At 41.1% G+C, this 144,179-nt stretch overlaps 1 protein-coding gene and 1 long non-coding RNA gene across 3 annotated transcripts; one reads left to right on the top strand and one right to left on the bottom strand.

Moving 5' to 3' along the window:
* The first annotated feature begins 32,698 nt into the window (after window positions 1-32,698).
* On the top strand, window positions 32,699-86,049 carry flrt2 (fibronectin leucine rich transmembrane protein 2). 2 transcript variants are annotated; one of them, XM_037750816.1, is made up of 2 exons: window positions 32,699-33,346; window positions 82,560-86,049. In XM_037750816.1, exon 2 carries the CDS (start codon window positions 83,016-83,018, stop codon window positions 84,996-84,998), a length of 1,983 nt encoding a protein of 660 aa, XP_037606744.1. In that variant the 5' UTR covers window positions 32,699-33,346; window positions 82,560-83,015; the 3' UTR covers window positions 84,999-86,049. The 2 variants fall into 2 exon arrangements, with proteins under 2 accessions (XP_037606744.1, XP_037606743.1); XM_037750815.1 differs by lacking the exon at window positions 32,699-33,346 and adding an exon at window positions 79,617-80,296.
* On the bottom strand, window positions 35,769-40,936 carry LOC119477033. The gene is made up of 3 exons (XR_005204164.1): window positions 40,434-40,936; window positions 38,603-38,758; window positions 35,769-36,470 (listed from the first exon to the last, which is right to left on the bottom strand). It is a non-coding gene; the product is annotated as an uncharacterized LOC119477033 (long non-coding RNA).
* Window positions 86,050-144,179: the final 58,130 nt, after the last annotated feature.

Here is a 144,179-nt window from a genome sequence, read left to right as displayed (position 1 = left end):
ACTGTAACTGTAGTTATGCACATAAAATGGTAGAAAATAGAACTGAATCGTAAAAGTGCATCTCAGATTGGCGTTACACGCGCTCGGCGCGAGTGAAACACGAGCCGTTACGCGGCCCGTAAAGACAGCTGCGTCGATTAAATAGAAGCGCATCTGTTCTGACAGACCACATCTGTGAGACGGACAACTTAAAAACAACACCTCCTGTGTAGACGAGCCATTACACCTTAAGGATATTGTGTTTTTTATAGTGTGTAACACTCATAACTTTTGTTTTGTTTACAAGAAAACTCCACAGGGCACCTTTAATAATAGATGGATACTTACAGACCATTTTTCAGTCTAGTTACAACAAAAGAACATTTTCTTGATATCATAAGAAACTATGTAGATTGTTTTTTTTCAAGCTTCTGTAACTGTATATGTATGAATTGGGAAAGGATGGCACTGAGGGGACGGCACATGTCTGCCCGTTCTGGTCTCTCCGCTGAGCAACTGTGGCGTCTCTGTCGGAGTGAGGAGCTTCTACTTCGCACTTCTTTCTCATTTATCACTCCTTGCAGCACTGGAATCTTCCCCCTCCGTGTTCAGACACATCCACCAGTTCCATAACTCACTCCTCTGACGGTTTGACAGCCCGACGAGTGTGTGTCTCGCTGCATTTCTGCGTGAATTTGTGTGGGCCATCTCTCAGCTGTGTGTGCAAGTCTTGGCATGGGGGCAAATTCTGAATTTTGTGTGAATGTCTGCGCATTAAGCTCACCAGACGTACACATACACACACACACACACACACACACACACTAACAAAGGCCTTTCTGTTCCCAAAATGTATCACAGTTTCCCTTCCGAGGACGTGACGGGACAGGTGTGAATGGCTGGTGGCAGCGTCTGGCATAGGGGGGGATAATGTAAACAGCCAGGAATGTGATCCACATCACAGCGACTGATTTAGGAGAGGGGTTTGGAGGGGTGAGAGGTCGCTCACCGCACCGCAACAAAAGAAACGAAACATTATCCCTGTGACAATCACACCATACTTAGGTTGCCTGTTCAACCAATTGCCATTGTCTGTCAACTTCCCCGGGCGAGTAATGGGTGCTTTTAGCGTCGCCGGTGATTTATGTAGGCTGAGTATATTACTAAGAGCTTACAAGCACAGAACATAGTCATGTCAAACGCAGCCAGAAAAAAGGTACTCCATATTAAATGATTAACTCATCCAAATTAAGATATTATGACTTATCTCTAGTGCTATCTAGTCATGTAGATTATCTTAGTTAATTCGTCTATGTTTTGAGTTATTCTTGGCTGACATTTCCGCCTCCAGCCCGATACAATGAAGGTAAATGCTCACATTTAGGAATTAAAGTCAAAATACTTCAACAGCAACTTGTCTTTTCAGGACCATTGCCCTGAATAATCCCCAGACCTCATTATGAACTGTTTTCATTGGAACTACAATACTTTCTAGCAAAGAAATATTCCCTATGAATGTTTTGACATTAAATGAGGCCTTTGCACGCCGAGCCCGTATTTTTCGTCTGAAATTGTTGCACGTTAAAAATAAATACAACCTCATGTTGTGTCAATCATGTGAAGACACCGGCTCCAAAACGTTCGTCATTAGAGTTTTCAGAACAGGTTTGATTTTCTGTGTTTTTTCGCTTTTTGTCAGAGTTGTTTGACCGCTCAGAGCCACCGTATATGCAAATGTCATCATCCAAAAATGGCATCTGATAAGCTGATTCACTTCATTAATTCATCTCCTCGCACAAAGCACTTCACGACAAAAATTAAAGAATGCACAGATGCGGTATTTAAAGATAGACTGTGGCAGGTGATTGCAGCTGCAGCCACACACATACGGTCTGTCAGCGCGGCGTAACTTTAGCAAGTGTCCGACACACCGTGTGTGTGTGTGTGTGGCGGTGGTGAGTGTGGGGTTGTCAGTGGCGTTATAGCTGTGATAAGTAACTGTAGCAGACAGTGTGTGTGTACAGTTTATTTGTCGGTGAATAAATGCTACTGCTCCTCCACTAAAGCGAGCTCAAGACCGGAGCCAACTTCCTGTATCTGCAACTCCGGCTCAGACTCTCTTAAAGTGGGCTTATAAGGTGGACCAGCTTTTCTCTTTAAACTGACAAGCCGCTCCTCTGAGTTTTGCTCAGCTTTTTGATTAATTATTAATATTTCTTTTAACCGTTTAACCAATAGCGTTAATCGGTTAAAATTCTAAACGTCGGTTAACGGTTAAACGGTTAGTTATTAACATCCCTAGTTCTGTGTGTAATGTTTTTTATCAGATGACAGTAAAAAATCATAGACGAAAAATTACAGACTTGGTGTACGAAGGCCTTTACTCTGGAAAAAGGTTTTGCTGTTGATTTCTTTTAATAAAACAACTATCTGCGCGACCAGATACCACTACGGGCAAGTGATATATGCAGTATGCTTTTGTGTAATGAAGGTGAAATGCCTCTTTGATTTAATATTGAATGAGTTCTTTATAAAGAAACTATATCAACAAAGATTTTTGGAAGACTTTCAACTATTTCTGATTTGATCCTCGGTTTTTAGACATTGACAATGGGAGAGTGGGATTTGGAATTGTATCAAGGAAAATATTGCAATGCACAACAACATGTTCTTCCCATGCTTTCAAAATATTTCTAATAAAGGAGCGGCCCTAATGAAAAATGTTATTTTTATTCATAGTCAGTGTATTACCTTCAGTAGATGACTCAGTTTGGAGAAATAGGTAGGAGTAGCAGCAGCAAAATGCATTTTAGCCACGTAAAAGAAAAGTCCACCTAAAGAAAATCTATAAGTAATCTTTAAATGCATGTCCAATATTCACTCCTTTTAGCTCTATTTTGGTCTCCACCAACTCCTGAGAGAAATACCTGACTCTTTATCTGCTAAACGCTCCACTACGGTCACTAGTTTGTGGCTAACTTTGTCTGTTTGCTGTTTGTATATATCAACATTGATAAGGACGGCTTTAATATTACATTGTTTTCAAGTAGGTGAGATATCTCCTCATAAAAAACACACAGACGTATATACATCTTTGGATAAGGAGGAGTTCAGAGGAACCAGACCAGTACAATAGCAATGACCAGTGATCCTGCCTTGATGAATCTCCCTGACCTGCTAGCTCATCTGTTTAGACTGACAGCCCGAAAGGGCAGGAGGATTAGTCACTTATTAAGCAGGGGAACTTGCTCTTTAATCACTGGTCTTGTTTAGGAAGACAGGAAAGTGTTGCCATGCGATACTGCCACCACTTCTTGGTGCCTCCAGACTGCGGTAAAAAAACAGAACACCTTGAAATAATACTAAACAAATGTCAGAACGAGTGACGGAAAAAGTTAGCACATTTGTGGTGTTTTGATGCTTTATGTGTTGGTCTCAGTTCTCACCTACTTCCTTTAGACGGCGCTTCTTATTATCTGCAGCTCATTATCCTTTTATGTCTTGGGAGTTGGTGTGAAAATATATGTCTTAGAAAGGGCAGGAATAAGAGAACATAAAACAATATGGAAAACCCTATAGTTTATTACTTTATATACCTTATAATTAATCTTTTTAGCATAGCAGATAAAACAGCGAGACAATGTGTTGTCGGGGTCGAACCTCCTGTTGCGACGAAGCGAGCCAGTTCCTCCCACATATGCCCTGGTTGCATCTGGAGATGGATTCGAGTACACTAAACAGCTAATTACCACTAAGACGACAATAAACTCCATGTCAGTTGGGGGGCATTAAAAAGCACTGCATTGGACTATATGTGGTGGAGTGCATGCAACGGTGTCTTAATTAGGTGTCGAGAGGATAGCTCGGTTGGCACGGTGACTGAAGTTGCTGTACCCTGAAGGATACGTTCCTTTGCTGGAGTTACCCGTGATGCCACCGAAGTGGTCCCTCATCTCCAGAGGGGTTTTGTCTGATAATGTGAATGTGAGGGACGATTGTTCAAGTGACACGCCGTCTCCAGAAATAGCACAATTAGAATAAATCACCATAAACACAACTAGATTAAAATGTTTTGCTACTCTCTATGAATACTATGACAACCAAAAGTCACCAAAAGCAGGAAGAACAACGCGATGGATTGTTGTTTTAAGTCGGCCTGTCAAAGTCAACACGATAATAACGCGTTAAAGCAAATTTGTTTTAACGCCACTAATTTATTCAACGCATTAACGCAATTTGCAATGTTTCATTAACTTCTTAAAAATCCGACGGGCCGTTGTCGGACCCCGCCTCTGTTCCATCTTTCGGAGGCTGTAACAGGCTCAAGTTTTAAAGCCAGAGTTAAACTAGAAAAAACAAATATATCAATTGATGCCAACCATGTAATGCTAGCTTGTCGGGAAAGATGTTAAATAACGCTCCAAACTTGAGCTAAATTTTGCCGAGGAAAAACTGTCACAGCCATTTTCAAAGGGGTCCCTTGACCTCTGACCTCAAGATATGTGAATGAAAATGGGTTCTCTGGGTACCCACGAGTCTCCCCTTTACAGGCATGCCCACTTTATGATAATCACATGCAGTTTGGGACAAGTCGTAGTCAAGTCAGCACACTGACACACTGACAGCTGTTGTTGCCTGTTGGGCTGCAGTTTGCCATGTTATGATTTGAGCATATTTTGTTTTGCTAAATGCAGTACCTGTGAGGGTTTCTGGACAATATTTGTCATTGTTTTATGTTGTTAATTGATTTCCAATAATATATATATACATATTATTTTCGAATTAATAGCCAATGATAGAATGAACTTGGTGCATTAATCCCTCTGAGCTCGGCCGCAGTAATGGCTCATGCTCTATTCATGCTTGCAGTCACAACTCGTGTGAATGTTCCAAAAGATGACAAGTTTGCCATTACTCTAAAATGCTGAGATATTTTTCTACAACATTTAACATCCTCCGCGCAAGTAATTAGTGACAGCCATCTGGTTGCAACTTCATTTAGACTAATCACAGTGGTGTATGGCAGGATGTTTGGTCTAAAAAGAGGAGGAAATAAAAAGCATCCAGAGTTTGCAAAAAGTTGAGGGATAAAGTAGAGTTTATGGTATAATAGTACACTGAATTTCCCTTTCTTTAACAAAGTTCTTTTAAGTTAGTTGCTTTGAAGACATTCTTGTTATACAACCTGAGTTTTGAGAGTTCAGACACTTAAATCATTGTTATTTCATGTCATGTAGAAGGTGTAGAATCGCAAAATGGTAATTTTCACATCTTTAATTTAAGAGCTTTTCTTATCTATTGTGGGACTGGTAGCATAAAGTAGTGACAGTTGCTTTTTTTTTGTTCACTATATGGTTCATAAATGCCACACTCAGAATATGGACACAAATAAAACGGTGGAAGATTAATATGATTTGAGTGATTTTAGACACAACCCTGTCTTTACTTCCTGTTTTACTTTTGTGATTAACCCTCTGAGACCCAGATTTTTTAGGGGGAGATAGCAGGTCAACAGTAGATGTCACATAGACGTGGTGTATATCATCTGAAAGCTGGGAACCTGAAGATTAATTGGAGATGCAGCTTAGCACTGTGTGTCAAGTTGTTTTAGTCATATATCAGATATAAACATGAATCAATTCATTAAAATAGATTATAAGTGTATAAGGGCATAGAACATTATGATAGAAGTATATGATGGCCATTTCCATGCTCTATTATGTCTCATAAGTTGTTGCAGCAATTTTTGGGTTGATACCATTTGTTACACAGATTTGGTGCTAAATTTTTTAAAAATGTACCACTCGAGAATTGATAAAAAATGATCAATAATCCGTCCAAAATAGCCACATTAAGCCAGAAAGACCTTGAGGAACACCATAGAAAAAGCCATGCTGTGATTTGGTTTCAAAAACTTTTGACATTTGGAGATTTCGGCAAGAATTGCATTTTTCGGCGATTGGAATGCGAGCACTTCTGTTCTAGAAACTGATAGAGAAACCCCCTTATTGTCAATCTACCTATGAAAGCCATCCATCCTCTGAATGCTCTAGGTCTCTAGATTGTGGCTGTAAAGTTTCATGAGGTTGTGATTATCCTAGAGGTCACCACAGGTCATTTTATACAGTGAGGTCAAGTTTCAAAAAATGGTCTCACTATAATGAAATGGCTACTATGGGGACTAACATCATCACACATGAATACTGTTGGGCTCATTGGATCCACAAGAGTCTCAGCTTTACAGTCATACCAGTCAATTTATGTAATTCCAAGACTGTTTAGGGACCCAAAACTGCATGTAATTCTGTAAAGGGGAGACTCGTGGATACCCATAGAACCCATTTTCATTCACATATCTTGAGGTCAGAGGTCAAAGGACCCCTTTGAAAATGGCCATGCCAGTTTTTCCTCGCCAAAATCTAGCTTAACTTCCTAGCTTTATTTAGCCTCCTTCCCGATAAGCTAGCAATGAACATTACCAATGGATTCCTGGAGCTTAAACCATTGAATTGTTTTTGCATTGAAATGTAGCAGCAGCACAAGTAGAGGAGACACATAAAGTCAGTAATCTAACTCGCTAATGTCTCTAAAGTTTGTTCAAGTTAGCTAACATTAGCCATCATAGGCTAGTGGTCACACACCAGACCAAGTGAGACTCCATAGCAGCAAAATCCCTGAATGTACTTTAACTGAGACAGGGAGCGTTTTATTGCTTATGAATTTCACTTTTCATTTATAGGCCGAAGAGCCACTTCTGCTTTCAGAACATCACTTTCATAGTCCTGCTTTAAATGAAGCTAATAAACCAAACTATTACCTGGAGAATGTACTCTCTGTGAAAACTGAAAACTTATGATAGCCATAAATAATTCTCTTCTGCCAAAAAGTTTCACAACAGGAAAAGCTTTGTCCAAGTTCTTAAAAAAGAAGACAAAGGTGTGCTGCAACCCTCAAATTAACCTGACAACTTGACGACTCTCTAATTGCTAAGGGCCTGAGAAATGTGAGACCTAAAGAAACAAGGTCAAAAGGTCGGCACTGGGTAGGAAATATTCGCGCTACGGTGATGTGAAGTTCAAGCACAGGTTAAGAGTTAAAGTGACTGGGCAGGGCGAGTTTCAACGGATCTCAGCTACTGTGTGCAGTGATACTGTATTGTCTATTGTCACACATGAGGACAGAACAGTTTGGACTTGTACATTACTGCAACTCTATCCCGTTGGCACTTTAAAAACTTCCAAACATTGAGGTATTTATGTGAAAATGAAAACCAGAGAGCGAGTCTCTGCTTGTTGACTAAGCTCCGTCTGCCATCTTTGACATTTTATACGAATCCAAAGACGAGCTCCTCCTCAGGCGTGCTGGTGAGAACGTCACGAAATTAAAAAAAAAGGAATTTACAGAAAGCTTATCTTGTCTTTCGTTTTATAATTTTTACAGGTGACTCACAAACAGAGCTGAGAACATGGCTTCCTGTGTTCTTTTGCTGACAGCGCGGTGACAGCTCGTACAGACGGAGGTGAGGACATCAAAGCGCAGGTGGAGGGTTAGTAACATAGGGGCCGAGCAGGATGAAGGGATCGCATCACCTGAGATAAAAGGCCAGGCGTCTCTCACACACACGCACACCAAAACAGGACCACCTCCTCGCCGAGGCCCCGATATCTCTCACCCGTTACATGACGACCTTCAAAAAGGTCTTGTTTTCTCTTTTGTCTACAAAGTGTCTGGCAGTTCCAGTGAGGACGGATGTGTGCTGGCTGCGAGTGAGTGTGAGTGTGAGTGTGAGTGTGTGTGTGTGTGTGTGTGTGTGTGTGTGTGTGTGTGCTCAGGCCTGCATGCGAGTTCGTGCAGATAAAACAAGAGAGAAAAAGCAAAAAGAAACTGAGCTTGCAGGCGTGTGTTCCCTCTGAATAATCCACAAAGGCTCTGGCTCGCTGTTTGTGCATATGTTGATACCTTTCGCTCTCTTTCGCCTCGTCTTTGAGGCTTTCCCCCTCTCTCTCTCTCTCTCTCTCTCTCTCTTTCCCTCTGTTTAAGGTGACTCCGCGGCTCGGGAAGCCAGACAAAAGCAACCATCACACAGACAGGATAAAGCTCAGAGCTGTGTGTAACCAGATTTGATCCAGCGGCACTATCGGAGATGCTCTTTACTTTACACAGCGGCCCGGGCGATGCTGCTGTTCTCACCTTCCCTGATGCTGTCTTACGATCTGAGCACTCTGATGCTCAAGCCAAATACAGTACTAAAATACTAGGATCACTGGGAACAGAGCTTGAACTGGGCCGGTACTCACCGGTACTCCTTTGGCGTACCTTGACTTTTTATTGCGTACTGTACTGGAACTTCTCACTAGCTGCCGATACTCTTCTCTGCCTTCTCCATATGAGGTTCCCTGTGAGACTCATAATAGCGATTCATAACAGCGCAGTGCCAGCGTTTTTTGCGCAACGCCTCATAACACCTCTTCCTAACTGGATGCAATGTGATTGAGAGGACATCAGATTGTTTCAGTTTCCCAATAAAGATGTTCTAACCTGCTCCGTGCTTCAGCTTGTTTGAAAAAACGCTCACCCTTGCTCTATTTTGCTAAGTTTCACGCACCTCCAACCTATTTTCACTGGTCAAAATCTACGCTGACGATACACCTATCTCCCGATTCGATACCATCACAATACTTGGTTGCCGATTTGATATGTATTGTGATTCAATGCACGAGGGTGCTGTAATTTATCAATACAGTGTACACTTCCTTTTTGTAAAATAATTCGTGAGCTGTTCGTTTTTTTATTTGTGTATTTAATGAAACATTATTTAAACGATTTCTGAATCTGCTCTTCTGATTTACAGAATATGATTTAAGAAGGCAAACATTTCCAGAAGAATTCAATGTTCAGACGAAGGCCGTAATAAATAATACAAAATATAATTTAATTAATAATAATTATAGTCCAAAATTAAGAAAAAATTGAATATTTTAAGTCAAAAACCTTCACATTTTCTTGAGGGAGGATCCCCAAACCCCAATATCTCCTTGTATCTTTTATTCTGTTGAAATTCATCTGGCTGGCTGCTGTTGATTCCAGGCAATAGGAATTCTATAATACATTATAGAGAGATACTACAAATAACATGCACTTTAAGTATCAACACTATGTACAAACACACCACATTAACCCTATAATGTTCTAGTTGGAATATAATTGGAGTATTATAGGCCTACCATAGAAGATGCTGAGCCCAAGTATAATAATATAGCAATAAAACCACGGCTGATTATGAGTGACACAGGATGACATGCTTAAAGAAAAAATGAATAAATAGGAATATGTCGCAAGAGATTGCTGATACAGACCGGCCGATACACACGCCAACATCTGAATAAGGGAAGTACTGGCACTTATTTATTTTCCACTTCAAGCACTGCCTTGGAATTCTGAACCAGGCTTTCCACCGGTTCATATTTTTGATTTTCTCTCCGGACGGGACGGTGTGGTGGACCAAGCTGATGCCCTCCTCAATCATTAATCACTCCGAATCTCGCTGGCGAAGATGGCTCCATCTCGAAATATATTAAAGTTAAAACCCAGTCTGGCAGGTTGATGAATTAATAATAATGTTCACATGAAGGTCTATTCAAAGTGGAAAAGTGCAGCGAATCAAGGTCTCCCCGCTGCTATCACTTTGGACTTGAGAGATGTGTGTGAAGTGTCTGATTAAGATATTACCTTGGGAATAATAATGTAAAACTGTCTGAAGTCGCATCAAATGTACATTAGTCAAAATGTATTTTTAGAGTGTTTCAAGTGTAATTTTCCTGTGTTTGGAAGAATTGTGCTTTGATGCTGCTCGGCTCTGTTCTGTTTCAGCGGATCCTGTCCTCTCGCCCTAGAAGAGTTCAAACAGGGTCACTGCGAAAGAGGGTTTTTGTTGTAGTGTAAGAGCCATCTGGTGCTTTTTTTTCCATCGGCTTCATATTACCTCCGCCGAGGTGGCTATGTTTCAGCTCGATTTGTTTGTCTGTTTTCGGCAGGATTATGGAAAAACTGCATTTTGGAGAGGATCGGAATCACGGGGCAGATGCACAAATTGTGGCGTTCGTTAACATTGAGAGATGTTCTGCTCTCTCAGAGTGCCCTTCTAGTTACAACATGTACATCCGCGTTGTATAAACGTCTGCGCTCTCCGATGCATTTCTAGTTTTTTGTCTTTATGCTATGACAGTTTTCCAGAAAAAAAAATATTTTTATATCGCAATATATTGAATCGTTACCCCTGTATAATGATACGAATCATATCGCCAGATTCTTGCCAATACACAGCCCTACACTAAAGCTGCCCACACATGATATGCGGTAAAACCGCTGTGCCGTTGTTTTCCTATAGGGAGAGCATCACGCCTGACTAGGCAGAAGCGCTACCCCTTGGCATGATGCACCACTCGATATTGCCACCAGTCGCGCTAGTCGCGCTAAAAAGTTCAAAGTATTTCAACGTTGATATCGGTTGCTGCTAACGTTTCAAAGAGCAGCAAATGACATAACAGCTGCAACTGTTGTTGTTGCCTAAACACAGTGAACGGTGTTCCTTGCTAACTTTTTGATGACACGCCCCACGATATGTTATTATCACTATACTTATGTTACGATACAATTTTAAACAATTTGCGATATGCGCAGTAATTGCAATCCATTGCGATAGATTGCAATTTATTTATTTTTTCATTTTTTCCAAATGCAAATTGTGCAGTTTGTCACCATCCCTTTTATCTAATACGATACAGTTTTCACTCTCAAAGTTTTGTATCTTGAGGTCAAAGGTCACCGGACCCCTTTGAAATAGGCCATGCCGATTTTTCCGTACTAAAATTTTGCATAACTTTATTAAGCATTGTCGCCAACAAGCTAACATGACATGGTTGGTACCAATGCATTCCAAATAATCCCAGTATCTTCACTCTAGCGTTAGAACTGAGCCCGCTACGGCCTCTGAAAGACGGAATATCAACCGAGCCCGCCATCGGGCCATCAGATTAAGAGGTTAATAAAAGTTTATATAATAAAAGATAGATACTTGATGTCCGTGTATCGATACAATATTGCCACGCAAAATATCGTGATACTATGCTGTATTAATTTCCACACCACCCCTTATATCATACCTGCGTTGTGCTTTGCAAGGCTCTGTGCTGTTGCTCGCATTGAGCACATGTCTTATCATATGAAGGCAGCTTGAGAGTCTCCAGCCATGCTAGCGGCTCTGTGAGGCTGTAATTATGCAAAGTGATGCTTTGAGCTAAATACCTAACATCAGCATGTTAAAATATTTATAAAACATGCTGATGTTTAGCAGGTATAATGTTTACCATGGTCACCATCTTTTTATTTGGTTGGTTAGCATGCTAATATTGTGTAATTCATACTAAACCCATAGTAATAGTGGAGGGTTTATTTGTGAGTAAATACAAAAGGTTTCATCTACACTGAGGAACTCCAGGACATCGCGTTCTTTTTCACTTATTTCTGGCTGGAAAAATGACACAACACTAGAAGAAGAAGCCTGAATTGCCTGAAGGCTATTACAGGATATAACTTTGTCCAACTGAAGTGCATCAACGGGGGCGCCCTGCACAGCAGTTTCGTTGCCCTTCAACTTTGTGTCTTTCACAGCGATGGAGGAGTCGCTCCCCGCCCCGGCTCTCCATGGCAGCGAATGAACGGAGGGTGATTCAGCCTCACAACTCTGCTCAGCAGCAGGTACAGGAGACACAGGGTGTGTCTGCTAAACGGTGGGTGACCGACCGTAATGATGCTGCTTTCCGTATCGCTCTGCGTGCAGCCGAAGCCCCCCCCCCCGCGGCTGCTACGGCCTGTCTCAGCATTTCTTCTCCATCTGTGGGAGGCGGTGCGACCTGCCGGGTGGTAAGAGTGAGTTGTCTGGGAAGAGCTCAGGAATACGGAGAAGCATTAAGAGAGGAGGAACTGTTTATGTCCAGAGTTGGAGGATGGATGGAGAGGAGATTTGTTTTGCTATTTTAGTGCAGTAGTGGGTTTTTTTTTTTCTCTCTCTCTCTGTTAGAGTCCTAAAAAGCTGGCCAAAAGCCAAAAGCTACTTGTCATACCAGACAAGTAATGCTGTAGCAGTAAAGCCCCTGAGTGTGTTGAATTGAGTTTTAATGCTTCCTAATATCTTTTTTTTTCACTTGTAAGAGGATGAATTTGTTTTTTAAAGTTACATAGTCTCACTGAATAAGAACTTCCCTTGAGTCTTGGCTTTGGGCAAAGAGTGGTATGCTTTAATTGGTAAAGACATAGAGAGGGGAAGGCAATCTAAAACGATGGCACACTAGCAGTAAGTGTGAGTATATTTTGGATAGGTTGAAAAACCCTCTCATGCCAAATTACCTCTTCACAGCCATTGGCAGTTGTGCAGCCTGTTATTTACTAGGGCTGGGACGATACACCTATCTCCCGATTCGATACTATTATGATACGTGGGTGTTGATTCGATATGTATTGTGATTTTTAAGTATTGTGATTCGATATTACGATTTATTGCGATTTTTTGTTAACACCTTATTTTGAAACAGAACGTAGTCACACGTGTATACTTCCGCTAACTTCACCAAGTCCATCTCTATCTCTCCCGTCAGCTCCGTTCTCTTTATACATCCATGATCAGCTCCATCGGGGCCGCTTGAATGCATTTAACATAAATGTCAGTATATGGATGCTCTACAGTTGTAGCGTCGGCCCATTTGACCACGAAGATGAGAGTGACGGCTGGCTTGACCGCACGTTACCACAATACAATAAAATTTCCTGTTCCATGACAGAGTTAGCATGCAGCTTTAGCCATCGATAACGTGACTCGCTCCGGCATTAACCCCTGTCGCTCTACTCAGCCGCAGGCAAACAAGACACGGGGAAACCTCTGTTGGTCTTGAGGAGCTGCAAAAACTGCAACTTCCACTGTCCAATCTACAACCTTGCCGCTAGATGTTACACCTTTAAGTTTATTGCTGATGGACAAGATTGGTGGAAGGTTGGTAGGGTTAATGATTTCTACTCAGATGTGGATGTTTTCATAAGGACGGCAGCCTTCATCCTGATTATGGGAGAAAAATGTTTTTTTTAAGTGTTGCTATGCACGTTGCCTGCACGGATGGAAAAAAATTACAAAGCCGTTGGAGATTTAAATTTGGATTTAGTGTCATAATTAAACTACAACCTTAATGTTGATATGGCACACATATTAACGAGAACATTTTAAAACGGCGCTTCATAACAAACAGGTTGCCAACCCCCCGTCTTCCATGAACATGTCATGCATTCTAATCCAATCCAAATATATTTATGAAGCATATATGAAAACAACACAATAAACACAAAAGAAAACAAAGTTTAAAGACAAAAGGACAATAGAATAATAAAAACAATTTAAAGCCAAGGATGTCTTATAGATCCTTCCTCCAAATGGAACAGCTGGCCCCTTTCATTTGTTTCGTAAAGTATGATACATAATGCAAATTTTCAACAATATTATAGGCCTAGTCTGAGTCGGAACGTTTGTAAATTATGTATGTACTGCACCGTTGTTCTACAAGCAGGCTGACAGCTTTCAAAAAACCTGTGGATACTTCCTCTTTTCCTCATGATGAGAGCTCTTAAAGCTGCACAGCCTGCTCACAGTGTGAATTGTTTGGGCTTCACAGAACTAGTGAAGACACTTTCCTCTCGTAATAGGGATGCCTCGGCGCACTAATCCCTCAAGATGAAAAACGTGAATTATGTGCATTTTAATAATTGAACAAATAAACACACAGAAAATGGTAAGTACAAGATGAAGCATTACATAATGTGATAACTTGTATTGTCATTTTTCAAAACCTGCTGATGATTATTTCACTAAATGCTTTCAGTGGTTTATTTAAGCAATTTAATTCGATCGTTTGTTTTGTCCCGCAAAACAATCTTGAAAAGTGTTGTATTCGATTTGTGTGACTTATTAAAAAAAAATTGCAAGGTTAACAGTTTTGGAAAGTCACACAAACATTTAAACAGCAGTGTTTTCAGAGTTACTGTTAGAAAACAGATCCAGATCAACACATTTGCATAATTGTGTTTACGATGTAAAAAATGTACAATAATTGCTGGTTTCACAGGAGCACGCACGCCCCGGACCATGTAATTTGCTCCCGTGTGTGTGTGTGTGTGTGTGTGTGTGTGTGGCAGATCAGAGGTTTGTAAATTGTTTATCCGAGTACAAAAAACTGCAAAATGTTCGACGCAACTCGGGACGACAGGAAGCGTGATAATAATGCGAGAAAATCAGCGAGAAAAAAGTGAGGGGAGAGATAAAAAAAAAGAGAGGGGGCTTGAAAAGCAAAGCGTAAGGCCTGAAGAAACCAAAATAGGCTGCTTGTGGAGAGCCTAATGCAGCACTGCTATAAACAAAATTACAGATCAGCTTGGCTTCGTTTCACTTTTTCGGCAACCGCAAAAAGCTGATTTCCTGTTTATCTAGATGGGAACACGGGGGAGAGTTAAGGCGTAATTTGAGTCCATATTTCATCCAACTTTAACAAGAGGTTCTTTCCTGACTTTGACGTCTGTGTGGTGACACACACACACATGGCCGCTCATATGACTCATTAGCGTGTCACACTGGGTTAGAGGTTATGCTGTGTGCATACTGAGTCGGCGTCTGTCAAAGTGTGTGTGTGATGCACGGGTGGATGTTTGTCTGCATTTTTTAACACTGACATTCAAGGTTTTATTGCGAGAACGTGTCGACAGGAAAACCTGCGGGGCACTTTCCTAGTAGTTCCCCCGATGAGAGTTTTTGCTGTGAGTGAGACGGAGGAGAGTGATGGGAACAAGGGGGGGGAGTTGTCAAACTGAAAGGAAATACACTGTCGAGAAAGATAGGAGCTCAGATAGAAAACAAGCGCTGCGTTTAAGTACATCCAGAGGAGATACTAATCAGAGCAGATGTGAACCTCTTCAATGAGGTCAAGGCAGCGATACAGAACACGCCATTTCAGCTTGTTAACAATGGGTCTCTGAGAGCAGCTATACAGTGACGGTACAGCCATTCACATCAACTTTGTTGTTCGCCACCCACGCTGATACTCGTCCTTGGTGCCAAATCGAAAAGTGTATGTTAAACACTTTTAAAATAAAATCTTCAGCCTCAAACTTGTCTTGTTCTATCTCAATAACTTTCATCCTTGTTGGACACTTTCCAACCCTTGTTGTGCAAATACATGTTCTCAAATTCTCACACACGGACCCAATCATTAGTTCACAGAGGAGGACAATATCCTGTATATGGCAACCTTGGAGTTTATGTAAAAATGATCTGCCCGTGCAAAGTCAGAGTTAATTACAGTGCACACCCCAAGACCTCACAGAGCCACTTTTTGTTGTGTGTGACAGAGGCTTACGTAATCAGTCAGAAATGCAAAAGGTGAGCTTCCCCTCGGGCTCGAGTCTCTGACAGCTTCAACTCTCACTGCTATCAAAATACATCGGTCCTTTCCTGAGTGTGGGCCCGACGGCTAAACACAAGGCAAAGCCGCCCAGACTCCTGCGTGAAACATTATACAATAGCCAATAAATTTTGAACCTAAGCCTTGGCCTTAAAACCTTTAACGCATAAATGTAAAACGACCTCGCTTGTCAGGAAACACCCTTTTAGCACTGGCGGGATGGAGTGGGTGGGTGGGAAGGGGTTGTTGAAGTCAATCAAATGGACCTGCCAAGGATTAGCCTCGGCCTTTCCAAGGAGGACTACTTAGTGTTCATTAATAAGTGGGGTCAGTCAGTCTAAAGCATATAATGTGCTGTATTAATGCCCAGTTCAATTAATTGAGTGGTTCCTAACCAAGTTTGTCTCAACCATTCCATTACTTGTAGTTAATTATTTAACAATTTCCCCTCTACTTTTACTTGATTATTTTGACCATTTCCCCATTACTTTTACCTGGTTATTTTAACCATTTACCAATTCTTTTCACCTAATTATTTCAACCATTGACCATTTTTTATAGCCAATTAATTTATCCATTCCCCATTACTTTGAGCTAATTATTTTAACCATAACTTTTATCTAATTATTTTAAACATTTCCAGATTACTTTTACCTAATGTTTTAATCATGTACCCATTATTTTTTTAACCTGACTATTTTTAACAATTGCCCTTTACTTCTAGCTAATTGTTTTAACCATGTACTTATTATTTTAACTTGACAACTGTAACTATTTACCCATTATTTTTTAGCTATTTATACATTTTACCTGATTATTTAAAAAATGTCCCCATTACTTTTAGCTAATTACTTTAACCATTTACCCATTATTTTTAAACCGGACTATTTTAACAATTTGCCCTTTACTTTTAGCTAATTGTTTTAACCATTTCCCTATTACTTTTAGCTATTACTTTAACAGCTGCCCCATTATTTATTCGCTAATTGTTTCAACCGTTTATCCATTACTTTTCAGTTAACTATTTCAAAAAATGTTCCATTACTTTTAGCCATAACTTCTCGCTTGCTAACTAGTTTTCATATAAACTCTATGGCAGCATATGACTTTAAGGTGTTACAATTGAACTTAGTTCAGTAGGAGGTGTGTCCTGTGCAGTCAGGCAGTAGAAGCTGGTAGCTTACTGGTTATTATGACAGTAAACTAAAGATGTAGAATGTAATCCTATTTGGATATTTATTTTTCTCCTAAATGCAATGACATGGATACATTTTTTAATCAAATCATGATTTCTATTTTTTTTTAAATTCGTTGAGCTACTCCACAGTCTTTCCACGTACCCCCTGGCAGCTGCAGAAGAACCCTGCCTAGCCCTGGTTTAGCACTTCTCTCACTAATCTATCCACCAACTGAGTAAACTGAATCCGACTCGTAGCCTCGCCCTCTGGGAAGATCAGCGAGCGTCAGATCGCTTCATGCCACATGTTCCATGAACTTGACACCATTGATTGGTTTATTAGACACAGCCGTCTCTTAAGACTCTAATATGGGAGGGGTGCCGTGGTACATTGCCACAGGGCAGCATTCACTGTGTGAACAGCAACAATAAATCAGCTGCCCACTCTTCATCTCTGCACTGCCGCTGCTGTTAACAGGGATGGAGGGTGACAAATTCCATGTAGCATAATTACATCAATCTGATTATAAATTATGCTAATCCTATTACAAAAGAGTGGTAATACTTTACAACAGTCATTTGACACATTTGAAGAGATAAATGCGCATTGATTGTGACGTTTTACGGTTGCAAATATTGACAAGACTATTGAGATTATTAAAGGTGGAGGAAAAAAATTTATTCACCTATGTATCGCAATGTTTTTTTATGATTCTGAAATTTATTTTTCAATGCCAGAATCAATATATTTGCTTCATTTGAGTCTATGCGGAGGTAGAAGGAACAAGTTATCGCTTTTATTGTTGTAGTCTGTGTAACGAGACATCATATCCGTTCCGTATCCGTCAACCAAAACAAACCACAGAGAGCCGAAACGACAAAGCAGAAAAAAAAGGGAGGGTCCGCGTGGATACGACCTGCACCCTCACATTTTAAATCCAAAGTGATAAACACTACACATCCAGTAAAGTATGGAAACACTTTGGGTTTCACATATTGCCAGGAAAAGCAGAGCTAGACATCATGGCTAAAGCTGCATGCTAATTCTGTCACGGACAGGACATGTTATCGTATTGCGGTAACGTGCGGTTGAGCCGGCCGTCACTCTCATCTCCGTGGTCAAATGGGCCGACGCTACAACCGTAGAGCACCCATATACTGACATTTATGTTGAATGCATTCAAACGGCCCAGATGGAGCTGACCATGGATGTATAAAGAGAACGGAGTGGACAGGAGAGCTAGAGACGGACTTGGCGAAGTTAGTGGAAGTATACATGTGTGACTGCGTCCGGTTTTCAAAATAAGGCGTTAACAAAGGGAACTGTATACTGTATACAAAATACATATATGGAAATAAGATTGATTGGATTATATTCACCAGAAGTATAAAACATTACATGTCCCTTATAAATAAAAAAGAAAATACCGCTAATTTGTGAGGGAAATGTCTTCATTCTTTGATTTTTGGGTTGCTGGAAAAAAATATTTAGATATTTTCCAAATTAAAAGTCCCTAGAATTGTATTACTCAACTTTTTCCCATGGTCTAGTGTTAAAAAAGTTTACAAAAATCGCAATATCGAATCGCAATACTTGTAGAATCGCAATACTTACAATGCATATCGAATCGGCACTCAAGAATCATGACAGTTTTGAATTGGGACATAGGTGTATGGTCCCAGCCCTACAAATTATAGTTTGAAAATGTGAAAATTGGGATGATAAATGTATTTGACTGTTTTGACTTTTTTTCTATTCAAAATACCTGCCCAAATAACATCAATAAGCCCCCCTGAGCTGGAGTGATCTAATAACTGTGGTAATGTTTCTGCAGGTAGTAGCGATAAATTTCATTCTGAGGAGTGACCTTGCCCTGTTTCAGCCCAGCAGCTGCTCAGTCTGTCAGGCTTTTCTCTGTGCGCCACAGCAGCAGCTGAGGAGCCATTTTGGGGCCTGATGCATTCAGCAGCTGGTGGTGCCAAGCCCAGGGTGGGCGTAGGAGGTGGAGAGAAGGGGGGGGGGGGAGTTGGAGCGCGAGGTCGTCTGTCTATCGAGCCGTGGAAACATGGGACGCGAAGCATATCGGACGACGGGCGTGCAGCCAAATGGCAAAACAATGTTTGCGGGGAGGAACGGGGAACGGCACTTCACAGTGCTGACCTAAAAATCACATTTAAACTGCAGCTATAAGCGTCCCCATCACTCAGAACTACTGTGTAATGCATGCCATGAGAACACCGCATGTAAGTGGCCCATATGCTGCATGTTTTTAGGGAACGAGACGGCGGAGCTGGCTCTGGTTCACGGCACCGCTCCCACTATGCATGGGCCAGGTATGCATGTGTTGCGCACGGTAAGACAATGCACCGCTTGTGCATTTTTTTGAGACCCGAGCTTCACTTTACAACAGTGTGTTCTTACGATCCAAGGATGCGTTTACATAAAACCAACCTTAGCGGTGTCAGGTAATGGAAAACTCTCTGCCGGTTTCAATGTTTACAGACACTAGAGGATGTGAGAGAGGGAGTCGGATGACCTTTGTCTTGAGATATCTCAAACCTCTAGCTGCACTTCACTGTACTGTTGATACTCATCCACAGCCAGATGTTCAAAGCCCTCCCCCCTCCACTCTTTCTCTGGCGCTGTTTGGAGTGTTGCGGTGTGCATATAGAGCATCAGTTTGGTTCAAATGTAAAGTAGAGAGTATGCCACATAAATGGGGATTTTCCTCTTAAGTTGTTTTTCTCACATGTAGCTTAAATCATCCCGCATCCCTGAACTGACACTCGGGGAAGAGTTTCTGCCGCGCCTTTATGTTTCGCTCAATCACACAACCTGCTGTGTGTGTTGTGTGTTTGAGATTCCCTATCTCCCTACACATTAAGCGCTCTGTGTACTCTTTGTGCTGTCTGTGTGTGTGTGTGTGTGTGTAAGGGGAGTCTGCAGAGATGACAAGACAGCTGAACAAATGAAGAAGGAGATAAACATTTGGACAGGACGCACCAGGTGGATGGTTGAGTAGTATCCAGACGGCACCGTGACAAATTCAGAGTAGGAAACGTCGATACAGTTTGATGCGTTTTCCTCTTTGAACTAGAGTCTATGCAATTAATGATTTAGAGGAAACTTCGAATGTAGGAATTTAAACTACTTTGAGATGTTTTGGTTTTGATAAGACCATGTATATTTCTCACCAAATCAAATGCATATGCATGCCTTGGTTTTATCACAGAGTGATTATCTGGAAACAGGCCTTCCAATCAATAATCGAGCCCATGATGCCGCTTCGCAAACAAACCTCGAAGAAAATGGAGCACAAATGGTCACTTTCATTAGTTTGAACCTAAATTTTAAATCTTAAATCAGCAACAGATGCTGCGAATTAGCTTCTGCTAGGCACCTTATCATCTATTGTATTACTTTTTCTTACATGTTCTTACATTGCAGTTGCCAAAGAAGCAGGGAGGGGGGGGGGATCTGGCCCTACAGTACCTGAGGAATTACTATATAGCTGCAAAGTTAAGACCATTGATTCTTTGGTGTAAGCCTGAATATGATGCAAGCTGGAAAAAAAACATTGCATTATTAATATCAGGTGGACCTGTACAATCTTTGTTGGGATGCCCATCTATTAGCAAAGACTCGATATCCAGAGTCCATGGGTTTCTTTTTCTTCTTAAGGTTAGGGTTAGACTTTGTGAAGAACTTTCACATCCAGAAAGATATTTTTTAAAAATTACAAATTTTAAACCAGCATCATAAGATCTAAGATATAGATAATGGATAAGGAATGGCACACATCGTAATATTCCTTAGTAAATGATGGATGAGGAATTCCAATCTATGTCCCAAAAATATAGTTTAGAGAGATGAGATCTTTATAGAAACAGTGGAAACTGCTTATAGTGATCACGGTTACAGTGATCAACCGCTTATATGGATCAAAAAGCTTGGGACAGAATCCTTCTCTATACAAATGCTGTTTATATAATTTGCTTACAGTAATCAAGTAGTCTGCTTACAGTGTTCATATTGGGTCTTATTGGGTCATATTGGGCTGATGCCTCAGGTATATCCACAGTGATATCATGACGGAAAGAGAAAGTAATTTTCTCTGAATAAAAACAAATGCGCACGGGGAGAGCAGCTGTGGTCGAAGGCGCCCTCATCAAGTACGAACCGGCTCTGCGGCACACATGAAGATCGGCGCCCGTCTCCTTCCTTTACACTATCGAGTGAGGGAACGAGCAGCCCTGGCAAAGGGGCACCGTTCTGCATGCCTGCTCACACTGCAGAGCCGACCAAAAATGGCAATGCCTCACCCTCGGTGAGGGAAAAGTCAGAAGAATTGACAGCGAGCCAGTAAAAAAAATTAAAGCGGTCCGTTTCACTACTTTGTATTCATGTAATAAATATACAAATGTCAATTAAATGGTAATCTGCATGAGAAATGATGAACAACAACAAAAATTTGGTTATAAGAATCATCCGCTTATAGTGATCAATTTGACCCAGACAGACAATAAGCGGTTTCCACTGTACTTGCAAATGTGTCACTATTGTGTAAAAAGCGATGAAGGGACCGAGCGAGGAAGAACCCTCTGATGTTACACAGATGTTTATTAAAGCGTAGGCCTACAACTCCAAACCCACCAGACGGATCATTGGGGACCTGTATCTCAGTATATTATTCATGAAGAACAACTTGACAGACTACATGAAGCAAAAGTGGGAAAGAGAACTGGTGGTCTCTCTCTCTCTCTCTCTCTCTCTCATCATCCACACTCAGATGACTACTATAAACTCACAAAGTTGGAGAGACTTTTGCTGGAAGACCCGTGTGAGTTTTTTTCATAACCCCAAAAATCAAATCAAAACAAACTGGACTTCAGAACCAACGCTGGAGGCAATGTGCGCACTTAAAAGGATAGTTCGGATGTTTTGAAGTGGGGTTGTATGAGGTACTGATCCATAGTCGGTGCATACCTTCAGTGGATGACGGTCGGCAGCCCCCAGCTTGGAGAAGCACGGGAGCAAAGTGATGTACTGCTGTGGACGGGGGCAGCAGCAAAACATATTTTAGACACTAACTGTACGCTATGTTTAGAATATTTTCACAGCTTTATCTTGCGGAGAGCTCTTTCAGATGGGGAACTGTAGCCATTATCTATGCTTTCTTCAAAGCCACCAGACTCCTTTGACAGAAACAGTAATTTTACCTCGCACAACACGGGAGTTCCTGGTCTACCGCCGCCTCGTTCTGTTAGTTTGTTTGTGTTTATGCCACTAGCATGGTTCTAAAGCATGGCAAAAAACACAGGACTTTTTCACCCAAGCGACCGGTGTTCGTGTCCCGTCTGAAACTTGACTTATTTTAAGTCAATGTTTAAGTTACTTCACGTTACTTGTGCGCATATGTAACGTAGCCTGCTTAACTACGTAACAAAAATACTTATTTTAACCCAATCTACGATCTTGTCCTTAACCTAGCCAAGTATGGAGGACAGGACCTGCTAAAATAAAAAATAAATGAGTGACTAGATAAATAAATAAATATGTCATTAAATATAGCAAAAATAAAAAAAAAAGTAACATTAGAAATGTGTAAAGAAATGTATAAAGAAAAGAATACATGAATACATAAGTTTGGGGGAATAAATACGGGGTGAAATGCAAAGGGAAAATCATGCAGAAATTAATAAAGAAAGGAAATGCATAAATACATAAATTTAAAAATAAATATAAAATAAATAAAAAATAAATACAAAAATAAAATAAATGCATTTAAAAAATGTATTAATATAAATACATAAATGGTCAAATTAAAGAGAAGAGTAAAAGAAAAAGGGAATTAATACAAAGATAAATAAATAAATAAATAGGCAAATTAACAATTTGATAAATTAATTAATGGCTACATTTATTTTCAATATTATTTTAGCTATATTTAAGGACATCATTTCAGGAGTCATTTTTTTTTTATCTTGGCAGGTTCCGTCCTCCGTAACCAAGTTGTTTTATTGCCTAAACCTAACCAAGTTGTTTCGTGTGAACGCGGAAGTTTATTTTGAAAAGACGCGTATGCATGTAACGAGCGGAGGGGGGTACGTAGAGTATCACAGATTGAAACGTTGGGCCACTGACCAAGCTGACGAGTTGAGAGTGAGAACATGTTGGCATATGAGAGGCAAACGTATGTGTCTCATGGTCGACTTGTAATACACTATAATTGTACTTTATTCCCTGCATGATATGTTAATATTCACCCATATATTATTGTACTTTGAGCAGGTTTTATTATAGCCTATTTCAAATGTAGCTTGAATTAAAAAGATAAGATCCTTCAGTAGATAAGTGAAATATAATAAGTGCAGTAGACGCCAGTTGGAGTCGAGGTCTGATCCCCATCTCTCTAATCAGTAATCGTGGCCTTATTGCAAATACAGTACCTATCTGCGTATGTGGTGTGTATTTGGATGAACCATCAACCTCGAAGCAATGTTTCCAAATATGCAGCTTGAACAAATTCCTCTCTGTTTTCTTCATTTGGACAGATAACCCAGTGGAGGCTCGGTTTTATGATGGTTCACTGCGATTAACCTGCATTTCCACGAACACTGCTGTCGTATCCTTATTTGACACACTATACACCTCCTCTGGTGCACCCGAGGTGTGCCAATGAATATTTCAGCAAGCCAAAATGGATATTACTCCTGAGTCAGACGTGCTGGCACAGAATGCGGTGCTACAGGTGGGGCATTAGTGCCAGGCATGCTCCGAGCACAGGGGTAATGTATCGAAACATTACGGGCTCGGGTCACTTCAGTCTCTTCTTCTGTTCTGATAAGAGAAGGTCGCATATGGAACATTTAGCTGCAGTTTAAAGAGGACTTCAGAAAGGATTATGACAGCTTTTGCTCAGCTACCACGAGCATCTGTAGCTCTATAACGCCATCATTTTGTTTCCATCATTTGATGTTTGCCAAAGATTCCAGTGACTCCAGATCTGGACTTTCAGCTAAATTTAGTAGGGGTGGGGAAATTAATTGATTCACTTATGTATCGTGATTTCTTTACGACTTTGAAATTGATTTTCTAATGCCAGAATCGATATATTTGTTTCATTTGATTCTATGCGGAGGAAAAAGGAAGATACCGCTTTTATTGTTGTAGTCTGAGTAACGTGACGTCATATCCATTCCGTATCCGTCAAAGACCGAAACATACGACCTGAACCCTTATATATTCAATCCAAAGTGGTAAACACTACACAAACAGTAAAGTATGGAAACACTTCACACATTGCCAGGAAAAGCAGAGCTAGACATCACGGCTAAAGCTCCATGTTAACTCTGTCATGGACAGGAAACGTTATCGAATTGCGGTAACGTCCGGTCAAGCCAGCCGTCACTCTCATCTCCGTGGTCAAATCAGCCGACGCTTCAACTGCAGAACACCCATATACTGACATTTATGTTAAATACATTCAAACGGCCCCGATGGAGCTGACCATGGATGTATAAAGAGAACGGAGCTGACGGGAGAGTTAGAGACGGACTTGGTGAAGTTAGCGGAAGTATACACGTGTTACTACGTCTGATTTTCAAAATAAGATGTTAACAAAGGGAACTGTGTACACAAAATACATATATGGAAATAAGATTGACTGGATTATATTCACCAGAAGTATACAACATTACATGTCCCTTATATATAACAAAAAAACACTAATTTGTGAGGGAAATGTCTTTAGTCTTTGATTTTTGGGTTGCTGGGAAAAGAATGTAATAAATAAATGCCTGACAATAACTGATTTTTTTTTACTTCAGGACATCTCTGACAACATAAATGCTGAAAATCAAACATTTTTACTGTATTAATTTAGATATTTTCCAAAGTAAAAGTCCCTAGAAGTGTATAATACAACTTTTCCCCATGGTCTAGTGTTAAAAAAGTTAACAAAAATCGCAATAAATCGTAACGTTAGACTGCAGGTTACTCATATCCTAGCTACAGCTGCTTGTGTGTCACCCAGAAGGTTTTAGGCAATAGAGTCCTCACATGGCTCATCAAAAGATAAGCTCCTCTTTCAGTTCCTGAATTCCAGCTGAGACCTCTCTTCCCACAATTATAAAGCCGAGCACAGGAATTGCCTTTAACCAGTTCACTGTACAAACACTTGTACGTAAACCACGCGTGGAAGAGCTTACTTCTTCCCCCAGCAGTATTTAATGAAAGAGGAAACGTGACACTGTGCGTCTATATAAATCCCTAAAATCAATGCGGGCTTAACAAGTGATAACATTGGACTTGGTAAACTGTGTAGCCAGGATCTTATAAGGATGTGCAAAGCACAGCAGCCACTATTTGGACATGACAGGCACATTATCCTTGGCTGCCAGCTCTGCATTTGCAAGAGGCACTCTGACTGCAGCTACAAAGGGGCTACGAGCCCTATTCAGGGTTTTACTCATCCCTTTCGAAATCATTCATAACAATGCGCCTTATCGTCGGGTATCCATCTCCTTTCATGTCTATCCTCGGGGACCAAAACCAGTATCATGAGTAATATGCCATGCATCGAGTGTGGTTTTGCCAATTTATTTTCCATAAGACTATGTCAGTCAGGCTCAAAAGTAATAAGCCGGCGCCGCTGGTAAAGACATTTGCAAAGTAAATAAGGCCTCCTTTCTGACACCGCAAATGTGTGCCTGCGACTGCTGTTGCCATGGTATCGCCTGTCAGCATCATTGTCACCGGTGTCGTCATGCCAGTGTGGGCTGATGGTAATCTTTTCTGCGGGTGTGACAGCTTGTGGTCGGGCAGAGTGGGGACTCCAGCAGGGGTGTGGTAAACGTGTCAGTCAGATACTGTTCAGGCAAAGGATCAGGACAAAGTCACCGGGCAGAGGATGGAGATTTGAAAAAAAAATGTCTTTTATTAAACTCGTAGAATAAAACTTTGATTGACAAAATTGTAGTCCACTTATTTATTTTACTTTTTCTCGCTGTGTCTTTTCCTTTTTTAGCCTTGCTAGCGAAATGTATCTAGGGATGGCAATATCGGGATGTTGGGATACTGTATTGATTCTCAAAAACACTATAGATTTTCAATTAACCTCTTAAAAACTCAGAAGGCCCGCCATTGGACCCGGCCACTATTCAATCTTTCAGAGGTTCTAGTGGGCTCAGTTTTAAAGCTACAGTGAAGATACTGGCATCATATGAGACTTGAAAAACGTAAAGAATCCAGTAGGATCAAGTGTCATACTAGCTTTCTGCGAAGGAGGCTAAATAACGCTCCAAAGTTACGCTAAGTTTCGGCAAGGAAATACTGGCAGGGCCATTTTCAAAGGGGTCCTTTGACCTCTCACCTTTAGATATGTGAATACGATTCATGGTCTCCAGAGGATGAATCATAATGACTCTGGTGATCCTCTGACTTTTTTTCTAGCACCATCAACATTTTCAGCTATCCAGTATAATATCTCAACATCTACAAGATGGAGTGACACAAATCTTTGTACATTGGAGATACAGACATTTATGGTTCCCAGCAGCACCATGATGTCTACATTTGTGTTTTTTGTTTTTTTTGTGAAATATCTCATCAACTATTGGATGGATTGCCATGACATTATGTACAGACATTCATGTTCCCCTCAGGATGAATTATATCCCTTAACTTTATATCTTGTGCCATCAATATGTCAAAATTTGGAGCACATGCACAAAACACAAAACCACAGCCAAAGTTTTTTGACTCGGTACTGATCTATGCACAAAAATCCCTTTTCCCTCCAGTTTAACTCAAATGACTTAATAAACATCACACTTTTTGTGGATATTATTTAGCATATTCTGAATTTTCTATTTGGCCCAGATGTCAAGCAAACATTGGACTTCTGCAGAAATCCAGGTCAGTCCTCTCCCACTCATGTTGCCCTGTTGTTTACCGGTGTCCATCTCAACAAATGCCCACGTAGGCAACCTGTAATTGGTTCACTCCCTGCCATTGGGTCGGATTATGTTCCCACTGCAATCAAACCGTACTAGAGTTCGCAAGTGGTCTCGAACCGGCTGTTTTGGCCCGCACCAGAGTACGATTACTGCTTTTACAACTGCCCAAATGAAACCGCACCAGAGTTCAATTAAAACGGACTAAATATTGGCTTGTGAAAGCGCCCCTTACTCCTGTAGGAGCGCCTTGAACTAATGTTATTCATCCAGAGAGGTAACATGGTTATTATAAGACAAGAGTCCCTTGTAAACCATTGATAGTGATCAGTTGGTGTTCTGCAGGAGCGGTGTCAGAATATGAAAGACATCTTTCTTTTCTCCACCTCTTTTCTGTTTGTTCAGTTTGCACCGTTTCTCTCTCCGAGGGGGAAACAGACCTGAGCATGGGACACATGTTGGACTGGGCAGCTATAGTAGGTCTGGCCTGGTCTAAACGTGTGTATGTGTGTGTTGGATGAGGGGTACCTTCTGTAGTTTAGACTGGGTGCTGGAGAGAATCATTACTGTTTTCTTTTTCAGTAGCGTGCCCTGAGCAGGTTTACATTTGTAGCCGTGCCATATGCTCTACAGAGGAAATGGGCTTTATTAATACATTTAAGAGCACGTCAGGCTCTGGTGACTTATGGGCTATGTAAGCCGATGTGAAGGTGCATTGTCGGCAACTTTTCACAAATAAAGTCTGGGTAAAAGGGGGGGTAAAAAAAAGACGGAAAGAAAAACATTCTCTAGGGGCCTCGGTGGAGCAGTGGGACCGACTGGTTTCAGGCCTGCCACGGGGGAAGAGGGCTGTTTCAGCTGAGCCTCTGCGTTCCAGGTGTTGCTTTTTAATTGGCAATTCCGCGAGCAATAAAGCATTTTGCGTACTTTCGCTTGTAAAGTGCTTTCATTCCATCTCCAAATGATGTAATTACCCCGCCGTCCCAGGCGAGAGGGCGGCGGGAGAGGAGAGGCGTTTGCTCTCCCGTGCAGGCTCGCTCTTCGCAGCGAGCAGCCTGGTGAAGGGTTTCCTGGAGTATGTTTTCATTCAGGAAGCCAAACACCATAAAAGTGAGCTAGTCGTTTGCACAATAAAACGTACACTTTAATTTCATTTCAAGCTCCCCCAGCTCTGTGTGTGTCTGATATTTATGAAAACAAAAAATATATATATATATGTTCTCTTTGATGTGTGAAGGGCGGCGGGGGACGTTTGTTCTTTGTTCCTGGACACACAGATGGCGATTGATTTTTTCTTTTTTTTTTCATCCGACATTAATTAACTTGGTTTTCATAAAAGTTGCAAGAGCATATTTTTTGATTTAATCACAGTTTGAGATTGACTTTTTAAAAGAATAAGTCAATGTTTTTATACATTTCTGCTTTCATTTGTGCTGCCACACATTGCTTGTTCACAACTTCATCAGCCGATCCAGTGCCAATGCCAATAAGTTTCAAAACTTCACTGCTCTTCACCCTTGTAGAAGCGTTTTAGGCCCGGTCTACACATATACAAATATATTTAAAAATGGATATTTTCCTCTACGTTTTGGCCTCTCATCCACACGCAAAAATGTGATTATTCAAATAATTCCCAGTGATTTTCGAATAGTATTTTTTCTTGTAATGTACATCCCTAGTGTGGATGTTTAAAACGGAGCATTTGGGACACAATGATGTAATCTCCTCATTTGCGCATGCCCAATGTGGTTTTGTGTCATGAGCATGCGCCAGAAACGAAAAAACAAAGTTTTGTAAGCGCTGCTCGGACTAATCACTACTTTACATTTGAAAAATAGTTCCATTCACAGGAGACCAAAGCAGGGAACACATTAAACATGTCGAGGTCGAATGGTGATTGAATGAGCTTTTGGGTGATTTGGGTGATTGAAGGTCATGCAGTTCGACCATTTTGAGGTCGTTTGGAGTAGGGATGTTAATAATTAACCGTTTAACCGTTAACAGACATTAAGAATTTTAATTGATTAACGCTATTGGTTAAACCGTTAAAAGAAATATTAAAAATTAATTAAAAACCTGAGCAAAACTCAGAGAAGCGGTTTGTCAAATTTAAGGAGAAAAGCTGGTCCACCTTAACAGCCCACCTTAAAAGACTCTGAGCAGAGTCACAAGATACAGAAAGTCGGCTCGGGTCTTGAGCTGAGGAGTTGTAGCATTTATTCACCTACAAATAATCTGTAAACACACTGCTACGTTCACAGCTATAATGCCACTTACAACCCCACTGCGCACAGCTGCATGCAACGCACTAATCTTGTCGTTTAACGGTTAATAATCTGTTTACGAGGTACGGTTATCGGTTAAAAAAAATTCAAAATTAGCATCCCTAGTTTTGAGAGATATTTTGTAAAATGAAGGTCGTGTGTTTGTTTGTTTTTTAAATGCAGGGGAAATTATCCATTTTTTAAAATACCTGTATACGTGTAGACAGGGCCTTAGTTAAGGACGAGAGGTTTACAATTACAAGTATGCTAATGAAGTCAGCTAACCCGTGGCGTGATGTTATCATTTGGAATTTTATGGGAAGGGGAGATTTTAAAAAACTTTATTTTCCTGTTTATCTAGTGTGGAAATTCCCTCTGAGACGCAAAAGAAGGTCAAAAGCAGAGCCAAGTGTCTGCCGGCCAAGCGTGTGGAGACGTGTAACACTAACCTGAAGTCATTTGACTAAAGCGGATCTCGTGATCCACCTGAGGATTGTGAACCCTCAAGAACAAGTTCAGCCTGTCAGCTCGTGGCACAAAGCGAGCTCCAGAAAACACAAACACCGTTCGATCAGCATCGCCCCACAGATAAGATGCATTCCACTGAATCTGCATGACCAAATAACTCGGCATGGATGAAACAACACAGGGGGGGGGGAGAAAGTCAAAGAAACATTCTTTTCACATAAAGTCTACCTGGCTTCGTTTTTGCATATCAGACCTCCCCAGTGCCTGTCAGTATTCCAGCAGTGGCAACACTGCCAAAAAACACAAAAACAAGCTGTTCGCTATCACTGCCGTTCCCATGGGAACAGGCCCCGCGGAGGGTGTGCCCGCTCCGACACTCATCTGCACAAACAGTACGCAAGCCGACTCCCCAGCAGGCTACACAAACCAGGAGGTGGGGAAGAAGAGGAGGGGGTGTTCTGCACAGCCTCCGCCACCCCCTAGCCTCTTTTCTCCAAGAACCGGGGCCTCATGCATAACCCTGCTATCAGTGTAAGCGATTAGCCGGCCCCGCTTGTGAAAAGTGCCACAAGGGGGAAAAAGGATCAAGATTCCTGAGATGTTGGGCCTGCAGTGCTCATTCGCACACTTCCTCCCCTTAATAAAGACCACACATTCCCAGCGGCTGGAGCAAAGCACCGAGCCGGCGAAGAGCTGCAGTTCAAAGCTAGCTAGAGATGGCAGAAGAGAAGTAAACAGCAGGAAGTCGACTGGCTAAACAATAAACAAATAAATGCCAGGCCGCTCGGATCAGCCAGTTGTTTTAGTTACGCTGCGGTAGAGGAGAGGGAAAGTCAGTTTGTCATCTTTTTTTGAGCATGACTTTGTTCTCTGCCTTTTTTTTTCTAATTGGCTTAATCATCAAGTTAGCCATCAGTGGGAATTAGCACCCTCCTCACACCTCTGCTGCACCGCCACAGGTGGCACACCCACCATGTAATTAGTTTAGACTCTAGAGTGTACCTGCATCACTTTATGGAAGAAAAGAAAAACACAAAACAGGTGCAAGTTGTGATGGAATAATTGATATACAAGTTATCTTTGGAAGGAAGAGGTCCGGAGCTGATGATGTCTTACAAAAGAAGGTTTATTGAAGCTTGATCAAGGAGAATTGTCAGGTCTCCACAATAGATGCTCTCTGCGTGAAGGCCTCACAACTCTGTCCTTCCTCCCCGGTGCTCAGTGTCTTACCCCTTATCATGTTATGACTTACTTCGTTCCTCTGGCATCTCTGACCCTGGTTGCCCTAGCGACTGGCTCTACGGTCTCCACTACAGGCACAGCTGTACAGATAACGGTGGCTCCTCTAGACAGGACTCCAACCCAATAATGTCAACAGAGGGACACTCTGACAAACACTCTGACCTTTCTACCAATAAGAGAGGAATTGATGGAAAATTCCATCACACAAGTGACGGGTAGGGATGTCACGAGAACCGGTACTTCGGTACCAAGTCGATGCCAAAATTTAAAAAAAGTGACGGTACTCTTTTTTTCTACAGTACCGACGGTACCGTACGATGCCTGTAATGTTCATTGGTAGGGATGTGACAGTGAGGAAAATTTTCCCATTGGTTGATAAACTTGTGACAACACCGGTGTCACCGATTACGCCGGACATTTTACAAGAAAAGATGACGGTCAATATGTGCAGAGCACTGACTCTAATCTTTACCGTCGGGTGGCGGTGTGTCTGGCCTCTCCGGTAGCGCATCTGCTGCGAGGCTCCGCTGCGGGGGTCTACCTGGCGCCGCTGCTCCGTGCACTATATTTAGAGTTACCTCGGCAGTATCATCATTTAACAAATGTTCCACAGAGAAAGACACACAACTCTGTGAGGCAAAGCGAAAACAATCAGTGTCACACGGTGTGGTTGCTGTAGCCAAACAGGAGTTAGCTAACGTTAGCTACCTGGCAGTTGTGCACTGAGAGGTGAGGGGGGCAGGGATTAGTGACAACTACACTACCATGAAAAGTGACATTATAAAAGAAAAGCACACTTTTTAAAAATAAATGAAATCTGACAATTTGACGAAGTGGACAAACGGTGGAATTACAACTTCCGGGTCCGTCACACGACGTCTGTAAATCAGAGGATCGAAATCAACTTCCCAGTACGAACACTTAAAAGGAACAATGTGAAACATTTCAGAGAATCTATCAGCAGAAATGGAATATAATATTCATAACTTTGTTTTCATGAGTGTATAATCACCTGAAACTAAGAATGGTTGGTGTTCTCGTTAGCTTAGAATGAAAAGTTAATGTCTACATATGGAGCGGGTCCTCTTCACCGAGTCGGCCACGTTGCTCCGCCATGTTTCTACAGTACCCCAGAACGGACAAACCAAACACTGGCTCTACGTTACCTGAAGGCCAACGTAGTTCTCTGACACGCTTGTGAAACCGTGGTAACGTCAGTGCAAAACCGTGGTACCCCCAGCGCCGTCTGACTTCTGTTGCTCCTAAAGTAGTGTTATTATGGTAAGGATGAGCGAGGCGAACGGCGTTACCATGGTCTTGGAAACAGAGGAGCGAGCAGAGGGGTACTCAGTTGGTTGCAATCTGCAACCACACCACTTGTTGCCACCAAATCCTACAAACTGTACCTTTAAATAGCCCTTATTTAAATCATTAGGGTCCTAAAAGTTGTAATTTTCACTAATAGCCGAATCAAGAGTTCTCTCTTAAGAATTATCTCTCGGCATAATGAACTGCCATTCATATTAATGAGCCGAAACCAAGCGGCTGGGAGGTTGGGGTTAAAGGTTAAACGCTAACCACCTAGAAAATCTCTGTGTTCCTTCTTGTAGGTACTTTGTTGTCCATGACACATTCTTGCTTTTAGTAAAAACCTATTTGTTCCTGTTTTTAATAATTGGATTTAATCTAATTAACTCCATTTTACTGCAGTTTTTATCATGATTGTAAAACACCTTGTAACACTAAATGTACTAAATGTGTGCTATGCAAATACAAGTATCATCATGCCTCTTTAATTATGTACCCTTTTGACTGCTAAAATGTGAAAACTCCACAAAAAAAAAAAAAGAATTCTCCCTGAGGAAAACACCCCGCTCTCTAAGTGAGCAATAAATCTGGCACTTAGGAGAGGTTGTCTGTGTGTATGCATGTGTGTGTCTGTGTGTGTGTGTGTGTGTGTGTGTGCGTGTCTTTGAGCGTGTAAATGTACTCCCATGTCTTCAAGTCCATAGCCTCCAGAGCTGTCAAATGTCGCCCGGCCCCTGCAACATCCGTAACCCATGACCCCTGTAACTCCTGTTTTGTTCTCGGCACTCCAGGCCCCTCAGATATCCCTCCACTGGAACTCCCCACCAGATGACAGACATCCCTGTCCTCTCTGTTCCTCCACGCTGCCCCGGTAGCCTTTGACCTCCCCAGCACCTCTGCCTCTCTCTGCGCCGCTGCCCCTCGCATTCCAGTAAAAAAAAGGCGCTGAAACCTGAGCCTGCGGTGAGCTCATCGCCGGGGCCGCGGAATCAAGAGTTAAATGATACCAAAAAACAGAGAGAGGGGAGAGAAAACTGAGAGAGAGAGAAAAAGAGGGGGGGGGGAGAGGCAGCCGTTGGTGCAGGACAGGTCTGGAACTGGTTCTGTGTGTCTGCTTCGCCGGGTGCTCCTCGGGGGGTTAAGTTACACCAGAGCGAGCGAGGAGGAAGAGGAAGAAGAAACTGCTGGCGTCTTTGAATTCTCCCTTCTTTTGTCTGTCTCATCCACGGGGCCTGACTGACTGGTGCCTGCCAGTTTCCTCTTGACACACTCCGGCGAGCCCGCAGCCGCCGTCTCTCCATCCGCGCTTTCAAGTTAACGAGCCCCGTCGGTCTTGTCCTCGCCTCTGGGAAGCCGGGCTGGGGATGTGAGTGTAATGCAGTGAGGTCGCGCTCTCCACTCTCCGCTGTCTTCTGTTCTTCTCTGACCCTGCCGTGACCACCAAGTGTCCACAGACGGTGAGTGTCCACTCTTTAAATTGTCTGCCAGTGTGTGTGTGTGTGTAGTTTGTGGCTGTGTCTGTGTGTTAAAAAGTGCAAGTAAAACAAGAACTTAAAAAAAAAAAAAAAGCTATTTTACCAAAGCCCAAATGTCACATCTCAAAATCATTACGATTCACGTCTCATATTGTGAGGAGTACCATTAAGATGCTTAATCACTGCAAACATAATTAAACCAATCAGTGTCTCTCTCTCAAGCTGAGTTCGGAAGGACGACTGCAGGAAAAAAAGGGGGCTTTTTAGCCAAGAGCATCTCCTGAGCTGAAAGCAAAAGATCAACTTTTAAAAGTTTTAAGAGTGCCATTAGATAAACCTTTTAAACCATGCATTATTCATGGACGCCATGTTCCTTTCTAGTTCACTGCCTTGTTGTTCGCTGTGTCTCTCTCTTGACCTTGTGCACTTGTCTTGTCAACCTTTGGGGTGACAAATCCCTCTGAAGCAAAAGTTTTAAACAAGGGTGAGGATTTTAATGGGTGGCCTACAGGAGACACCAAATAAAGGTTGAGCACACATTATGATTTAAAAAAAATAAAAAAGGAATAATAATAAAAAGAACAGCGTAAAGGGGCCGGTTTACATTCTGAAATCTGCCACACGCACTTTCTTTTCTAGCGGAAAGCAATTTAAAATAATTGTGCGCGTTTTCCACCAATAACTTTGAAGTGTCTTAGGTGAAACGAGAACAATTATCTTTTGCAATGGTCTCATCATTTAAATGGGTGTGAAGTGCTCCATTGCTCCTCACAGGTAAACACACCGTGCTTCTTTGGAATATAATGACATCTCTATGATCAAAAGCTTTGAGAAAAGAAAAAAAATTGCCAGGGAACGCTGCCCCCTGAATGCACCCCTCGATTTACAAAGTTGTTTTATTCACAGGTTCGACTTAACACACTGCCAGCACGCCAAATCCCAGACCATGACTGCCAATGGACGTGATTAATGAGAACAAATAAATTCATAATTATTCCGTATTTTCTGGGGGTTTCAGTTGATGTTGTTTTTCCACAGCTACATGCAAAAACATGATTACAGAATTGATTTCTTATCCAAAATGTTGAGTACAAAGTGACTCGTACAAGCAAGGAAGTCATGGGTCAGAACTGAAAGTATACACCAGTGGTTCCCATCAACTCCAACCATCATGTTCCAAATGTGTTCATTTCAATTGATTTAAAAGTGTATCCATCAGTTAAGCTAATTATCTCAACCATTTATCCATTACTTTTAGCTTTTTTTAACTTCTCTTCTCGCTTGCTAAATAGTTTTCTGTATGGCAGGTGTCCCCTCACGGGGGAGAAACTTTCCCAAGGTCCACATCTTAAATCGCAACACTGATTAAGCTCACCCTAAATACTTTAGACCTGTTTCACAGTGATACACAGAAACACATTTCAATTTTGAATCATGTTAAAATAAGATAAAATGAGATAATCTAATTTATTAGTCCCACAGCGGGGGAAATTTGCAATGTTATTGAATGTTAATACCACTTATGTACCTTTATAACGAAGGGTGATTTTATTCAAATTGCATTTGGACTCAACTGGACAGCATTTAGAGCCTACATTTCAAATAATTGATCTTAAAAGCGTTCAGAAAATAAACAGTAGCAAGACTGGCATAGTCCTCATAAAAGCTGACTTTCAGTAAGTGCTTCAACTTTAAAAGAATGAACTTATTGCCGTGTCACAATCATATCAGAGTTTAACCAGGATGGCAGTTACGGACACAATATGCTTTGTTTTATTGGTGCAAATGGTCCCCATCTGTAGATATGCACTTTCTAATGATACAACACAATTTTATCATTTATAGCTAGTTATTTCACGGACCCCCATGACAGAGTGCCACGGACCCCCACTTTGAGAATCACTGCTCTAAGGCAACATATGACTTTAATGCGTTACAACTGACTGCTTGGTGCTGTGTGTCCGGTGCAGTCAGCCTGTTGTTGCTGGTAGCTTCCTGGTTACTGTGACAGAACATTTACTAAAGAGCAGCATCAGTCCAAAATCAGTCAGATCCTTTTGCTTACTTACGACATTGATTGACTAATTAAAAAAAGTGATTGTCAGATTGATCAACAAGGCAAAAAAATAGTTGGTTGCAACTATAATTTATCACATCGTCTCACATTTTGCATATATATAATCTTAAATCTGTAAAGCTAGAAGCCATAGCTTTTTAAATAAATGTAAATGGAATATTTTTCTAAAATTAAGTGGAGTAGAAGTGTAAATTATGAACCCACCAGAGGTGACATTTCCAAATCTTTTCATGCATCATTTATTCATCAATTCTGAAAATATGCCACTAATGTGTCAGTGAGGGTGACAGCTCAACAGGCAACTTTTTCAAGCACTGAAAGTGAGCTCTTTCACCTATAATAATTGCTTTAGGGGACAGGCCGGTAGTCAGAAACGGTTTTATATAGAAGTACATGAACGAACACATTTGACAGCTGGAATGTGTTTTTGTACGGCGCGGAGGGGGGAAGAAAAAGAGGCACCAATTCAAGCCCCTGTTTTAGACTGTCCATTTTAAGACATTTATTAGCGAGAGGTAAAATCCTTATTTTGACAAGAGAATGACTCACTGAGTCTGAATGTATCGGAAATAAATTATAAGACTATAAAGTAGGATGTGATAGGAATGAAAATACTTCTTTTGGCCTTGTACTTTTAATTATTAAACTGTTCTTATTTATGCACACTTACAGTACACTGGAATTGATTAGCGTCCTGGCAGGATGCTGAATCAATCCTCCAACAAACCCAAACCTATAGTACTATAGAGTCAGCTGACCGCGGCAGCCAACTAAGGGCATGAATCAGACGTTGTCTGACGCTGGACATGGCCAGGGGGCACAGATCAGATATGTAGCGAGAGAGCAGGAGTAGAGAGCGTGAGGAGAGCATTGAGAAAGATCCGAGGGGTGAGGAAGGGGAGACGAAGAGAGAGAGAGTAGACCATAAACTGCTTCTCTAGCCAACTGGGAGCTCCAGCACAAGGAGAAGCTTGTTCTTGCGCTGCCTCGCTGTTCTCTGGGCATGTATAGCAGGAGGACACGGCCTCTCTCGGATGAAAGAAAAATAGAGTCAAATACCAGAGGATAATGTGATTACAGGCAAATAGGAGAATGAAGGTTAATTGGAGTTAAGTGTCTATAAAAAAAACGTCCCTATATATATACATCTGCACGTCAGACTACATTCTGCCAATAGGGCTTGGATTCTTCCTGCCTGCTTTAAAATAAACACAGTCGATAGTTCAGAAGGAATGCAGCCGGTGTATATTTTCGGAGGATAATACCTGGACATTTGGAGTGCAATCATTATCAGATTATAGTCAATGGCTTAGACGTGGGATTAGAATAACATGAAGACCGATGTGAAAAACATGGAGCTGCTACAGTGACCTCGCTAGTAGTAAGTATCTCACACGTGTCTGGAGGTCGAATGGAGCGATTCAAACGCCACCCGTGATAAATCGCACCAATGGTTGTTTTCATCAAACACTCGTAATCTCCCACTCGTGACCATTCGCACCTTGTTTATGTGTGACCTGTCATTCAGAGAGACAGCCGATAGCCTCACAAAAAGGTAAACCTCAGTTACAACCTTGACCTCTACAAGACGACCAGAGCGAAACATGGGATGGAAAAAAATGTCTTTTGCCTTACTTCAGCTGTAACCTGTGGTGAAATAATTGCCTTGGTAGGCAGTGACCTTTTAGTGTGGCATATGGATATGTCTACAAAATATAGTTTAAAATATAGGCTAAATTATATATATTAGGGCTGTGCCGAATGTCATTTTGTTTTACATTCAGAGCTTCTATTGAGGTTTTCAAATGATGCTTCAAATGTCCGTCGTCATATTTTAGGACGTCAACACCCTAAACAATTGGGAAAAATATGATTTTGTGTTATTGTGGTTGTAATTTATGGTACTGTTATATTGTGACTAGACCGCCCCTTTTATAGCAGAATATTTTGTTTGATAAAAACATCAACCGTGACCTCTAAAGACGAACAGAGCGAAATATAGAAGGGAAAAAAAATACTTTTGCCGTACTTCATCTTCCAGGCAGTAACGTGTGGTGAAATAACTGCCTCGGTAGGTAGTGACCTATTAATGTGGCATATGGATATGTTTACAAAATATAGTTTAAAATATAGTCTACATTAGTTAGGGACACATACAACACAATAAACACCCAGGGAGAGAGAAAGAGAGAGAGAGAGCAAGCAAGCGCTTGGTGTAGAAAACAGTTCCTACAAAATGCGTAAAAGCGCACGATAACCACACACAAAGAGCGTCTGGCGACGGCGCACCAGGATAAAGAAAAAACAAGACAGAAATCTTGGTGTCAGCGCAACAGTAGAAACCAGCTTATTCACTCCTACAAAATGCCCAAAAGGGCACCGATAACCACACACAATGAGCGTCTGGCAACAGCGCACCAAGATAGAGAAAAAAGAGAGAAATATTGGTGTTGGCGCACCAGTAGCATAACTTCAGACAACATACACAAAGCCAATAACTAAATTATATATCTATCAGGGCTGTACCGAATGTCATTTTTTACATTCAAAACTTCTATTGAGGTTTTCGAATGAGGCTTTAAATGTCTGCTGTCATATTTTATGATGTCATCACCCTAAACAAATGTGAAAAACATGATTTTGTGTTACTGTGCTCATAAATGTAATTGACGGTGCTGTTACATTGCTGCTAGGCCGCTCCTTTGTGTGCGACAGGGCGGAGAGCAAACCGTTTTGGGCTGCAATGAAAATGTTGTTTTTGAAAGGCTAAATGCCAAAAAAATGTGGATAGAAGCATAATATTTCATTGGATAAAAGCATGTTGTGAATGTTGGAAGAGATTACATCTTTCTTTTTTACAATAAATTTGAAGACTTCAAACTTTTGGACTGAGACACTACAGCGGCGAGGACTGAGCGTTACTCACTGTGTGTGTGTGTGTGAGAGGGAGAGCGAGACAAGCTGGAAGGTGTGGCCTACCGTTGCACGCAATGTTTCTGTAAGTTAATAATAATTTGAATATCAACATTATGAATGAAGCTTCGAACTATTCGGTACAACCCTAATGAATGAATGGATGGATAGATAGACGGATAGACAGATAGATAGACTGATAGGTGGATAGATAGATTTGTTTGTTTGTTTTAAAAGGAGGCACTTACTTTATTTGTAGACGAACTCCATGCGCCTATCTCTCTGGACAAAGATGTCGATGGCCAAGGACGAATGCCTGTTCTGTTCCATTCTGTTACGGCTGTAGGTCTCTTCACAGACGTGGTGGTAGGAGGTAAAAGTTTTGTGGCCTGTTATACGGTCTCCTGCAACAACAACAACAAAAAAGTGAACAGCTGTACAGGCGTCATTCCTCGGGATTGTTTGTGAACATGATAATCCCACCAAATCAGACTTAATCTAATCAGATCAAAGAATTTTGCATATCTGGACATGGCTCTTCAATTTTTCTACAAATTTCTTACAGTCAGCTAAGCCAAAGAAATCGAGCTCCTCTACATTCTTTTCCTCTCATCTCTAACAGGTTGCGTGGTGGCGGGTCTCCTTATTTATCTGTTTTAATTCATTACTTTTCTGTTCAAAACGATCATTTTAAAACTGTCAAAACCGCCTTGCTTTGAAGAAAACTAACAGCGCATCGGTCGGGTTAAAAATGCCATTGTATGCCATCTGGAGAAAACAGGTGGATGCTTTTGAGAGACAGAGATCACATTCTGAGGCCATAGTGAGGGTCTCGCCATCCCAGCCAATTTGGCGGAGATCCGTTAAGTGTTGGAAGATAATGTGCCTTCAAATGGGGTCGTGTTTACCGTGTTCATGAGAAGAGTCCATTTGAATGCCACCCCCCCAATGTGGTATTCACAACCTCGTAAGTGGAAAGTTTCTGAAAGCTTAAAGTTAAACATGTTTATTGACGTTGTCAGAAATGGTGGAGGCCATAGAAGTTCATTTGTCGGTACATAATAAGTGAATATATTGTAATTTTAATCGGTTATTGTTTTTCTTTACAAATATGTAATATGTCTGAGGCAGTGGCGGCCGGCCAATAGAGGGCCACGGGGCCTGGCCCCACCCACCTTGAGCCACCAAAAAAAAAAAAAAAAATTATAAAATTATTAATTATAAAAATTATAAAAATTATAAAAATTGTCAATATGTGTGTTTTTGACCTATGGAATATACCCGTAATATTTGTAAAATAGGATAACTGCTCCAAATATCTGCTTTCCTCCTTGAACTCTCTGCTAGTGCACCTCTCAGCTGCTCTGCTGCACGTGCACTTTCTGGGGCCAAATGGATTTGGCCCAAGGAAGGCGGGTCTAATAAGCAGTACAGCCAATCACTGATTAAAGATATATGATTACAAGCATGAATGACATACAATTCATCCAATCAGCGCCGTAAAAAAGACTTCCGGGAGGGCCAAACTGATTTGGCCCATGGTGTGCGCGCGCACGTTCACGTGTGTCTCTCTCTGTTCTCGTCAGGGCTCATGTCAGTTCTCGCGTGATCTTGTCTTCTCGTCTCTCGCTTCTCTTCACTTCTCTTCTCTCACAGCCCATTTTAACGGCATGACAATGGAACAGCCAAGCACTAGTAGCGCTTTTTGATACCTTTTTTTGCATTGAATCGTACTAGGATGTTTGTTGAAATTGATTGGCCCTACCCAAAAAAAAATCCACCAGCCGCCACTGGTCTGAGGAAAATGTTGATATTCCCGACGGCCTCATCTTTCTCCTCTGTCATTATGCCTTTGCATTTCCTGCATTATCTTACACGCTTGCTAGCTTGCTAAATTTGATCGCCTCTGTGGCTTCTAGATGCCGGGAGTAACGTTAATATTGCCGTTGCTTAGCAGCGGTGTTCTCACGACTTGACCACTTGAACGGCAAGTATATTTGTGTACACACGACTTTCCATGTTATAAACACAAGCTCACGAGTTTCACTTGAAGGCTCCATTAGTTTATAGCCTACCAACCTATAACTGTAGTTCCATGAGACAGATGAGGCTCTCGGGATGCGGCATTTAAACAACTTCATCCAGTAAACGTGTGCGGTAGGTAGCCTTGCAGTGAGCCCTTCAACAGTAGTACATTCTGGAATGCATTTTGCTGATTGTGAAAGCACCAAATTCCATTTATGCGCAAAGCAATGCCTTAATATGGCTTCAAGCACTTCCTCTTTGATTTTGGCCTGCAGCCCCTTTAAGCTCTGAGGTCATCACTGCAGCTCCATCACGTGTTTGTGCTGTCAACTTCTCCAAACAATTTATTTTTGTAATACAAATAGTACATACTCTGATATGTTCCCAGGCTGTGCACTTCTGTCATTACTCACCACGTCACAATTTAGCTCTCTTGTTGACATCTGAACGCCGCTGATATTTGAGCCTTGTTTGAGTGGTCTCATCCACTTCCACTGCAACAACGGATGCTGCTTGTATTACATTGTTATATGACTTCTGGTAACCTCCTGTTAAAACGACAGCGCCCCTAGCTAAACAGAGTTGAGGAGCTTAAATGTGAGGCTAACTTGTCATCTTTTTCTGCCGACAGTTCAACACAATGTCCATGACTGGCAGAGCTAGCTAACTGCTCTCTGTTGTTTCCCCGAAAGCCTAACGGTAGCTCTTGCTTGGTAACAGGTCACATCTATATGAGGTGTTTTAACATGTCTACGAACTGTTCTACTTTTACTTTACGTATCCTGCGCTGCTCCTCCGGTTCCGTGTCAACGCGAGTCTTGCAGCTAGCCGCTACAGGTCCTACTGCGACTGCGAAGGACGCCGAGCGGCGCTGGGCCGCAGCGAGAGGGAGTGGGTGTCACGTGACACGCAGGTGGGCTGCGGCCGAATAGTTAAAAATGACTTCCTAACGTATTTTCCTAACTACCTTTCCTTGACATCGATGGAAAGCGTTGTAAGGTCTAGGAAAGATGCGAAGGGGGATTCATAAGGAAAAGACAACTGCAGTGGCGGATGTTTTCTTTTTTTTAAAAGCAACTTTATTTCTATAACACATAGGCCCTGTTCAGACCTGGTATTAACATGCGTCCTCAGTGATCGGATCACAAGTGGACAGCTTCTGTTCACACAGGTCTTCAGTGGCCACTTGTGATCAGATCTCATTTCCTCGCTCTATATGCAAATAAACACTTAGTAAACACACAGCTAATACAGCAGACTTTGTGACGTAATATTACATGAGTGTCAGTAGTAATATCCTACATATTCGTGAATTCTGGTCCATTTTTATTAACATAAAAATAAAGGGTAAGGTCCCCACAGGTCCCCGGGGACCTCCACACCGCTGCTTTTGCCAGACAACAGCGGGGTGAACAGCAGCGGAACAAAAACACCGACACATCTCCGACAGTATGATAAATAATGCACTTTTCGTGTAGTCTAGTCTGATAGTCTGTAGATATGTAGCCTATAAACAAGTTATATTTTCATAAAATACAGTTGTACCGACAGGATACAGTAGAGCAAAGAGGCCTTTTCCATGCCGACAAGCGCCGTGTCTGCCTGATATGCACCTGAGGGGCACGGTGATCCCGGTCCTTAATGTGGCCAGGACGCATTCGCGTACACACTGCTAAAAGAATGTGGCCATATGTGGCCCTGACCACCTCTGAATGTGGTCTGAAAGATCCAATCTCAATGCGTCTTGAGTGCGTTCACACCTTTTCTTAAAGCTGTCCACTTGTGATCCGATCACTGAGGACGCATGTTAATACCAGGTCCGAACAGGGCCTTAGAAAATGAGTACAATGACAAACTGGATGCTGTACCATTCAGTTAAAGCTTCCTGTCCAAAACAAAATCACACATCCTAAGAGGGATGTTTTCAGTTTATCCATAATGTACAATTAATCGCTTTAAATGTTGCTGCCGCAAGCATACTTGCTAACCTTGAGACCTCAAAAATAGGAAGGATTTTAAAACCACAGTGGGGGGTCTGGGGGTCCTCCAGAAAACTTTGTTTCCTGCATTCTGGTGACTTTTAAAGAATGAAAATGACAAAATAATAAGAACACTGAAACAGCATTGTTAAGTAAAAATAGGTCTACTTTTAATTTTACTTTTAATTCTCAGGAAAGAAAACTGAATAATATGCCTCTCTGGCGTGAATTTGTTTGAATCTCTAGCATGAATTAATATTCAACAATTTTTATTCATTTATTCATTTTTTGCCCCTGCTTGAGTATTTCTTTCCGCCTATTTGCCTTTTTTGGCAAGTACATTGACATTCACAGCTCTATGGTAAATGCGTCTCAACATCAGAGGTGACAAATATTTTGTTGTTGTTTTTTTCAAACTAATCACTCGACATTTACCGGCACCTGGATTGTTCTTTACAGAGCAGTATAAAAGGAAAATGACCGATTTGATTGCTGCAGTAACAATATTCTGAAAAAGACCTGCAATTCAGAGCGCAAAGAAGCCCCATAAACATTCAAAACGGCCATTTAAATCTGGCTCGCCTGCCAAGAAATCAGACTGGTTATGACTGACAATGTGGGAACAGTCATTTGTCGGTACAATGTCTGTGTTGCCGGGCACTGATGACTTTTTTCATAATATCTCCTCAATTCAAATGGACACACAGGCAGTCAACCAGCTGGAGGGTGGGGGGGGGGGCGGCAATGCTTTTAACCCTTGATTCATTCCATCTGTAATTTGAGCACACAATGTTGCCACTATCTCGCTAGAACTTTTAAGACCCCTTTATCAACTTTTCTTAATTCTTTTTTTTTTTTTATGGAAAATTATACATCATATCCACAGTATCAGTGTAGTACCCCTTAAGCTAGAAGATACTGGTATCATATAAAACTAGAAATCCAAAAGAATCCATTGGTACCAACCATGTCATACTAGTTTGTCGGGAAGTTTGAAAATTAATGCCACTAATTTCCGCTAAATTTTGGCGAGGAAAAACTGGCATGGCAATTTTCAAAGGGGTCCCTTGACCTCTGACCTCAAGATATGTGGATGAAAATGGGTTCTATGGGTACCCACGAGTCTCCCCTTTACAGACATTCACACTTTATGATAATCACATGCAATTTTTTGAATGCAGTACAAATGTGTTATTTCCGCCTATTCTAAAACGGTGTGTTTGAATATTTCTGCAGACTGGGGTCCCTAAACAGTCTTATAATTGTATAAATCGGGTATCACTGCAAAGCTCTTGTGGATCCAATGAGCCCAACTGTATTCATGTGTGATGACGTTAGTCCCCAAAGTAGCCATTTATTTGCAGTGAGACCAATTTTTTTTTTACTTGACCTCAATGTATAAAATGACCTGACCATGACCATAAAACTTTACAGCCACAAACTAGAGACCTAGAGCATTCAGAGGGTGGATGGCTTTCCTACGTAGACTGACAATAAGGGGGTTTCTGAGCAGTTCCCAGAATAGAATTGCTCGCCAATGTAATCGCCAAAAAATGCAATTCTTGCAGAAATGTCAAAAGTTTTTGTTACCAAATCACAGCATAGCTTTTTCTATGGTGTTCCTCAAGGTCTTTGTGTCTTAATGTGGTATTTTTTAGGGATTTTTGATCATTTTTATCAATTCTCGAGTGGTAAAAAATGGTTAAATTTAGCACCAAATTTATTGTAACAAATGGTATCTCCCACAATTTGCTACAACAACTTATGAGACATAATAGAGCACGTGAATGGCCATCATATACTTCCATCATAGAGTTCTAAACACTTGTACATGTTTACAATTTACTTTAATTAATTAATTCATGTTTATTTCTAAATCATGACTAGAACAACTTGACACACAGTGCTGAGCTGCATCTCAAAATGAATCTTCAGGTTCCCAGCTTTCAGATGATGTACACCACTTCTATGTGACATCTACTGTTGACCTGCCATCTCCCCCTAAATACCCCCTAAAAAATACAAAAACGAGTCTATTGAGGGTTAATATTTTACATTTAGCTTGATAAGGAAATGTAGAAATGTCCTGCCATTTTTGTGAAGCACGGCGCTGTGTATAGTATGATTGAGTGGGCTGACACACAAGTTTTACGGCCCGCAAGCACGACCATTCCTGTTTGCTTTGGATCCTTCTGAAAGCAGCCAAAAAAGCAATGGCTAATGCCAGCCAGAGCGGCTGCCAGCAGGCGTATACAGTTCAGCACACAACACAGATTTTCTGCTCCAACCACACTGAACTTTAAAGAAGCTTGGACCCAACCAACCTTCACCTCTGCCCTCATCTTTCCCCCCTTATCTTACATTTTTATGTTCACACCTCATAAAAGCTCAATTTGTCTCTTCAGTCTGATCTTTAGGACGGAGCCTCTTTTTTTTGTCATTTACAAGCGATGTTGCAGTTTGTGTTCAGGCGTCGTAAAGCTATCGAGATTAGTTTTGCGGTAACAACACTGCCGCACATATACTCTGTGACTCATGGAGCATTTTTCTAGAATGACAGCGACACAGCGAGCTGCAGATTGGATGAAGGATGGAGATGTGTGCGCTCACACTTAATAGTGGCGTGCAGGCAGCATCGGGGACGAGGAAGGTTAATGTGTGCAGCCATGTTTCATGTGGCAGCTGAGGTGGAAAGTAACTCCTGTTACTCATGTACGTAGGCCTGATGCACTGTAGGTACTTTCTACTTCTAGTCCACTACATTTCAGAGGGGAGTATTATATTATCTTTTACTATTTAATCCAGCACATTAATGAGACGGATAAAGTTGCTTTGCAGATTAAGATCCCAACCCTTTTTGGCCTGTGACCCGTCTAGATGGGGCTCCTTGCCATGTTTCAGATGTCCATGACTTATTTCAACAAAGAGTGATTTCTTCTTTAACTGTGCCAGATGGTTTCATTTAAATAACTCGCTCAGAGAGAGAAAACCATGAATACAAAAATCAGAATCAGATTTATTTTGCTAAGCACATACATACAAGAAATTTACAAATAACAGCTAAGAACAGGGACAACAAAGCTGGACAAATAAAGATAAGGAGTAGATAGGACTGTTATATAAACAATACAAATATTATCTAAATATATATAAAAAGCTCCAATGACTAACAATATGATAAGAATAAAATAATAAATTAAAATAAAACATCTATAAACAAGTCAAGTCTGTTCTGTAAATACATAAATACTAAATGGATATACGTGGACTGGATGATTATGAGCTGTATCGACATGTAAAGATGACTATGTGTACAGTGAGTAGGATTTATAATGGCAGTGACAAAATGAAAAAAATAAAATAACATAGTTTTGGTGCTCTATCAATCGCAGAACCCATCGGCCATCGGTCTGATGACAATTTAGACTATGGGGTCCAGATGTAGCAAGCTGATATCCAGATAACGGATTATGGATATCCAAAGGCCAAGACTTCCTCTTCTGTGCGCCGGTCATTGTTTACAGGCCAATTAGCAACTTCCACGTCTAGGCAACGTCTTGACTAATCTCTAAAAACAGATATCTGCAAATGAATGAAGATAAATCATATTTTAATAAAGCTAATCATCGTTAGACGATAGCCGACGGGTTCAGAGATTACATTTCAGCCAATGCGTTCAGCCCATAGACTGTACAGTATATAAAGATGGACGACCCGTCTCCACTTCCTCCCACTGTACAAAAGTGAAGCCAAAATATCCCAGATACTGGATATTTTGACGCCTCTTGCTCTCCACACAGACTGTTGTAGCAGCATGCAACCAAAGGTTGCACGAACGTAATTTGTCAATACTACTTGGACTACAAACGGAAACCAGAACCCATCCGATACAAAACTTTATTTTATTTTAATTAACCTTTATTTTTCCGGTATATTCCCATTGAGATTTAAAATCTCTTTTATAAAGGAGTCCTGGCCAGGACGGTAGCATAAAAGTTTCACATAAAAGCACAAATAACAGGCTATTCTCAACTGGATGCAAATAGACACTTTTTTAACCAGTGATTTTTTTTCTCAGATGTATCTCCTGATCCTTGGGAAGGGGTGCGATCCTTAGGTTTGGAACCTCTGGAATAAACTACCTGACTCTATGTAAAGTAGTTGAAAGTAGCTCCACGTCGACAAGCTGTACAGTTAACAGTAAAATGTCAGTATTAACAACTTTAAGTACATTTTGCTGATTAAACTTCTGTAATTCTACTTACTGTAAGTTTTGAATGCAACACTTGTAATGGAGCGGTTTTACATTGCTGTATACTGGCACTTTCACTTCGGATCTACTTTCCACCGCTGTGCAGCGGTCACAGCCAGATGTGATGTCACCGTCATATGTTCTGTGTTATGGTCCGCGAGTGACGTCTGAAATCTGATTGAGTGGCTAGGCTGAGTCGTTTAAAATTTGATTTGAGTCAGATTTCAAACCACCTACAGTATACGACTTGTCTCTTTGCCATCCACACTTGACAAAAAGCAATCTGATTCCAATGTGGATATGCCAGAAATCAGATTTAGGCTGTCAGTCTGAACAGAACACATACTCTCTATTTCTTTTTTTTTTTATCTCCCCTCAGCATCTGTCTTCAACCCTTTTCTTCACTCGCTCTGTCTCTCACCAGACGCTGTGACATCACCCTTTAGTTTCATTGTTGCAAAATTGTGACTCGGGATGCGAGTTGGATCAAATGTCTGGTCTAGTCAACACAAAACACCGGCTACCACTTCCAAACCAAACACCACATAGACGTTATGCAACTCCCTGGACTTCCTGTTATTGCTCACCTTAAACTTTTCCTTTATTAAACCTTCTCACAGCCTGATATCATGAAATGAAAGAATCCTTTCATGTGGGAAAAAAATTTAACCATTCTGTTTATATGTACTGCTTTAATACCAGATTCACTCTGAATAAAACATGCGTATCCAGGCTGAGACTTAATTCCCTGCCTGCACGGCTGGCTTAAGGCATAGGGCGTCCGCCTATATTGATCCACATCTATGGTGCTTATAGCGACTGATAATGCCTATTTAAAGGCCTGATAACAGTCCAATCGGGTGCCCTGACATGCTCTGTCGGTGGCTTTGACAGCACTCACAGGAGTCTGAATATGTGTTTGCATGTTCACCTCTTTGGATATGTCTTTTTTCTTTGTGTATGTGCCCTTCGCCTGTCTGCACGAATTGTTTTCTTTCCCCTACTTATGTGTTGCCTTCTTTTTCTTGTTTATTGTATGTCCCTGTGTTGTATGGATGATCTTCTCTTCTAGCACTCGACACTATTATTTTCCTATTTTGCATGTCGCTTGCTGAGTTAGCTCCCGCTGTCAGCTTGCCTGCTGAGTGATCCATTCGCCTCCATCTAAAAAGCCTCTCAGTAATTGCTGGGTAATTGTTTGTCCAGTAATGCAGAGTGCAAAAAAGCCCGGTCTCTTATTATGTCTGTTGAAATTTTTTTTTTTGTCGAAACAATAACGCCGTCAAAAAAAAAAAGGAGAGAGTTCTGCCTTGTGGCAAGATTTTGTCACATGTTTCCAAAGCCAATTATTCAAATAACCTGGACTGCTATTGAAACAGTGAGGAATAATCCCTCCCAGGTGGCATGCAGTTTTCACTTTGTTTTAAGAAAAATAAGCTTTCTCGACTCATAACAGCCTCTGGCGAGCGTCCCGCTCAGCCACATTTCCACTTTCACATGACCTTCTAGCAGACCTGGCCTGGAGCGGGGAGCCGCATCGTCCGTCCCTGAACACACCTCCGTTTGACTGGCCCAGATAATTCAAGGCATGCTTATCTTTTTCTTCTGCATCCTCCTCCTCCTCCTCCTCCTCTTTCTCCTCCTCTGTGTTTACAAGTTTGACTCAACTCCAGAGATGCAATTGGCTTGTAAATTTCATTTATGTGTATTTACAGTTTTGTTTTACGAGGACAGATACGTCCCCCGCTCAGACGCTGCAAGCCTTTGAAATTCATCACAGTGTCGGGGTCGTGTCAGGTGTTATTCAGTCTGTCTGCGGCGGGGCTGAACATATATTGATGCTGTGTTTAGACAGTTTTAATGCGAGCAATCAGTCAACTAGTGCTGGAAGAACTAGTGGATTTTTTCAAATTGATTAGTTGCTTAAAGAATTAGCTTGAAATACGCTCATTTGCTTTCTTGCTGAGAGTTAGGCGAGAAGATTGATACCACACTCAGACATGTCTGTCTTTTGAATATGAATCTACCACCAGCAGCTGGTTAGCTTAGCTTGGACAGCTGCTGGTGTATATACTGTAAATGTAAATAAAAAGTGGACGTAGTCACAGTGACGTCGCCCATTGAAGCCTTGAGTTCAGCATTTTGGCTGTTGCAATCTTGGTTTTATTGAAAAAGACTTGAAACTAGTGATTGAGAATGTTTAATGAGGTAATAAATCAAAGTGAGAAGTAGGCTCATTTTCTCATAGACTTCCATACAATCAGACTTCTTTTTGCAACCAGAGGAGTCGCCTAACCTGCATTCAATTAGATAGAATGCAAGTTTAAGGCACTTCCACATTAGTTTCACTTTTCAGAACCGGAGGTAGCCAACTGGTAACAAAATCTGCCTACCACCAACTTTAAAACTTGCTAATGGACATGTTATATCTTGTGGTTTTACACGGCATGACAGTGGGACAATGCCTCTATGCTTCAGTTTAAGTATTAACAAAGGAGATATAACATGCTAATAAGTGAGCTTTAGAGGTGCTGCTGGTAGGCTGATTATTTTATCTTTGGGCCGAGCCAGGCTAGCTGTTTCCCACCTGTTTCCAGTCTTTCTGCTAAGCTAAGCTAACCAGTTACTGGCTGTAGCTGTATATATATCCAGATATAGGGGTGGTATTCATCTTTTCATCTAACTCTCTTCGACAAAGCGAGTAAGCAACTTTCCAAAAATGTCGAACTAACTAAGGAAATGGAAAATGTCACCAAATGGCTCCTGTCTCACTGTAAATGTTGGAAAAACTGTAACTATGTACTTCTCTAACAGATACAAGCTTGTCCTGACATTTGCGACTTAATAATGTGGAAGATTATAAATACTTGTGTGTCAGTCTTGATCCATTTTGATTTCAAAATCAATATTAAAAAGCTCGGTAACACACTAAAATTTTACCTTGCAAATTTTTGACATAAGAAACTCCCTGACAGTTGAGGCATCAAATACATATTAAAATTCACATTTGTCATACTATTTGACAAGTTGGTCTTAGGCAGGTAAAACAGCCATATGACCACTTGAATCATTTAATAAAAATACTCTTAAAATTCATGATTAAAAAAAATATGTCAATATATGTGCTCTTTTACTATCAAATCTTCTTGTAATGTCTAATTTTTCTTACTATTTTTATTATTCTACCTATACTGCCTCGGGACTACGGGCGGAAAATAGCAATTTGCTAAAACCAGGTACATTATATCTCGACTTGTTTTATATGAGGTTAATGCTCTTTGTGCATTGTCCCTGTTCAAATAAAGAAACCTAACACTTTTAAGGAATTCATCAAGCAAACATGCATAATATTCACTGATTTCAGCTCCTCAAATAAGAGGACTTGCAGCTCTTCTCTCTTTTTAAATGAAATATCTTGTTGTTTCGGATCTAACGTTGTCACCTTTCCCTCTGGGAACTTGACCTTTCACAGATTAAATAATTTAGTAATAAACACCACCAATAGATTGCTGTATAATGACCATGAAAAAGGATCATTATATTTGCAACCCCGCCACCAACTGCACCAGCAACCCCTCCGTCTGTTCTCGACTTCCCGGGCTGAGATTTTTATTTACTTTCCGGATAACAGGGGAGAGCTGTGAGAGCTAGCTTCTAAAACAGGAAATGGAATTGGCTTTTCGCAAATGTTGGTGTGTGTGTGTGTGTGTGTGTGTGTGTGTGTGTGTTTGCATTAAAGAGTCAGAGAGACAGAGCCACGCAGCACTTTAATATCCCCAATAACGTTGGAGAGACGGGGCATCTGTTTGAGAATCCCACATCAAACGAGACGGCGTGTCAGCGCAGGGTTATGCATATATTTCGCTTGTTCTTCCGAGCGGGCGGGTGCAGGAGCTGATGAGTGGAAGGAGATACTGTTTTGATCAAGACTATAGCAAGCGAGGATTGTAGAAACCAAACAGAGAGAGAATTCTCGAGTAAACACATAGACACAGTCAAAACAGCTATGAGAGAAATCAATTACGTTATCAAGGTTGGGTGTTCTGTTCTCGTTCTGCTGGCGGCGCTGGCGGGGGATGTTGTTTTCCTTCGAGGGCATCTGGAGGAGATTAGGGTCCGGCCTGACATTGCAGCCCCAGTGAAACATGACTCAGGGATGAATGGAGGCTTTTAGACCAGTGTCTGTCTTCCCACACGTTGTTCTGCTATTCTTTATTTGTCCGTCACCCAATAAAACACGCACGGCGTTATCTGATACCCGCACGCCCGGCGAGCAAACAAGCTTCTGCCAATCTCATTCTCTTCTTTAAAAACAAGGCGTTTTTTTTTTTTTTTTTTTTTTTTTTTTTGTTTTTTTTTTTATCGTGTAAGAAAGCAAAGCCTCGGAAAAACAAGACGTCACCGTCGATATTATTGGTTTCAAATCAGCTGTCGGGGCGCAGACTGTACATCATTGTGAGAGAATGTAATTTGTAAGGTCAGCAAATGTCTGTTTTTTCTCTTGTAGCAGCCACAGAGCAGAGCGGGCGGCGTGAGGGAATGTAACAGAATAACACGAGTTTAGGCCCAGCTGAGACCAAATTACCTGCAAAGAGAAGTGCGTATTCAGAGCCCTTGTTTGGATACTACATCGCTGTGGGTTGGACCCTTATTAGATTCGGCCTGCGTTTCCACTTGTGGCTCAGACGAGGCCCTCTCCGACAGCTTTTATCCAGTTACGTCTGGGCCCACGGCGCTCCGGGGGGTGCTCGCATTTGCTCCTCCGTTATGGACTAATGCATGTCACCGAGGCCACCTGCAGTTAGAGTGAACAAGGCTTACCGCCACTCAGCTGGGCAGCAGAAAAAGAGGGGAAGTTAGAGCATTAAAGTGGGGAGTAGGCAGAAGGTTTTTGGCATTATTGAGCATAAATGTCATAATAATCTTTCAGCATATTATAATTCAAGTGTTCTGAGAGAAAACTAGACTTCTGCATCTCGTAGGGCTGTCAAAGATAATAACGTGTCAACGCAAATTCTTTTTAAGGCCATTAATTTCTTTAACGCATTAATGCAATCTATCTTTCGGAGGTTATAGCTGGCTCAGAAACCAGAAAACCTGAGGAATTCATCGGTACCAACCATGTCATACTAACTTGTTGAGAAGGAGGCTAAATAACGCTCCAAACTTACACAAAATTTTGGCCATTAATGGCCATTTTCAAAGGGGTACCTTGACCTCTGACCTGCAGATATGTGAATGAAAATGGGTTCTATGGGTACCCCTCATAGTAAAGTCAGCACACTGACACACTGACAGCTGTTGTTGCCTGTTGGGCTTGAGTTTGCCATGTTATGATTTGTGCATATTTTTTATGCTAAATGCAGTACATGTGAGGGTTTCTGGACAATATTTGTCATTGTTTTGTGTTGTTAATTGATTTCCAATAATAAATATATACATACATTTGCATAGAGCAGCATATTTGCCCACTCCCATGTTGATAAGAGTACTAAATACTTGACAAATCTCCCTTTAAGATACATTTTGAACGGATAAAAAATGTGCGATTAATTTGCGATTAATTGCGAACACTCGTGCGACTAAACTTGATTAAATATTGTAATTGATTGACAGCCCTAGCACCTCCTCATGGCTCTGTTTTCAGAATTTAAAAAAGTCTAGCCCATAATGTGAGACTTTGGCCAATCACAGGTCATATTTGCTCCAATCTTGCCTACTGCAGCTTTAAGGCCGTCTTATTACATCGCCTAACGCAGGTCACTTAGCTGAAGGGTATAAACACGTATATATATATATATATTTCATACATTGTAAGGACTTCTTGTGGCCGTTTTATGCTGCAGTTAGACTTCCATATCTCTGTGAAAGCGGTTTTGTTGCCTCCATAATTGCCACACTAGATGCTGCCACTGCTGCTGTTGTCAATTGTATTTTTACATTTTATTGTGAGAAAATATGCGAGCCGAGGTAGCGACTTGACACGTTAACGTCGAGGCGTATCTGTCGGTATGCGTGCTCAGCCTCGCAAACACTTTTCCGTGGCCCTGAGAATGACTGTGTGAGAGAGAGAGACAGAGATTCAGGAATTGTTTCCATTTCTTTAGTCTATAGTCAAAGGCAACAAGACTACATGGCGCTGTTCTCTTTGAGCGCACGCCACCGTCCCGTTTCAATTTCAACCCCCTCAGCACATCGGCGACGCAATTGCTTCCTCCTGCAATTTATTACAGGCGAAATTGAAAGATTCCAAGGTGTGAGTCAGTTTGTGTTGGCTGCGAACGCGCCGGCTGGTTGCTTCCACCGCTTTTCCTCCGTCTCTTTACACGGCCAGAGCTGCGGATTGTCCCCCCGTCTAGGTTTGTGAGAGCTGTAGTTATTGTAACCAAAGGAAAGAGAAAGAGAAAGAGAGAGTGAGAGAGAGAGAGAGAAAAAAAAAAGGCTTTTCCAAAGCAAAGAGGGAGGATGGCAGCGGTCCCATTAGTTGACCCCCAGGCGAGTTCTCTGGAGGCATATAGGCTTACCAGCGTCAAAGCATAAGAATATGCACCGGGCAGCATCAAAGCGGCGGCGCCGGGGCAGCCGATAGCTTGTGGTGACATTGTGCTTTGGGGACGGAGAGCACTCTCCGACCGTCATTACCGTGGATCCCTCACATCGTCTATTTATAATCAATTTTCCATTCTCCCATATGGTGTCGGGGAAAGAAAAGAGACGAGGGACAAAGAGGGGCTGAACAGGGAGCCGGTGGAGAAATTACACAACGGGGACTGTTCACATAAATGGACCCAGACGTGTGAAAGCAACGGCGGTTTAGCGAGGCCATTTCTTTTAAAAAACAGAGCTAAGGCGAGGAATAAAAAACATTCGATTCCTACAGTGCAGAATGGTCCCCATTTAAATTAGCCAATAAAGTGTTTAAATCATTATTAGCAACAAAATGGCCTCATTTACAGGCACAAATTGAAGCAGTGAATGAGTATTGTTCTGCTGCTTCTATTCGTCCCCGATGCGTTTTATTATCAGGGGGCTTTTTACACTCTGATTACTCAGAGTGGTGTATTTTTACACAGTTTTTTTTTTGTGTGTGTGTGTGTGTGTGTGTATTGAAAATGCACTCATGAGTGGAATTTGTTTTGATTTGGTTAAATGTCAAAGGAGCCACACTGTCAAAGGAAGAACGCCGCACATCTTTGTATGCCCAGATGAGAAATGTAGCCGTGTGGGAGTGTGTGTGTGTTCACTCCCCTTCCTGAAAGCATTCTTGATGGAGGTGATGAACCCACATCGCAATGACATTCTGCCTAAGTGTGTGTTTCTGCGTGCCTGCGGTGTTATGTTTTGTCTTTGACACACTAAAGGAAGTGGAATTCAGCTCGGTCTCGAGGCTGCGACAGGGAAATATGACCAAACGGAGACAATAGGGGTCAAGTATTCTTCTTCTTCTTTTTTTTCTCCCCTTGCATCCTTAATACCTAACGCTCATTCAGGGACACACGGATGAGGTCCGTGGCCTTGCCGTACCACTTTACACCCACTTCCCCCCGCGGCGACGGTAATAAGTCTGGAAGTGTAACCAGTTTCAGAATTGATGCGGGTTAAAGAAAAGCAATGGCGGGACTGACCTTTTCGTTAATCCCTCTCATTTTTCTGCTGCTTCGGGTCCACCGACACCATCAGACACACGGTCCAAAGTGGCATTACGGCGCCCTCTGAGTCTCGCGGCGTTTTATTAATGATAAAGTAATAATCTGTGACATTTGCTGGTAATTTGCTGCTCTGTTTTGAAGAGAGCTTTTGCTGCGTTCTCTGATGTAAACACGGTGTGACAAGAGGACCCAGTTCTGGGGAACAAGAAGTGATGCAAGCTAATTCCAAAGAACGTATGTTGCCAAGAAGTGAGTCAATTGTTCGTTCCTTCAGCGCCTAGCAGCAAAGCTGCAGCACTGCAGCACTTCCACCATTTTGGACTTAAAGCGACTACCGGACGCCAGTAAAACGTCTGCATAAAAAGTGCCGTACAAAAGTAAAACAAAATTATTTCTATTCTATTGTCATATTCTACCGAAATGACCTGTGTTGAAGAGTAAAATATTATAGATATAATACGCGTTTTCAGTCCAAAATGGAGGCAGCGGCTGTTGTCAAAAAAACACCGGAGTTTCGTCTTAATTCTACTGTTAATTCTACAACCTATTACATTTGTTACAGTTACACTTACAACTGTCTCTCAGTAAACAACAGCAGGTAGGAAGTAAAGTTACGCGGTCAAATGAACAATAATGGAAAAACAATTGCTCGTCAAGTGACAAGTGATAAAAACGATAAAGAATGATATAAACGATAAAAAACAATAAACTGATAAAAAACAATAAAAAACTATAAATTGATACAAAAAAAAACAATAAAAAAAACGATAAAAAATATAAAAATGATAAAAGAATGATGAAAGGATTAAAAAACTATAAAAAACTATAAAAACAATAAAAGCAATTAAAAAAATAATAGAAAATACAAGAAATGATAAAACTGCTTAAAAAACAATAAAAGTGATACAAAATAAATGAATAAGATGACTAAACATAAGATGAGCATAAACCCGATATGTAGTGAATACACTAATAACACATTCCAGGAGGAGGAACAGCAGTTTATCACAAAGAGAAGAACTGTAGCCACCAAGAGTAATGTCAACATCTATGATTGATCAGACAAAATAATAGAACTCATATTATATATATAAAAAAACTCAAAAATCAGGGACATAAAATCCAAGGCACAAAGCCATCAGAGTATTGGACACATTTGATTGATTGACAGATGATCTCAGGGGTATCGCAGGGTAAAAACAGAAAGCTCGTCTTCAAAGCTATTACTAAAATGAAAACACAACAATAAATATAAGGATTATTATTTTTAAAAAATCAATCAAAGTCCCATCAAACGTCTCGCTGACGTGCAGCGTCGTCAATGTAAAACCGTCATTTAAAACGGAGCATGATAGCTGTTATAAATATGGAGACTAAACCAAACTCAAGTCAAAGTAAACTTTAAAAAACAATGTGCAAAATGAGTCACGGAATAGTTCTGCTCTGTTGACCTCGCTGGTAATTTAAAGAACAGATGGGTTTAAAGAAAAGAGAAAAAAAACACAATAGCGTTCTAAAAAAGTGTGGAAATGATTCAATTTATAAACAGAAAATGACTCCAATTTACAGTAAATGTTTAAATGGTTAAGAGGTATTATTATGGGTGCAAAATACAGGGAAACATTTGGAGAAAATAACCTGAATGCTGATGATTTCTACACAGACAGAACTAAGACATCCACCTTGCTTTGCCAAAAACAATTAGAAAGCTTTTGAGGTGACTTAACACTGCCGGACAGCTTCACCACGGATTACTCAGTTATAGGAGATCATTAATATTTTTGACACGGCACTTATTATTCATGGATTAAATTTGCATTAACGAAGTAAAAAACTTTTCAAAGGATATTTCCTTCGGATCTCTCCCCTCAGGACGTGACAGGATTTAGTTCAAAATGTTCCAATAATAATGATAATCAGTAATAATAAATATACTATAACTCAAGACTTTTTCAGAGAGATGAGTTGAGTGTAAGAGGAGAGAAAAATCAGCATGGACTCCATCTGCTAACACTCGTCTTAGCCGCGCTTCCTGGACTCGGAGGCCCCCCCTCACACGCTCTGCCTATATAGTCTGGAATTATGTGACCGGTTGATGAGTAGTTGTGTCGAGTTGGAAGGTCCTTGGCGAGAGGCCTTGGGCACCAGTGGAAGACTATCAGAGTGCAGAGTCATTAGAAATCCCTCATTCTCACTCCGCTGTGTAAACGGCCCGGCGGCCTCCATCCGAACGGGCCCCGAGGAAGGATCACCTCCGTCGGGCTGAAATTGGATCGTGCACAGAGGAGAGGGGAGCTGCGGGAGCTGGGCGGGGAGGGGGGAAAAAGTTATGTGTTCCTATTTATTGACTCGGCTGCAGAGATCACTAAACTGTTTCAAGGGAGAATGAAGTTTGGGGAGTTTTTCCCATAAGCACTGCGGGCATTAGGGCAGTGAAAAGTTGCTTTCATAAAAGCTTTAAATGACTATGGAGAAGAGAACTCCATTGGAAATGTACTTAAACCCGCACAAGGGTCGAATATTTTAGTGTTGTTTTTTTTTGCCTTACATAGTTGTATTTAATCCCAGCACAGCGTGACCACGAACACAACTGTAATGGAACCATACTGTTGGAATAATGTTTGCTTAAGTGTATTAAAAAAAAATACATGACCCTAAAGAAACAAGACAGGGCACCACCTGCAACATCTGCAGAATAAATTCCACTTAATATCAGAGCGGAAGCAAATGCACTATACTCTCTATATTCACAATAATAGTTGAGGGAATGAAAACATATTTTCTACACCGATATTAAACCACATTGAACACGGTTATTTGAGCCCCTGTGTTTCCTCGAATCAATCCTCTTCAGTCTTTAAATATCCCCCAAATGATTCGAAATATGAATGTCATATTCCTTGAGCCAACTCTATATTACTTCAGAGGAAGGTGGCAGGAAGAAGAAATCCTTAATTCACAGTAAATAGCTAAATAAAAAAGACAGAAAGAAACTAACCTGACTGGAACTGATTCTAGTATGTTTGCCATAAAAGAAAGAACTGAGAAATGTTCTGTATCTCTGCAAAATAATGTTATTATTATAATCTTTACTCAAATTCAGTAGCTTGACACTTCAATAAATTATACATTTTGACCAGTGTTGGGCAAGTTACTTGAAAAATGTTACTTATTAACGTTACTGAATAACATATTTGGCTACTCACTGAGTAAAAGTAATTAGTTTACAAATTAAACAGCAAATTTGTAACATTACTCGTTATATGAATTTCGTTTATTTGTCAGAGGTGCCTTTAAACAACTCCAAAGCCTGCCCTCGAGAAATAGAATTCCTAAATGTAGGCTTACAGGTGGCAAACGTTAGCAAACCAGCTGAAAGTGGCCAATGGCTTACGTTGGCAGACACTGACATTGGCCAGCGGCTAACTTTAACAAACCAGCTTAAAGACCCAACATATTGTTTACAGAAGACAACTTATGTCACATGGCAAAATTGTCACTGAGGACGTATTATGCTTATTTCAGGTGCATACTTGTGTTTTGGATTTGTACTAGATTTAATGTTAAAAAAAATGCTTTATTTGTCTCATACTGGCTGTTCTGCAGCACCTCTCTTCACCCTCTGTCCTCAGTTTTTAGCCCACCCCCATCCAAAAAAAGCTCACTCTGCTCTGATTGGTCAGCCGAACCTAACTTTTCGGACTCCGCTCCAGCTCTGCTCTAACTAGCTTTGATTAAGGGCGTGCCAAACCAGCTGCTAGGCAAAGTGTGTTACTTGGTGACATCATCACATTACGGAAGAAAAGGCGGGACTTCAAGCAAGGCGTTTCAGGCAGTTCAGGAGCAGTAATTCTGTGGGGGAGAGTAACTCCCTTTGGCGTGGACTTTGGGCTTTGTAACTTTGCAAACCTTTTACATGCACATATATCTATAGAGCACACTAAAGGAAAGGGAAAAAGCAAAGCATAATAGGTCACCTTTATATTCTTATTCTCCCACAGTGTGATGAGATAGTTTGTTGCCATGGTAAAACTTGACTTAAACATGGCAGGCAATATAAGTAATATTGTCACCTGAATGACTAGTCCACATAGATATGAAACTGTACATTTGATTTCTACTTATTTCTATGCTTTTCCATAATTGAAACCAGCCACCTTGACAGAGGTGGAGAAGTGTCCATTTAATTCATCTGCTTTTCAATTTACTGTTGCCGAGGGATAAAATGTGGACATTGGTATGACAAATATCATCTTTTGTCTAGACTGACAAGCGCCCAACAGAAGCCATTTAGCACAGTGAAAAACCACAATGTTCGGTTCTATACCCCCCAGAAACCAGGCTCCTGCTCCAAAACTGATATTGTTGCAATGAATGTGTAATTTAATCCATCATTTACAGTAACACATGTACTTTATAATATCACAATTACTGCGCTTACAATCCTTAAAAAACCCACATCCATTGCTGCAACAAAAGAACTTGAACTGGAATATGCAGACATTGCGTGTAATTGCCTCCCACTTTATGTTGCGTTTTACCTCTCCACTCGAAGTACTGAAACTAGGAGTATCGTAAAAAGTGCTCGGTAATGGCAGAAGTGAAAATAGCCCTCGTTAAACACGATAATGAGCTGCGTGATTAAGTCACATGAGGAAAAAAAAGAAATGCAATACATGTGTTGTTAAAAAATGATGGATTGTATTAGTCAAGGCAGCTGTATGCTTTATGTTCCCGCAAGCTGTTTTTAATGGATTCTCTGAAAAACAACAGGATCCTGTGACTTCCGGGATTGAAAGGCGAAAAGCAGGAGTGGAACAGACAGCGAAAAAGCTTCTGACAGTTGCAAACACATGGCACAGCTTTCAGACTTTTTCCAGCAATAACAGCGCATTGGAATAAAAAAGTATTAACACCTTGTCTCCCCACAGACCTGTAGCCTACTCTTTGTTTAGTTACGTGACACAGAGGGTGAGTAATGCAGCGCTTGGCCTTGAGAGTGGGAGCTGTATTTTACACATACTGTATATTATGTTTGAGCTGCAGTGTACGTGTGCAGCAGTCCGAGCTAGAAACAAAACCGAGGCTTTTTTGTTGGCATGGGTGAAGGAGGCTAATTGCAGTGGAAGAGGAAGTGTGAGGTCTGCAGTGGAGAAAGCAATAGAGGAAGACAGAAAGAGAAGAGAGAGAGAGAGAGAGAGAGAGAGAGAGTCAAGTACCTAACGCTGTTTGTAATTAAATTCGGCCATAAAGCCTTTTCATTCAGGTAGGCCATGTTGAGAGATTAGCAGTTCAGTGGAAGGCTGTGCATTATACTGTAGTTGCTCTGCTTTACTCCCATGGTAGCCACAGAGCTTTCCTCTCCTTGCACTCCTTTTACTCCTATTACTCCTTTATCAACCGTTACGATCAGTGATCTCAAACTTTCTGTTTTTTCAACCTCTTTTCTTTCCTCCTGCATTTCCCTCTCTCATCACCTTGTATACACTGTATACATCTGGGATTTACTGTATATCTACCAAAAAAAACCCCGCAAGATATACGTATCAGTGTCCATCTTGCACAATAAGACTGTGGCCCATCATGCTGAAAGAGTGAATCGAAACAGTAAAGTTGTGAGATGTAAAACCAAAAAAAACAATAAGCAGAAAGACACTGTGCAAAGCTCGAGGGAATTGCAAAGTTGGGTGATTATTATCTGTTGGGTTAGTCACTGTGAGCAACCCCTTTCACAGTACACATAATCAGTTGTTAATATAAAAAAATCACGCCAAAAAAAAACGCAAATGGCCCTCTCTAGAGCCAGTTGTAGCAGAGCCAGTGCGTAGAGTGTGTGTGTAGTGGGAAGTGAGTGGTGAAGCAAGAGAGAGAGAGCGGCAACGGGAGCGAGTAGCGTTATCAACTCCGGCCAAAACGTTTAAAGTTAACAGAGTTTGGTTTGTCCGTTCTGGAAACACGGCGGAGCAACATGTTGGACTCTGTGAAGAGGAACCGCTCCGTACGTAGATATAAACGGCTCATACTAAGGTAACGAAAACACAGCGATTCTTATTATCAGGTGATTATACACTGAAAAAAACATACTTATTATATTCCATTTCTGCTAATATATCCCCACAATTGTCGACAGTCACAAGCTAGATGGAGAAGCACATCTAAAAGGAGACGATTACAGAGCGAGACGTTAGCTGGTCGAGGCGGAGGTTCACTGGTGCTGTTGATCAATGTCACTCAGAGCACTGTTTATCTCAACAGGTGCTGAGATTCAAGCTCTCCTAACAAGCAAGTCCATTCTCTTGTGTTTTACCAGGGGTGGGCAGATCGATCCCTAAAGTATCAATACCACCAAAGTGTCGCTTTAGTGTCGATAACAGCACTTGGATCCCAAAGCAAAAAAATGGATCCGTCTAATGTTTGATTGTGTTCCGTGTGCACATTGACCCTTAAGTGCATGTACTATTTGCCTTCTTTGTGCCATTGTGTGCTTGCAGCGATCACCTCGTTAGTTCAGAGAAGATACACCATATAAGCATTCTATTTACTATTACACAGTATACCCACCTAACAAGACACCATTATACCTCTGGATCACTCCCATACCTACACACGCACGCGCGCGCACACACACACACACACACACACACACACACACACACACACACACACACACACACACACACACACACACATCTCTCTCTCCTGTCCTATCTTTTTTTTGCGTAATTCCTCCAGGTTGACAGATTCAGTTTCCTCTTACTAGAAATAATAACAAGCGGGCAATGTGTGTGTGTGGTGCAGCGATGAGGATCTGGAGGGGCATTCCTGATGTCAGCACTGCTTTTGTACCCGTAGGCTGTGTGTGTGTGTGTGTGTGTGTGTGAGTCTCTGAGACTGGTTTATGTGCTCATTTGTCTGTTTGTCTATTTTGTGTCAACGTGTGTCTGTCTGTCTGTCTTTCTGTGAGTTTATTAAAATCTTTGATGCTTGCATTTCTGGTTGTTTAGTCTGTTGATGCTTCTGTGTGTGTGTGTGTGGGTGTGTGTGTGTGTGTGCGTGTGTGTGTGTGTACAGCAGGAATAAAGCACCCCATTGATAAGAACAAGTTCTTCTTGTTAACGTATCAGCAGAGTTGGACGCGAGCCAGCGCTCAAGTCCCAGGGGTGTATTTCTACACAACCCCCGCTATGACACGGCAGTTACTATTCTGCACCCCCCACCCCCACCCCCCACAACACCACACACACACACACACACACACACACACACACATACAGAGGGGCCAGATAGCCCGGGAACATAACATGTGTTAACACTCTCTATCCAAGAGATACATTGAAGAGGACATTGAGCAATGTTTCGTCTTACATCTCTCCAGCTCTGCAGTCGACTAAAATGCTTCCATGTGCAGTCTCTGCATTCCAACTACCTTTCTGAGGCATTTCAAGACTCTCCCCAAAGATACCCGATACCCAGGGGGAAAGCAGATAGTCATGAGAAATACCTGCAAGCTCTTAACAGTTTTAAATAACAGGAGGGGGGATTTTTTTTCTCTTTGCCATCCCCTTGGTCTTCTGCTTTTTGCACATGTGCCAGGTATTGTTTTCCTCCTCTTATACACCAGGGAGACGGGAGCCAAGGCTGTTTTTATGACGGTCATAATCACCATCCCTGGCGGCTGCATATAGGGACATCAGCTCCAATCGGCTGTCGCGGAGAGCACACCTCGTTGTCAAATAAAAGTGTCTGCATGAAGGTCGGCGGGAGAGAACAAAGAGGTGCAGTGTGCACCTACAAAACCGCACCGTTCCAGCACGTGCACGCTCTAGCCTCTCGTCTATTTGTTTAACCATCAGAGAGCAACGCCGTTTGGGTGTTGCAGAGCACAGTCCGCACACTCCGTCTTTGACAGCAGGGGACTATCGCAGTACATCTGTGCAGAACCACACAATTAATCACGACGGCGGGTCGAACAAGTGGTTCAGCTGGTGGGCAGTGCATGCTGGGAGCCCAAACACAGCATTTAGTGTGAGAGTTACATACATCAAGATTGTACTTAAAGCAGCTGTAGGAGGAATATGTTTGGCATCATTGGGCAAAAAATTCCATAACAGCCTTTCAGCATATTGTAATTCAAGTGTTCTGAGAGAAAACTAGACTTCTGCACCTCCTCATGCTCTGTTTTCAAGCTTTAAAAAATCTAGCCTGTGACGGGAGACTTTGGCCAATCACAGGTCATATTAGAGAGAGAGAACGTTCCTATTGGCTGTTCATTCAACGGAGGCAGCTGTCAATCACAAAACAGTCAAACTAGGCAGCACTGATCAAATATGAATCAATATTCTGTTACTGTAATACCTATTTCTCACATAAAATGTCTTCAGAAACATCTTGTAGTTTACTGTTTAGCTGTAAAATTATAAAGATAAGTTGAGGAAATACCAAGCACCGCCCACCAGCCGGAGCAAACTCTCTCATTTTACAGCTAAACACTACACTACAAGATATTTCTGAAAATATCTGAGGTGAGAAATAGACATTATATTGATTCATATCTGATCAATGCTGCCCAGTTTGACTGTTTGATCGGAGTTTGCGAGTGATTGACAGCTGCCTCCATTGAATGAACAGCCAATAGGAACGCTCTCTCTCTGAAATGACCTGTGATTGTCCAAAGGCTCCCGTCACGGGCTGCATTTTCTAAAGCCTGAAATCAGAGCCATGAGGAGGTAGTCTGAGTGCCTAGTTTGACCGTTTGATTGGAGTTCACGAGTGATTGACAGCTGCTCAGAGACAGCAAGGCTCCAGGCTTGGCTGTGATTAGATGTTTTCCTCCGGTCTGTGAAATCTTGCAAATGCCATTAGGAGCACCGGAGGACACCGGTTAACCGTCTCATGCACTACTGTCAAGATATAGTGACCGTTTTATTAAAAATAACTTTTCTTTTAATCATATTTGCTCCAACTCGCCTACTGCTGCTTTTATAATGATAAAAAAAACGCTGCATTAAAGGCTCATAAAGAACCGTGTTGTTAACATCTGTTTTTGTAGATAGATCAGGAAATGCGAGGGCGTTTGGGGGATGAACACAACCACAATGATAGACAAGGGTTTAGTTTGCTGCTTCTAAATTTAACGCCACCGTCCTCAAATGGTTTGAAGTGCAATCGCATTTGCATGAAGTGATTCACTAACTCAACACAGGATGGAAATTCAAGAAAACGGGATTTTAAAGAGCAGCGAATGCGCTTTTTAAAGACAAATCTGGGACCTTTATTTTCCAGATGGCTTTGATATAGATCACAGCGGTGTCACCACCGAAGCATGCTTTCCATTATTACGATTGTTTAAAGCTTTAGCTCCTAAAGTAAATGCAAAGTGACAAATCCAAAAGGGTTCAGACAAAGAAGGGGGGGGGGGCGGTCTTACAAATGGAATTGTCCCCATGGGCAAACCACATAATATTCATATCAAACCTGATACATCTAGCACTTGAGTTTCTAACCATGCAATCAGCGGCTCTGCCAAGTTAGTGAATACGCCCCGATCAGTCTGATGATAAGACCAACGGGGTACTGTGGCTTTGTGAAGGGCCGTGTTCTTGTAAGCTATCAGACATCTTGAGTCACTTCAGATATTAGTTCAAAGCCTGTAAACGCCTCATGTGTTGCACAGCTCCGAAATCTCATTTGACAGGAGCAAAATAATCCCACGAGTGGTACAAAGTCCACTCTGGTGTTGATTTAATGGTCTCCTCAGCTGTTTGGAGGAGCACATTTTTCAGTTGTGAAATCTTGTGTAAAAATGACCTTTACAGGTGGCTTACTTTAAGGATGTTAGTGGCAGAAAGTGTGCTCATAGCTTAGGCCTGGTACTTTGTGTTTAGTGCAAATAAGCAAATGTTAGTATGGTAACACATGCTACACTATTATGGTGTCCATTGGTAAACGTTAGAACTGCTTAACATAAGTATGTTGGTATTGTCACTGTGAGCATATTAGCAGGCTTACGTCAGCATTTAGTTCAAAGCATTGCTGTTTAAAGGTTCAAAGAATTTGATAAACAGAATTGTGTAAATTGTAATTCTTCTATTTATTATTATCATTATTATTATAATTATTTTTACCAAAATTAAATTTTGGCATTTAATACAAGTATTATATTAGTATGACTTTTCTGATTTTTAATACAAATACAGTGACTAATCAGGTAAACCCAACATGACGCACAGTAATATTTAAAGGTGCTGAATGCGAGATTGGGAGCATTTCTGTTGCCTCAGCACGGCTCTCAACATGGCGACAGCTGAGCCGGCCGCTTGCAGCTAACGGTGCTAACAGCGCTAACAGCGCTAAGTGTGAAAACAATGGCAACACTGCAGACAGAGCTAACAGTGTGTTAACCTGGGGGGGTAGCCGGAGGGTGGGTGTTACTCTTCCGCAACAACGCTGCCGGTCGGGACGGCGTTATCAGCTGTAACCACACGCACTAAAAGTACGCATGGCCGGTCTGGCGATCTAAACAAAGAACAAAGAAGCTCTGATTACAACACGCGGGAGACCGACTTCATTTTCTGCTCAGGTAGACATTACTCCTTTATATCTTTACGTAGCAAATAGTTGTTTGCTGCTGTATCAATGCTCTGGATATCGTAAAGAGCACCTTTAAGCGCAGTAACAGTTGTGGACATTGACCACCTCAGCGTCATTAGGGGCGGTGTAACGTTGAAGTGAACAGGAAGTACCCTAGTTTTACTGTGTTTTTAGTCAGCAGTGGTTGTAGAAAAAGATCTAGTTCTCTATCTGACTTTGGGATATTTTTATATGACTATTAGTAATTTATTTATACATAAAAAACTCATGTTTTTATATAAAATGTTTTATTGCCTTACACATTTCCCTTGTCCATAGAAATAGATTAGCAATATCACTAAATATATATATATATATATATACGTGCATGAAAAATTTATGCAGGTTGTTGAAAGTGTAATTTTACTCTAAAATGTTTGTAGGAGGCTCATAATTACACCACCAGTGTGTGGTCAGTTGAAAGAACAGTAATTGATTTTCCGGTGTTGGCCCCTGGAGGAACTAAGAAATGCAGAAACATAATTTTTCCATGGCTTTTTTCTCTCCTCATCTCTCCTCCTCCTGCATGCTGCTCACATTGCTTCAACTACAGTATGCACAATGTTAACATGTGACAACCCCGCTGTGTCGACACGACAACCCGATCGAACCGCCACGGTGGAACATTGTTGTTAATGTCACTTCGGTCAACATTTATCACTCTTTCTTTCGCATTACTTCCTCGTGCCAAAAACGCTGTTAGCGGCTGTTCACTCTGTCCCCTTTCTTTTAGTGCTGTTATTCTGGGCAGTGGGTCTTATAAATAACTAATAAAGACCAAAGCTATGACGCATTCGTCTTAATGCTAGGTGGCATCGGGGACAGGTGCGCTGGCTTATTCCTACCTTTTTGTACGACAGCGCAATTAATCTGCTTTGTGCCAAGTTGAGAGCAAAGAGTGGACCGTGGAAAAGAGACAAATGAAAAACCAAAAGGGGAAGTCATGAATTTTACAGTGAACTCAAAGCGATGAGCACCTGACCTTGGCTACCTTTACACTTTCTTCTCCTTCTTCCTCTCTCTCTCTCTTTTTTGTGTTGAGCAGTACTTCCTTGAAAAATAAGCGGAAAGAGTGAAGTCGTCTGTTCCCGAAATAGAACACAAACGAGGATAGGTGATGCTAGCGTGTGCAGGAGAGGGGGTAGAGCGGGGGGAGATATTAGCCATATGTGATCCATTTACAACAGCATGCTTCAATTAATCTGGGCAGGGTGGCAGGCGCCGGGGTTGGGCCCCATGCCACCTGAGCGAGAGAGAGGACGAGTGATCCGCCGCTCTGTGAAGGGATGAGCAATGAAAACAGATCCCTCTCAATCGATAGGCCTTACATTATCGCTCACACCAAACTCATCCCCTCCACTTCCCTCCTGTCTTCCTCCCCTGGCTGGCTGTCTTCCTCTGAGCCCCTTTGTTCTCCTCCTTCGCGGGATTTAAAGCGGCAGTAGGCAGAATATTTTTGGCATCATTGGGCAAAAATTCCACATTAACCTTTCAGCATATTGTAATGCAAGTGTTCTGAGAGAAAACTAGACTTCTGCACCTCCTCGTGGCTCTGTTTTCAGGCTTTAAAAAGTGACTTTGGCCAATCACAGGTCATTTCAGAGAGAGAGAGAGAGAAAGAGAGAGATAGAGAGCGTTCCTATTGGCTGTTCATTCAACGGAGGCAGCTGTCAATCACTCGCAAACTCGCGTAAAATCTTGTAGTGTACTGTTTAGCTGTAAAATGAGAAAGTTTGCTCCGGCTGGTGGAAGGTGCTTGGTATTGAGAGGCGAAGTCCCGCCCCTTCCGGTGGACCACCATGAGACCTTATTTCAGGAAAACATGCAACGGCAAGAGAGAAATCTTTTTTTTGATCCTATTTGAATTACGCCATAAATCACACATATGATGTTTGTCAATTTAAAATATAATTTAGCAAGTCAAGAAAGTCGCAGTTTGTCATAGTATCATTTAGTTTTGTGTGAAACCGCTCAGTGAACTACATCTCTCGTCTCGCACAATAAACGTCACCAACACTAGCTAGCTAGCTAACTTAGCTATGTTCCACGCACAAATGAAACATAATCTTAACTGATGTGTTTTATCCGGCGACTCCTGGTCTTTTTTATCAGGAGGGAAGTGAAAGAATGAGCGAGACCCGTTGCTGGTGTGAGTACATCCCAGTACGGAACACACAGGCATCATAGCTTCAGCGAGAGAGACATCACTTACGTGAATTTTGGGTGTGTAATCTTTCTAATTACGTATTTTCACATTCTTATACTTAAACAGTTTTACAACAAACTGCGACTTTCCTGACTTACGAAATTTTGTTTTAAATGGACAAACATCATATGTGTGATTTATGGCGCAATTCAAACGGGATCAAAAAAATATGTGTCTTTCGACGTTGACTACCGTTCATATTTTTTCCGAAATAAGGTCCCATGGTGGTCCACCGGAAGGGGCGGGACTTTGCCTCTCTATCTTGCAGATGCCATTAGGAGCACCGGAGGACACAGAGGCACATGATTTTTTTTCAGATTACCTCTCTCATGCACTACTGTCAGGATATAGTGACCCTATTATAAAGTAACTTTTTTTTAATCAATTTGCGTACTGCAGCTTTAAAGACGAGGCCAATGAAGTCTGAACAAGGCGCTCTGATTCACCAGGCGTCCCAGAAGCACTCCAAGAAGAGCGGTAATTCTCGCGTAGGCGTCCACCTAGAGACACCCTCGGGATGTTTTGTGAAACTGTTCTCAAACTGGGGCGGCGTGCTGCGGCAGTAAGTGAAAGCAAAGGGTGGCGTGGGGCGGGGGGGAGGGGGACAAACCGACGAGGGGCAAAAACCACAGTGACCAGATGGAACCGCAGATTGTTTAAACGGGGGCTACTGCCTCAGCAAAAAACCACATGGGGCAAAAATGCCATTTAGCGAAATCTCATTTATGTTTTTCACGACATGGTGAGCGGCACTGGAGGATCTTGTAAACAAAAGATAAAGTAACTAACGCTGTCAACGTGTGATGAGGGGGAAGAGAAAAAAAAGAAACAGCCTCATCTGCATCTGTGTATCCCCGGGGCATGTTAGTGAGAGGAGTTTTATTTCAACTTGTGAGCAATATTCCAAAAATAAGAGCAAAATGAACACTTGCCAGGCTTTAATAGCATTAGGTTACAGTGAAGCTTGCCAAGGATAACACTGTGATTGTTACTAGGATAAATAATAAAAAAAAAAGATTGTTGATGACGAATTAACCAGAGGAAAGAAACGTATATTAAGACACAGGATATTAAATTACGACGCTTGATAGGAAAAGACAAGCGATGGCGTCGGCATGGCAAAGGATTAAACAGTGTGTCTGACAGTGTCATTATATTTTTAGCTGTCTGTTTTGTAAACTGTTTCACCTGCCTACTGATGTAATCTGGATTTATCCAAATTCCTGCCTCATGTATCAGGGGGATTTTTCACACTAGAAGACAAGAGGAGGGCTGAAATAGATAGTACAACCCTTTCAAACAGCCAATGCAATGTATGCTTCTGGCCGTACTGCGAGCTGAAATGTCTCTTTGCTTCCCAGGCAATTAAAACTTTCCACGAGGGATAAAGCTCGGCGTAGTATTTAATCTGAAAGTAAAGACACAGGAGTATAGAAGTAGAGCAGAAAACTCCCCGCCTCATCCTCAGAGTCTGTTTTGGATAAACTAACTCGCTAAATTAAAGATAATATTAACGATAACAATAATTATCTCCTCTTTATTGCACTAAGTAAATAAGCAAGACTTACACGTGTCCGTATGAAACCACATTCTATGCGCTATATCGTAATTACCTCTAATTAGAATATAGTAATTAATATGTGTCTCAGGTCATGTGAGTGTAAATTGTTGTGAGACATTCTCCACTCAGCACTAATTTGAAATCGGGCAATAATAAATCAGCTGCGGGGAGGAGCTGTCAGAGAGGAAGAGGTTCAGGGGACCGTGGTGTTTTGGTGTTTCAGGGCTTAGTTAATTAGTTGGAGGGGGGAAAGCCAAAGATAAACACAGATTGTCATCCAAGCACGGGCTGAGCCTTTAAACAGCTGCCCACAGCTGCAAGGGCCTGATCAAACCAAGGTGGCAGTGACACAGGACTGTGACAGGGCAGTAGGACATACTTTAGTTCTTTGAAAATAATTGTATTTTTATTACTTTCTTTTGAATGCTATATTATATTACCCATGTATCTGTTGTATTTTTTTTAACAACTTAGTGCTTTTCAATTGTTTGTTTAAAGTTATCTGTTCTCTCTTATGTGTCTTCAGATGTTTTTGTAATATAATTAGAAATACTAGACTAATACTATAATAAATAAATAAAAATCTACACCAAAACTTTAGTTTAATGTTCTAAGAAAGAAAACAAACAGAAAAAAACAACGAGGAATATTTGATATTCTCTAAATCCACTAGGCATGTAGCAATACAAACATTTGTACAGTGTCATTTAATTAAATTCCTGCATATAACAAAACATTTTTTTTAAATGTAAAACATGTGTAATTATATTTTTTGTTATTGAATAGTTTGTTGGTTCTAACTAAAAAGTTTGTAATGCTAGACATCGGTTATGATTTGTAGTCTCCAAGTCCGAGCCGAGATAAGTCTGATGACATCATCAGGGTTATTTTATACTACTTTACAAAGTTGTACCTTATATAACTGTTTTCAAAGGCTGAGCAAAACTCTTCATGACGAGTAAGTCCACTAGGCTCGTATCAATATAAATATAAATAAAAATAAATATAATAAATTGGCAAAATTATCTTAAAGCTATAGTGGCCCTGAGAGGCCAACGCACTGCAAAATTTAAAAAATGCATGCAAATAGACACAACACAAGCAAATGAAGAGAAATCTTCACAAACTTGACTAGCATTTAGAAAAAATGCTGCAAGAAGCTCACAACACAACGGAAACTGTTTCCAGGGGACACTAAAATGCAATGCGCGCAGCTGGGACATGCAGCACTTGTTGTTGCTGTTTGTGGATTATGAAGTTATTGAAGTCAACTATACATAAATAGTTTTGGAAAATGACCTCAAATTTAAGTTGTTTTGGCTTATTTTAAAATATTGATGGCGGGATTCTGATATTATTGCAGATATCTGCTGTTAGCATTAGCTAGCGTTAGCCTTTTGCTTATTATTATAATATCTGATTCATGCGATCACAATGACGGATAGCTGTAACTCCATAAGCGATAAACCTTGGCAACAACAAGCGTCTTCCAGCCGTGTGCATCACTTTTTCGTGTCCCCTGGAAACAGTTTCCGTTGTGTCGTGAGCTTCTTGCAGCGCTTTTGCTAAATGCTGCGCTTGTGTTGTGTTTATTTGCATGGGATTTCTTAATTTGCAGTGAGTTGAGCTCTCAGGGCCATCGTATAAAAACCCATTTTCCACAATATACAATCTTAATAAACATTGTTCAATGTTTTTATCCAGGGGCATATTGGCGGTCACCTAGGGTGCCACCTTCTGGAGGGCGCTAGTCCAAATCTGAATTTTGCCTAGGGCACCAAAAGGGCTAGAGCAGGCCCTGTTTTTATCTTTATTGTCAAACATTTATATTATTGTGTTTTGGCAATTGTGATAAAAAAAAATGATGAGTTTTAACAAAATTGCCGGGAGGAGTGGTCCTCCACCTTATTTTTTCTTCTTCTTGTGAACCCCTAATACAAAGCAGTGTCTCTTTGTAACCCCCGAGTGTATGCCTATGAGTTTTTGTTTCAGATTGTTTCACTGGAAGAACTTTCAGGCCTGAGGAGGTAAAACTAGTAAAAGAAAAAAAAGAAGAAAAAATAAACTTAATTTTGTTTGGCAAAATTGGATTTTCATTCTTATTTCCTTCCCCTTTAATCCTCTCGTGGGGGGGGGGGGGGCCCGACCTCCAGGTATGGAACCTCTGGACTACTCAGAAGTAAATGGTAACATTTTGCCTGGTCAGCAGAATAATGTGCAGTTTAAGACAACACAGCTGTTCTGGACTACAAATAAACCATCATAACCTTGATGTATCAATGCACAGTGTTGCCTGAGGTGCTGTTTTAACTCTTAATGTTTTAACTTTAGATATATAATAGTGTTATTCTATCCCTCGCAACCGCATTTGACCGAGTCTGTGTCATCCCGGTAGTCATCACGGATCCACCGTGATGAGCACTGAATCAGGGGTCTGGATGTAGGTGTGCTCAGTCCCTGGTTAAGTGACTCATGGACCTACAGTAATTGTACAGTGTAGCCTGGGAGGCAGGAGCGGCCCTGAGCCCCCTTTCCACCCACCCACAAGACTTCCTCTTTGCTCCAGTCAGAAGGGGAAATTTAGCCCAGATGTGACTTCAAACAAAAGAAAAGCTGCGGGGATTGGAGGTGGGATCAGGCCCATCTTTCGAGTGACCCCGAGACCTGCTCCTTCCTGGCATCTGTCTATTTTTCTCCTCTTCTGTTCTTTCTTCGGCAATCTCTTGTAAGTTGCCGTCTCACGGGTCCTTTTACTCCTAAACAGCTCGGCTGTTTTTCACGAGTCAGTGCTGCGTCATTCTTACTTTGGCTGTGCAGTTTTCCCAATATCATGTATAAAATGATAAGGAAGGAATAAGCCTGTGTAGCAGCACATTTTCACCAAATAAGGTGAAATTCAGGGGTTTGTAAAGTTCTCAGAACACACACGTACGGCTTTTAGTGCTAAAAACAACCACATATGAAGTACTTCACATTTATTTGTGTTATTTCTTTTTCTCATAAATATCTGAAAATAGGACACCTCTGTTTCTAGGAACAACTCCAGTGAAGATTAAGCTGAAAAACTATTAAGCTATAAAACATCAGTGGTAATTAAACAGCAGGTTTTTGGAGATAATGCAGCAAAATGAAAAGAAATAAAATCAAAGGCTTCTTTCTAGTCTAATGAAGAAACATATTTGCATTTTTGTATTTGATCTTGAGGACCTTTTTTTTCTCGTGAACAAGCAGGCATGTCATGACATTGTTCTCTCGCCGCTTTTTTTTTTTCTCGACTTCATTAACCCGTATAGGCACACAGCACAAAGATCTATTCCCCAAAGAAGCTGTCTGAAGTCCCCCACGGGAAATGGAGGAAATGACTTAAATGAAGTGGAAGTACAGACGTTGATTGAAAGCATAAATGATAGCACTTGAGCTAGCCCCTGTTTGTGCCTCTAATGCCCTGCCATTACATTCGAGTCATAGCATCCAGTGCTGCAAAAACATATAGGCTACCTGGCAGTCTCTGAACAACACTATGAGGCTTACAGCCGTGCTAGCAGCTCTGTGAGCTGAGGTGCTTTGAGCAAAATGCTGACATGCTGGTGTTTTAGCAGGTGTAGTGTTTATTATTTATTCTTAACTTACCTTATCTTATTATCTTATTCAACATCTTACTTTCGCAGGGCTGTCAAAGTGAACGGGATAATAACGCGTTAACGCAAATTCGTTTTAACACCACTTACTTCTTTAACGCATTCATGCAACTTGCGATTTTTAAGTTGTAGCGGGCTCAATTTTAAAGTTAGAGTGAAGATACTGGTACCATATTACACTATAAAACCAAAAGAATCCAAAGGAGGCTAAATAACACTCCAAACTTGCGCTACATTTTGGCGAGGACAAAATGGCCATTTTCAAGGGGGTCCCTTGACCTCTGACCTCCAGATATGTGAATGAAAATGGGTTCTCTGGGTACCCAGGAGTCTCCCCTTTACAGACATGCCCACTTTATGATATTCACATGCAGTTTTGGGCAAGTCATAGTCAAGTCAGCACACTGACACACTGACAGCTGTTGTTGCCTGTTGGGCTGCAGTTTGCCATGTTATGATTTGTGTATATCTAACATCTTCAGTTTGTAATGTTCACTGCATGCGTAGCAGTATATCATGGCGGAGTGCAGCCCCAGTTTGTCGTTCTCTCTGCAACCTGTCTTGTAATTTAATTTTGTATTATCACAAAAAATTGCCAGACAGATGGACTTATATCAGCTGGCTTTAGAAATCCCTGATGTGGGTAGATTTGTATAGGCGTGTCAAAAAGTTGTTTTTAAAATACGTGTTTTGTAAAATTACACATTTACGCCTATTTGCTCTCGTGGTTATGTCTCGCATACAATAATTTCCCTCAAAATACGATAATTTTAAGCCCTTTAAGTACGATAGTTTAACATTTTTCATCTGGCAACGCTGTTGTTAGACAATCCCATGTTTTTTTTCATCGTTGAGTATTTCATTTTCCTAAAATCTGGTGTAATGGTAATATATAAACTGGAGATGTAAAATAAAGTAAGACCTTCCGAGGGTGGATTGCCCCTTTAAGCTCTATTATTTTTCATAGCAGAGAACAGCACATGTCAGAACAAAATGGCCTCCACTTATCTTAACAATTATATGCTGCCAAGTAGTTGTCTGAGGTATTAAATCAAGGATGACATGTCAGAAACAGCAGTAATCCTCAATCCTCTCTTCCTGTCCTCTTTTAAACGGTTTTAAACCTCACCACCCCTTTCCTTCTCTCGTCTCATTCCCCCCCCCCTTCTACCTTCCCCCTCTCTCCCTCTTCCCCCCTTCTTCTCTCCTCTCTCTCTCTTTCTATGCTTCTCTCTCTCCCTCCATCCCTCCCTCAGCAGAACTACAGGGGCTTGCTTGTTGTCAAGTCAGTGTTTTTACAGCCTGGCATTAGCACAGGGCAGCATTCAGTCAGGACACTGCATTCACTTTGCCTCTCCTATAATTCACATGCTCATGTGCTGCCTTCGCTCCTACTCATGAAATGACCCTGATTGAGCATCGCCTGGCCTTTTGAAAACCCAACACTACATTTAACTCTGCTTCTAAAAGCAACTTTAAAAAGGAACAGTGTGTAACATTTCGGGGATCTATTAGCAGAAATATGATATAATATTCATAAATATGGTTTCATTAGTGTATAATCACCTGAAACTAAGAATCATTGTGTTTTTGTTAGCTTAGAATGAGCCCTTCATGTCTACATAGGGAGCGGGCAAAGAGTATCGAAGCAAAGAGACGGAACACTGGTGTTTTTTTGCCAACAGCCGCTGCTGCTATTTTGCTTTACTTTTGTACTGCACTTTTTAGGCGGATGTTTTACTGGTGTCCGGTAGTAGCTTTTAGTCCAAAATGGCAGTAGCGTAACTTTCACTTCTTGGCAATATACATTCTTTGGAGCGGTTCCTCTACACTGAGTACGCCATGTTTCTACATTAGCCCAGAACGGACAAACCAAACACTGGCTCTAGAGAGAGCCTTGTGAAACTGTGGTAACGTGAGCCACAGAGTGCAAAATCGTGGTACCGCCAGTCGCCATCTGACTTCCGTTGCTCCTAAAGTAGTGTTATTATGGTGTGGATGGCCTCTGAGTGAGGTGAACGGCGTTACCACCGCTTTGCACTGCAGTTTTGAAAAGGGAGGAGTGAGCTGAGTGGTAATCAGTTGGTTGCAATCTACAACCACACCACTCTGTTTTCCATGACTAAGACGAGACAATGGTGAGACGGCACTGATGTCATTAAACACTAACAGTGACCTTTTACATGTTTGTTGGGCGGATTGGCTCTCATAGCGGATTGGTGGGTGCGACTGAACCGAGCATCATTAATGAGCGCAGTCAGGAGGACTCAAACTAAGGGCAAAGCTGCATTCTTAATCATTCAACCTGTGTGATTCATCAGATAATGATAAGATCGAATGTAAGTGAAATAAGTTTGACTAAAATGACAATAATATAATCTGATGACTAAACAAGACTAAGATTACATTTAAAAATAGCTGACAAAATTAAGAAAGAAAACATTTTGACTAAAATCGAATGACTTTTCGGTGACTAAAACATTTTGATATGTCGTCAGCTAAAACTATGAGGGATAAAAATTACTAAAATGTGACTGAAACTAATAAGCATTTTCGTTTTAAGACTAAGACTAAATCTAAAACAGCTGCCAAAATGAACACTGCCACTGCTAGATGCCGCCAAATCCTACACACTGCACCTTTAAGCTTTACAAATAAATCTTGTATAGATTTTAAAAGCACATAAGACATCCTCAAGTACTGTATTGAGTTTTCTTACTGGACAGTCGGTCGATTTGTTTGTTTTAATCTAACTCTGCCATCTAATTAGAGGGCCACATTTCATCATTTGGGAGATAACATGTCCTTTTTACAAAATGTTGTTGTGTCTACTGTATGTGCTGTATATCGCATTTGTCAGTGTCTGTCAATCACGACATGTTTGCACAGAAACAGAACAATAAATTCCGAAAGTTTAAGAAAAAAATGAATTTCGGTGTAAAGGGGCTCAGCAGTTGATGCAATCGTCTGACTCCCTCGCCTCCTCTCGACTCCCTCCTTGAGTAAAATATACAGTATGTTGTTGGCTGACTAGTTTCCTCTGCTGTGAAAACGCGCCGCTCTCTTCTGGGAGCCATGCTGTGACATTGGTTGCATGTAGATTGATAATCGAGGGTGTGTGTGGGGGGGGGGGGGGGGGTAAACATAATTACATCGCCTTAGAAATTAATGAACGCATTGATCGCCCACTCTAAACATTATCAGCATATTTTTCTTTAAGCCACTGAGATCTCAGAGCGGTGGGGGGAGGCCTGATTATATCTGCGATTTGCAATATTACTGTGGTTTGCCACAGTTAGTTCTCTCACAGATCCTGCCAATACTTGTGGGGAGGATTTTAAACACTGATGTTGCTGGCGCCGTTTGAAGTGCCTTTCAGTGTCCAGATGTAAATTCATGCAGGGAGAAATGTGATAAGCTAATGATGTCTCCGGGGACTAGAATGAATATAACCAAGGGATAAACATTTCTGCATATCTGAGTGGACTTTTTTCCCCCCTCCTTTAAAAGTGTTTGGGGGCCTGAACAGGAGCAGATGGACAGAGCGGGCTTTGATGTGCTCGGGGGTCATGTGTATCTGCACTTTTATCAAGGTACACAAGCGTGTAGAGTAAATACACCACGCCAAAACTCTGGGAAGGTCTCTGGGCAAGGCAGAAAAGGGGAATTTCCACTTTGAGATTCCGCAGAGGGTGTACACTGCAATATTTCTCTGTTATTGTGCAATACAGACCTTAAATATATACATTATATCCTTACCACACTTGGGAGCAAGGCTACCAAAAGAAATACAGACCTTTTCAGCTTAAGATGAATTCAGTGAAGCTATATTCAAATGTGTAAAGTCAAATGTAATCAGGCTATTTTACATTTACTCCCGCTAAGTTATTTTGCTTGACAATAATAGAACAAAATCAAACTAGCATGCTGGATAATGGCTTGAGCATACAGTATTTGCCTATAGGCACTTCTTTAGCCCATTTAAATGTCTGTCATGTTATCTCCCGTTTGCGTGCCAGAGAGAGAGAAGTGCCATAATGCCTGCACCGACCAAGAACAGAGCGCACTACTGCAAAACATGTCCATCAAGGAGAAAATAAAAATAGGGGCTGTTTCCTCTAAATTCACTCAATCAATAATTCATGACGCGCACAGAAGCTTGATTTATGAAGGAATTAAATGTTGTGGACTGGGCCTCGCAACGGCCGTCCATCTCGGGGACGTGCCAGGCGAAATTAAACATGAAAGGCAAACACTGAGAACAAGCACATCATCTCACCGAGAGCGGACGTATTGGGAGACTTCAATGGCACGCGCGCTGGCCGGCCCTGATTGGACAAAGTGACATTGGCGATTTGAGTGGGAGCCACGTTAATTTGTTCGTAAAACTTTCCGTGACTTATCTGTGTTGAAGTGGGTCACTGGGAGTCAAAGAGCTACATTAATACTTTTTGGCAACCGGGGGAGGAGATGAAAGGCAAACGTGCACCTGCTGACCCGTGGGGATCATGTGACTGCCGTGTGCCTTTCTGACCCCTGGCTTTGGCTATAAACATGGAAAACACAGAACATGACAGCTTTGGTATTTTTAAAAGGCAAGCTGAAATTTGAATCCTCCTTTCTTTTGTAGGTAATTTATATTTCCTTTCCTGTATAAGGGAATATAAATGATATTGATACTGTTGCTATTGTACATATTTTTTCTATTTCAAGAGGCTAAAACTGTATAGGACATATTTTTGGAAACAGCGTTGAAGCTACGAGCCTCTGGGAGGGCATTTGCCGTGGCTAATAATGATTGATATTCCATAGCCAGCATTGCTAGGGAGACATGCACACATAATGTTGACTATCAGCTGTCTGTCCATTCACAGCATTCAACATTTGGGAGGAACTGCATAGCTGTAATGTTTCTATTTCACTGTTTGCTAGTGGCAACTATCAAACTGATGGAGGCTAGTTAGTTTAGCTTCGTAACGTTAGCCACTTGACATTGTAAGTTGGTACCACAAATTCACGTCCTTGGAGAATACTAAAGGCACTATCACTACAATAAATAAATAGAATAAAAATTAAAATGTATTTTTTGGGTAATTTTATACAAAGTAAATACACAATTCAAAAACAAACACCAAAAATAATACAAATTTCTACTGAGCCTGGGAGTGGCCACAAGATGTAATTCGTTAATTTAATAAAAATCGTTTAGATAAATTTGTGCGTACAAGTTATAATTAGTGGCCTGAATTTACTTAAATAACTCCCACTGGCAAGTCATTCATTCCAGCCACTACCTGCTTAAGGCACTCGTCCTTGGTTGTAGATGGCTACGGATAGACTATTTAAGCTTTACATGTTGACAACACTTGCTTTGCGTGGGATTATTGTTAATGAAAAGCAATTAACAAGGATTTTGAGAGCTTGTGGTTTATATATGATGACTCGGAGATGCCGATACTCTCTGTTTATACACTTATCTCATGTGTACAAATGAACCAAAACGTGGGAACGATTTAATTAAATTGAGGCCACTCAATATGGTCACTCCGAGTGATTTTTGGAGCAAAAAGTGAATCTTAAAGTGAGACTTCTTTTACTGGTCAGGATACAGGATACAATGCTCAAACATAGTCTAACACTAGCACAAGTAATACAACAGTCATAAAGTCCACAAATTGATTTGATAATATCAGTTATATGGCAATATATATTCTAAGTTTACTAACATTAGCCACCCTAAGCTAATGGTAAAAAACTAAAAAAAGAGTGTGTTTTATTGCTTATGAATTCAGCCATTCATTTGTAAAAAGGTTCTTCTTTCTGTAAGTTATAAATTAGTAGGCTCACTTTAATTTCAGTTCAACTTTAAAAGTTAATCTTCTAATTGTGTGCGTGTGTATTACTGATGTTGTGGGGACATAAATCTGTTTACACAGTCACATTGTGGGGACTCGCCGTCCTTTTGGGGACAAAATGCAAGTCCCCACAATGTAAATCTTTATGTTTTTGGTGTAAGGTTAGGGTAAGGGTTAGGATTAGGCAAGTGGCGGTTATGTTTAGGGTTAGGGTAAATCTGCAGGAAATTATTGTAAATCAATGTAATGTCCACTAAAATGATTAAAACACCACTGTATGTGTGTGTGCACGTGTGATGATTATTTTCATAATATTTGTATCACAGAGAAATGTTTGAATATTCATAACATTAAAGTTAAATTATCAATTTTTGAAAGAAACAAAGAAAGTCTTTATGGTAAACAAACACTCATTAGGTGAAAGAAGGAGTACAGACAGTTCCACTGCAGTATATGGAAGTCCTCACTTTGGTAGGTTCGCTCAAGGATGCAAGTCCCCTCTTGGTAATTTCTTTAAAGTAATTTAAAAAGCACATTTTCAGCAATATTCTGGGAAAAGACCTTAAAACTAAATTCTTACTTTGTTAGTTTTAAAATGACCAGAAACAGAAGTCCTTACTTGGTCAGAGTAGCATGAGTGATAGTCCCCTCTTGGTAATGTAGGAAAGAATGTGTGTGTTTAAATATGTTAATGACAATCTACAGGGATGCTTGTGTATATAGGCTAGATGTGTGATTTTTTTTTAGATGTGTAAAAGGATGGGTATATTGTGATAGTAACAAGTGCTACTAGATGCAGGAAAATGCATTGTGTGTGAGTGTGAGTGTGCGCGCGGGTGTGCGTGTGCGTGAGCGACTTAAAAAAAAGTGTGGGCAGAGCAGCAGTGCACTGCTGAATCAGTATCACATGGTGAAATCACTTTGGCTGTCTAAATGCTTCAAATCACTGGGAGAGAACGCATACGGGAAGTAAAGATGAGACTGTGCTTTTCACTCGGGGATAATTATCCCAGCTGTAATTAAAAAAAAAAAAAAAGAACCAGGGGGTTAGTGGTCCTTAAAATAAAAATCTTACAGCAGGGCTACAAATAATTCCAACAAAAGTAATAGCCTACGACCCTTCAGGGACACAGTGACCCCTCCAAGGATGTAGTCACACACACAGTAAATAATAGGGAACATTATTAAAAAGGACTCCTGTAGTGATTTTTCAATGAGATTCGAATTCGAATCATCGAATTGTGATTTAAAAATGCAAATGACAGCTCAGGACGTGGTTGCTGGGGGTTAAAGGTATAGGCCAGGGCAAAATAGCATGTAGGGGATAAAAATGTGTTGAGTGACAAACTATTTTCTGCAGTGTGAGGGCAGTAAGGGAGGATCTGTGGCTTAAAGCCATCCGCCGAGCTGCTGCTGCTGCTGCTGCTGCTGGAGGAGACATTCTTTATTCTGAGGAAGGGAGGGAGGGAGGAGGGACAGGAGAGAGAGAGAGAGACAGAGAGAGAGAGAGAGAGAGAGAGAGAGAGGAGGTGAGCAGAGCGCACACGTCGCACTATCAGCTGAATCCATCTAAGAAAACAAGTCGCAGGGAGTCCGGGGTCCGAGCTGCGTAAAGGCAAGTTTTGACGCTTCGCACTAAAAAAGACAAGACAAGCGCACCGGACGGAGACGCAGCTGGCCGTCATGGCCCGTGGTGGTGGTGGTGGTGGAGAACAGTTCGGAGAGTGCGTCCTCACCGAGTGTGGAAGGGGAAAAAGGTGGTGCGCTGCGATCAGCACCCTGCCGCCGCCGCTTCTTCTTCTTCTTCCTGCGCTCCTCAGACGGTGTTGAGTTAAAAAAAAAAGGAGCTCCGTTTGTTGTTGTTGAAGCTTTGGTGCTGGAAAACAAAAAACTAAAAAAGTGTGGACGGACGCGCAACCACCACAACCGAAAGGGGGGACCCACACATGCAAAGGCAAATATGCTGTTCCGTAGACTCGGAACCGACTCGCAGCAGCGTTACCGAGCGGAGCTTTACGCGCGGTCACACAGCAGCAGCAGCAGCAGCAGCAGGACCGCATGAAGGACACGGAGGCGCACACAGAGAAAAAGAGGGGAAAAGTTGAACGCGGTAGCAGGGGGTTTGTAATGGAGAACGGCTCGCCAAAGGTACAGTGGATGTTTCTCAAATAACCCCGAGAGAGAAATAGAGGGGGGAAATGTTTTCAAATTAAATTCTGAATGGTATTTAGAATATATGAACCAAGCTCCTATAACAAAAAAAAGAAAGAATATGTTTCCACCTATAGTGCCAAGCATCCTGCAATCAAACATAGTCATAATGATACCTTTTTTTAAGATGAATTAAAATAGTTAGCCCATGTATTTTGTAGGTTAATTAGATGTTCCATGGAGTTACTGCTCTATAAAAGCGCACCGCTCCACCAGAGAGAAAACCTGACTTTTCTTTTTTTTTTTTTTTTTTTTGGAAAGGGAGGCTTTCACTCTCAATGCACTGCACGGTTTTCAATTCCTTCCCCTTTGATATAATTCATTCAAATGAACACCACTCACTGTGGCCAAGGCTTTGAAGTCTACCTGATCCGCCTCTTATCGCCTCTTAAATACCCCCCTATCCATTTTAAACTTTTAATTGCGTTTTTCTGTCGCTAAATCCCAGTTTCTAATCGGATTGTTCATGGCCAACATATCACACAGCGTTCATCTTGGACGGTGAGAAACTGTGAGCTCTCTCAGCTGGAAATTAAATCAAAATGAAAGAAAAGAAAAGAGGAAAAAAAAAGAAAAAAGTCTGTGTATCACTCTATCCACTCTTTGATCCATCCATGTTCACACCGTTTATCAGGTTTTTTGGTGTTGCGCCTTTTCAAAAAGGTTATTATTTTGGATTCCTTTGGTGACATTTTTTATTTATGGAGCCATAATCATCTTGATGCTGCTGCCTTCTGCTGTTGATTCTGCTGCTGTGGCAGCACATTTTATCGCCTCATGTGGTTGCTTATACCCCCCCCCCCCTGAAGCTTATTTGATTAAATTTAGCTCTTTCAATTTAGAAAAGTAGATCACAGATGTGTGTCAAAAGAATCATTTCTCCATCTCTGCCACAAAGAGGCTCCATCTCATCGACAAACATTTTACCATTTTCCCCCTCTTTCTTTACAAAATATAGTTCCCCCATCATGGCTGCCACGTATAACAAATCTGACATTTTTGTTTAAGAATTCAAGTTATTTTCTGAACAATGTGGCTAACTGGTCACTCCTGTACCTACAAAAGCTCCGCAGGACATCTTAATCCACGCTCATGGCCGTTCCCTGTGCTTAACATTCACCCCATCGTTCCCATTATTGTGTGACATACGACATTGACACACAGAGGTGGAGCTTCAGGTGAGCTGAGGAGCCACCGATGACAACCAGTATCTTTCAATCATGTGTGGGGGGAGAAAAATTGTTTGATGGGTCGTAAAACTTGGAATAATGGATCTGGGGGTCTACTGTAAACCAACGGCCTTGTGCTTTACTACAAGCCATCTCAATGCTGAAAAATAGCTTGTATCGATCATTTATTGCAGGTGGAGGAGGGACTAAATTATTTTCCAATCCCATTTCATGTGACAGCTCGTGTTTGTCACTCACGGCGAGACGAGGAGCTGATACACAGGGTCTCTCCCTTCCTCGATTGCCTTCCTCCTTTGTTTTGCAATTCCGCCCTTCACAGCCTTAAATCTTGAGCCCTAGTGACGGTGTGTTCAGGCCTGCACGTAATAACGAGCTCCTCCTCAGGCCACCGGCGAAACAATCGCCTCTGTTTACTGTAAGCACTTGTGTGTTTACTCGTGTACCTCTGCTGCGCACAACGTCTGTCTCAAGCAGACAGGAAAAAAAGAAAGGACAGTCGTCACTTGTGTTCTGTCCCCTTTTCTTTCTTTTTTCCCCCAGCAAATATCTTGTGCATCCATGTTGGCACACAAAGACGTGATGTCTTCATTAGCGTTATCTCTTTTTAGCATGTTTCCATTAAGCGTCGCTCAGAAAACCTCTGTGAATCTGCGAGTGTGTGTCCTTGCTGTGCTCTATTCCCTCCTTTGATAGAGCGGAAGGGATAAAAGCCTTCTTTATGTCTGTGAAACCGGATGTGCAAGAGCTGTTCTGAATATTTATCAGATGGTTTGACTCTTTTTTTTTTTTGGAATAGCCAGTGCATAATTTGACATTGGTGGTGAACGATATGTTTTGTGACTCTGTCTTACTGTTTTGGGGGAGAGGAATGGAAAGACAGTTGGTATGTGTGTGTGTGTGTGTGCATGTTTGTATGTCAAATAAAGAGACAGAAGAAGAGAGGCCTCTTTTTTTCCGAGAACAGGCCACCCCTAAATATACTAATCTGGCATTTCTTTGTTTTCCCACAGGTCTCTGGATCCAAATGTCACCCCCTTTGGACTCTGCCCTGGTCGGGGACCAGCAGTGTGTGACGGACAGGCGAGTGGAGCCTGCGGTGGCCCTCTACTGCGTGGCTTCAAATTGGCCCTGGCTGAGCTCTGCATGGAGCAACGAGTGAAGAGTCCTGCTATGGTCTGATGTCTCAGCATGGATGGAGTCAGTCAGAGGACTGGCCACCACTAATGAGACCATCGCTCTTCAGCTGAGGACTAGCATTTACAGGATTACTCCCACGGTTTCCTGCTCTTTCCCCAGCTAACTGCATCATTACCAAACTCTCCTAGTTGGACTTTTCCTGGGTCTTGGTTTTTGGTGGATATATACGTCATTGCCTTTTTTGATTTTCATATTTGTTCAATTCCCTCCCAGTTCATTTTTTTTTTTTTATATAGTTGGTTTTCCTTTTCCTGTTTTGTTTTTTCACTATGGAGTTTCTGGTTGGACCCTGGAATAAAGATTGGGCTTCATTCTTGCAATTTTGGTTGACTGTCATCCTAAGCCTCCAAATGCAATTCAGCCCGGGCGCCTGTTGCCCGGACGAGTGTCGTTGTGACAAGCCGTTTGTGTACTGCAACGAGCGCAGCCTGACATCAGTGCCTCTGGGGATACAGGAGGGCTTCAAGGTCCTCTTCCTACACAACAACCAGATAAACAATGCTGGCTTCCCATTGGAACTTCACAATGTGGCCACCGTGGAGACTGTGTATCTCTTCGGCAACCAGCTGGATGAGTTTCCCATCAATCTGCCCAAAAACACCAGGGTCCTGCACCTCCAGGAGAACAATATTCAAACGATCTCCAAGGCGGCCCTGGCCCAGCTGACTCGACTAGAGGAGCTGCACCTTGATGATAACTCCATCTCCACGGTGGGGGTGGAAGAAGGGGCCTTTAGGGAGGCGATAAGCCTCAAACTCCTCTTCCTCACCAAGAACCACTTAAGCAGTGTTCCCATTGGCCTTCCCGAGGACCTGAAAGAGCTGCGGTTGGACGAGAACCGTATTGCTCACATCGCAGAGGAGGCCTTTCAGAATGTGACACGTCTGCAGCGCCTCCTGCTGGACGGGAACCTGCTGACGGACGAGGGCATTGCGCCAGGGACCTTCCAGGACCTGGCCACCCTCCGTGAGCTGGCACTGGCCCGCAACTCCCTCACTTTCCCCCCTCCCCTCCTACCGAGCCAGTCGCTGGTCAAACTCAGCCTGCAGGAGAACCAGATTGACCAGATCCCTGTGGCAGCCTTCGCTGAGCTAAACAGGCTGGAAAAACTGGATATCTCCAGCAACCAGCTTCAGACTCTTACACAGGGTGTGTTCGATGGCCTGTCGAGCCTGAGGCACCTCATGGTGCGGAATAACCCCTGGCGTTGTGACTGCGCTGTGAAATGGGTGGTGGTGTGGCTCAAGTCTTTGCCCTCCTCCATCAACGCCCGGGGGTTCGTGTGCCTGAGTCCGGACAAGGTGCGCGGCATGGCAATCAGAGAGCTCACGCTGGATATTATAGAGTGCCCGGTCGATGCCGACCTGCCGCCCTGGCCCACCCTCCGTTCCACACCCCCTCCCCCACCCACAACCACCCCTATCCCCACCATGATCTCCACCCTCATCACCACATCCATCCCTTACTACTTTGACTCACCCTCCCCTCCCTTACCCCCGATCCATAACAACCCTCCCGGTCCTCTGCCTCCTTACGAGGACCCCCTTCAGATCTCCTTCCATGTGGTCAACTCCACCAGTATCGAGGTGAGCTGGGCTTCCTATTTCACCGTCACAGCCTACAAGGTCACTTGGGTCAAAAGGGGCCAAAGCCAAATAAACGAAGGGTTGCGGGAGAGGACGGTGAGCGGGGACCGGCGGCATATTAGCCTCACCAACCTGGAGCCCCGATCGGTGTACCGGATCTGCGTGCACGTGCTGGACACCCTTAACTCCTACAGGCCCGGAGAGGATACTATATGCTCCGAGGCCAGGACCAAGGCTGTTGCGTCTACCAAGCCTCCGGGTAGAGAGCAAGCTCCTCAGGAGAGCATCAACTCCACGCTGCTAATGGCTGGGATCATAGGTGGGGCGGTGCTCGTCATCCTGGTAACACTGCTCAGCCTGTTCTGCTGGCACATGCACAGGAAGAGCCGGTCGTCTTCGACCAAGTGGAAATACAACCGGGGCAGGAGAAAAGACGACTACGGCGAGGCCGGGACCAAGAAGGATAACTCCATTCTGGAGATGACTGAGACCAGTTTCCAGATAGTGGCGCTGAACAATGAGCAGCTGCTCAAGGGAGATTTCCGCATTCAGCCCATCTACACGCCCAACGGGGGCATTGGATTTAGAGACTGTCACCTCAGCAACAACAGCATAGCCTACTGCAAGAGCAGCAACGTGCCCAGTACAGAGTTCTGCCACACGTGATGCAGCGGCAAATAGTACAGCAAGCATTCACACACACATACCAGAAAACACTTATTACACACATAAATACACACACATTTGTGAAGACGACAAAAAAGCATAAAAATTCTAGTGAAATATAACTGTACTATATATATTTCCAAGTTCTGTCTACGATGTAATTTATACTGTGGATAATAATGTGGGATTCTCTGCTATCTTTTTTATCCTTAGAAAAAGAGATACGAGTGTTTCTTTTTTTTATAACCAGCAGGGTTTTGAACGTTGTTTTAATGGTCAGTACTGTACATGAACATGGATTTGTACAATCACGGCACCCTGGGTGTAGCTTCTGACTGTCCGCCTCGTGAAACGTTGGGGCGCTTAGAGGGCTGGGATCCTTTGCTAACCACAGAAGCAAAATATGGCCTTTTTTTTGCTCTTTGAAACACTGCAAACCCCTAACCCCCCCGGTACAACAGAACAGTAGTAAAGACAACACAGCGCAGGGGGAAAAATCTAAACACTGCTGATTTGAACGCTGTGGAAATACGGCACTGGTTTCGTTGGTGGTGGTGTGTTTGTAAAAAAAGAGCTGAAGTGCACTTTCTTATGAATGGAAGCGGGGCAGGAAATGAGCAGAGGTGGTGATCACATGGTTGTGTCGACGGTTGTGTAGGGAGAATGTCATCGGTGCTGGACTGAGATTTCCCAAAAGTGTCTGAACACTAAAAGCGTCTTTGTTCTTACTGGTTTTCCAGTGGAACAAAAGGTGGGCTTAGTCAGGAGACACCTTTTTTGGGAGAACTCTGAACAAGGAAGTGTGATTTTCAGCATGTTTTTTAGTGAGGAGGTGCAATTATTAAATTTAAAATGGAACAAAGGGGTTATTGTCCCTAATGAGGCGCATGGATGTGCTGAGACACGCAGATCCATTTTGAAGAAATTCCCTAATTTGTTCTGCTTCTTTCTCCCCCAACCACCCCCCTCTGTTTTGGCAAATGAGGCCACAAGGGGGCAGTTTCCCTTAGCGTCGTGTGTGGGACAGAGGCCAAGACAGACAGAGAGAAGGGGGAAAAAAAAGCTGCATAGATCACTTTACCTCCACCATTCCCCTGGAGTCCATTACCCAGACGACATTACTCATGCTCAAACAGCATTGTTTGGAGTATTATTGCTCATCGAGCTACTTAATGATGTGGAATCATTTAAAACTAACAGTGTTTTCTGCGTTTGGTGGCTAAATGATATGGATTTTCACCACTGTGGTTTATCAAAAGGGGGAAGGCCTCTTGTTCATGCCTGTGTGTGTGTTTATGTGTGTGTGGGGAGAGCGTGATGAATTTTAAGAAAGCACACACATAATGATAATTATACACCCACTTTATTTCAACCGTGTCCCAGCGTTCATTAGGAGTTTTGATGAATTAGGAAATTACGACAATAAGATGGCGCTCCGCCCGCGAGCCTCACAATGCGGCGCACTTGTGTGACTGAGCAGCTCATCTAGCGTCCCATCATTTACCCCTTTGTGTACATTTACGAGGCTGTCGACTTCATTTATGGTTTCGCTCACCTGAACAATGCACCTTGGCTCACTTTCGCGCCATTAAGTTCCTGCGATGATGATGATTCTCACCCTATCTACCCTCGTTTTCCTGTCTCCTCCCCTCCCTCCCTCCCTGTCTGTCTCTGCACTTCTGATCCCCCGCATGGGCTCAATTAAAACACTTTCCCTGCCCTTCATCTCGAGGGGCTGGTGGTGGCAGCTCCTTGCATGCGAGGTGCCAGTGAGAGGCCTTCATTATGCACTTCTTAAGCAGACTTTATTTGATTTGACAAGATTTTTTTTTTTGAGGGGCCAAGCTTAAAGAATTCCCACCGTTACCCCCTTTCCACTCCCGTTTCCCCCTCCTCTCCTCATAATCCTCGACCAAAAAAGGGAGAAAAATATGTAGACCTTATTTTCACTTGGCTGCATGGAGCTCACGCTGAGAGACAGAGTGTGTGTGTGTTAACTCTTTGTGGGACGCACAGATTCAGCTGCTACAACAGTAGAGAATCGACACAAACTAGGCCGAACATTTGAAGAAAAATCTTTTTTAAGGGCTTGTACTCGAGGTTATTCCAGAGTGTCGAGATTATGAGGGTTTATACCTCGGCAGTCGGGATGTCTCAAAAGTAGCTGCACTTACTGTAGGTCCAAGCAAAAGCTCCGATCACGATCACGTGGAGTTTTAATTTGAGGTGGTGCGCAGACTTCCACAGCCCCAGTGTTGAAAATCTGTTGAAATCTGTCTTAACATGTCATTTAGTGTCATATTAGGTCTTAAAATCTTATTTTCAATGAGACAACTGACATATTTTGACCTATTTGTGTGATTTCCTTTTTTCGAAGCAAATTGTTGAATTCAATATGTTGAAAGGACAAAATGTCTGTTATCAAAAAAAACATTTCTGTTTAAGGAAATACTCATATTCACTTTCTTGCCGTGAGGGTATATGAGACAATTGACACCACTCTGATGTCTGTACGCTAAATATGAAGCTACTGCTAGCAGCTGGTTAGGCTAGCTTAGCATAAAGACTGGAAACAGGGGGAAACAGCTAGCCTGGCTCCGTTCAAAGCTATGAAAAACTGCCGTAAAATCACAAAGTGTTACTTTTACACGTTTTCTTTTTATTGTGTTAATTCTAGGGCTTTCAATCAATTAAAATATTTAATCGTGATTAATCACACGATTGTCCATAGTTAATCACGATTAATCGCAAATTAATCACATTTTTTTATCTGTTCAAAATGTACCTTAAAAAGGGATTTATCAAATATTTTATACTCTTATCAACATGGGAGTGGGCAAATATGTTTGCTAGCTAGTATGACATGGTTGGTACCAATGGATTCCTTAGGTTTTTTTAATTTCATATGATACCAGTATCTTAACTCTAGCTTTAGAACTACGCCCGCTGCAGCCTCCGAAAAATCTATTGGGTTAATGCATTAAAGAAATTAGTGGTGTTAAAATGAATTTGCGTTAACGCGTTATTATCAGGTTAACTTTGACAGCCCTTGTTAATTAGTGAGCTGTAGAGGTGCTGGTCGTGGATTTTGTTTTGGACAGAGCTAGGCTAGCTGTTTCCCCGGTTCAAGTCTTTATGCTAAGCTAAGCTAACTGGCTGCTGGTTGCAGCTTTATATTTAGCGTACAGGCATATGGGGTATCAATCTTCTCGTCTAAGTCTTGGCAAGAAATAAATAATAATATTATAATGTTAATATTTCACCAAATGTCAAACTATTCTTTTAAGAGAAAAATTAGTAATAATGTAAAATAAGTTTGTAATGATCTCTGGCAGATGACTTGTTTTAAGCAAAATAAGATTTTAAGACTTCAATACATGATGTGTTAAGATGGACATTTTTTTAATTTTATTTTGGGTTTATCAATATTAGGATCTTCTGTGGTTATCAAAGCATCTCCACTTTTTATTTTAACCTTTTTTTCTACTAATATCCACAGCTGACCATAACCCCACGCAGAAACACTTGACATTTACATCAAATATTGTTTATTATTCTTTTGTTATAGATGGAAGCCCTATTTTAAGTCACATGCTGATCAAGCACGGGGGGGTGGGGTCAAACTGTTACAACATATAGTATCTCGCCTGTCTGTGAATGTGTAACGGAGACAGATATTTGCCTTACCTTTTATGCAGGACTGAATGATTAACTAGAGAGAGAGAGCTAAGTGGGAGGAAGAAAAGATGAGACGGCAACGAGAAAAGAGCTGAAAAAGAAAGCACATCTCTGCAACATTTTGCAGCCACGGCCACAATAACAGTATTAACAGGAAGAACAACACTAAGCATGACGCACAGTAGCTAACAAGAGACTGTTCATCCATAGACCTTAAGCGGCGCATGGCTAGTGATTCAATCAGACAGGGCAGGATCTGTTTGTGGTTGTTTTGCAGGCGTGCATTACTCTTAATTTTCTATTTGCTTGATGAAAGCACGCGGCTGCAGTGCCGTGACCGATGGAATTACACCAAACAGACTGCTAGCGTCAGATTATTACTGTTTCAGGGTGCCGAAGAGAAGTAATTTCTCTTAAAGCTCATTAAATCATGTTGAAATAATTATGCTCAATCTCCGAGAGGTCAATTCAAACAAAACACACGAGTGGCTGAAAAAAAGTCATCTTTTCTTCCTGAAGGCGAAAACTTCACTGCAAATATCTATTAGCCAGTAACATTCATTCAAGGATTTTTGCATGTACTGTATTTAGCTTCATAGCCTTTCATTTTTTTTATCATACCGGGGTGTTTTTTTTTTTTTCAGGCAATCACCCAGTGGTGGTTGAGGTACAGTATGAGCAACCATACGGAAAGGTCTAGCAAAAGAAGGCTGGAAACTTACAGTGCATGTAAAACGGCTGTGTCGGGATAATTGTCATCGAGACGCTGCAGTGTTACGTTAGCCATCCACAACCGAGTTTTCTTAGGAACCAAAGTTAAATTTTCTGTTTCTCATGATGAAATATTGATGTTGTTCCATGTATGTGCCTTGAGGTTGAACTTACAATGTAAAGTCCTTGAAAACCTTTAAATGTTTTTGCACAAACTGTAAATACTTAAGTGAAGCTTTTTGAAAATAAAAGAGCCATTGGATTTGAGCCATCACTCCCTTTTTTATTTTAAATGAAAGTTTATATTCTGTTGTGCTTTAACCCTCTAGCCCACGAATCCCGACCGACTTTACTGTCTTTCAGAGGCTGTAGCAGGTTCAGTTTTAGAGCTAGAGTGAAGCTATACAGATATCACATGAAACTAAATAACATAACGAATCCATTGGTACCAACCATGCCTAGCTTGTCGGGAAGATTGCTAAATAACACTCCAGAATTACGCTAAATTTTGGCGAGGTAAAACTGGAATGGCCATTTTCAAAAGGGTCCCTTGACCTCTGACCTCAAGATATGTGAATGAAATTGGATTCTATGGGTACCCAAGAGTCTCCCCTTTACAGACATGCCAACTTTATGATAATCACATGCAGTTTGGGGCAAAAACCAGGCAGTTTTTTAATACAGTATAAATGTGTTTTTTTTTTGCCTATTCTAAAATGGTGTATTTGAATATTTCTGCATACTGGGGTCCCTAAACAGTCTTGGAACTAAAAAAAATTGGTTATCACCGTAAAGCTGACACTCTTGTGGATCCAATGAGCCCAATTGTATTCATGTGTGATGTTAGTCCCCATAGTAGCCATTTCATTGTATTGAGACAATTTCTTTGAAACTTGATCTCACTGTATAAAATGACCTGTGGTAGGATAATCACAGCTTCATGAAACTTTACAGCCACAAACTAGAGACCTAGAGCATTCAGAGGATGGATGGCTTTCCTAGCTAGATTAACAATATAATTATATTCCTGGGCAGTTTCCAGAACAAAAGTGCTCGCCGTCCAATCGCTGAAAAAATGCAATTCTTGCAGAAATCTCCAAATGTCAAAAGATTTTGAAACCAATGTGGTATTTGGGAGGAATAATTGATATGAAAAAAGAATGGTTACATTTAGCACCAAATCTGTGTAACAAATGGTATCGACCCAATAGACACAATAGAGCAAGGGAATGGCCATCATATACTTCTATCATAATGTTCTAAACCCTTTTACACTTTTACAATTTATTTTAAATAATTAATTAATTAATTCACGTTTATTTCTGATTAATGAGTACAACAACTGGACACAAATTAATCTTCAGGTTCCCAGCTTTCAGATGATGTGCACCACTTTTATGTGACATCTGCTGTTGACCTGCTATCTCCCCCCAAAGACCCCCTGTACCTCCCTAAAAAAAGACAAAAATGGGTTTATTGTGGGCCTCAGAGGGTTACTTCGTGATCGTACATTCTTTGTCTATCAATTTTGCGTACTGGCAAGCCGTCAAGCAGTCTGAGGAGTTTGTACACGAACACGGTCCTAGCTAAATCTATTTTGGGTCAGACGCTAGTAATTCGGGATCAAGGATTTGTGCCGTACCATACCATGCCAAGTTATCCTCTTAGTTCTTTACGGGAAGCTCGAGACATCTTAGTGTAGCCACCGCAGCTTAGCGTTCAGCTGGGGAAAATCCAGGGTACTCTCTCATTCTACATGTATGGCACGACTAAGTCCCAGAACGGGCTCTTTCTCCAAATCCCTGCGTTCTACCAAAAGTCCAACTTTTTTTCCTCCCCATGACCACATCCCAATGTTGCCTTTGCAACCTCCAGCCCGCTAAAAAACCCACAGTAGCCCAATCTTAATTCACTATGACAATTAACCACATGTATTCAGCTGAGACACAAGAGGGTGTGCCACCCTGGTATTTTGAGCGGGAAATTGGTGTTTTTCTCAAAACCCCGCATGTCAAAATGTGATTTGTTGTTGCACAATTGTAGGCTCTTTGAGGGAGGCTTTGGCACTAAAATCATCCATTTTGCCGTTCTCCCCTCCTTGCGCGTTGCGTAACGAGCACCATGAAAGATTCTGAGTGTGTGATCTCACCCCTGTGCATTCATCAGGACTGGGTTGTGATCACTAAGTTACTATTGCACCATTAAAACTTAAAGGGGACATATCATGCTCACTTTCAGGTACAGGTTCATACTTGTATTCATGGTTTCAATTAAAACATGTTTACATGATTTAATGTTAAAAAAAACCCATTATTTTTCTCATACTGTCTGTCTGAATATACCTGTATTCACCCTCTGTCTGAAACGCTTCGTTGTAGCGCCTGTCTCTTTAAGACCCCTTCCTTAAAAAGCTCAGTCTGCTCTGATTGGCTTGCGGGAAAAATATGGTATACCTTGGTTATCAAGCTGTTTGTGTGTTGGTAGTCACATGTGCTAGAGATGTCAATCGATTAAAGTATTTAATCGCGTTTAATCGCGTGATTGTCCATGATTAATCGCAAATTAATCGCACATTTTGTATCTGTTCAAAATGTACCTTAAAGGGAGATTTGTCAAGTATTTAACACTCTTATCAACATAGGAGTGGACAAATATGCTTGCTTTATGTAAATGTATGTATATATTTATTTTTGGAAATCAATTAAACAACACAAAACAATGACAAATATTGTCCAGAAACCCCCATAAGTTCTGCATTTAGCATAGAAAATATGCTCAAGTGAAAATATGACAAACTCAAGCCCAACAGGGTTATTTAACCTCCTTCGCACCAAGATAGCATGGGTGGTGCATGGTTGGGACAAATGGATTGCTTAGGTTGTTTAGCTTAATATGACACCAGTATTTCCACTCTAGCTTTAAAACTGAGCCCGCTACAACCTCCGAAAGATCGATTGCATTAAAGAAACTAGTGGCGTTAAAACTAATTTGCATTAACGTGTTATTATCGCGTTAACTGTGACAGCCCTAGTATGTGCACAAGCACTGAAAAAGTGAGTTTTTCATGATATGTTCCCTTTAAGAAATGTTTTATCTAATGAAGATTTTAGTAATGTGAAAATCAGCTGCAAGTAAACATCTATAAGCAATCAACTATTTAAACAGGAAGTGACTGTAGCATCACAAGCTGTAGCAGAACTTCCAAAACAGTAAAATATATGAACCTGTCCTGTAAATCTTATAGCATACGTGAAGAAATATATGTTTCCCAGTCACTATTCATGCAGTTAATGCGTGGGAAATATCAAATTATGCTAACCTTTTTTACATTCATTTTACATAATTTTACATTAATAGGTTGGTGTTTTGTGTTTTGTTGTTTACATGCAATTTAAAATATTCCCAGTTTACATCATAATTAAACAGCATTTTATGAAGTGTCTATCATACCATTTATCTATCATATTTTATATAACCTCTTTTATTCTTCAATGCAAATGTGTCATAATAGTTCACTAAGGTTAACTTTGTCAGTTTATTCAGTTCAGCAGCTCAACAGCCGTAGGTGTAAATATATAGTCACAACCAGTTGTGGGAAGTAATTAAGTACATTCAGTATTGTACTATACTTGAGTACAAATCGGAGAAACTTGTACTTTACAAGTTTTTATGCTACTTTACACTTCTACTCCACTTGTGATTTTACGAATTAAAAATGAGTAGTGCAACGGTTCAACAAACCCACGATTCAGTTTGTATTGCAGCTTTTTGGTCACGGTTTCAGTTTCAGTTTGGTTTGCACATAAGGGAGAAGAAAATGTGTTTGAACTCAAATAAGAACTAAACTAAAATATATAAATACATAGATTGATAGTAATGAATGATATTTCTACATTATATGAAGCAATAACCCATGTTTTATACATGAAATAAGGCAGGCTACCTAATGGTCAAGTAAGCCTATGTTCAGATAATTGTCTCTTTTATGTTTCTAGAACATCATCAAATAATAAGCAGGCCTGTATTTAATAGTGGTGCAATGGTTCGGTTTGTATTGCATTTTCTTGGGTAGTGGTTTAGGTTTGGTTTCTTTTGCACATTAAGGGGAAGAAAAATATAACCATTTCCTATGTGTTTGAACTCCAAAATTTCTAAATAGATTAATAGTGATGAATGATATGTCTATATTAGCCTATAGTAATGAATGATATTTCTATATTGAAACCTTAATACTGATTTTATGCATGAAATAAGGCAGGCTACTGGTTGTCAAGTAGGCCTATGTTCAGATAATTGTCTCTTCTATGTTTCTGGCACATCATCAAATAATTAGCAGGCCTGTAATTAAAAGTGGTGCAACGTATCAACAAGCCCGCGGTTCGGTTTGTACGTCATTGAACTGTTTGGTTTTGCCTCCCTGTTAAATTGCACATACAAATTGTGGAATGACCTTATAAAATATGATGCACTGGGACAGATTAAACAACCCAGCAGTAAGAAACTGTTAAAACTAGCTACGCCTGAATCAACTACAACTGTAAGTAATAATAATACATTAAATACAGTTAGCTCCTAATACCCACGTACTTGTGTTAAAACTAGGCTGAACTTGGAGCTGGTGCAGTCTACGTCATAATTGAAAACCAGTATCGTAGCAGTGTTTTTCAGCACAATTTTGCGTCCTAACATTTGTGAATGTTATATGCTCCATTTAAAGGGAAATGGTTGTGTTTGTCATATACTCCATATGGCAGAAACTAATGAAATGTGGATTTTTGCCTTTGAATTGTTCGCCGAACAGGTGTTCGCTCTGAGTGGCTGTGTTTTTAATCTCTCCCCGCCAAAAGAACATTCAATTTTCTGCTTAGCGCAATCTCCCGAACAGCCTCACTTTGTGATCCTCGTTTAAGCGTCTTCTAATCAGCCTCAATATGGAGGAAGAGTCATGAAAAGGATGCAATTTAAAGCACTCTTATTTCAGGTGTTACAAACATCGACATCTGGCAGACTTAACATTGAACTGGCTGGTTTAAAGCGGTGCTCTGTTGTTATTCCCCGTCTTTCATTGCCCTCAGTAGCCTTTAATTAAAGGCTGAATGCAGGTGAGGCCTCTGCCTCTCTCACAGTACTTCAGGCTAATGCGTGTCAGGATGGGTCACTGGATTTCAGCCCGTTCGCTGCCAACAGTGAATGCCATTAACATTAAAGAAAAACACAAAATCAATTTAGGATCCGCTTGCTGTACTTTGAAATTACATGAAAAGAAAAAAAACAAATTAATGGAATATTGGTCAAAACAGGCAGCACAGTTTGCATTTAGACCTTCGTGTTGGTGAAAGACAAAGTAGCCTTACAAGTTCTGTTTTCTCTTTTCTTGAGCGATGCTGTTTCCTGAAAGTGCTTGCTCCATTTCAGCCGATTACACTGTTATCAGGCTATTAAAGTGGCAGTAGGCAGTATATTTTTTGGCATCATTGAGCAAAATTCGGTAATAACCTTTCAGCAAATTGTAATTCAAGTGTTCTGAGAGAAAACTAGACCTCTGCACTTCATCATGGCTCTGTTTTCAGGCTTTAAAAAAATCTAGCCCGTGACCGAAGACTTTGACCAATCACAGGTCATTTCAGAGAGAGATTGTTCCTATTGGCTGTGCTTCGGTCATGTGACCAGTACTTGGCGTTCCTTCAAGAGATCTCATCACAGCTGCCGCGTCACAAACTTTCTCATTTTACAGCTAAACCGTGCACTTCAAGATGTTTTGGAAAACATTTGAGGCGAGAAATAGGCATTAACGTAACATAATATTGATTCATATTTGATCAGCGCTGACTAGTTTAACCGTTGGGATGGAATTCGCGAGTGATTGACAGCCGACTCTCATAGACAGCAGATTGACAGCAGACCGTAGTACCACAGAGCTTATTTTCTGTAATAATAAATAATAATCCTTCTTGTCAAGGGAACCATGGCGATGCTAACTTCCTGGTTGGCCTTCAAAAATACTTCATCCCTGGAGCGCACTATACGAGTTCCTCTGGCAGTATTTAAAACATTGAACACGGGATATTTTAAGAAATCATCAAGTAGGGGACTGTATGAAAATGCTTATTAAATTTATCCTCCTAATTCTAGATTACTGAAGCTAAAGATTACCATGCGAGGGGAACAGAATACTTGCCTGTTTTTCTGTTTCAGCAGGAAAGAAAATGTGCTTTGTGCCACTGAGATAGCCAAGATACTTTCTGTACAAAAATTGAATACTGCCTGACAAGTATTTAGTGTCTGCAGGGAGACTTGCTCTCAAAACAAGAAAACCACAGCACTTTCTTAAAAAAAAAAGAAATTGTACACAATATACACTCTTCTCTTTTACGACTTATGGAAAGTGACTTGCCAGCTCTACGGAGTCCTAATTGGTGATAAAATGGGTTTTTACACTGAAAACTGCTGTCAAACTGCCTGAAATCCTCTCAGGCCTGGGAGGCACGTATAGGTGTCGACACAGTGAAAGCAACCCCTGCTGTATACAGTGTGATGCAACGTGCTAACTGGGCCCTGCAACAAATACTACCATTGTTGAAGCTTGAGATGGTCAGTTCATGTTGACACTACGTCCTAGAGGCATTGATCCAACTGTTTGGGCCTTTTCGAGGCTGTAGTTATAGTATTAGATTCCATTATATTATGAGGTGAACCCAAAATTTGGGGTTATGGTTAAAAAGAGTTGACTATGAATGGGACCTCAAAAATTACCACACAATTGAATTGACACCTCCCTGGTTTCACAATGGTCTCACATAGCCATTGCCTTTGGATCACCCCGATCTCATCATGGCGTATGAATGACAGTAATTTGTAAGCGATTTTGTGTGCAATAACAACCTTTGTTGCTTTTGGTCTGTACTGAACAAACACAGGACTTTCAACCAGGAGACCGGTGTTCAAGACCGGCGGTGTTTGTGTCCCAAAGTGTTGTTGAGTTATTTTGAAGTTACGCTTGTTTTATTTGACTTAGTTTACGTACCGGTAGTTATTTTATAGTATTACACGGCTTTGTTGAATACTCGATTCTGATTGTTCAATCATGACGTTCTACGTTTTTTTATTTCTTTATAGCACACTGTTGCTACATGTATGTATAACAGACCGTTGCTAGGGACGCAGTTCTGATGTCGGACTCTGGCGGACCGCTTTTGATGACATGCAAAAAGTGGTTTCGCAACGTTGAGCCCGTGGCGTATAAATTACCAGAAAAGCCTAAAATGCGTTATTATGATGCGGATCGTCCTTAAAATACTGTGCTATTTATACGTCTTCCATGAGATCGGGTTGCTTGGATTGCACTAGATTGTAGTTTATCAACCCTGTGTACTACAAAATTACGTTCCCATACAATTTAACTGCATTCTCAATTACGTTTCGAGGGAAGCATATTTTCTCCCGAATCACGATCTCAGTTTTTAAACACGTGATTAACGTTGGAAATTGAAACAAAACAAAGATGAAACAAAATTACTTGGTTAGGTTGAGAAACACCATGGTTTGGATTAAAATAAGTAGGCCTACATTTGTTACGTTATTTAAGTTACGGATGTTAATTAAAATAAGTGAACGTTGACTTTTGGTTTCACACAGGACACGAACAGCAGTTTCCTGGTGAAAGTCCTGTGTTTGTTTGTTTGTTTGACCCACCCATCCACCCTCACCTCCCTATGCAGACTTCCACCGACTACGATTTGAAACGTATTTGTGATACTTCAAAAACAAACGTTATCCGAGAGAAAACATGCTTCCCTTGAAACGTAATTGACAATGCAGTTTTGTTGTATGGGAACATAACTTTTAGGAGACCAGGCTGATTTTTATTGTGTCCGCTAACCTGTATTTTAATTGATTGGCAAACTACATTGTACCATTGTTTTGAGACTGTGAAGGTGCATACATGTATCTCTCTGCCAACATGTGCTTAGGATTAGTGTTTTCAGAAGTGAACGTGTGAGTTGAGGTTGCAGAAATAGTGTTACCATCACACCCCAGTGTCTGCAGTGCACGGCAGGATGAGTAACAGACTGTGGGGAGGTGACATAGTAGTGAGTGTAGCAGTGGTTGAAGAAGTATTCAGATCTTTTACTTAAGAATAAAGAGTAATACAACAAAAAAATGCAATTTCTCAAGTAAAAGTACAGAAGTATTATCAGTTAAATGTACTTTAAAAGTACTAGTTATGCAAAAAAAAAATTCCCGTGTTCTGTGTTATATCATCATCTATTGTTGGATTGTTAATACTGATGCATTAACAGTGGTGGAACTAAGTACATTTACTCAAGTACTGCACTTAAGTACAAATTATTACTTATTATTATTATTAGTAGTACTTTAATTGAGTGCTTCCATTTTATGCTACTTTATACTTCTACTCCACTACATCTCAGAGGAGAATATTGTACTTTTTACTCCACTACATTTGTAGTGACCGCGTGTGTGTAACCAGTGTAACCAATCGTGATTAATCGCACATTTTTTTTCACAAATGTACCTTAAAGGGATTTCTTTCTTTAATACTCTTACCAACATGGGAGTGGGCAAATATGCTTGCTTCATGCGAATGTATGTATATATGTATTATTGGAAATCAATTAACAACACAAAACAATGACAAATATTGTCCAGAAACCTTCACAGGTACTGCATTTAGCATTAAATAAATATGCTCAAATCATAACTGCAGCCCAACAGGCAACACCAGCTGTCAGTGTGTCAGTGTGCTGACTTGACTATGACTTGCCCAAAACTGCATGTGATTATCGTAAAGTGGGCATGTCTGTAAAGGGGAGACTCGTGGGTACCCATAGAACCCATTTACATTCACATATCTTGAGGTCCAGAGACCAAGGGACCCCTTTGAAAATGGAAATGCTAGATTTGTCTTGCCAAACTTTAGGATAAGTTTGGAGCGTTATTTAGCCTCCTTCGCGACAAGCTAGTATGACATGGTTGGTACCAATGGATTCCTTAGGTTATGTAGTTTCATATGATGCCAGTATAATCTCTAGCTTTAAACTTGTGCCCAGTACAACATCCAGAAGATCGATTGCATTAATGAAATTAGTGCCGTTAAAACGATTTTGCGTTAACGCGTTATTATCACGTTAACTTTGACAGCCTTAATAAATATATGCATACATTTGCATAAAGCAGCATATTTGTCCACTCCCATGTTGATAAGAGTATTAAATACTTGACAAATCTCCCTCTACTGTACATTTTGAACAGATAAAAAAAATGTGTGAGTCATTTGCGATGAATCTTGATTAACTATGGACATTCATGCGATTAAATTAATCGGGATTAAATATTTGAATCGATTAACAGCTCTTAATATATACATATTTTAAAACAAAAATAATCTGGTCTACAAGAAATGCAGTGGTTCCCTTAAAAGCTACTGCTCTAAATGTGCATCCATATGGTCAGCTTTTAATATGCATTATGTATTTTCCTCATCATTAATTTTACCTGGTGCATGACATGCTTGGTGCGGAGATACTAGAGAGATCACATATTTCCTTAATCTGTTTTTTAAAAGCTGCTGAAATAGGTCTTAATTATCCGCATCCATAACTGAGTGTCACTGTGACTGAGCAGTTCATTAGTTACATAAAATATTGAATTGTCCGAGCACGTTCACTTATTTTCTGAGCTAACAATGTCTCTTTTGTTGTCTACGACACATTTTTCTTTGGTATAAAAATCCATCTTTAGTTGTTTATGCGCGAAGCTACACAGTGAGTGAAACTTTTGCATATTTTGTATGCTAATTGGTGATTTCTCCGTCTAGCATATATTGCAGTGCTGAGTGCTGAGAGAGGACAGAGAGGCTGTTACCATGGGAAAGGTGATTTCTCCAATCAGTATAGAGGAGTAATTGGGACGGATCTAAAGAACACTTGTTTGTCTGGTTTCCTTGATTGAAAGTAATTTTGCTTTCACCAACAGCTACTTGAATTTTCAAAAATAAACAATATTAATGTTGTCGAAGGGCGAGCTGGAGATGTTTATGCATTAGCAACACTTAACGGCGGAAACATCACTTCACATTTGCAATACATTTTTTATTTCTTTTTTTTTCTTGATGAAAAAGTCATTCGAAACTAAATATGAACTGAGCGTTTTTTCAATAATTAAAACGCCACCTGTGAGGGAAACTTAGAGCGAGTTCCCCAAGTATCTGGCCATGATTAAAGCTTAACTTTCTCCCCTGGACCACATTGAGCATGATAGGGCCTCCATATATTGGGCCAGTTGGGTCAGCGGAGTCACAATTCCAGGTGGGACAGAGCAGCTGTGACCTAGAGCGAGGCTCGCCGTCTGGTAAGGCCCGTAATGAATGAAGACGGTGATGAATAGTGAAGGCGAAAGGCTCAAGGCTTTCTGGAGGTGACCAGGAGGAAACTCGAAAAATGGTTTCTCTTTGTTATTTTCATGTTACATACAAGTTCAGGCTATGCAAGGCCTCAGCCCGGGGAGATTTATTGACGTTGCTAAAGCTCTGCGGGGACTCAAAATATAAAAAAGGTGGATTACTCATAGGGCTAATCAGGTACCTGCTCCTTTTTTTAGAGAAAAAAAGAACATTTCCAGTGTTAATATGCTTGTTTTTGTGCTTTTTTTCTCTCCTGATCATATAAAAAATGTCTGGAAAATGAGAGGATGAATAGCAGATGGCAACAAAAGACTAAGATAGAAAAAAGACAGAAATAATCATACATTTTGAGAACGAAACTCTGACCTGTAATGACACGATGGAGATGCAACACGAACCATTCGGGAAGTCACTCGAAACGAATTACTCCCACAACAAGGCCTCAGAGTGTATTTATGACACCGACAATGACTTGTCAGTCAGACTGAATGACTTGCTCATTGAGGGTCAAATTCTCCAAACATGAGTTATGAGCAACCTTGATAACAATGGAGTCTGCACACTGAAAAATGGCAGCTTATATTCCTCGGCATAAATGAGTATTGCAGGCGGTTACGACTTAGAAATGAACATGTTCAACATTTAACCCCTTAAAACTCTGACTTCGACTTTCAGAGGTCGATGTGGGCTGAGTTTTCCAGCTAGAGTGAAGATACTGGTATCATATGAAACTAAAAGACTTCCGTTTCTACAGTACATTTCGGGTGATGTATGTTCAGGTGCGCTGTCGGCTCAAGTATCAGTATTGTGCCATTGTTTCAGAATCTCTTCTACCATTGCGTCATGAGAAATCCTGCAACCATAATATATAAGAACAGAGTGAGCACTGTGAAGTAGGCTACCCTTGAGTCATGGAGTCCTTGTTCACAGCTGCATTCTTTGGGCTGAAGTCATAAATACCCTCCTTAAAAGTAAAGTCTGTGGTGGTGCGGGCTCAGAACGGAGCTTTTATGAGCCAAACATATTCGCCCATTTGTGATGGAAAGACTGCTGAGTGTTTGCTTGTTGCCTGGTAAACATCTGCAGCTGATGTAAAGCCTGGAAAATAGCTTTTGATGTGGTCTCGTTTATAGTCAGGTGGAAATTACAATTCATTTTTGGGTACGAAATCAGCATATATATATCCTTGGTAAATGTTTTGTGTGTTGTGTTATTTGCTGCAAATTGTACCAAAAGAAGAAATTTAAGTCTAATTTATTTTTCTGCCCTTTATCGCGCCCCGAACGTTTGTGGGAGCTGCCAATGATGCAATCATTTAATTGGTGCAGTCAAGGGGCATTAAAAATTGGCTTGTTATATCATTACCACATAGGTAGTTAACCAGCTGGGGCCAGATGTTGTCAGCCACCGCTGTGTCTAATCTCTGATTTGAGCACTCTGCCACGCTATGATATTCCATACGTTAGCTACGTCATGATGTGAATGTACAAAATGCTGCATCAACGGGATTCTACTCATTCGTGTGAGTTTTGACCGTCTGCTCATTTGCCATAATGGGTTCCATGAAAGAGACACAGCTAACGCTAGTAAGAAAAGTAACGTAGAGTGGGAATCATTCTTAACATTAGCAGGCTAGGCTAACTACCTCGCACTTTTTGAGTGGAAGCTAACTAGCTTCAATTTATATGATAATACAAATTTAGTAAATTACACTGCCCCTCTGAACTTACTGATACTTTATATCACATGATGCGATTGTTTCGCATCCCATTTGCATCCAACTCGCCACTTCAGGCTGCGGCCGACAATACACATGGCCTCTCATTTGTTCGTCAAACTTCTGATATTGATTTTGGGGACAATGACATGGCTAGATAGTACATGTCTTGTTGTTAGACATACTGTCACATTATATTTACTGTTTCAACCATACGCAATTTTATTGATTTTGAATTTTGCTAGCATAACATTAGCTTTCTGGCTCGTAAATAAATATCTCCCGTTGCCAAGTCGTAGCTAAGGTTTGTCCTACTTACTGAAGCAGTGAACAACATTTCCATTGCTTAAGAACCTCGTGGGATGGTAATATTTTAAATATTAGTTATATTAGCAAACCCTCAGGGTTACCAGGGAAACGGAGTGAATGGATTGTGAAAAACTTAAGATTTTGGTTGCAAAATGCATGAAAATAAAAATGTATGGTCTGGGGGGCAAGTGACCACGGTATAAGTGATAATGCCCTTCAATGTTTCCATTATCAGGAATTAATGGCCTCCACGTTGTCCATTCATTTCTGACATTGGACACCTCGTCGGGCTCGTTAGCCTAGCTTGCTAATTTGCACTTTCTGAGTGGAATATAAACTTAGCAGCATGATGGGTCCTCCCAAGTGTTGAATGTTATAAAGGTACCGATAACTTAAATTGATAACAGTACATAACCAACACTATGTGAACAAAATGGGCTATGACGTGCTCTAGTTGCAAGCTTAGCCTACCACTGAAGTTACAGCACGTCTCCTAGCCTGAAGTATTGATACAATTTCCACAAATATGTCCAAAAATGGTTTGACCCTCTTTATGAAAAAAAATGTCACTGTACAAAAAGTAAAGAGAATTCAGTTATAATTAAAAGTATGAAAAAAAGTTTAGAAACAAAATGTCTTATCTGACTTGCGCTCAAATTTGGTTAATTTTAAGCACAACTCCTATGATTATCAACATGAAAGTTTTGCCCAAATTTGGTTAAGTTGTTAGCCCAACGCCCACGTTCATAATTATGTTAGTTAATACTGCACTGTGTGGCATATTATTTTTTGGCTATACAATAATTGTACTGCAGAAGTAGTATTATTTCTGCATGTTAAAGATTAGCTTTGTTCATTTACTCTCATGTAATTGTTTGCTTTCTTGCTCCTGGAGTTTGCATTAATGAGCTCTAAACTCTTCACATGATTTTAATAGAATCCAGGCAAGCAGGAATATGTCTGTGTGTGTGTGTGCGGTAGCTACAGTAAGTGTTGTTCTCACAGGGAAATACATCATTTTAATCTTTTAGTTTTGTCCTTTGCTGCAAGAAATAAACAGGAAATGTTCTGTTGTTTCCAATGCTCTCCAACTACCTGCTAACAATGTAAAATTTGTTGTCGAGACTATTTTTTGACTTGTTGAAAATCCGAGTGGCTGTCTCGTTCTCTTGAACTCTCGTTTCCAGTTTCATGTCTTCTCGCTGAACCTGTACCAGTTCCTCTTAGAAGGAACAATTTCTCGCAGTCCCAAACAAACATTTCAGTCTAAATAGGGCGCTCATTAGTCTCGCGCATCCAACGAGAGCGTGGAAAAGCAAGGCATTATGAATTGATTCCTCTATATCTGGACCGTTAAAAGCAGAGTGCATAAGCATTAGAGGAGATGAATGTTGCATTTGAGATCAGCAGAAGGGGCGAGGGTGGTGTTGAATTAAACCGACATGTTTAACAAGCTGTTAACAACTCTCACTATCCCACTCTCCCACTCTTTTTTTCTTCTTCTCTCGCTGTAAGTATAGCTGAGACAAAAAACAGCCGTGGCGGCTTGATCGGGGGGAGCGAGATCCCACGAGAAAGCGCAGTGCCGCGGAGAGGTGGTGACAGTTCACACAGCCGAGACCGGAGAGGAGTCCACCCGAGACAAAAAGCAGAAGCCCTTTTGTCTCACAGCTGGGGAAAGTGTGGCTCAAAGCTGTTTAAATGTTATGGCGGCTAGGAATGGTTCTTGTGGGCCCCGGGTCCGGAGTGCACATTACATGTTAATGACTTGGAACACAGACAGCAGAGCAGAGGCTCAAACTGCCAATTAAGCATATGCTGCAGACGCCACTGGTGTTCAGACACAACCATCTGATAGCGCTCAAGCTTGGCCTGCAGATCCGAATCTCTCCATGGGACGTGGAGGCACTCCAATGGTGAGTCATTAGCCACAGACATCCCTGAAAACCACAGAGGAATAGAAGCAGCGGCTGATTGGATATCACTCATTCAGCTCCATCCTCCGTCGACGCTTTATTCTTTTGTCGGGGGCCCACCGCTGTTTCGCTGTTTCTCACTTATCTGTTTAGTCTAACACTTGGTGATGATGTTGTTTATCTGTGAATAAGTAAACAAAACTGTACTCCGGTGCTTTAGCACTTCAATTATTCCGTGAAAGTGCCGAGCCGCTGTGGAATGGCTTGTTATTAAAGTGACATTAGGGTGGGACAAAGTGTTTTTACTGAAGTGCAATGAATCCCACAGTTATTAAAATGTCATATTCTTTATAAGCGCTGTACCCAGGGTTGGACTGGGATAACAAAAATTGTCCGTGGCATTTTTGTCCCAGACCGGCCCACAGATCTTTGCTCCCTTATGCATAGACGCAGTTTGAACTTTAAAAGCAAGAGAAGGCCGTATATTTTTGGCATCATTGGGCAAAAATTCCATAATAACCTTTCTGCATATTGTAATTCAAGTGTTCTGAGAGATAATTTCTGCACCTCTTCGTGACTCTGTTTTCAGGCTTCAAAAAATCTAGCCTGTGAAGGGAGAATTTGGCCAATAACAGGTCATTTCAGAGAGAGAGAGCGTTCCTATTGGCTGTGCTCCGGCTGGTGGGCGGTGCTTGGTATTTCCCCAACTGATCTCTACATGGCTGCCGGGTCACAAACTTTCTCATTTTAAAGCATCAAGATGTTTCTGAAAACATTTTACGTGAGGAAATTGGCATTACTGTAACAGAATATTGATTCATATTTGATCAGCGCTGCCTACTTTGACCGTTTGATCGGAGTTCGCGAGTGATTGACAGCTGCTCAGAGACGGCAAGGCTCCAGCTCGGCTCTGATTGGTTGTTTTCCTCCGGTCTGTGAAATCTTGCAGATGCTAATAAGGGCACTGGAGGACACTGAAAGACACCAGAGGAGTCACATTTTCAGATTACTTGTCTCATGCACTACTATTATACTCAAGATATAGTGACCGTTTTATGAATAAAAACTTTTTCAAATCACATTTGCCCCATTTCTAACCACTGCTGTTTTAATTATATTTGTTCACAGATAAAACAAGTTATGGCAAACAGTTAACTAATTATTTTACGAAAAATACGTGAAAATTGCATTATGAATTACAGTACCTTCACTTTATGCCAGATGGCCACTCCAGCCCTGACTGTACCATACTGTATATACAGAAGGGCCAATCAGCATCCAGGGAGAGGCCCGTGCCACTCTTGACCATCCCTCTTCTCTGGCTGTTTCCAATATTGACTCACAGTGTAATAAAGCTTTTTATGACAAATGCAAAAACTCAAAGTGAAAAGAAATCTCTACATATTGATCTACATTAAAACCAAGTATAAAACACAAAACAATTGATTGCATAATTCCCCCTCCTCTGGTCAATATTTAGTAGAGGCCCCTTTTTGGCAGTGTGTCTGTCTCAGTTTGCATGTCTGCAGGTTTTCCCCATTTTCTTTGCCAAAACTGTTCAAGCTCTGTGAAGTCTCATGATGCACACGAGTGTGTCTCATGTCCAGCCACAAATTTCTGGATTTGATTGAGGTCTGGACTTGCCACTTTCAGGACAGCAACTTTTGTTGTTTCCAGACTGTTTCTGTGTGGCTTGGGCCTTTTTTCGTTTATCCCCTCAGAAGTTCTCATGCACACTCGCAGTCCATGATGTCTCTGTGTTTTGCTCTGTTCCATTGATCTTTTCTTTCACAGGCCGTCAAGGGCCTGCTGCAGTATCCCCGCAGCGCGGTGCTGCCACCGCCATGCCGGGGATGGTGTTTATGCAGTGAAAGAGAGTTCATAAGAGCAGTTCAGAAGTGTGATCGCTTTTGAGATCATTAAGCTCAGAAGGGAAATCATAACATTGTGAAATATTTACTTGCACCTTAGAAAAAGTGTTGCTATTACTCAAAATATTACTCATAAAATTAGAATATAATATTTAGCATATATCTAAATATTAATACATTAAGTGTATAGGGCTGTCAATCGATTAAACTATTTAATCACGATTAATCACATGATTGTCCATAGTTTATCGCGATTAATCGCAAATTAATCACATATTTTTTTATCTGTTCAAAATGTAACTTAAACCGAGATTTCTCAAATATTTAATACTCTTATCAACGGGAGTGGAAAAATATGCTTGCTTTTTGCAAATGTATGTATATATGCATTACTGGAAATCTATTAGCAACACAATACAAAAGACAAATATTGTCCAGAAACCCTCACAGATGTAGCATTAAAAATATATAATCATAACATGGCAAACTGCAGCCCAACAGGCAACAACAGCTGTCAGTGTGTCAGTGTGCTGACTTGACTGTATGTGATTATCATAAAGTGGGCGTGTCTGTAAAGGGGAGACTCCTGGGTACACATTGAACTCGTTTGTATTCACATATCTTGAAGTCAGAGGTTAAGGGACCCCTTTGAAAATGGCCGTGGTAGTTTTTCCTCGCCAAAATTTAGTGCAACTTAGAAGCATTATTTCTTCTCAACAAGCTATTATGAAATAATTGGTACCAATAGATTCCTTAGGTTTTCTAGTTTCATATGATGCCAGTATCGTCACTCTAGTTTGCTACAACGTCCAAAAGATCGACTGCGTTAATGCGTTAAAGAAATTAGTGGCGTTAAAATGATTTTGCAATAATGCCCTAGTTTGTAATAATCAGGCTTTAGTTATTTAAGCCTATAGTCGGTGGTGTAATGTAACAAATTGATAATACTCGTTACAGTACCTAAGTATTTTTTGTGAGTATCTGTACAGTACTTTACTTTACTTGAATTTTATAGTTCTGTCAACTTCCACTCTTACTCCACCACATTCCCTAAATAAAATGTGTACTTTTACACTGATACATTTGCCCCTAAGGATCTTAGTTGCTTGTTACTATTGCAAACAAGCAGGTTTGGTATATCAGTGGTCCGAGCTTGCAAGTTACATCATTCACATGATGGGCAAGTGCAAAAAAAATGCTCTCAAAGCCGTATTAAGTTTCGATTTCCGCTCAAGTCCAGGCAGGCAGCATATCAGATCATGCTACATGCTACTTGTGACTTTGATGGAAGGAAAAACTGGATTTTGTCCTTTAAATCCTTCAAGTTGTGAAGACCTCGTTTATAATGTAATGTAGCCTCCATTTTTAAGGTGTTGTATACGCTAATAGGAATAAACTTTTTAATAAATCTCAAAATTCTGACTTACTTGCTTTTTTATTTACAGCATTTACTTGTACTTTTACTTTCAATACTTAAGTTCATTTAATATCAGAAAATTTCTTTCGATACTTAAGTACAGTAATTATCAGACACTTTAAGACTTTTACTCAAGTAATATTCTCATACTTTTCTGGTTAGACATCTCTACTCAGAGTACTTCATCCAGCACTGCCGATATTAAATGCATGTTTATTTCCGCCGCTGCAACCTCGTAAATCCCATCTGCACTGTGTTTATGCCTCCTCCTCTTCAGAGACAGGATAATTCCCCCGCAAAACTGACAGTTGCAAATAGCGTGACCTCTCAGTAAATCCAGCGGAATACATAATTATCCTCTGTAAACATCTCCTATTATTTGCGTGACCCTCCCTCTGATAAACACAGCACGTCTTGGGGGGGCAGAATGCGTCACACGTGCGTCTGAAGAAACAGGCGTAAAAGCCTTAGTAAATCTGGCCTTCAGTATGCTATCATCCACGGAACCATAAAACTTCCTGTCATATAGACGGTGCTTGTATGCACGCAACAGTTGTTACATGCACAGTCTCTCCCATCACACCACGGAACCATGTAGCTCCTTCAAGGATGCTTCAGACCTTTTGGGTGGCCTACCTTACTGATGCCCTTCTCCAACAGACACTTAATCTGAGAGAGGATGGCCTCCTTTAAGCAGATTTACCGCTGTGCCGTGTTATTTCCATTTTTCTGATTGACCTTTCTGTTCTCTGAAAGATATTCATCGTCTTGGAAATTTTCTTGCATTCTTTCCCTGTGCCTGGTGGGTGTGTATATATATATGTACATTTAAGATACATTTTGAACAGATACAAAATGTGTGATTAATTTGTGATTAATCACGATTAACTATGGACAATCATGCGATTAATCGTCATTAAATATTTTAATCGATTGACAGCCCTAATACATATACATATTTACTACTTCTCTGTACATACTACATTCCTGTTATACTTCTGTATATAAATATTTAGTACTTCTCATTATTACACATTACATTCCTGTTTACACATCTGTGCACACGTATTACTTCTCATCATGCAAATACTGCACATACTACATTCTGTTTACATTCCCATCTGAAATACTGTCTTAAACAAAATTACAAATTTACATTTACATTACTATTTCATATTTACTTATGATTATATTTATTTTAACCGCACTAGTTTATGCCTTGAATTATCATTTTGCTTTTACATTTACGTGTGTGATTTCCCCTTTTTGTATATACATAATTTATGAGCATCGTTGAAGGAGACCAAAAATGTTCATTGCCAGTGACTGCTTCGCTGGAATTGACAAATGACAAATAAAGAACCTTGAACTACTACATAGAGAGATAATAAATAAATTAAAATACATTGAATGGCTAATGCTGAAATAATGCCATATATATAATGTATTAAAAAAATGGAGTTTCATTTAATCAAAATAGTATGAATTAAAACTGTGATTAATTAATAATTCAATAAAATATAATAATATGATTAATAATATCATTTTTTTTTCTGTCAAAAAATCCTAAATACATCCAAATGGTCTCTGGAACTCTGCTGAAGTGATAAACATCATTCTTCCGAAAGAATGTGTGCAATTTGGTTTGTTAGAGAGCGCTGTCTGGCCCTTCGCTCTCACATAGGTGTTTATTTGGGTTGAGCTCTTGTGACTGATTATTCTATACTCATTAAACCATCCAGTAACCACCCGTTGTGCCCTGTATGGAAGCATCTGCATTCATTAAATATAGTAAATGATATGGTAGCTGAGATGCTAATCAAAAGAATTTTTGCTCACCTGAAAAAAAACAAAACAACATACGTGACAGACACAAGCAGGCAGCGACCCCCATTCTCCCAGGCTGCTTGGGATCTTTTGTCGTACGTGGCCGAGACCAGGACCTCATATTGTGCTATATTGTCGAAAGTTCATTTTCCCCCTGATATGCAAGGAGCAAAATCAACAGTGACAATTCAATTTTCCACGTTCCACGACTGTTCAGCCACTCCTGAGCCTAAACCACACACATCTGCTGATAAGCGTCTCCACACACCGAGGAAAGTTGGTGCCAAAAGCAGTTTGCACAGCATCTCTTTGACCTTGGCGTGATTGCCTGTGAGGCACTTTAATTTAATCAGCTTCCCCAAGCTTGAAGCTGTGCTCATTGTTAAGAGGAGCAAGACCGGGGAGCGCTGTATCCACACACGTACACACACACACACACACACACACACACACACACAGGCACATGAAGGCATACTCCTCCTCGTGCTGAGGCAAGGTTAGCGACGGACCAAAGCTCCAGGGACCTGGGCCTCACATCCACACAAAGGCCAACAGACAGAGGAGTTTGCCAGCCATCTCCATCAAACAAGCCCGTCTCTAATTATGTCATCAATCAGAGACGAGATGACGGGCAGGTACTCAATTAATGGCCATTGGAATGCAGCGCAGGGTCTTCGGGCGCTGTGCCATCTCTGTCATCTTAGGCAGGCAACAGGACATACACATCAATGCACTTGGAAAATGCATGAGGACTGGGACTAGGACAAACACATGCAGCCATTGTACGAGCACCCGAAGAATGTTAAGGCTGCATTCTTGCTGCACCGCTGCTGAATTAATCTCCTATACTTCTGAGAGAATTTGTAAATGCATGTCCCTGAAAACATTATTATGCCATAATGGCTAGTTAGTGCCGCGGTGCCCTTCTTCTTTTGTTGTTCTGGTTGCAATGAAAATCATTTTAATTGATGTGGTTATGTAATTTAAAATTGGCATAATGTGGTATATAATATGCTATAATTAAAAAATAAAAATGGTTCAACTTTTGACTAAAGGAGAGGTAACTAGACTATGTTTTGGCATTCACACAATATACCAATTAGCCTGATGGGGGTGCAACAATTAAACTCTATCAAATTGTACCTTTTAAAAGGTACCCTGTGGATTTCTTGACAACTACTATTTTGATGATGTAAGTCCCTGTTTTGTTTACACTGATTACTCTAATAGCACTAGCATGAAGACACCATGGATGTATCGGGAGAACTGGATACCGTTTTTCAAGATAACACCCAATTCAAGTTGCCAATGTCGTCACGTATGCTGAAAACATTTTTTCAGCGCTCCAATGACGCGGTGAAGCGTCAACCAATTATATGTTTTTGTTTCACCCTGCTCTGTTCCATCAACCCGTTTTCATCCCCTCATAACATACTGCCTCTTGGCGCCAAACTCCTTGGCGTCACTTTATTTTTGACGTCAAAATCACCATAGTTCCCTTGACATCACTCTAGGATTAGGCATCAAATCCACTATAGTTAGGTTTAGGAAAGAACTACGTGGTTGGGCTTAAAATTGCTATGTTTGCACAGTGAAAATGACACTGAACGTTGTGAACACGGGACTCTAACGAGCAGCTGATTGTATTGTGACACACGGGACATCAACAGCAGTCTCCTGGATGAAATCCTTGTTTGTTGGACCCATCCACCTCCATTCTCTACGCTTTACACTACGTCACCACACTCCCGGCGCACTTTCTCGGAGCGTTTACTGTTGCCGACGGGGATGGGTTTATATTGAAGTTAACAGAACGCCCAGTGCGTTTCATACCAGCATTAAAGGGTGTCTTGTTTGGCAGTACCAAACACCGATGGCAATGACAAAGCCTCAGTATTTAACACCCTGGGAGTGAGAACGGGCTGGTTCCATCTAAAAAAATTGGCATTAGCCAGTTCCCAGTGTTATCTAACGACACAAATATGTCAAAGAGCGCTTGAGCAAGACTTCAACAGCGACTTGCTGACAATGTAGCTGACCACGCTTGGCCGTTTTGTTGCTTTTGTCTCCTGTAGTGTGAACATAGCATTAAAGTCGTCTCTGGCTGAACTGGTTGACTTCATTTCGGCTCAATGAAATTAATAACTGACACAACTGTCCAAGACTTTTAAAATGACAGATTGCCTCAAATGCCGATGATACATTTAAAGTCGTTTGCAATGTCAGTGTGCGTCACAGGACCGGGAATACCAACCATGACAAGCATGTGAGGGATGCGACACACATTCTTGCCAACTGCAGGAGGGCGGCGATGCAAATGTGTAGCGTATCTCACAGTTTGACGGTTGGTGACAATAATGCACCAAGAAAGATAGATATGTTAGATAGAAAAAGGGCTGAAAAGAAGATTGCTTGCAAACAAATACGGATGTAAACAATGCGAGTTCTAAAATATTCAAACAAATCTTCTATGAGGTTTGAAATGCATTCAACTCAATGCATTTTGATGAGTGTGAACATAGCTGTGTACAAGAATAACCCCGCGAGATATACCCTAACTGTTTAGCTGTAACTGCTAGTACATCACAGGCACAATGAGCCCACAGTGGGTGCAATATATGATACATGTGATTTCCATAAAATTTGCATCTTTTATATTGATTTCTGCATTCAATCAGTTGTTGTTTTTTAGCAACACCTGGTGTGCAATATGGGGAAACCTGAGTACAATACTTTGGCATGCCCGTGTGTGCATCGGAAGACGTGAAGCCATTACATTCAGTTACAGTTTTTTAAACCAATTATAGAATGAGAGTAATCATTTCATTCCCAAATTGGAATATGATATTGGACCTTACATATAATCATTGCATTTAATCAAGGATGCAGACACATATGGAATCAACATCATTAGTTTACTGAGATGCAGAGGCCCGTCATCAGGGCATCTATTTCTCCCCGTCAGACCTATTAGAACCAGCTCAAATGGACTTTGATCAGTGATTTGCTTACAAAATGAATCGTGCTGGATCTAATGATGTTCGATTATTGCGCAAGCCCACTTGTGAGATGCTAACTGCACTCATTAGCCCCTGAACTGGGCAGGCGTGAAATGGGGCGCCCACGGTGTGTCAATGCTAGCCTCGGCCTCAATGTGCACCGCACAGCATTATCAGCGGCTGTTTGGACAGAGCCGGCTGATAAATAGGAGGGCAGAAATGCACTTAAACTGATTCATTTGATTAGTATTGGATGTGTTTTTTTTTTTCCTCGGTTGGAGACAACCTGTGCCTCACTGCGAGGGGGTTGAGTCTGTGTGTCTGGTTGTGTGTTTATGTGTGTGTGTGTGTGTGTTGGCTGACAGATGTTCGTTCGGTCAAACCATAAAAATACCTCCCCCCCAACAAGTCAACTGGGGTAAAGCCAATACTTGTGCCCACACCAACAGATTCTTTATACCGGCTGGCTCGATAGTTTTCTGCAGTGGAGAAACACCATGCAGGCTGGACATTCCTTTTAGTCTGTGCAGTTTTTATACATAATCTAACATAATTCAAATGAATGCATTATTGATGCTACAGAGTTGCTACAAAGAGGAGAGTGGAAATCAGGACAATTTTTCATTTGCTAAGCCAATATAGTTCCCAAACTTTTTTCACTTCATGGTCCCCTAAACTTACACAAATTAGACCACAAATCCCCATTTGCTAACTTTTTGTCCCAGGTTCCCCCAGCTAATCATTATTGCTTTTAGATGTTTTATTACAGAAAGTGTAACCCATGACCAAAATACGTCATACATTCTGTCATTGTGTTACTTATGGATGGAATATTTGCGAAAATAAAGTATCCCCCCCATTCTGGAACCCCTGGAAAGGGCTGTGTTGTGACTTTTTGCCTGACAAAATTGAGAGTGAAATACAACTATTTATTATGTTTGATAAACGCACATCAGAAAAGATAACCGCGTGCCACGTTCAGATGTGCATGCACGAAATGAAACTCCAGCATCAGACTCTGTTGGGACAGTCCTTTGGGCGTGATGGCTCTCCTCATAGGCGCTCGTCATTTTAAAACAAGCCAATGATTATCTTATCTCTCAGTCAAGGTTAAATTACAACTCTGGACTAATGCAAGATGGAAATCAATAGATTGAAATTAACTATTGATTAAATATTGAATTTAAAATATTGATTAGCTATAGGCATACTGGGCAATATGGATACACATCTCTCAGTAAATAATAACCATCAAGTACTCAGCCAAGCCAAAGTATAAATAGTATTTAATATTTGAAAACGTATGAGAAGAAAATCTGGGGGAGTCAGTCTGAATGGACCTGATAAAATTAATAATAGTATTGTTATCCATAATTTACAGGAGCTTCAGTTTGTCAGGAGATGCTGGATCATCAGCCAGTACAAGCACAGACTCTGCACAATAGCTATTTGTAATAAATTTATGTTCTTCACCGTAATATTGTTGCCGTTTTGGTTGCATCATATCCTTTCCACATTTGGACATGTTACACATGAAGATAGGTGAGATTCAGCCCTGCCTCTTTCAAATGAGGACATAACACCACAATATGCATCAAACTAAGATCAAGCAAAAGGCCCTGAGAAGGAGCCATTCATAGCGTTAGGAGGTAATAGACAAATACTTTACTGTAGTCTATTTAATGATAGTGTTGCTTATAGGTCTCACTTTAGTCGTTACATGCTTATTTGTACATTATGTGTGAAAATAAAATGGGAAATAATAACTGAAAACTGGAAACAAAGAAAACATAGCTTAGACATAGGAGCGGGATGTACTGCTGACGTTAGCAGACAAACACATTGTTTAATCCATTCATAACACTTTTACTCTTGAAAAGTTAAAAAAAGACATCAGCCTCCAGCTCTTACTACAACCCCATGCTACAACATGCTGAGAAATCCAAAGCATGACAGGCCTGCTGTGCCTTTCTGCTATGCTACGATTGGACAATCGCTGTTCGGTGGAGGGTTTGGTGAACGGACAATTCCAATATTACAAAGGAATAAACCTTGCCTTTAAACTAGGGCTGTCAATCGGCTAAAAGATTTAATCACAATTATTCACATGATTGTCCGTAGTTAATCGTGATTAATCGCAAATGAATCAAATTTTTTATCAGTTCAAAATGTACCTTAAAGGGAGATTTGTCAAGTATTTAGAGCGGCAGTAGGCAGAATGTTTTTGACATCATTGGGCAAAGATTCCATAATAACCTTTCAACATCTTGTAATTCAAGTGTTCTGAGTGACAACTAGACTTCTGCTGAAAGCTGCTCAGAGACGGCAAGGCTTCAGCTCGGCTCTGATTGGTCGTTTTCATCCGGTCTGTGAAATCCTGCAGATGCCATTAGGAGCACCGGAGGACACAGAGGCACATGATTTTTTTTCAGATTACCTGTCTCATGCACTACTGTCAGGAAATCGTGACCATTTTATAAAAATAACTTTTTTTAATCATTGTTGCTACAATTCTTCCTACCGCTGCTTTAATACTCTTATCAACCTGGGAGTGAGCAAATATGCTGCTTTATGCAAATGTATGTATATATTTAAAATTGGAAATCAATTAACAACACAAAAGCTCATGTCCCTCAATCACCAGGTTACTGAGGACACAGTAAGCAGTGCCATGTCAGGTCGCTGTAGAGACATTTTCACATATGATATAGCACATTTTATTCAAGACTGCATCTCAAGCTGGGAAATAAAGAACAGCAACAACAACACCCGATTGTTCACAGGAATCAGTATGAAACCCTTTTATCTTCAGCCCTCTCGAAATCCTGTCGACAGATAATAACATACTCCAGTTTCAAGGGTTGAACGAGTGGAAGCGTCGTTCTTTCCGCTACTCCTTTCCTATACTGATAATGGTGAAAAAAACGATGTAAAACAAAAAAAAGCTTGCAAGTGAAAAATTCAAGTAATGCAGAGTGTTTTTCATCTCCAAGGCTGATCAGCTCCAGCATTCCCTGCTTTCCTCTCAGGGCTTTTTAATTCATCCTCTCATACACTATATCTGTTACCTCAAAACTAGCTGACAATGTGATCGTCTTCATTTTTCATTTTAGCCCTGTGTCACTCAACATTAGACCACTTTGACTGCTGAGGATGACATGTAGACGGTTCAATTAACCTTTAATTACGGCCTCATAGTACAAAGTGTTGAAAGGCAGCCATTCATAGACTTTAATAACGTCTGCATTAAAGGATAGCGGGAGATTCATGACACACACTGACAGGGACATGACCTGATTGTCTCTGTATGCAGGCTGGCCCGCAGCACCGATGACTTCTGGTAAATCAAAATGTTGTCTTGTGTTTGTACTCCACAGCTGAGGTCCGTCTGCAGCCCTGCCTCCTAAAAAACTAAACTGCATTTTTATTTGGATTACGTTTGGAGGGAGATGTATTTTGAAGGTACAGATATCATATGAAATTACAAATAAGAATCCATCGGTACCAAACATGTCATGTATCTTGTCGGTAAGAAGGCAAAGTAACGCTCCAAAGTTAGGCTAAATGTTGGCGAGGAAAAACTGACATGGCCATTTTCAAAGGGGTCCCTTGACCTCTGACCTCCAGATATGTGAATGAAAATGGGTTCTATGGGTACCCACGAGTCTCCCCTTTACAGACATGCCCACTTTATGATATCACATGCAGTTTTGGCCAAAAACCATGCCGTTTTTTTAATGCAGTATACAGTAAATGTGTTATTTTCATCTATACTAAAATGGTGTATTTGAATATTTCTGCATTTACTGGGGTCCCCAAACAGTCTTGGAATTACACAAATGGGGTGTCACTGTAAAGCTGAGACTCTTGTGGATCCAAAGAGCCCAACTGTATTCATGTGTGATGATGTTAGTCCCCATGGTAGCCATTTCATTGTAGCAAGACCATTTTTTTAAACTTGACCTCACTGTATAAAATGACCTGTGATGACCTCTAGGATAATCACAGCTAGGTGACAATAAGGGGGTCTGTGAGCATTTTCCAGAGCAGTAGTGCTCGCCATCCAATCGCTGAAAAATGCAATTCTTGCAGAAATTTCAAAATGTCAAAAGCTTTTGATACCAAATCACAGCATGGCTGACCAAAATCTGTGCAACAAATGGTGTCAACCCAAAAAATTGCTGCGACAACTTATGAGACATAATAGAGGATGGGAATGGCCATCATATACCACTATCATAATATTCTAAACCCCTTATACACTTACAATACAATTTATTTTAATTAATTAATCAATTAATTAATGTTTATTTCAGATTTATGACTAGAAGAACTTGTCACACAGTACTGAGCTTCATCTCAAATTAATCTTCAGGTGATGTACTGCTGACCTGCTATCTCCCCCTAAAGACCCCCTGTACCCCCCTAAAATAAAACAAAAAACGTGTCTAACTAAGCAGTTTTGGTTGCATTTTCGTTTTGTTTTGTTTCCATTTACAATGTTAATCACATGTTCAAAACTGTAAAGCTGTTTAGGTTATGTAGTTTAGTTGTATGGGAACATAATTTTGTGGGAGACTGGGTTGCTGCCTGATAACATCACAGTGTAGTGAGAGCTCAGTTTCATCGGCTGACTTGGCCAGCGCAGATTGAATTTAAGGTTCAGAGGTCCTCTCCTATCGGTATGACTGATCACCTGCATCTTTGCTGAACTAGCACAAACTATTGATGCGTCACATTGACTGGCATTGATCTACTTCAGGCGTCTCACTTCAGGCGTACAACATCTCTGGGAATAATTGTAATGTTAAATGACATTAAGTGTACTTTCAGTTTTTGATTACAGGTATCATTACGGGTATGATTACAACTAAAAGATAGTTGAAAGATATAAATTGCCTCAGGGCATCATTTTAAATTCCATTAATGATTAGAAGTAATTTTGAAAGAAAGTAAGCGGGGGTGGTTTAGCAGTAAATGTGTCTGTGGCTTTTTTATATTTTGTTGGAAGGGTTCTAGATCGTAACCACTCTTGACATCATAATTTATGGCCTTTATGCCCTCATTTACCTCTTATGATTTTTCATTTTTCAAGACCTAAATCTTTGCATTTAAGGATCTATCCATTGGCAAAGCCTCAGATCATAATTCTGCAGTACTTAATTTGTGCTTTATTAAAGGAAGATACACTGAAAAGGTCAAGCACATAAGTCTATGTTTATGTTAAAACATGCAGAGAGTGCTAGTGCACTCTTTTGCCAAAGAAAAAGTGGTAATATTAGACGATCATGCAAACTCCCCTTACTTCTTTTGTTATTAGCATATTAGACGTAACAAAAACTTATACTTATATACCTACAGTACGTGCAATCACACATCCCCCGTTCCCCACAGTCTAGTTTCTGACAATTCAGCTGCAGCATGACATTCTGAAATGATGGCCTCGGGGCGCTAGCGCCACTCCAACACATGGTAATTCATCAGTTACTCTAAACAGCTGTCATTGTTAGTTATACTTTGATTCGGGGAACCATAAGTTATATAAATGAGACACTGAACCTTTAACGTGACATAAATTTATTTTCTGAGATGTGGTTACTCTTAATGCCGCTGTTAAAATGTCGCTGGTATGTTACAGTTTGATGAAATACATTTTTTCTGAGCTGTCATTATTACAAAAGATCTCATTTTGGTTTGAATGAAAGGCGTATAATTGTTACAGTACCTGCTAGATATGAGTTGAAAAATAGTGGCCAGCTACATAATGAATTCTGAATAAGTAGCAGATAATCCATAACCAGTTATTACTTACTTATGTTATAGATTAGTTACAATTTTTGTGTTCCCTCAAGTATAACAGAGCATTATGCTTACTTCACTGAGTCTGTCCGGGTCAAATTTATCACTATAATGGATGATTATTCTTTTGTTTTTCTTTATTTCGCAATTAGATTACCATCTAATTGAGATATTGACATTGTATATTTATTACATGAATATTTAGTAATGAAACCGACAGCTTTGCTAATTACTGGCTTGCTGCTAATTCTTCTGCCTTTTGGGGCCAAGTCATAGTCAAGTCAGCACACTGACACACTGACAGCTGTTGTTGCCTGTTGGGCTGCAGTTTGCCATGTTATGATTTGAGCATATTTTTTATGCAAATCGCAGTACCTGTGAGGGTTTCTGGACAATATTTGTCATTGTTCTGTGTTGTTAATTGATTTCCAATAATAAATATTTACATACATTTGCATAAAGCAAGCCTATTTTCCCACTCTCATGTTGATAAGTGTATTAAAACCTTGATAACTCTCCCCTTAAAGTACATTTTGAACAGATAAAAAATATTTGAATTGACTGACAGCCCTAATATATATACTGTGTGTATATATATATATATATATACACACAGTATATATATATATTTGTCCATATGTTGTCAAGTATGAAAAGACCCAAACCGGGCTACTTGATTACTATAAGTGAGTTATTTAAACAGCATTAGGAATGAATCTGTCCCAAGCTTTTTGATCCATAGAAGCGGTTGACCACTATAACCGTGATCACTATAAGCGGTTTCCACAGTATATATACTAAACTGTTTTTTGTGAACTACTCAGGGATTTATTGTAGTGTGACTGCGTTGTATCAGTCCATCAAGAATTGTGGATCTCCAGCAAAAGGAATGTTACGGTGGAGTCTAATGAAGGCTGACTGGGTGAAAGAGCAGAATGGCGCCAGGGAGCCTGCCTGGCCTCAGCCCCTCCAGGGAATTACAAAAGACCTGCAAGTAGAGGAGATCATGGCCCTGCCAATCCCTGATACCCTTTGAAAAGGACAGACATTGTCTGGCCTGCGCTCTGATGCCTGAAAATAAGCATTCCTCTGGGCAATTTGAGCAGTTGTGGGTGCCAGGGAGGAAAAAAAAAAGGAGCTGGTGATGCAAGGTAACTTTGGCAGATCAAGAAGACGCTTTCGCAGCTGGTTTTGTTTGTGTACGTGAATTCAAGCATTAGGGCACGCTCTGTTTCAAATATTAATATGTATTCAACAAAGCTGGGCAAGTTACCTTGGGGTAAGAGTGAGACAATGTAAAATAATGGATAAACCTGGTAGAGAATTAATTTCTTAGGACAGTGTTTTGAGTTATTGTATTATTTTGTGTTTCTGCTGCTAAGAAAGCCATTTACAACGGCCCCAATAACAGAATCAAAAGCAATTTTCTGACATCCTATCAGATACAAACTGCACAAAGTCACATTTATTCTGATAGGAAGTGTTATTTATTGGGATGAATATTTATTTTTATTTTTATTGCAATGTTATTGTTGTTATTCATGTAATATATCATTTTAAAGCTGCGTTTGTGCTCTTTATGCTGGAACTATCCATGGGCACATCAGATCAACATGAAGCTAGTTATAAGGACATTTGCAATGTCATTCAGAATTTTCCTCATTGCAGCATTAGAGGTAAAAGGTCAAATTCTCTTGACCTCAGTGTCATGACAATATGACTGATGGATAGATTATAGTCTAAGCTTTACAACGATATATGACTTCTTGATATTCTGTAATGGTCACCCTCTTTTATACCACTTACGTACTTTACGTAAATTAGGACTTAGAAGCTATTTGTGATGCTATTGAGACACAAAAAAATAGTATATAATACGTACATAATATGGAATTAATCATTGGTTAGTGATTTTCTTCCATTTAGTAAGAAGGAAAAAAGTGTCAAACACTCTGGCTCCATATTTATTTATTTTCTTCTGATGACGTTTTCGTCTCTCAGGCCTACTTCGAGATCAACATATCTGGCATTTAGCACTTGATATTTACTCTATCAAATGGGTGGTTATTTAATGTTTTCTGCTCTAATCATTGGTCAAAGTTCAAAGTTTTTTGTCTGATAGTCTAATATTCAAAAATAGAGGCCTTTGAAAGTGAAGAAGGGTCTCAAGGAGATGATTAAAAAGAAGATCCTTGATGTATTCGCTATACTGTTATTCAAAAGAAGAAATGAAAAAGGTAAAACTATTCTAGTACGGAATAATTTGTGTTGAATGTCAGATCTGACAGTTTTTCAGCAATAACATGACATTTCACATAATGAAACTCATTTGTAGGCAGAGCTTTTTAGTCCCGGCCCATTGTTGCAATTCCACAGCAACGGTGGAACGTTACCAAAACGGGCCAGCTGGAGGTAGCAAGAGTGGTTTGATGATTGCCATAATCACAGAGAACGTGTTTCAATCAGTGAGAGCAGCTTACTCAGAAGCTTGACCAGACTGGTTAGCAGGTTAGAACAGCTGGCGCGTCACCGAATGCAGCAGCTGAAAGTATTTGCATAGAGAAGATAAAAACCACTGCGAACGCCACCCATATATCAATCACCCACTGAGTGCTTTCGCGTGCAATCATGAGCCGTGGATGAGCCGAGATGTCAGAGGAAATTGTCCAGGCCAAAAGGGAAATGGAAACACTCATCACAGACATCAAATTGTGGAATGATTTTATCGAGCATGTCGGGAATATATTTAACACAATGTCTCCTGTTTGCGTGTTATCTCTCTTGCCTACTTTGTAAAGAGACAATGAGCGCCATTAATCAGAATAAAGAAATAGGTTTATGAGTTTACCGCTCCTTCTTTCTCCCCTTTTTCCTCTACCCTGCCATATTGGGCCATAGATCTACACGGCCTGACACTTCGATGAGCCCATTCCAAGGGAGTGATATTGCACCATAGATTTTAACAACGTGACAGAAACACCAATACAGTGCTGAACAAAGAGGCATTAAGGCAAAGATAAACCTCTGTGAAAAGCACATAAATCTGCAAGGGCCTGGTTTAAGATGGAGCCCAGAGGGGTGATGGCCACCCTTAATCAATATGAACCTCATCAAGAAAGGTTTCCGTCACACCAATGAAACTTCCGTGACTGGAAGGGGGATCTGCTTTAGGAGTACATTTAACTTCGCTGGCCCTAATTAGTTACCAATTGTGCTGTTAATAATTTGCAGTATGCCTAGATCCTAGCTGGCCAAAATTACCAGTTTTAGAGGGTTTTTGAAACTTCATGAAGTAGGTAATTTTATACTCTGATACGACTGTGCAATGCGATGGATTTCTGGGAAAACTGGAAAAACAACAACAAAAATACAATATATGGCCAAAAGCAAATAACTGCAACTGTTTCTGTTTGTCTTTTGCTGACTTCCTACAATATGTCAGTGGGCTGTCAACAAGATTCCACTCAATAGATAGGTGACAAGTATTCAGCTAACCACTTGAACACTAGAAAGGTCATCTCAAGTGCTAATCCCCAAGACTCCATTAGTTAAGTGGACAGTGGCTGGCCAATGAGCTGACAGTTCACTATGAGTTCACTGTGGAGAGACCCGAGATAAGCTTCTGCTCTCCCCCTTTTCACTTAATGTAAAGTCTAAAGTGTGATTGGCATTAGTTGAACCAATTTGTCACCTTATGCAGTGGGGTGCAGTTGGCGTTTTTCTAATCTTCCAACAAAGTCTTGGTATAAATAAGAGAAGTAGTAGAGAAACCCTGCACGCTAACAATCACTTACTTTATTTAATTGCAATGTTTCGGTTTGTGGACCTTCATCAACCAAAACTGGAATGGTTGTCACAACATTGGTTGGCGTGATCTGATTGTTTAAGTCTGGAATGCTGCTGATCGATAATGTTCAGAACTCGTTGACTCGTTTCAGTCTACACAGTCACCTTTCATTAAGACATTAACTAAACTTTTCAGCCTCGCTGGCAGCATGGCTCTAGAGATGGCAATTTTAGTTGGTCAGGTACGCCACTTTGCTCCAGACTGAAATGTCTCGAAAACTATTGGATGGATTTTCATGAAATTTGGGTACAGATAGTCATGGTGCCCCAGCGATGACATTGGGGAACCCCTGACTTTTCGTCTAGCGCCACCATGAGGTTGACATTTTTTGGATTATAGTGAAATGTGTTGACAACTATTGGATGGATTTTTATGGAATTTGGTTGAAGATATTCCTGGTGCCCAGTGGATGAGTCTGAGTGACTTTTGTGATGCCCTGACTTTCCATCTAGCGCCACCAGCTGGTCAAAGTTTTCACTTACAAGGTGAAATATTTAGCAACATCTATTGGATGGATTGGCACAGAATGTTGTACAGTTCCCTGACATCCTGATATCATTGGTGTTTCCCTGACTTTTTCTCTAGCGCCACCATGAGGTTGACATTTGTGGATTTTAGTGAAATGTGTTGACAACTATTTGATGGATTTTTATAGAATTTGGGTGAAGATATTCTTGGTGCCCAGTGGATGAGTCCAAGTGACTCTGGTGATCCCCTGACTTTCTATTTAGCGCCACCAGCTGGTCAAAGTTTATTGTATTAAGTTTATTCTATTGGATGAATTGGCAGCAAATGTTGTACAGTTCCCTGACATTGAGGATCCCTTGTCTTTTCCTCTAGCACCACCATGAGATTGACATTTGTGGATTTTAGTGAAATGTCTTAAGAACGCCCGAAGAAGGAACGTGGCACCCCCCTCCTCTCCATCCTGTGGGCTCACCACCTGCAGGAAGAACCGCTTGGGTCGGGTGCGCTGCCACACGGGTGGCAGTGAAGGCCAGGGACCTCGACGGACTGGACCCGGGCGGCAGAGGCTGGCTCTGGGGACGTGGAATGTCACCTCTCTGTGGGGGAAGGAGCCGGAGCTTGTGCGGGAGGTGGAGCGCTATCAGTTGGATCTGGTAGGGCTTACCTCTACGCACAGCCTCGGTTCTGGAACCGTACTCTTGGATAGGGGTTGGACTCTATTCTTCTCTGGAGTTGCCCATGGTGTGAGGCGCCGGGCGGGTGTGGGGATACTCACAAATCCCCGGCTGAGTGCCGCTATGTTGGAGTTTACCCCGGTGGACGAGAGGGTCGCCTCCCTACGCCTTCGGGTTATGGGGGGGAAAACTCTGACTGTTGTTTGTACGTATGCACCAAACAGCAGTTCGGAGTATTCGGCCTTCTTGGAGACCCTGAATGGAGTCCTGTATGGGGCTCCAGTAGGGGACTCCATAGTTCTCCTGGGAGACTTCAACGCGCACGTGGGCAACGATGGAGACACCTGGAGTGGCGTGATTGGGAGGAACGGCCTCCCTGATCTAAACCCGAGTGGTCGTTTGTTGTTGGACTTCTGTGCTAGTCATGGATTGTCCATAACGAACACCATGTTCGAACATAAGGATGCTCATAAGTGTACGTGGTACCAGAGCACCCTAGGCCGAAGGTCGATGATCGATTTTGTAATCGTATCATCTGATCTGAGGCCGCATGTTTTGGACACTCGGGTGAAGAGAGGGGCGGAGCTGTCAACTGATCACCATCTGGTGGTGAGTTGGGTCAGAGGGTGGGGGAAGACTCTGGACAGACCTGGTAAGCCCAAACGCGTAGTGAGGGTGAACTGGGAACGTCTGGAGGAGGCCCCTGTCCGAGAGATCTTCAACTCACACCTCCGGCGGAGCTTTTCTGGCATCCCTGTGGAGGTTGGGGGCATTGAACCCGAGTGGACGATGTTCAAAGCTTCCATTGCTGAAGCTGCGGCGGTGAGCTGTGGTTTTAAGGTCTTAGGTGCCTCAAGGGGCGGCAACCCTCGAACACCGTGGTGGACACCGGTGGTCAGGGAAGCCGTCCGACTGAAGAAGGAGGCCTTCCGGGATATGTTATCTCGGAGGTCTCCGGAGGCAGTTGCAGGGTACCGACGGGCCCGAAGAGCAGCAGCCACTGCCGTGACGGAGGCAAAGCAGCGGGTGTGGGAGGAGTTCGGAGCAGCCATGGAGAAGGACTTTCGGTCGGCACCAAAGTGCTTCTGGAAAACCATCCGGCACCTTAGGAGGGGGAAACGGGGAACCATCCAAGCTGCGTACAGTAAGGATGGGACACTGTTGACCTCAACTGAGGAGGTAATCGGGCGGTGGAAGGAGCACTTTGAGGAACTTCTGAATCCGACCAATACGCCCTCTATGGTAGAGGCAGAGCTGGAAGCTGATGGGGGACCATCATCAATTACCCTGGTGGAAGTCACTGAGGTAGTCAAACAACTCCACAGTGGCAAAGCCCCGGGGGTTGATGAGATCCGCCCAGAAATGTTGAAGGCTCTGGGTGGGGAGGGGCTGTCTTGGATGACACGTCTCTTCAACACCGCGTGGAAGTCGGTGACAGTCCCTAAGGAGTGGCAGACTGGGGTGGTGGTTCCCCTTTTCAAAAAGGGGGACCAGAGAGTGTGTGCCAATTACAGGGGTATCACACTGCTCAGCCTCCCTGGTAAAGTCTACTCCAAGGTGCTGGAAAGTAGGGTTCGGCCGATAGTCGAACCTCAGATTGAAGAGGAACAATGCGGATTCCGTCCTGGCCGTGGAACAACGGACCAGCTCTTCACTCTCGCAAGGATCCTGGAAGGGGCCTGGGAGTATGCCCATCCAGTATACATGTGTTTTGTGGACTTGGAGAAGGCATATGACCGGGTACCCCGGGAGATACTGTGGGGGGTGCTGCGGGAGTATGGGGTGAGGGGGGCACTTCTCAGGGCCATCCAATCCCTGTACGCCCAAAGCGAGAGCTGTGTTCGGATCCTCGGCAATAAGTCGGACTCGTTTCCGGTGGGGGTTGGCCTCCGCCAGTGCTGCGCTTTGTCACCAATCCTGTTCGTGATATTCATGGACAGGATATCGAGGCGTAGTCGGGTGGAGGAGGGTTTGCAGATCGGTGTGCTGAGGATCTCATCGCTGCTTTTTGCAGATGATGTGGTCCTGTTGGCATCATCGGTCTGCGACCTCCAGCACTCACTGGATCGGTTCGCAGCCGAGTGTGACGCAGTCGGGATGAGAATCAGCACCTCTAAATCTGAGGCCATGGTTCTCAGCAGGAAACCGATGGATTGCCTACTCCGGGTAGGGAATGAGTCCTTACCCCAAGTGAAGGAGTTTAAGTATCTCGGGGTCTTGTTCGCGAGTGAGGGGACGATGGAACGTGAGATTGGTCGGAGAATCGGAGCAGCAGGGGCGGTATTGCATTCGCTTTACCGCACCGTTGTGACAAAAAGAGAGCTGAGCCGGAAGGCAAAGCTCTCGATCTACCGTTCAATCTTCGTTCCTACTCTCACCTATGGTCATGAGGGTTGGGTCATGACCGAAAGAACGAGGTCGCGGGTGCAAGCGGCCGAAATGAGTTTCCTCAGGAGGGTGGCTGGCGTCTCCCTTAGAGATAGGGTAAGAAGCTCAGTCATCCGTGAGGGACTCGGAGTAGAGCCGCTACTCCTTTGCGTCGAAAGGAGCCAGTTGAGGTGGTTCGGGCATCTAGCACGGATGCCTCCTGGGCGCCTCCCTTGGGAGGTGTTCCAGGCACGACCAGCTGGGAGGAGACCACGGAGAAGACCCAGGACTAGGTGGAGAGATTATATCTCTACTCTGGCCTGGGAACGCCTCGGGATCCCCCAGTCAGAGCTGGTTAATGTGGCCCGGGAAAGGGAAGTTTGGGGTCCCCTGCTGGAGCTGTTGCCCCCGCGACCCGATCCCGGATAAGCGGTTGAAGATGGATGGATGGGTCTTAAGAACTATTGGATGAATTGCCATTCATGTTCCCCAGAGGATGAATCCCAATTTGGTGCTCCCCTGACTTTTCTTTTAGTTCTACAACAAGGTTGACATTTCAAGGTTTTAGTGAAATGTCTCAACATCTATTGGATGGATTTTTATTAAAATTGCGTACAGATATTCATAGTGATATTCCGAGTGACTTTGGCGATCCTCTGACTTTCCACCTAGCGCCACCAGCTGGTCAAACTTTTCACTTATCATATCTCAACATCTATTGGATAGATTGGAAGTGCCACCATGAGGTTGACATTTATGGATTTTAGTGAAATGTCTGGACAACTACTGGATGAAGTTTTATGAAATTGAATGTGAACATTAATGGACATTTAATGTCCAATTCTTTGTGTTTAGTTCTGATTAGCAATTGCTAGTATGCTAAACTAAGATGGTGACAATGGTAAACACTGTATGCTAAACATCAGCACGTTAGAAGCCGGGTTATAAAATTCATGGGACAGCCTTAACACAAATGTGAATATGACTGGAGACAGGAGCATCTCACCTGAAACTTTGCTGTATAAGGTTAAGATAACAGTGTTGTCTTTTACTTCAAAAAGATTGGATGAGCAATGATGCTGTGCTCTTCTTATCTGGTATTGTATTCAGGTTGTTCTAAATATCTCTCTCTGTTTTGCAAGTTTGCTACAGTCATTACCAAAATAAATAAGTAAGTAAATGGGATTCAGATGCAGATAACGCCTTTGAAGGCACATTGATCTGGAAAGGCGAGTAAAGGCAAGGAGGTTTGTAATCATCTTCTGTAAGCTTGGAAATAAATATATAAGCCATGTAATTATCCATTACGGTAATCATGCGGTAATTGCACACCTCCTTTTAGTAGCACTTTATAGTGATGTTGTCTCAGCTTGTTAGGGTCTGCGGTATGTATTCTAGGATATAGATTAAGGTATTTTTATGACTAATGTGTTCTCTTCGAAAATGTGTCTCTGTACTTACCAAAAGTAGGCTAATTAAGCTGGACGAGAACAAATTGACCAGCAAACATTCTTGAATCCTTCCATTGGCATAAATGCTGATACAAAGTAAATGCATCAGTGTCGGTGCTTGCCAACACACTGTTATAGGTTTTTCTTTTCTTTTATTCTTTAGTTTTGAATGCTTGTGACAACTGTCCATACTAATACAGGAACTTGGGCTAAATGTCAATCGATGCATAAACAACAGTTGACTTAAAATTTGACTCAGCATGCCTTTACATATAACCTATTTGGGGTGGTTCAAACAAAGTCTCTTTGCGTTTGGTTTGGTTGATATAGGCTGGCGTGAAAGCTGCCAATTGAATTCTGTTTGTGTGAACACGAAATGGATTCGAACTAAAAGGCAACAACGTCTCTTTTTCCTTGGTCTGGACCAAACGAACTGAACTACAGATATGAAGGCAGCCAGAGGCAATAATCAATCAATTCTTTACCAAACCAATTTTGTTCCAAAAGAAGTTCATCACAAAGCTTTCTGTAATCTATCATTATTAAATTTGCTTTTGTTAAAAAATCAAATACATGCAACATCACTCAACCCGTTCGCAGGAAAAGGCGTATGAATGCCACGATGATGTGCAAGATTTTCACGCCTTTCTTGCTTTTCACGTTATTTCTACACCATGGAGTTTGTACAGACTGCAATGTTAATGCATCCGCGTAAATATGCTTTATTCAGGGCAAGTGATGGAGATGCTTAACATAACGCAGGCATATTTGTCCACTCCCATGTTGACAAGAGTATTACATACTAGACAAATCTCCCTTTAAGGTATATTTACATTTTTAAGGTACATGCAATTAATTTGCATTTAATCACGATTAACTGTTTTAATTGATTGACAGTCCTAATTTTAGCCCGACGATGTAATTTTTCCTAAACCTAAGTAAGTGGTTTTGTTGCCTAAACAAAACTGCGGACATTACCGTAGTTTTGTTGCGTGGCGTACAAATGACACGCGGAAAGGCTAAAATGAGTCCTCATGACACACTCAGCATGTATTTGTAATATTGTGCTATTTATACGCCTTCTCGTGAGACCGGGTTGCTAGATTATGGTGATGAAACCTTTTACATGGACTACTAGACCACTGAGGAACATTGCTGACCAAATTACAATCCATATCTAATTATTACTGTTTGGATTCTTAATTAACTTCCATAATGGAGTTACTGAGAAATGTAGCACTTTCATTCAGATGGGCTTAAAAAAATATCTTGGAATTAACTTTCACATAAAAGCAAAATTCTACTGAGAGTTCCTCCCATTCAATTCAAGCGCAGTTTGGTTTTCCACTCTAGTGTTTGAAGAAGTATATACTGTACATGCAGAGGGTCTAGGTCAGAGAAATATCTCTGACAGACACGCTGAGGTTTTCTCAGTTTTTCAACGCGCTAGTTTTGACAGCTGAGGGACCCCGTATATCCTCAGTATTTCATGTAACCCCACAGGGTTAGCACAGCCCTCACAAGCCTCCTGAGCCCACTACGCACAGACTGCAAACACCTCGTTGCTGAGGTGACCTTATCCCCTGGATTCAAACAAGAAGGGGGGGCTTCATGAAAGGCCAAGAACCACAGATAAATCAGAGATGCTGGACGCCTGTCGACAAGCCTCGTGGTGCTTTGACAAGAACGATGAGGATAAAAATACGTTTGTGTAATCTCTCCAATCGGATTAAGTTTCACCTTTCCCGCAGTGGAGTGATGCCGGCATTGTGTATCACGGCTGAAAGCTTTCATAATGAATGTTTCAGCATCTCCGTGATAAAAAAAACATAGTGTCATCTCCCATCTTTGTCTCAGGTTTCTCATCTTCAGTTGTTAAATTCCACTATGTCACAATGCTTATTGTCTCAGAAAGCTGCCTGGCAAACATCTAATACCAAGCGAGTGATGCGAACACAAAAGGAGAGAGATCTTTGTGACACACGATCAAAGATCTCTGACAGCAGCAGCAGGTGGCTCTGCTGTAAACTCCCACAATTCAACTAATGGTTCTATAGAGTCCAATATCAACCCTAAAGTTACTGACAGGATTTCACTGGAGAAAAACAGGACATTAGAATTCCCTTTCGGATTTATTGTTGTGCCATTTTGCATAAAACTACATTTCTAATTTATGAAGCTTTGCATAAAGAAGATAATGGGAGCAATCTTTGATGAACACTCGGTGGTATTGTGATACAAATGAGAAAAGAAGTGGTTGGTATTTACCAGTGGAACAAGAGGGAGATAGTCATTCAGCACAAATCTGATGGACTGCAATTATCAGTATGCAAATATTACCCATCTGCGCTTTAATATGGCCTTCAGTACCCCCCCCCAAAGGGTAACATTTCTAAAAAGACAGTAATTACTTTGTATTCAGCTGAGAACGTGGCTGCCATTAATTTTTGCTTTGGCACAAATACTGCAAGTACATCCTATAGCCTCTCAGTGCTGCAGCTGAGATTTATTAAAGTTCAGCTGGTGCTGTTCCACGATGATTACTGCATTAGGCTGCACGCACAGTTCCTTTTGAGGAATAATCATCAGATATATTGGTATAGAGTTTCAAAACATATGGTTAGTCAATTTCAGCACATATGGCCTCCATAACGGAGATGCTTGAGAATTATCTAGTGTAAATGTTCATTCAGTGAGAAGTAAAAGTGGTGTTTTATTGTGAGTCATAAACACCAGGGTGTTGTGCAATACACCTTACATCTTTCAAGGTGCAATACACTTTACATCTTTCTCTTAACTCCAATAGACCTTTTTCAACGCAAATGTTTTGCTTTCATAGTAGGAAAAGCACAGTTGTAGTTGATGACATTATAAATGGCAGCATTCCAACTAGGGGAGCTAGTTCTTGGGTTGCTGGTATTGTGCACGCAGGCCCATTGGCTTACTGGGACACTTAATGGAACTGACATCTCTGCGGAACATTCATGCGTAATAGAAAATATTCGGACGAACATCGATTTCAGTGGATTTCCACCTGCGCCGAAATATGTTTGACCAATGAAATCCTTTGTTTGAACTGGTCGCTGTCATTCTGAATAATAATTAGCCATGTGCTTCTGTATGTTGCACTTTTTTTTTTTTTTTTTTTTTCGGTCCAATGGGACATTTTTCGGACTATTGGTGTTTCGGAATAACAATGGGCTGTCCCCTTCTCAACACCCAATAATGTACGACAAACATACTACACCAACAACCAGGACAAAAGGCTATAGGCCTATGGCTTGAGATCGCCCAGCAGCTGGGATATGATGAAGATGGTAATGTAGCTGATATGCACTAAATGTTATATGTTGGTCATGGAATGGGGCTAGCTACCACAGCTAACGTTAGCGTCAGCATCACATTTGGGTCCAAAGTTTACTGTATGTATTGTGTAGTTAATGTTTGCCCCTTAAGGCTGGCCCACTCTAAGACATTTTTCAAATCTTAACAGATGTTGAAAATGTGAGAGACCACATACATAAAGACATGTTATGATATATTTAACAGGGTTTTTTCCGATAATGTGTGGTGAGCAACAACTTGGCAAAAACAGCACACCACACACTAACAGATTCCATTCATGAACAACAATCCCCACTAAAAAAAAACGGAAATCTTGCAAAATCTCTCGTGATCAAATGTGACATTAGTGTAAAAAAACATGGCAGACGATGGGCAGGAAGAATTGGCGATGCATTTCACTACTTTGTAAAGAAAATTGACGAAGGATGAAGTCATGGAGACATGTTAAATAAACACTTGCGTTGTCACCACAAATTAGCAAGTTGGTCCTCCATTTCTGAAGTCCATCTTACTATTACTCTATGCTTCACGTTTTGCATTAGCTCATTCCCACGTGACTGTGTCATCGGCTGTCCTCGGGGTTCACCCCACACAACAGGATATCCGATCGTAAATACTGAACATGTTTAATATTTACCATTTGAAATCGGTGCGGCCAGGTTGGACTTCTGAGCCGATTGGGGGATGAAAAAAATCACTCTTAACATACCTCACACAACAGGAATATCTGGAAAGATAATCTTTAGAACCATCAAAAAAATGGGGCTTTGCTGACGATTGTCGGGAGGGGGGAATCGGGCCCAAAATCGGCTTGATTCCTGTGTAGTACCTGGCATCAGACATTCTGTCTGTATAAGGTTTTTGTACTGTGGAGTGGACACTTCACTATTTAAGAATAATACTGACGAATATGGAACACGGCAACGCAGATAATTAGCGTCAGACCCGGTGTGCATATTCATCAATGTGGAAAATTCTAATGCAGTTTTTCCGCATTACCACACCGCAATTTTCGCTCGTCACATTGGTGAAAAACGTCTTTAAACACGTTCCTTACACTTTTTGGTCTTGTGTTTTTGGTTTTGGAAACCACTTCCCAAACTCTTGAATGCTGTCTATTGCTTTTACAACAGCCACCATTACTGAACACAGTTCTGGCATCAGAGCATGGGTTGATCCACAGTGAAGTAAACCAGCAGTTATTGTTTGTGTGCTTGTCATCTGTTTTGTGTACTTCAGCATGTTAGGTACATATCCCTGCATGTGCACAATCTGGTTACATGCTGTTGCCCCTCAAAATACGTACATGTACGTGTCAAATGGATAAGACCTAATCTAAGGACATACAACACAATTGCCCACTCATTTCCGACTGTCTGTCAAGCAACATCTAGCTTTTGGTGCAATAAATCACTCACTGACACACAATGTAATTGGCCATGTGATGCAATGAAGCGTGCTTGAGTATCTGATGGCCAGAGGGCCAGTTCTTAAGACAGCTCTCACTTTGCTTCCCAGCACATCATAATTACTCTGTTTCCCTGCTGGCTTGCAATCCGTCTCCATAGTGATCCATCTCTTGCATTCAGGCAGTGCAGGATCGCGCGCGGTTGGTATGCACGCACACTCGCACATTCCTCCCTTTCGCATTCCTCTAAGCCCCCAATTAATCTCTGTAGCAGACCTTTCACATTCATTTTTCACACGTGTTCGCATTCATACGTTTATTACATCAGTAAATGAGTATCAACATCATGCCCCGCTCGTGTAAATGAAACATGGGAGGGGGACTGGAAGTGGCAATAATTGAAGGTAATTCATTTTGAAAGGTTTTCAGACTATCAGGTTGGATCTGAACTTTAATAGCAACCTCATGAATCCTCCTGGCAACCTTGGGACGAGTGAATGCTGCAGTCTTTTAATCCATAATGCATGGTATATGTCCAGGTCCCAGTGATCACATTAGATCCAATCATTTCAACTTGACACATTTTGAATATTCAAAGGATAGAAACGGCGCAATCATAACCTCATGAATAAAATAGTGCACCATTACAACCTTATGAAGACTGTAATTTACATTCCATGGTGAGATAGTTTAAATGATAGCCCAGGGACAAACTTAGTACTCGTAGTCGTCATTTAAAAGACTATATAGACTTATAAGGGAAACTTTTTTGGGGGTAATTTTGTTCATCACATCTCTGTTTAAAAATGATTCCTTCAGGCTTTTCCCATTACATGCTTTCATTGTCACGGTTTTGGGATAGGCCTTTTTTAATGATAGGTCATTTACTGGTGATATCCGGAGGTTGTGGTTGCCAAGAGGACTAGCAGTCATTTCAGTGACAGTCACAGTGAGCCTTGTGCAATTACTGCCAGTTAAATAGTAAAAAAGAGTATTAACAAAAAGCAGCAAAAGACATGGGAAGGTTAGTTGAGGTGGTAAAAAAAAGGTGTCATATAAATGATGAAGCTTTTTATGTAAACTAGTTTATTTTAAAGCAGCAGTAGGTAGAATGTTTTTGGCATCATTGGGCAAAAATTCCATAATAACCTTTCAGCATATTGTAATTCAAGTATTCTGAGAGATAACTAGACTTCTGCACCTCCTCATGGCTCTGTTTTCAGGCTTTACAAAATCTAGCCCATGACGGGAGACTTTGGCCAATCACAGGTCATTTCAGAGAGAGAGAGCGTTCCTATTGGTTGTTTATTCACTTATATCACTCGTGAACCCCGATCATATGGTTGAAATAGGCAGCGCTGATCCACCCGATTCGACTGTTATCAGGTCATTAAATAGATGTTATCGGTGGCTATAAGCACCATAGATGTGGGTCATTAGGGGCCTACTACACCTACTATGATGTGAAAGTGAAAGTAAAACTTAAAAGCAACACGTTTAGGCAACGAAACTACAACTTCTTTAGGTTTAGGCAAACAAAAAAAAAACACTAAACATTGTGTTTTGGGTCAAAATAACTACTAACAGAAAGACAACAAGTGTTGGTTTCATATGGGATGTGAGCTCCGGTCTCCTGGGTGAAAACCCTGTGCTTTGTGTCATAATCATAATCATCAAAATCATAATCCTGTCATAATTACTACGGTTGCTGTCATGCTTTTTATATCTTCTTTGGATGATCTACTATGTGAATAGATGATAAAACCTACAAGTGGGTTTAGTAGGCTCCTATTGACTCAAATCTATGGGGGCTATAGAGATTGATAATGCCTATTCCATAGCCTGATAACAGTCTAATCGGCGTGGTTGATCAAATATGAATTAATATTCTGTTTCTGTAATGCCTATTTCTCGCATAAGATGTTTTCAGAAACATCTTTTAGTGTACTGTTTAGCTGTAAAATGGGTAAGTTTGCTCCAGCTTTTTTTTTTAATCATATTTGCTCCAACTCTACTGCTGCTTTAATACAGCAAGTGTACAAACTGTTAATCTTAAAATGATTAGAAAATGCTCATTCATCCCCAGCTCCTCACCCTCAGCCAATGCATTAAGTGCATCCTTGGTGTAATAAAAGAAAAGAGATACTTATAGGAAAACATCCAAATTGAAAAGCTGAAAAGTGACTCAGCGTGGAAGTCTGCGCCGGTTAGTAATACCAAAAAGATTAAAAGAAAAAAGAAGAGATTAAAAACAAAAGTAAAAGTATTTGCATCACCAAATTAAGTCACACACTTAAATTTGCATTAGGGCTTCTGGTTTAGAGAGGCATAACATTTAATTCACAGGATATTTGGGAGAAAAGAGTGTATGAAAAGCCTTGAATGATGCAAAATGGGTGCAAAATATCAGATGCTGCTCTATGCTCTGTTAGGCAACATATCCAGCGATAGCACTGCTGTGCCTTTCCTCTTTGTTTTCTCACAGCTGCTGCGACTTAAGTCCTGAGATAGAGGTCATGAAAAAAAAGAAAAGAAATCGCTGAAAGAGAAATTGAAATAGAAACTGAAGAAGAGAAGGATGTGTGTGTTTTTTTGTGGCAAACATCAACAAATTCATTCTCCTTGTGAGGCCTTTGAGATGTGACAGTTTGACAAGTGGAAACCTCTGGAGAAATGCTTCCCATAACCCTGCATGAAATGAAATATGGATTATCAGGAGCTATCCGTGAAGGACACCGTTGGCCATGACGTGAACTGCACAGTCACTGTGTGTGCAAGTGTATGTGCGCGCATAAAAATAATGATGTTATCAGACAGTATTCTATGCCTAATTACTCATTTTTCCAACATGCATGCAGTCACATTTTGCATATCTCAGTCAGTCAGACCTATTCATTTGTACAGCCACAGTTACATGGCAGTGCTGAACACATTACTCATTCACTACGGCCTCGTTCACATTACAAGCAAATGTGGCCCAAATCAGATTTTTTTGCTCTCAAATCCATTACATATTCGACCACTGGAAATGCGACCGCTGTGAGAATGGTCATATCGGAATTCATGTGTGTTTTTCCATGTTTACTGCACTGTGGAGGCACAGATCAACCCAGTCTCAGAAGAACTCTGATTTAATAAAGCAGTTATAAAAATGTGTAAACTGCGTTGTTAGGGCAAACAAGCTATATCTAGGAAACATCACGTATATTTTTTTAGGCCGTCAGTTGATTAAAATATTGAATCGCGATTAATCACACATTTTGAATCTGTTCAAAATGTACCTTAAAAGGGAGATTTGTCAAATAATTGATACTCTAATCAACAGGGGATTGGACATATACATGCTTTATGCAAATGTATGTATGAATTTATTATTGGAAATTAATTAACAACACAAAACAATGAGAAGTATTGTCCAGAAACCCTCACAAACTCATGTGTCAGTGTGCTGACTTAACTATGACTTGCTCCGAACTGCATGTTATTATATATAGTTGGCATGTCTGTAAAGGGGAGACTCGTGGGTACCCATAGAACCCATTTTTTTTTTGCGTTAAAACAAATTTGCGTTAACACGTTATTATTGCGTTAACTTTTTACAGCCCCAGTTTATTTACTTTACATGGAGCTAAAACAAATTCAGTTCCCAGCTGGAGTTACAAAAAGTAACCACTCTTTACATCACATATCGGCTTTGCTCCCTCACAGCTCTTTACAGGTTATAGCCGTACCCACTTGCCATGACACTGACACTATCATTTTTGTCTCAACTAGTCCCACCGCCACTCCAGAGTCAATCACAGTACTCTCCGAGAAGGTGATCGGGTGAATAGCAGCCCGCTCTGAGTCATAAGCCTGCATGAGCGAGCAGTAAGTCAACTCCCACTCATCAGTGAAGTGAGAAGACCGGGACGGCGCGGTCCTAATCACAAGTCCCAAGATGAATCATAAGTTCAGTACTGAAACATCATGTACTTTGCTTTAATTCCAGGGGGAGTCAGAATGTCAGAACAAGCATCGCTGTGTTAAAATGATGCGTCATTGCTAACACTCAGTTAACACAGAAGTTAGTTTACTGTAAAAGCTTGTATCCCCGAAAGTTCAGAAAAAGGTCTCAGATTTGATGCCATGACATTTTTAACTACAGTGTTTTTTGCTTGGGTTTAATCCGTCCTACGGTTATTAAACATGCACAGCCACATTAGGAATTAGAAGATATTCTTGCAAAATCCACAATCTATTGTCGTAGTCTTCTGTTGTGGTTCTTATCCAGGTCAAGAAAGTCAAGAAATATGAAGTTATTTTATGATACTTTATCTTTTATCACTTGATACTTGTATGAGTTCAAAGTACAATTTTAAGACAGTAGACAGTATATGCCCTCCACCATGAAACATGGCATGTCTTGCAGAAATATGAAGCATCTTAGCTTGAGGGGGCTAATTTAGCTATAACATGGCTCACTATACAGTATCAAACTTATTTACTCAGCCCGTAATAAAAGTATTTAAAGTTATAATCCTGAAAAGGTGCACTGTGTAAGATCTGGCCAGAACTTTAGTTTAAAACATTCAAAAGAATGTAAACCGTTTTGACATTATACCAAATACGTCAATGTATTGTGCTGCAGATATATCCAACCAGCAAGGTCCGCACTTTATGATAGCACTTGTTCCTGGAGAGGCGATAGTAAGTCATTGCAGCGTCCAGCCTGCCCTCAGTCCAACATGAGAGGACGTAGCGTTAGCTCTAGCTCTTACTAGCTTTGTTTGAGGGCGTGCCAAACTAGTCGCTCGGCAAAGTTTGTTACTTAGTGACATCACCATGTTACAGAAGAAAAGGCGGGACTTAAAACAAGGCGTTTCAGTCAGTTCAGGAGCAGTGTTTCTATGGGGGAGAGTAACTCCCTTTGACGTGGACTTTGGGCTTTGTAACCTTGCAGACCTTTTACATTCACAAAAAAAATATATAACACACTAAAGGAAAGGGGAGATAGCACAAAATCATAATAGAATAGACGTATAAATTTAACCAACTTGTTCATATATCCTATCCTATCATATTTGGCTTTTAAAATGTTGCCAGTTTGTCTCTTTCTTCTTTATATTGGAGGGAAATGTCACGGCTCACTCCAATGCCCTCTGGCTGAGTATTACTGGTCTGCTGTAGTGAACGTCCCACTGCTCCTCTCTGCATCAGTGGACAAACATCTGGCTCGGTGACCTCTGAGACAGAGCTCACTGGACGTTCAGCGGCACCTTCTGCTGCTGTATGAAAGAGTGTATGAAACTCTCTCTCTGCTCTCATCCATATATGTGCGCATCTTGTGTCATACATGCATGCAGTCGCCTGGTAAAACACCCGAAACGAGATCTCACGTATACACTCATCCTCACACTCCCCCCCCATCTCTCCCTTCAGGCCTGAACGTCCCAACCTCCAGAAACCTGCAGATGAAACAGAATATTAACTCCATGTAAATTGGCATTTCTCCCCTGTCTCCTTCCTGCATTCCTGACCGTACATGCCTGCATTTCCCTTCGGTCTCAGATATCGAGTGTGTCGTAAAGGCGCAGCAGCACGGGAGGATGGATCGGAGGAGGAAATGTGCGTGAGGAATGTCTAATGCTGTGCAGCGGTTAGTGAGATAAGTGGCATTTGTGTTTCCTCCCGTGGCTAATTATGCTATTTATACCACGGCAACGGAGGAGACGCTCTGAGCTGGTACACCAAGATTAGTATTCTCACTAACATTGTTTATCCTCCTGAAAGTGATAACAGCACACACCTCTCGCTTTAGGGGTGATAGCTGTGTTTGGGTCTGTGTGTATATTTGGGTGCATGGTTATGTGTATGTCTGTCTGGATGAATTTTTTTTTCCATGTACAGTCAAATAATATCAGCTAGATGACTGGCAGATTTTTTAAAATCATAATAAACATTTATTTTATTTAATATGATTGTTGTCAGAGTCTAAAATCACTTATTCCTTATTGTAAAGGGGTAATATATGATGATTTTCTTACTAGATTTTAAGAGAATTTATATGCAACAATTGCAACAGACGGCTGATCCTTCTTGGAAAAGGTACCAAACACCAGCACCAGGCACTTTGATGCAACCTCACCATGCAGACATGACAGCCAGAAATAGCCCACTTCTTAAGGAGCTACGTGTGTGAAGCCCAGCCTCAGTGGAGCAGAGAAATATGACTTTTTTCCTGGTGAATTCAACATACGTTATTGCAAGTCTAAAGCCAGAAAAAGCACAAAAACATATTTACATTAGGGCTGTCAATTGACTAAAATATTTAATCGTGATTAATCACATGATTGTCCATTGTTAATTGTGATTAATCACAAATTAATTGCAAATTTTTTATCGGTTCAAAAGTAGTATTTAATACATTAATTATCAACATAGGAGTGGGCAAATATGCTTGTTTTAGGCAAATGTATGTATATATTCATTGCTGGAAATTAATTAACAACTGAAAAACAATGAAAGATATTGTCCAGAAACCCTCACAGGTACTGCATTTTCATAAAAAATATGCTCAAATCATAAAATGGCAAACTGAAGCCCAACAGGCAACAACAGCTGTCAGTGTATCAGTGTGCTGACTTGACTATGACTTGCCCCAAACTGCATGTGAATATCATAAGGTGGATATGTCTGTAAAGGGGAGACTCGTGGGTACCCATAGAACCCATTTTCATACACATATATTTAGGTCAAAGGTCAAGGGACCCTTTGAAAATGGCTACGACAGTTTTTCCTCGCCAGATTGTAGTTAGTTTAGTTGCCGGCCGTAAAATCAAAACAATGAGCTGAAAGATGCTAAAACGTTTTGTAGAACTGAGGGGAACTGCAGAGTTGGGTGACAATTATCTGTGTGTTCAAGTGACCCATTTCACATAGTCATAGTCTGTTGTAGTAATTGCAGTAGAATAGCTGCAAGAACCGGATGGAGTGTGAGAAAACTGGCTTCAGGCTGTTCAGAATAAATATCACGCTGCATCTACAGTATATATTATGGACATCTGTATTTAATGCATACTTTGCCAGACTGCTGCTGCAGCGTCCCTCCGTTCATCACAAGGACAAATTGGAAAATTCATATTTTGTCCCTTCCCTTTTCACGCAGTATGCTAAAAAGCCGGTGAAGTGACTTGACAGCTCCAGATAAAGTCTGCCTTGCTGCAACACCGAGTGTTCATATTTTTCAGTGGTTATATTGCACTAGATGCAGGAAAAAACAAGGCACACAATGACATGAGCGATATTCCCAGAGCTAACTATTATCTTACTTACAATTCAGTCAATATGCAGGGTCAGTGGAAAATGAAGCCAAGGCAGCTCTCTCCCTGATGGGCCATCTGAAACACTTTTTCAGTTTTGACAGGAATGTATATTCTAATCACTACTGTGGGTTGCAGACTAGCTAACTTTATGCAAAGACTGTCAAGAGCCAGGGATGGATTAACATATTGTTACTCGTCTCCTATATTCAGTTCAATTCCAACCAAGACAAAATCTCCCATGAGGAAAGACTTGTTGCTGCTTAGAATATACAGTACTTTGTTAGATAGATAGAAAAACAGATGAAAAGACCGTCTTGCGATGAAATCCCACCAGCCTCGACACTAAATCAGGCCAGGGGCGTAAACTTGGGGGGGAGGGGGGTTATGGCCCTTTCCCTACTTCCATCCCCCCGTACTTCCAGTGCCCTTGCTCATACCACACCCATCTTTAAACTCAACCTTTATTCTGATCTCTCACACCTGTAAAGTTTCATGACATGCATTGTAAATGTCTGTCGTGTAATGCCCCCAAAGTAAAACTCTACCGATCTTCAACCGACTCTACGGCAGCTCATGCCAACCGGCGCCTGTCTCCCTCCATGCCGGTACTGGGGTGAGAGAACGAGGAACCCCGGCAAAGGGATGCTCACACTGCAGAGATGGCCAAAGACGGCAATGCCTCACCCTCGGTGAGGGAAAAGGCAGAAGAATTGACAGCGAGCCAGCAAATCTAATAAATATACAAATGTCTATTAGATGGTAATTTGCATGAGAAATGACGCACAACAATACAAAATTCGGTTGTAATAATCATCTGCTTATAGTGATCAATTTGACCCGGACAGACGTGATCACTACAAGCGGTTTCCACTGTAGTGTAACTGTAGTTGCAATAGGAAACCGATAAACTTCACAACATCTCACAGCTGGAGACCTGAGACATGCAGCCACAGCGGAGGACAGTTTAGGAGACTTTCCATCAAAATCACTCCTACTGTCCGTCCTCTCAGCCTCTTCTTACTTCGGCTTCTCATTCAGTCATAGATGGTGTGGTAGAAGGTAGATAATGGATTTTGTAGTGGCTCACTGTGATAAAAGGCGACACAGCTGAGTCATGTGGTCTTATCGGCTCTTTGTGTTCAACGGGCAGGACAGATCATCCCACAGCAACAAGAGAACCCCATTGTCTCTTTTCCCCTACCTCTCTGAAAATGAATTACCGAGCAAGATTTCAAACCATTCCTCCACAAATTCCGGTACCGATGAATCATGCAGTTTTCAGTTTTCTTTTTATATTTGATTGTTACCGAACAGCTAAGCTTGAATGCGTTTTTAAAAAGGAAAACATTACAAGGTCTGGCTCAGGCAAACGAGAATTACAGCAAATCGTTCGTAAAATTAAACTGTAACAATGTAGCAAACACAATTTAATTTTGTGTCAGGGCCGTAAATTGTGTCTACCCTACATGAGCTGGTTTGCTTTCATGTCGTTTGGGCTTGTTTCAGGTTCTAAGCACAATTTAATCAACCATTGCCGGTGCATAAAACAAAGACGACTGTGGCTTGCGAGACAATAGCAAAAACACAAATTGGATTTTCCATTTGCTTCTACAATTAAACAGTTGAGCTGCTGATTAACACTTTTCAATTTCCTCCTTCCCCGGCTGCAGCTGCTCTCTATCCCTCCCTCCCTCTGTGCATATCTATCTATCTATCTATCTATCTATCTATCTATCTATCTATCTATCTATCTCAACAGAACACATTTTTACCATTATTTTACACCAAAAGCCTTCATTGAAAATAATAAAATCTAATGCGAAAGGATTGCAGCCACATGTGCTCACTTTTGAATAAGCCTCATTCAAATTTCCATAAACTAGAGTGTTGTTCCTCTCACCAAATCCAATCATTACAGTATCACCACTGGCTCCGCATGGCTGATTTGTGTGACATAGGACAATTTTGTTGCATCTATTGCTTGTGATTGATGTGAGTAACAAAAAATCCATTTTGTTATTTTTCACAGACAATATGAAAACGCAGGAGGCGTTGGTATCGACTGCTGGCCGATAGATAATGTTATTGGAAGTCCAATAATTCTTAGTTGGCATGTGTATAAGTGATTAAATTAGTTTTCTGTCAGTTGTTGCTTTTTCATTCGGGTCTCCCGCTGCTCCAAAGCAATGCAACTTATTATTGTTTAATAAAAAACAAATCAATTTGGTTAATCTCTGTGTTTTGGTGGTATTGTGTCTTCAAATCCAAAAGCTTTCCTTTGGTAAGGCAATGGAAACACTGTCTCATAACTGCATTGTGAGTGTACCCACTATTGATATACGGAATATGACTTGCATTTGAATGAATCAAGAATCTAGTATGATGGTTTTATGAAAGCAACGTGACCTCATGGGAAGACATATTCGCCACGTTGTTAAGATGAAACGGTCATGTTATGTTTAGGCAACAAAACTATTGTAATGGTTGAAACTTAAGTTTTGGAAAAATATCATGGTTGGACTTATTATAAATACGTAAACTAAGTAAAATTCGTACGTAAACAACGTATCATAAGTACGTAAAACACGTCACTAACGTCACTAACGTCACTAACGTAGCTAACGTAACTAACTTAGCTAAAGTAACTAATGTACCTAATGTAACTTCAAATGACTCAACCTTCCGCATGTCATTTAACGCCAAGTCGTTAACGTGAAACTGGCACGTTATGTTTAGGCAACAAAACTACGGTAATGTTCGCATATAGGGTTAAGCAACAAAACCACTTCGTTAGGTTTAGGAAAAACATGATGGTTGGACTTGAAATAAATATATTAACTATAAAAGCTGTAGGTAAACAACATAACATAAGAATGGAAAAAAAGTCACAAACGTCCCTAAAAGAACTAACATCCCTACCGTAGCTAACATCAACAACATAACTAGCATAACTAACGTAACTAACATAACCAACGTAACCAAGGTAACTAACGTAACAACAAAACCAATGTAACTAACAAAACGTCAAAATAACTCAACCGTGGGTCATTTAACGCCACATCGTTGATGTGAAATGCGTTGTGGTCAAGTTATTTTTAGGCAACAAAACTACGATAATGGTCACAGTAAAGTTTAGGCAACAAAACCACTTAGTAAGGTTTAGGAAAAGCATCATGGTTGGACTTAAAATAAATACATAAACTAAGTAAAATACATATATACAAACAATGTAAGATAAGTACGAAAAACACATCACAAACGTCACTAATGCAACTTCAAAATAACACACACAAGACACACACACCGGCCTCCTAGGTGCCAGTCAGTGGCGTAGGCAGAAATCAAAGTGTGGATGGGCACAGAGAAATTCAGGTGGGCCGAGCCTGTCCAAGACTAAACATCTAATTTATTTAATAGATTCTGAAACACGTATGTTAACCAAAACAGGCCATTACAGCTATACATGCCTGAATGCACCACAGTTTAATCATACAAGCCTTATACATCATCATCATCATCATCAGAGGTAATTTTACAGGCACCTGACATGTATACATACAGCACATACTGTACATACAGCATGTACCTGTTACATTAATCATTCTATATTTATTCCAGCATATTTGCACTCTGCACCGTTGCACTACTGTATTGTTAATTACAATTTACAGAAACTGCCTGACACATGCACGCATCTTCTTTCTTTACTCTTGTTTAGCTTCGTTGACCTTTTCTATTTTCTATTTCCGTATGCACAATGAGCTCTAAATAACCAGAGTCAAATTCCTGGTAGCCTATAGGCCTACTAATACCTGCCAATCAAGCTGATTCTGATCCAACAAGAAAAACATTAACAGTATGGCATAGCCTGGCACGGCGGCCACATAATCACACAGCATCGTTAACCAAGCATATGGATAGAGCAGCTGCATTAACGTTAAAAAACACACTTTAACATAGCCTGGCAGAAACATCAGCATAAAATCCAACTGGTCATTGAACAAAAACTATACCCAATACATAATAATATTTACAAATTAGCTTACTTTTGATGATTCCAGCAGGAGACGACGGGGCTTGGTGTTGAACACTGACATAAGAGTCTTTCAAAGGAGAGCAGGGACAAAGAGTTCAGTCTGATATGATGCCCTGATGCCAGTTTTTATACGACTGACAGTTGCAGAGACTCTTCCACCAGTAGGCCTACATCTTATAGGTAGGGCGACGAGGGTCCACATAATGTTACATGTCGTTATTACTTGGCACTTGTTGAAGAGAAACTTGAGCAGGCGTAGGTCTTGGTTGAGAATGATGGCTGAACTTGAGTGGAGATCTCTTCCTCCTGCTCCTCAGGCTGCTGTTGCTACCTGCACAGGTGTTTTGGTTTAACAAGTGACGGTGACTTTCAGCCGAATGCATCCATGTACTCGAAGTATCTTTTATGTAACTGGTCGATGTAGATAATAAACACGGAGGACTATTTAGTTGAAATTCAAGGCTTTCTGTTTGTGTTTTCAACAGCTGCCATCACCACGAGCAATCAGACACACCAGCTGGACACTGATTGAAAGAGGAGGAGCTGCTCGCAATCTGCCATTTGTGAAATGCACTGCCACTCAAAAAATCAGACCTATCACGTCGCCTAAACAGGTAGCAATTGTTTTATGATCGTAATCAGATAATTGAAACAGTGCTGACTGCTATTTACTGGATGATCAGGCAAAAAAGGACGCCTTCTGATTGGGTGGGCATGAGTACCAACTGGGTGGAAATACACTTTTTCACGAGTTAAATGAATAGATCGATACCACTGTCATGTCTGAATGCTATTTATTAAGCTAGACCAGTGGGTGCATTAGACTTTCTCATTAAAATTCAGTCATAATCTATTATTACTGGTCATTTTAATTTTAATAATGCCAAATTCAGCTGCCCACTCTGTGTGTGGAAAAACAATCCAGTATTCCTACACAGCTCTGGCTCTGTAAATGGGAAACTGCCGTTTTGAAGCCTCAACTTTGGCATTTTGGCTGCCTTCATCTTGATTTTTGGCCGTCGCCATCTTGGTTATTTGCAACTAGAAGTGACATGAGAGGATGGAGCTAAGTACACCCGAACACTGAATAAAACATTTTTTAGGTGACCAAAAAGGTTAAAATGAACTTTGATGAACTGAAAACACACTGTGAAAGGGTTAAAGTTCTAAGATGAAAACACGGACAACTCCCAGACCGGACAACGCTGTGGTACTGACCTGTCAATCACAAAGTAGCCACGCCCTAAAGCTGCTTTATGGTCTACTTGACTCTAAATGGGACCATAATTTACTAAATAAACATCATGCTGTATTGAAGAAGACTTGAAACTAGCGATTGAGAACAAAAAGTAATGTTTACAATGTTTACTGAGGTAATAAATCAAGTGAGAAGTAGGGTCATTTTCTCATAGACTTCTATACAATCAGACTTCTTTTTGCAACCAGAGGAGTCTCCCCCTTCTGGCTTATTAGAAAGAATGCAAGTTTAAGGCACTTCTACATTGGCTTCACTTTCCAGAGTTGCCCATTGCTCTGATGGGCCTGCAATCGCTCTTGTGGTGATAGAAATGAGGCAATTAAAGTGTAGAGGGCAAATACAGTAATGGAACGGTA

Source organism: Sebastes umbrosus, chromosome 18 (genome assembly GCF_015220745.1).
Source record: "Sebastes umbrosus isolate fSebUmb1 chromosome 18, fSebUmb1.pri, whole genome shotgun sequence".
Taxonomy (NCBI): Eukaryota; Metazoa; Chordata; class Actinopteri; order Perciformes; family Sebastidae; genus Sebastes; species Sebastes umbrosus.
The sequence above is the reverse complement of the archived record's forward strand: the minus strand, read 5'-3'. Positions and strand labels throughout refer to the sequence as shown.

Coding starts and splice junctions, on each gene's coding strand:
- flrt2 (XM_037750816.1), top strand. CDS start 83,016: ATGGAGTTTCTGGTTGGACCCTGGAATAAAGATTGGGCTTCATTCTTG.